Genomic DNA, 121,813 nt, shown 5'->3' on the forward strand with positions numbered 1-121,813 from the left:
GTTTGCAATTATCATTACAGGTCTTCCAAAGATTTTCACCGCGTAATTGCTGTCTTAATTCTTAGTAAAAATCAAAGCTGTACTGAAGTTAGACTTTTACTGATAAATGTGTTGTTATATAGTGAGAGATGGCACTGTACATTCTACTTGTTAACAATAAATCATAAAAAAAACTTTTACTGATGAAAAATGAGCTGAAAAAATAAATATAAATCAGAAAAAAAAAATATAAATCATAAAAAAATGTTATATGAAAACATTTATATTGCCGCGTTTATACCGCAAAGACGCATAAAACCGTTCTTTTCAACACTATCAGAAAAAAGGTAGGCCTACACATTGGTGAGTTACCCTTTTAAAAAGTACACATTTGTAATTTATTTAGAATTGTGAATTTTTATATTTTAAAGCCTACATAGCACCTACAAATTATATCCTGATTAAGTTGTAACCTCAAAACACGCAAAAATTTATACCGCCTTTTTTCAGCTGATTTTGTAAGAAATTCAACTGTATCACACATGCGCAAACCTCGCAATAATGTAGCGTGTGTATGGATATGTGTCAGGGGAAGGGAGTGTGAATCAGCTGGGCGGTGTGTTTCTGAACGGCCGTCCTCTGCCCGTCTATAAACGGAGACTGATGATTGAGCTCGCGAACGAAGGGGTGAGACCATGTGAGATTTCCAGAATATTGAAGGTATTGATCCCACTTTACCGTGTGTTTATGCGAATGTCAACAAGTTGGATTACCAGTGTGCTCTGTGCAGGTCTCCAACGGCTGCGTCAGTAAGATTTTGGGCAGATTTCAGCGCACAGGGTTCATTGGTCCTAAAGCGACGGGAGGCAGCAGACCCAGACTCCTGACTCCTGATGTCATCTCCATCATAGCGCAGCACAAGCGGCAGAACCCCGCACTGTTCGCCTGGGAGATCCGACAAAAACTGGCGACAGATCGAGTCTGCATTGGAGATAAAGTCCCCAGTGTGGGTTAAAACTTGATTGATTTTGGTTGATTTTTCTTTACTAGGTCAATATCAAATATTAAAAAGTTTAACATCAAAGGCTGCTGTTGATTAAAATTTTCTGTAAAAGACACATACCATCAAATTAAAGGGATAGTCCATCCCAAAATTAAAATTGTTATCACTTATTTACCCTTATATCAGCCCAAACCTGTATGACTTTCTTTCTTCAACATGAAGGTGAGTAAATGATTACAGAGCTTCAATTTTGGGTCAAACTATTTCTTAAAAACGATGGAAAATGAAAAATTGTGAAAAAAGTACTAACTTTTAAGGCATTTAAGATGTAGATGAGTTTGTTTGCTTCATTGGAGCAGATTTGGAGAAACTGAGCATTACATCACTTGCTCACAATTGGATCCTCTGCAGTGAATGGGTGTCATCAGAATGAGAGTCCAAAAAAAAAAACAATGGTTAGAAATATCGTAATTATGAATTTGGTTTTCACAAACATGCAGCTTTTCACTTTAATTGATGGACTGAGGATTATTGTGATGATTTTATCAGCTGTTTTGACTTTTATTCTCACGGCACCCATTCACTGCAGAGGATCTGCTGGTGAGCAAGTGATGTAATGCTAAAATTTTCTGATGAAGAAACAAACTCATTTACATGTAGTACGTTTTCTGCAAATTAGTCCAGCCTACAAAAAAAAAAAAGTATTGAACATTTCCAGTCTTATTGATCAGGAAAAATTTGTGTATGACTCATGAATCAATGATGTCATCAGGTGTCTTCCATAAACCGGATTCTTAAGAAGATTCATCTTGATGTGGACACGATGAGCAGTGCATATCCAAATGTAAAAGACAGTTACACAGGTAATCTGTTTCAGTGCTATAGGGTGAATGCAGGTCAAGTGTAAATGTCCTACATGTATTACTTGAAGGCCTTGAAACCAATTTGTCTACTAACCTTCCCACTTTGACTTCCTGTCACCCTAGAGGAGCAAGTGGATAAGCAGAGGGGTTTACACACAACAGCTCAGACAAATCAGCAACAAATGAACACAAACCAACGAGGCACCTCTCATCGCAAAAGAACAGCTTTCACTGCACATCAGAGTGAGAGGTTAGAGAAAGGTGATGATTTCAATCTCTCACTGTCTGCTCAGAGTCATCTGTGTGCTGTTATACTGAGACACATAATAACATCTCCTCTTCTGATTTCTGGCCATTCAGAGTTCATCCGTGGACTTTATCCAGACCTTCTGACCAGAGAAAAACTGTCTGAGGAGACAAACCTTCCACAGAACATTATAAAGGCAATTCAGATTTAAAACTTGAGCTAACAAATCCTCAAAATTTGTCATATGAAAAAGAGGCTTCCAGAGTTGGCAGACATATATTTAAAGGGGCTTGTGTTAGAAGTTTGACTTGATCTTGATCTTCCATCTGAAGTTTGGTTCTCCAATCGCAGAGCGAAGATGAGGAGGGAACAAAAGGAAGAACCAAGTGACTTTGGATCACTGGGTAGGTGCCGATGCCTCATATTCATTGTAGAATTACATAGTCTGCATTGTAAACTGTGTATCTTTCTCAGGTGTAACTAGGCCAGGGTTTCTGGGAAGTAGGAGTGCTTTGATTTCTTTGTCGACAACATCTGGCAGCTCATTGGATCGTTACTTGGCTCATCACACACAATCCACTTATCCATTGGCCCATCACAGAGACAGAAACACTTTCCCATTGGCTCATTTGAACTCAAATGCTGATTCAACATGTCCATTGGATCGCACAGAGAGTTTGATGCTGCCGTGCCACCATGACAATGAGGAATCATCTTACCAACTGGTTCCCTTTGCCACAGATGAAAGGATCTTAATGGCTAATCATTCACGGTGGACTTCTCATCAATCTCGGATTGGACAGAATTTTTCAACGTTTTGAATTCCAAAATAGAACATTCATGAACATTGATGTTGTGGACAGTAGAGGGCAGTAAAGGAAAGAAATAACGGCACTTGTTGTGGAATGTATTTTTTTTTTATTATTTTATTTTTTTTTTTGGGGGGGGGGGGGGGGGGTGTATTGCTTATGTCTATTAAAAACAAATCATGTATTTTATAGTTTGGTTGTATGATATAAGTGAAGGAAATGAGGAAATGGTTTAAAATTAAATGGACCAGAAACTTAAAGACTGTCTGACTCCATTCAAATAAAAAATGATTTGTCAAATCAATGAAAATAGATAATAATCAGCAAAAAAAAAAAAAAAAAATAATATAATAAAAAAAATCTACACTGAAAAAAAACATTTTTAATTAGTCTTTTTTTTTTTTTTGTCTAATAAAATAATTTTATATTCTTAAAAAAGGATATATTTTTATATATTTTTTCTTTAAAAAGACTATTTCTAAAGGGTTTCCACAGGTCTTATGAATATTATTTTAAGACTTTTTAAGACCTCTTTTATAACCAAATATTTAAGGATGTTTAGATATTTGAACTGGAAAACAAGACACATTTTGAGGAAGATATTTAATTTTCTTTGCAGTGTATGCAACATTTAATGCAATGACTTTATGAACTAAAGTCTTTATTTTATTTTATTTTTTTAGGAATTTTTAATGCCATAATTTGCTGGAGGGCAATTTATGACTTTTGAAGACATTTTTAAGACCTGAATTTTTATAATTTATGTAGCATAATGTTTCATCCAAGATTTTGCATAATTAAAAAAAATATATATATTATTGTAATTTTTTTATATAAATGTTATGCTTCTTTAACACAAATTTTTAAATTTAAGTAAATATTATTTGACGGTATAATATTATTCTGCTTCTAAAGCGAATCTACTGTATCTTGTTTCAATGTTTTATAGATATCTTCACTCTCAGAAAAAAAGGTACAAAAGCTGTCACTGGGGCGGTACCTTTTCAAAAAGTACACCTCCGTTCCTTAAGCATCCATATTGGTACCTTAAAGGTACACAGTATCTAAGTGTACATATTATTACCTAAAAGGTACAAAAGAGTACCTTTTGGAAAGGTACCACTACCACCCCAGTAACAGATTTTGTACCTTTTTTGTGTAGCTGAAAAATGCTCATTAAGACTTTTTCAGTGTAGAAATATGTCAGGGCCCCTTTATTCTACATTTAGCAGCAAAATCAATTCAGCTTACAAAATTAAGAAATAGGTGTTTTTTAGAAAAGTACAAAACAAAAATAAAAATCCTATTGGACTGTTTGCAGTACATGCGCCAAACCCCGACTATTCAGTTTTCGTTGGCAGTCTCGGCCTTTGGCACTAGTAGCCACACTGACTTACATAATGTCTTATATACTAAATACTTCAGCGCACACTCTTTCTCTCTCTCTTTCTCAGACCACCTCTGTCAGTTCATCTGGTAAGAAATCTCTCCTGTGAGCATTGGCCTAAACTCACATACTTCTACACGGCGAATGAACAAGATCAACACTTGGACACAAACCAGAATGCTTCAAGCTCTAGCAGGGAGTCTGGACAACGCTGACAAACATGCCTTGGTCAAACTCATGGGCTTATTTCTAATATAAATGCAATTAATCTAAAGACTGTAGTGTTTATTTTCAACATTAGAAAGCTCAAACACATAAACCCTTAGGGAAATATAAGATTCCCTATGCACAAGCAGTAGAAAACTCTATAAAGAAAATATGCACCACTCATGAACAAGATGTTAAGAAATAAATAAAAGATTGAGGAGAGTCATTATACGGGCAGTTAACAAACCACTGAAGCAGAGAAATGACTTCAAATGATTACTCTCAGAGAGAGTTTGGAGTGGAAATGTGGTTTTCGCTTGATTTAAACACAAAACCTCTGTGTGTTACTGTACATCAGAATCCTATAGAAGATCAGACGTCTTGTGTCTGTTCCAGTGGTTTTCAACTCTTGTCCTCTGGGATTCTGCAACAGCATAATTTGTTCCAGCCTTGAACTAACACATCTAATTCAACAATAATCAGCCGCTGCTGGATTAATTGAATCGGGTGTATTAGTTTAACCTCGCATGGCGGCAAAAATCCATCATGGAGCTGGAGCTGAAATAGCTTATTCATGAAAGCTCTCCTGACTTTCATCCATGATTGCTTCAACATACTGTCTGTCTGCTCCCGTTTGACTCAAATAACTGCTTTATAAATTCACTTCGCTTTTCAACAGGTCGAACTTTGACCTTTGACCCCTGTTGATTTCAGCTCCCTGAAGGAAACAGGAAACTATTGGTTTGGGTCTGCGTGACCTTTTTTCCTCACACGTCCTTTTGTATTGGTCATAGAGAAGGTTGCATTCATCAGCTATGGTTCGCCTGAACACAACCTGCTGAAAGACTTCATGGGTTGAACATCAGATCTGAGCAAATGGAAACCATTAGGCCATGGAAAGTAACATTAGAATATCAAATTATCAGCCATTTTTCATTTAATAGCAGTGTTATTTAAGTATTATTTATATAGTATTGCTTTTGTTCATCTTTTGTAAGTCACCTGCATAAATGCATTCTTTAATAACACCTGCTAAATGCATAAATGTAAATGTATTCATATTTTGAATAATTGTTTTTAGTATTTGTATAATAAAAAAATTCTGTTACGCTTTTGTCATTTTCTTTAGTTTCTATTTAGCTTTATTTTTCTATGTAATATTAAGCTTATATAATATTTATATTAGCTTTTATAAATTTTAATGGCTTTAGTTTTAGACTGGTGAGTAGGAATTACAATACTACAAATTACAGAAAAAAAAAAAACTTTTTAAAAAAGGTTTAATTATTTACAAATAAAACATAAAATGCCATAAGTATATTTACTTACATTTTAAAAGTTGAAAGTACAAAACAGACTATAAAAATAATGTTCAAAATAACAGCAGCCTTGATATTCAATATTAAGACCATTGATGGCAGCAGCGCACAAAATCACAAAACCGGTGTTAACAATACAAAACAAGTGTGAAAACTGATCAAATGTCAGAAAACAGGCACCTTATATACACAGCGAACATAATATTTACAATAAAATACATTTTAGTATTAAAAACGCAATAAACATATTAGTTAAAACAGTTACCCTGCCTGTTCTCAACTGCATTACTCTATTAAATACTGCAGTTTGATTAAGTATCTTTGCACTCTTGGCTAAACTTGGACTTAAATGACCCTCCACATGGGCGACGCACACATGTGCGGCTTATAAACCTTCGGGGAGCTGTCTCTGAGTCGAAACACACTGTTACGACCCAATATTTTCCTTTAAAGACATATCGTCCTTTTGTTTTGTTTACAAATGTTATGTTTCAAATCTACACGCCAGATTAAACACAATAAACACTTCTGGAGGATGAAATGCCATGACTTCAGTCGATCTATAAAAGACATAAATAAATACTTTGCAAACTGCGTATAAAATTTCGACAGATATATTACACCATGTGAAAGCAAAGACCTTCAGATGTTTGTAATTTCAGATCTATAAGACCTACGGATGTACAGAGTGACATTAACACACTCTTTGGAGTGCAGTACATGAAACAGCCCCAAAGGGGCCACAGAACGCTCCAAACTGGAGTAAGGCAAGGTGCGAAACATTAGAATGTCACTGAACCCTTCTGGAAGTGTGTAATAACATCCCATTCAGGAATGAACACCGGCCGATTCGTGAAGTGGTTGATGTTGAAAATGGTGTTTTGGAAACAGTGATTTAGAACATCGTCCTCATAAGCTAAAATGCCTTCGAAATGACATACAATGAAGAAAATCTGTGAACAACTGATAATGTCTGAAAAATGCACCCCAGTGAAAACAAAAGCTCCGTCCTGTCTGAAAACGTTGGGTTATTGCCATCTTCAAGTATCTCCAGGGAATGACATTCAGAACATCTGCTCTGGTCTGAGACAAATATGTTTATGTGGATTGACACCACAGTTTCTTCTAATTGCTTTTCTTTCGTCATTTATCCATCTGTCCTTAATTTATAACGGCTAAATCACCAGCCACAACAAACTCCTAGAGAGTTCAGAAGTTGTCATTTCCTCCATTTGTTGGTTTAAAAATAATGTCTGAAGTCTGATTTTCACAGATTGTTTGTCTTGCAACCTTTCCATTCCAGTGGTTTTCATTTAAGCTAAACTCTGGCCTCCAAGCTGTTTGAATACGAATCATACAGCAACCATGGTCTTCATGTTGTAGATGCTAAAAAACGCAATGCACCATTAGTTCTAGTCACCAAATCTGTGGAAAATATAATAATCTAGTAACTTATTTCCAAGTCTGAATAGTATTTGAAGACTTTGCGGATCCATTCAGAGTAGAAGGCCACGTTGACGAAGACGGCAGGACGCCTGGTGACAGCACACCCGCGGCCGTTGATGCTCACACCCACTATGACCTTGCTCTCTCCTTCCTGGCACACCAATGGGCCACCGTAGTCTTTCTGTAAGAGGTGAATCGATAAGAATAAAGGTTGCACTCATGAAACAAACACCGTTGTCTGAAACGATACTCCTCAAAAACCAGGATCTGATTCGTACCTCACAAACACCTTGGTCTCTCTTGCCTCCAGCGCAGATTTTGGTCTCTGTGATGGGCAGAATACCCTTGTGGCTTTGGGAGCACCTCTTGTTGCTGACAATTGGAAGTCCCACCATCTTCAGACTGCCCTCATGACCTGTGCCTAACAGAGAGGTGGAGGGGTCAGTTTTAATAGAAAGGTAAAGGTCTGGAAAGGTATGAATGCAAAAGCAGTTATCTTTATTTATTTGGCCCTGTATCTAAATAACTCAACATGGGTTTGGGAAAATGATTTAAATATGAGCTAAGAATGTGTAGTGTGTATTTTAATGATGATTAAAATAGAGTCAGATTAAATATTTATTTGTTCCAAAAGATGCCATAAATCATTGAGATTATTATCAAGACCATCTGAACACATTCTAGAGCTGTGTTTTGAAGACCCGGGTTTTCTGATTTGATATTTTTATATTTTGTACTGCCATTTTAATAAAGTAAATTCCCATGTGGAAAATAAGTAAATAATTAAGTTGATAATGTAGTGTAGATTAACCATAATATATATTTTATTTTTATCATTTATATAAAATACATTAATTCTATATTAAATAATTTATAATATAGAATTACAAAATATTAGTATTATTTATATCAGCACTAGTTCGAAGGAAAAAAAAAACATAACTGCATGTATACACACACACACACACACATATATATCCAACCAAAAAAAAAAAAAAAAACTGAAATTAACAATTTGAAAATTATTACATTTGTATGGAAAATCATAATGAGATTGTGATCGAATTGATGCGATTAAGAATTAAGCAATAAGTAAAATATTTGATTTTACTCACAACAAATAGGCATGTAAACATTTTACTACAATTAAGTTCTTTTTTCTGATTATTGGAAATATTCACATTAATGGTGCACATGTAAATTTAGCCAATGTTGCATGAAAGAATAGAATAGAATAGAATAGAATAGAATAGTACCTTTAGTGTCTCCCCAGCCATACATGAGGCAGTAGGTGCCTTCTGCAACAGCACATCCTGCGACAGGAAGCAGCACAGTTCGCACATGCTCAGAGAGAGGGGCAGGCCTGGGCATAAGACTATGAGTTACCATAAAGATGGTTGGATGGATGAGAAGATGAATGGGCAGATGGATAAATGCACTTACGTTGTGAGTTTGAGCAGGGCCAAGTTGGATCCCTCAGGTCCACAGACCACATGTGCAATCCGGAGACCCTGTGTGCCAGTGGACGCATTGAGATGAAGAAGCCCAACCTGGACGGTGTACTCCGAGAGGTCAGGAACGCTGAGGAACATGCAAGAAACACTATATATAAGCATATATGTCAAGTACAGAAGTTATATGACAACTAAAGTATGCAACTTAAGTATCTCAGTAGAACGGTGATAAGTCATTTGAGCCTTCTGAAAACATATAATCTGATGTGGATTGCAGACAGAGCGAAGACTTTCTACAAGTGTGAGCATCCCTGGTAAAGTCATCTCCAGTTCCGATCAAGGCAGAGAGGTCAATTCTAGCGTCCAGCCCAGCCTGTGTCTTCATGCGAAGCATAAGATAGCTGAACCCACCAGGGAGCGGATCTGGGGAATGTAGAGATGATCTAAAAGCCAGACACACTCGTTCTCGTTCTCCTTCTGTCCCCCTTTTCCCCCTCAAAACTAAACAGAGCCAGCAGGTTTTCACTCAAGTGCCACTGAAGCAGATCTACAGGCGTATATCATGCAGCCGAACACAGAGTCTAAACAGATGCACCACTGACAGAGCAGAGAGCCATCAGTCACAACTCGAGCGGATCTGTCACTAATCTCTCTTAAACCGGAAACTCTCCCCACGTCTCATAGAAAACATCAACTGACAGATGGGAACACAAAGACGGGACGGGCCAGAATCATGCACGCCAAAGAATGAGGAAAACTCAAATGTGGTTGTATTGATAAGAGAGAGTGGCTAGTGGATGTAAGATGGGTTGGACGGAAGGATTACCAGGTAGAGAAGCACTGTTGATCAGTCAGAACCCATTCTTCTCTGATGAGAGAGCCACCGCACCAATGTTTGTTCCTGCAGGAGGAGAACCAATCAGAATGTGTCGTTATGTGTCGTTACTGTCCCCAATGCTATAAATATTACATATTTTTAGCCAAATATCCTAAATCATAATGCCAAAATATATATATCTATTTTTGTGTTGCAAGTTGCAAATGTGTTTAACCTTTTTTTCAAAAAGACATTCAGCATGTACAAACCAAATAAGTAAATTTGACATTTTGTAAATTAGATGTTAAAGATGTTTTTTTTTTCCAATAGAGAATACACTTTCCTTAAAATATATCACTATTCTGTAATCTGCAGTTGTACCTAAACGAGCTTTTTACCCGAACTCAGTTTTGTAGGTATAAATATCTAGTTTAGTCTTGAAACTCCATATGGTTTACATGCAGTATGCTAGCAATCACTTCTAGTCAAATGGCCCCTGCTGATTTTGAAGTCTATGATATTGCTTGCTCAACATTTAAATAGCCTGGTTCAGTTAGTTCTAAGCCGGTCCTGCATCATGCTATTAAGATTTTCTCTAAAACCCTCCACCTCCCCTAGCTCCCCCTGTCTAGACCTGCCTAGATCAGATCCATACTTGCTCTGCGGCAGCATGCATAGCAGAATTCTTTAACACTGCCATGTCCATTAACATGCTACAAAACTATTCAGAGAGTTGTCATGAATTAAATAATGTATTTACATTATGAATAAAACTGGTTAATTTAGATGTTAGTGTTTTTTGTGTATATTTAATATTTGTTTAAAACACAGTATTCTTTTTATCTTCATATTTGCTTTAAATTATTTAGGATAGCTTAGATTATACACAATACTTCACACTGATGAAACAGGAAGTGTGTACCCTTTTTGAATGCTGACCACCCAGCTTCCATCCTCTGCCCGCTGCACCTGCATCCCCCCAACAATCCGCGTGGTTTTGTGTATAAAACAAGATGGTTTTGGTCCTCCGCCTGCTGAGAGCAAAAGAGGTAACTGTTAGAGAAGACTTCATGAAAAAGATAATGCAGTAAAAATATGCATATTTTTGAAGACATTGTATATGCACTATAGAATATCATAGTCAAGTGGTTTCATGACCCAGAACGCTGAACATAAAAACACAAAACTGCGCAGGCCCAATAATACACAAAATTAATAACAGGCTGAAAAAATGTAAATGTGATTTTGTACATTTTGTGAAAGCAAAGCAAATGAATCAATCAATCTATACAAATCAATAGGACACTTGTGCTATAGTTGTTGCATAGTGCTTAAATGTTTTATTTCATTTTTTTTATATATATTATTTATTCTATTTATTTTAATTTCATCATTTGCATTTAGCACATTTATTTATTTATTTATTTTGGTTCCTGTGACCTCAAGAGGCCAGCGACCCACCAATTAAAAACCACTGTATGGTTATTATCTGCTAAAAAACTATATTTTTTATTTTTACTTACTCTTTTGATGGTCATCCAATGACACTGATTTACCTGAATAATAAAGACATTAAATGTTAGTTTGCAAAATATTATAATGAAACATTTCACAAGCATATTACCCACTGCTAAAAAAAAAAAAAAAAAAAAAAAAAAAAACTTTCAGACAATTTTTCATTAATTAAAATGGCGATATTGTTGAAACTTAAAAAAATTCTAATATAATTTGGATAAACCTAAATATAATCATGGAACTATACCCAGAACATGTTTCCTATTATGATGATGAATGCCAAGCCTGCACAAACAGCAACTCATTCATCATCAACATGCACGAGCAGACCATCTCAAACATGCCTGAATGAAACACAATTATAAAAACCCAGCTGCACTGACACAGCTGCATGGGCACAAAGATGAAGAGGATTGCATCTGTCTGGCATTGTTCTGTGACGCCTCGTTTGAGGAGACAATATCCACAGACACAAACTCAATACATAACATCCAACAGGCTTTGAAAGCTACAAATGATGACAAAATACCCCTGGCATGGAGGTCAAGACCCTGTCTGTCATTATAACCCAAGTTGTGTGCCATTCTGAATTAAACTGAGAACGTGTATTACATTCCAGCTGGATTCCTGAATTTGACATTTGGTTGTAGAATATAGGATTTCAAGGAAAGGAATTTAGGGAAGTGGAAAATGTACTGCATATTGAATGAATTAGTATAACTAACTATACATGTAGTGCTATAAACTATATAGCCAAAAGTATTGGTACACCCCCTTCTAATGTTTTGTTATTAAGTTTGACTACCTTAATAATTTCCATGAGTACAAATCTTAATGTTAAAGCATATAATGATATTCTAGGGAATTGTGTGCTTCTAATTTTATAGCGACAGTTTGGACAAGACCCTTTTATATTCTAAAATGACAATGCCCCTGTGTATAAGGCAACATTCAAAAATAAATGACTGATTGATTCAGTCACCTTTGGAGTGACTTTAAATGCAGACCTTGAGCCAAAAACACTCATCAACAATCACCAATGACTTGTGCATACAGTATATGGACAAAAATATTGGGACACCAGCCACCCTACTTTAGAACAGAAAAAAGGCACTTCCAAAACTGTGGAAACAAAGATGGAAACAGAATTCACGTACAGCATTGAAAATTTGTATTTCCATCTCTGTTGCAACAGTTTTAGAAGTGTCTAAAATTACTGTACCCATACGTACAAGTCATTGGTGGTTGGCAATTATTCATCTGCTAAAAATACTCATCTAAAGTCAGGACTTGGCTTTCTGCAGACCAGTCCAGTTCTTCCACACTGACTGAATCAATCATTTCTTTTTAACCTTGTCTTATACAAGTTATACAGGGCATTGTCATGTCAGAATAGAAAAGAGTGCTGTCCAAACTGTTCCTACAAAATAAGAAGCACACAATTCAATAGAATATCATTACATGCTTAAACATCTGTACTCATGTAAATTACTAAAGTAGTCAAACCTGTTCATTAGAAGGGGATGTCCCAATACTATTGGCAACATAGTGTATGTAGTTTTTAAGATAAGACAAACAGATCAACCAGCTTCACCAAGTAAAATGCTGGCAAACACCAAACCAGAAGCCAACCTGAATCAGTTTGAAAATTCATGCTAGTTTACACTGGTCTTTTAACCAGGAAAAAGATGAGAGAAACAGGAAGTAGGAACTCACATCGCTCTAGTCCGCAGTAGTCCCAAGGAATGGAGGAGTTGGACGTGTAGCACCATGGCCCGTGCTTATCTCGGTCTGGATTCCTGCACAAGTTCAACTCTAAGCCCGCGCTGGCCTTCGCTGACTGCAAGCCTCTCCTACACACACAAAAACAAAGAACAGGAAATCAGCTTCTCAGTTCAGAGAAACAGGCCAGCACAAGAGGAATGGAAATGTTGACTCATATGTCGTTGTGCGACAAGATGTTCAAAGAAGGAATCATATTAATATCATCCCACCAGCACCCATAAAAGTTTAAAAGTATGAACTCAGAACAGTCGCTGCGGCTCTGCGTATTCCACCACCTGTCCTCAAGGCTGCACACAAGCCAGGCCGAAACTGCACACCAAGCGACTTCTACAGAGTGGACTTACAAAGAAAATAAATCCTAGAGCGAGACAGACAGCCCTCGGATCGCAGGGGCTGAAAACCCAGAGTGAAAAATGTATAGGAAGCAATGAGTGATAGAGTGGAGAGGTAATTTCTCATCCCTGGTGACCGCTGAACAAGCCAACGTTGAGTTTTCTCAGAGACAACCTTTCGACCCCATGTGAGGCAGACTCACTGGCTGGACGCCATTTGAAGAAGGTGATTGGCTTTGATCTGCCCATATTTTTAAAGCGGGGGACTGAACTTCCTGGGGTCAGAGGTCACTCCTGCAACATGTCCATCTGTCTGTACCATTTTGGCTTTTACAGTTCCTGTAAATTAAGTGATGTTAACAGCTTAGCCCGAACTGAGGGACTACAGGATGCTGAGCGAGCTGCTTTATGGGGCATTTGTCTCCCGTGGAACAGTGTGTGGTATTTTCTGTCCTCAGTGTATCAGTGATGAATATGAGCAGCCTGGCTCTCCCTTCTCTGTTTGTTATCACTGCCTCAGTTTTTCAATGTTGTAATACTACCTGATAACAGCCTTTCAAAACAAACTCAACATCACTGCTAATAAATGACTTCTTATCTATATTTCAAAACCTATTGAACTGCCTTCCTGCCTACATAGAGAGCTACCTTCTAAGACAGCATCCTAACAGGAATGGAACATCGTGAGTGACCAAAGCCCAAAGTATACATTATTGTCATTACCGGCAGGGTCTGTGGAAGTCCACGGAAAATGAAGTACAACCGGGCCTTGATTTGAAGTGCTCTACATAGTCAGGTGCCATTAAATAGTGTTCCATATGTAACAGCAAAAAAACACTCACAAACTGATTTCAGTACAGGCAATGCAAGATGAATGACACAATACTCAATACACAATATCTGGTAATATTATGGATAGAAAAGAAAATTGCAGTCTTTAGGGGAAGTCGTGGCCTAGTGGTTAGAGAGTTTGACTCCTAACCCTAAGGTTGTGGGTTTGAGTCTCGGGCCAGCAATACCACGACCCCCAACTGCTCCCTGGGCACTGCAGCATAAATGGCTGCACACTGCTCCGGGTGTGTGTTCACGGTGTCTGTGTGTTCACTGCTGTGTGTGTGCACTTTGGATGGGTTAAATGCAGAGCATGAATTCTGAGTATGGGTCACCATACTTAGCTGTATGTCACGTTTCTTTCTTTCATAAAATACAAAGATTTCAGGTAAAACAGTCTTTTTTTGCTATTTTTAATTGATTACTTAATATTGAGCATCGGATTACTGATTTTTTGTAGTATATTATATCAACATTTTACTCATTTGCCAGCCATCTTGGATCTTTTCACTAAACACATTGCATAATTAACTACATTTTGGAGCATTGAAAGTGTTTACAGCTTCTTAAAATTTTAGAAATCTGTCATTAAGAAACAATAATGTTAAAAAATAATGTTTTAATAAATTATTATTATATTATTATTATTACAAGGAGTACATTCTATTGTACAAATATAATATATGTCTGTCATAATTTCTTCAAGATAAAACAAACTTTTATTTTGTCAAGTTGTAGTGTAAACTTGCACAACTCACTCACAAAGATACACACAGACCATGCAGGCTTCATATTTAAATTGCAGTCTTTTGCAGTTCAAAATTCACAATAGACACTAGTCCGAATCACAATTGATTATGTGTTTCCAACAAAAAAAATCACACAACAAAAGCCAAAATTTCTCTAAATACACTCAAAGAATTCATACAAGGCAACATTCAACTACAAAATGGTTTCAGTGATTTCATGGAAACATGTACCTGAATGTGTGGTCGGACCACAGCCCACAAGGAATACCAGATCTTGTTTTCGATAAATTACCACGGTAACTCTCCCCGTTGTCTTCATAACATTCTAGGACACAGATAAAACAGACATAAAGATAACATAAACAATGCTAACATGTATATACACATGCATGAACCTTCAGTAAAATCCATGCTTATTCAAAGCCCCATGTTTAGATTCCTTATGGATTTGCTGATTGTATCCATGCTGTCATGAAGTAAGCATGTTTGAAATAGCATTTTATTTGGGCCAATTTCACGTCAGGGGCCACTTTACTATTGGTGGTTGGCAAAACATGTAAGGGAAAAAAACAAGCTTTTGGTCTGTGCCAACATCTGACTGAAGTTTGAGTGAATCCAGAGAGGCACTGCCCTGTCTCTCTGACCTGAAACCTCAAAGGGACTCTTCTGGTGAGAAATGTCTTTTGAAACATTCATGAAAAAAGAGATTATTCTAACAGGACGGATTACACATTTTGTACAGAAGAATCTTTTTCTTTTAGGACTGCTTGTGTGACACAGACGAAGGGGAATGTGAGGGTGCCCAGAACAAAACCACACTCGAGCAGGGTGCCAGATCTTTACAGGCAGTCTCTATATGTGCACGATGGCGCCTGTGCGCAAAACATCTTTGTCTTTCATCATTAAAATTCTTGTAAATTATGACGAGCTAAGCGTTTTGGAACAACACAATTTAATTGTGTGGTTAAATATGGTTCATGATTCCTAGCTGTGCGGTGTGTGTAAGTGTGTTAAAAGTGTGTGTGGGCTCACCTGTGCTGTCAGAGCTCTCTGAATCACATCTGGGGATGTTGGTACAGAAAGCTTTGCGTACTTTTGGGTCTGTGGTGAAACACCAGGGAATTTCAGAGCCATCGGGGTTTCTGCAAAAGTTCTCCCTGAGATCCCTGAGTGGGACACAAACACAAACAATTAAGTAAAATCATTTTTGCATGTATATTTTTATTGCTTATTCTTTTACAGAGTGTTAGGACTGATTTAGGATCAGTCAGATGTGAGCAAACCCAAATCCTAGGATCAGCCCCTAACTAAGGGCTAGAATATTTTTTAAAAAAAACTTCGATCCCGCCTACAGTAGCAACTAGAGCATTTTTTCAAACGTTTACAGTACTGTATATTTGCAGTGTTTATCCTGGAAACATAAAATTAAGCATCATTGTGAAATTTTAATGTACTTTTTTATTTGATCATTAAGTTTCCTCAAGAGTGCATAATAACCTGCTTGTATGATGGAGTTAAAACAGAAATAAAACTGTCACACCGATTCGAAACTCTGACTAAATTATACAAATGTTTTTTTTTTTTCATGTGATGTTTTATATATTGAAAAGGTTTATTTAAAATGAATGCAGTTAAATATTGCTTTACTGTATATTGTTAAAAATCATCATTTACAAGAAGTATTGTAGAAAGCATGCCTTCTACAATTTTTGTTGTATTTTACTTTATTTCGTCAAATTATCTGAATCTAATTGGTTTCAGTAGCTGTTTGGTGGTAAATAATATTCACCATAAGGCTGTAAAAAATATAAGTAACGCTTTAGTATAGGGACTAATTCTCACTATTAACTAGTTGCCTATTAATAAAATATGGGCTGTTACTTATTCCTCCCCGTTACTTATTTCGGGGAGGAAGCGGGGTGAGTGCACGTACGTACAAACTTCCCCTGACTGGGATTTATAAAGGTTTTTTTGAGCAGCTTTTATGCCTACGTACACTTTTAGGATTCAATCTACGGAGATTTTTATAAATGAGACATCAGAGAACCTTATCAACCACACAGAAACATGCTGAGGCGTCCTGAAAAACATAAGTGTACCATAACTCACTTGCATTTATAGTTGTGAGGTGTGTATGAATGGTTGTGAGGAAAAAGGGCGTCCCAGCGTTGACAGGTCACACCTGCAGGGGTCACATTGACTGTACCCCTGTAACCCTCTCCCTGACCCCGAAAACAAGAGGTGGTCACCTCCACTTCCACATCATTATCTGAGTCTGAACGAGGGAGAGAGAATGTCAGGAATTCCAAGCATCAGCATTTGAAAAATGTTTCCATTGGAAACATGCCATGGATAAAATACAGGAGTAACACTTGAACCACGAGATTTATGACGAGTCAGTGCACCTGTACACAATCTCTAGGCTAAACTAAATATCACACACATGCAAGTATCTGTGATAGGAGAGTGGTTTCCTCCACATGCGTTAGAAACATTTAGTTTGAATTAAACTCCAAAAAATAAAATAAAATAAAATAAAATAAAATAAAATAAAATAAAATTAAATAAAATTAAATTAAATTAAATTAAATTAAAAATCATTAAATTAAATTCAAAATCATAATCAGGCATAAAATTGACAGATTTTTGGATCACAGCATAACACAATATCACAATATCACAACAAACACAACCAGAAATACAGCTAAAACCCAAATGCAAATGTTTCATAGAATGAAAGGTGGAAAAGTGAACATACCACACACACTTATATTACAGTACTCCCATGGTGTGTTTTTGTCCATTGTGTAACACCATGGACGCACGTCGTTATTGGGATTGCGGCAGTAGTTGTCATCCAGGCCTTTACCTACATGCCTATAAATACAGATACAGAGGAGCATGTTGAAAATCACGCAATTGGTGTGTGTGTGTGTGTGTGTGTGTGTGTGTGTGTGTGTGTGTGTGTGTGTGTGTGTGTGTGTGTGTGTACATGTGAATGTGTACCTGTGAGGCTGGTAGGTGTGTTTATGAGGTTTCTGTGAGTCCCATCTCTGGCACTCTTTCCCACTCTCTGTGTGATCCATGGGCCCTCTGTATGTTTCCCCATTACACTTCATACACTCCACTACAAACATACATGCACACAGGTATTACAAACACCAAATGCACACACTGTCATGCAGACAGTACAACAAACACAAATATATGGACATAAGGTATTCTCAAATACAGATATGCACAGACACAAAAGCAGACACATATTATATACATTATTGATGAAATCATCTCTAACCTTCTGAACACTGGGGCAGCCCACATTCCTGGTGCCGAGTCTCAGTGAGTTCAGTGAAGCACCAGGGTCCACTTGGATCATTGTCCGGGTTTCTGCAAAAGTTCTGACGCAGGTCAAACTTTTTGTGTCTGGCAGGCTTGAAACTGAAAAATCAATATATAGAGATAATAAGAGAGGGAAAAAAGAGCAAAAATTAAGGCAGGTGTGTTGGAACAGGTTGGAAAAGAATGTTGCAGAGTTTCAGGAGCAGGATTGGACACAACTGGTCTTTTGGAACACTGATTGAATAAATCAGCTCAGTTAGCCTAAAAGATCAGATTAGACAAGTAGGAATTTTGAATAAGCTAGTGCTGGTTCAGCTTGAGAACTGGCATAGCCATGCTGTTCAACAGCAAAACTCAGCAGATGAAGCTGGTTGACCAGCATGGTCATTCCTTTAAAGCTGGTTGGCTCCCTGATGGAGATAGTTAAGAAACCTTGTTGTCTTTCAGCAGCGGTCCACACCAGGATAGTCTACATTCTACAGGTTGACCAAAATAGTCTACTACAAGGGTGTCCAATACTGTCCTAGAGGGCCACCTTATACACCTGAACTTGTTTATCAAGGTCTTCTGGATTACAAATAATTCTGAACAGGTATGTTGGAGAAGGTTGGAGCTAAACCCTGCAGGAAAGTGGCCTCCAGGAGCAGGACTGGTAAATCAGGTCCTGCAATCCTATATACAATAAGCAGTATGGATGGTCATCCACATGTACCTTCAAATCTGCCCTGCCCTGAGTTTAGCTCAGGGGTCCTCAACTCTGGGCTTTGAGATCCACTTTCCTGCAGAGTTTACCTCCAGCTTGCCTCAACACACCTGCCTCGAAGTTTCTAATATGCCTAGTAAGACCTTGAATAGCTGATTCAGGTGTGTTTAATTGGGATTGGAGCTATACTTTGCAGGACAATGATGTTACTGAACTGAGTAAGGACACCCCTGCTCTACCTGGTTGATTTGAATCAATCATCTACATCAGCCTGGACCAGCTAACAACCATGTAAACCAAGCACACTGTGCCTCAACAGATGCTGATGATCTAAATCTGAGTCAACCTAAACCTTCGAATTGATCTGGAAAACTCCTGTTGCTTCTAAAACATCAAAATAAGTTAGAATGGCACCAAATCATGATACGATCTAAACAAAATCCATGCAGAGCAGATGAATTGCTTAAACAACTGGGTTACGAAAGGCGTGCTGTGCTGGAATGGACTGTGTTCCTGCATCTGGAACTTGTGGATGGTTCCACATGAGGCCTGAGATTTCTACAGCTAATGATGTTGTGCTAACAGATGTTAGCCAGCCATTTCTCTCTGGCTGCCAACAGACACTCTCGCACTCTGAATGCAATCTGAACAGAACATTTTAAACTTTCCTTAATCTTATTTACAACACCAAGAGGTCATATGGGTTGAAAACTGGTCATTTATTGGAAACCTTTCGTTTGTGTTTGCACAAAAGGTTTACATCTCATAAAGAGACATTTCTGGGAAGCAGGTTGCTGTTGGCTGGCCACCGGTTCTGGAACCAGCACCAACAAGTCGTAGCCTAATGGTTTCGAGAGTTTGATTCCTAACCCTAAGGGTGTGGGTTCGAGTCTCGGGCCGTCAATACCACGACTGAGGTGCCCTTGAGCAAGGCACCGAACCCCCAACTGCTCCCCGGGCGCCGAAGCATAAATGGCTGCCCACTGCTCCGGGTGTGTGTGCACTTTGGATTGGTTAAATGCAGAGCACAAATTCTGAGTATGGGTCACCATACTTGGCTGTATGCCACTTTCACCTTATTGGCATTTTTTGTCTTCTCAGAGAAGATTTACTTGGTTCTCATCACCTTCTCTCTGATCATTTTCTGCTGTCCCCCCATTTGACTTGGCCGAATGGATAGGGCAGGTGGACACACCATGCTGGTGGATAGATTGAGAAGCTGAGAGGAAAAAGATCTTATCACATGGAAAAAGGTTCGAAGGGAATTGAAGTTGGAAAGTACTTTTATCCATAGGGAGGAGAAGGTCTGGATTAGCATCTGTGCGCTAGTCTCGAATGCTGCTCGTATTTTAATGTGTCTGCGGCTTTGTGAGCTCAGCTGGAGGGCAGACAGAACATGACTTCAGTCCATAAATCCTCCTCCTCTCGTTCTTTCTCTATCTTTCTTTCATTCTCTCACCTCTAAAATCTTTATACAGCTTGTAAGCGGTATAACTCATAGAGCTAATAACATCTTGGCTAACAAGGACCTGGCAACAATTGACCACATTAACCAAGTTGGCTCGTGTTCACGCAGTCAAGGCATCACTCCGTACAGTCCCACTTAACTTCTGTTGTCAGAAAGATGACTCTCAAACGACTAGGCCTGAAAGCAATCTCTTCTGCAGTCTAGACTAATCAGCGGTTGTTGGCAGACAGCATGTTAGCGGCGATTAACAGCTAATGGCTAAGTCTGCACTAGGAACAGCAAAGACTATTGCGAAAATTGCTAGCTGTCAGAGACCATATCAAAGTTGCAGATGAGAAGTTTACTGTGAGAATGAGTTATATAGGAGTGAACGGTTTAAGAGAGTGAGGCGAGAATTCACTATGAATTGCGTTATTTATTACCTGCAGATATTTACACAGAGTGTAAAAAAAGGTTAATGCTATTTACACAAAGTGTTAACGGAACTTAAATGCTATTTACTCTGAGTATAAATATTGTTAGATAATGTTTGCACACAGTGTAAATGGCAACAATTAGCATCTTGTTTACAAGTGCAAACAGTGATAGATGCTATTCACACAAAGTGTAAATAAAAGTGATATGCTATTTATATTAATTTAAATTGTTTGTGCTTTATCTGAATGCGCCGGCTGCATTGTTGTAGAACCCAGTTCACTAAGGAATCAAGACGCATCACAATGCAGCATGTCGGCGCCTTGCAATACACTGTTCCTCCCCAAAAAAAATTTCTATTGAGCAAGACAAATTTTTAGGGGTACTTTATTCGGTGCCTGTCTATAAATGAAAAAAAAATTATTAAAGTAAATTTTTACTTGTGTTCATGTGGGATGGACATATTCCAGGCTTGACACGTAATTCCAGTCTTTGTGAACGATCTTCTCGCCTTGTAGTTGACACCTGACCCAATGATGCACTCTTTCACATAGTCTGTGGAAAACATAAGCCACAAAGATATTCATATAATGTGAAACTATAAATGTTGTTTACAGATTACGCATTTCGCTGACATCCTGACGTGATTTAAGTCTCCAAACAAGAGTTTTACTGTCGATTACGGCATAAATCTAACTGTTCAACTCCAGTACTTGCTGGAAACATAAACATACGGCATCTTGTTAACGTCAACACTTATCGTCATGCTTTCTTATACTTTGTTGGCTGTTTGCTGCCAAATGTCTCAAGCTTGTGTTGTTTACAAGGAGAGAGGTGATTTTATACATAGGAAGCAGCAATTTCACACTTTAAAACCAGTGATCTAAACAATCATGACTGGCATTTGCTCAGTATTGCAACAAAACATTTCCAGGAAACTTTAGAAGAAATAAAAGTAAAAAGTCAAGTGTGAGTGAACTTTCTTCGAAAATGTATTGCAAATATTTACCTTTCTTCTCATAAAGGTCGTAATTGGGTTTTCGCTCTCTTTTTGCACCGTCAGAGAAACGGTCGAAGGGAAGCAAGTGACATTTCCTGTTTATGTGGTCAACGTAGAATGCCCTGTAAGGAGGCAAATAGAGAAAACCAAGATAACTAAAGACAACTGTTGGGTCAGAGATCCACCTGGATCAGATGAGGGTCTCGAAAATTAAAATTACTTTCATGTCATTCAAAAACCTAGATGACTTAAATTCAAAACAACACTGGTCCCCATTGACTTCAACTGTATGGACAAAAAACACTTAATTTTTTTTTTGTTCCAAAGAAAAACAAAACATCAGAGTGTGTAAATGATAACAAAACTGTCATTTTAGGTGAACTATCCCTTGTGTGATTACATGTGCGTGTGTCACCTGCAGGACTTCTTGCTCTTGCTGCATTTGCATGCGCAGTCATCCAGCGAGAGATTTCTAATTCGAGGTGATTCCGGACAGTCTTTACAAAGAAGCCGGCTGTTTTCACTTTTCTGATACCTTTGCAATGTCTGTTTCCTGCACTCTGAACAAAAGAGACAAGGAGATTAAACACAAACACATATGCAGATACTTAAAACACACAGGTACATGTACATTCGTAATCTCGGACATGTGGAAGCTGTCACACACATTATAAGAAAGGTCGCTCTCAGGAAATGGTGCCATTTGTGCCCAATTTGTGTCTCTGTGACTTAAAACTAATATATTATGACAAATTGTACCCTCTTTAGCATTTGATATGAAAGCACTTTTTTAAATAGTATTATTTTTAAATGTTTGTTTTGTTTTACATCACTGTAATAGCCTGCATATAAAGAAACAAACTTGCCTGAATTATAGTTTTATTGAAATTTCAATAATCATCCTATTTTTAACCTGTCTTTAAAATCATGCTTTTGATTATTTTTACAATATTCACAATGGCATTTAAAATTATGGTGTCTGTACATTTTTTTATTACTGTAAAAAGTCTCTTGTGCTTACCAAAGCTACATTCATTACATAAAATAGTAATATTGTGAAATATTATTACCATTTAAAACAACAGTTTATTCTGTTGATACATTTAAAAATTTTATTCCAAAGCTGAATTTACAGTCACATGATCCTTTAGAAATCTTTCTAATATGCTGATTTGCTGTTCAAGAAATATCTCTTATTATTATCAATATGGTAAACAGTTATGCTGCTTAACATTTTTAAGCATAAAATGTGATACATTATTTTTCAAGATTCTTCCCAGCAGGCACATAACATCATAAGACGTCGATATTTGGTTAAAGTTTGGTTGTGACATCTGGTGACCAAAATTCAATTCAGCATCTAATGTCAATGTTAATTTGATGTCCAATACTGACGTGAGCTGACATTGATATTTGTTTTTTGTTTTTGTTTTTGGTTACGCAACCAAAATACAATGTTAAGTCAATGTTGCATCAACCAACATGCAATATCTGTCCGACATCATGTTCAGTGTCAACATGACGTTATATTTAGTCCTGTGCCTGCTGGGTTAGATGTCAACAAAAGCAAAAGCAAAAGCAAACGGAGTAAACATAACTAGACTCATCAGCATTTATATCATTTCACATGAGCAAAATCAGGTTTCCATTTCTATTTTATGACTGTCTCTTCAGCAGAAATTAATGAGAGGCCAGTGAGTGGGGCCCTGACTCATGATTCACTGCACTCTGGTGGTCCGAGGACATTCCTAAAGTCAGCTTACATACATGTGCAAAGCTCACATTGTTTCTTCCACACTAAAACAACTTCTTTATTATACTTTTTTTCTGAGATGTCCTATTAAATGTTGACCATACAGTTCACCCAAAACATAAAATGATGTCATTATCGTCTCCTATTGTCTTGTCAATGTAGTCTATACAACTCATGAACAGCATTTCAAGTCTTCTGAATCATATGAAACCCTTGTGTGAGGAACACACTGAAATGTAAGACATTATTCACTGATAATCTTCCCAACAGTGAGCTTTTAACTGGAGAACAGCAAGAACTGAACCACTGAGTCAGTTCATGCACTTCATGTGTATGTAAGGCTTCTGGATGCCCGTCTGAAGTCTACAGGGTGTTGCATTTGTAGGTTTCACAAGGTTGCTCACAAGTACCCATCTACAGACCTTGAAAGCATACTTCTGCCTAATTAGTAGTGATATGGACTCCCCAGCAAACTACTATTGTAAAGGCTTAAAGGAATAATTACTCACCCTCATGTCGTTCCAAACCTGTAAGTCCTTCGCTCATCTTCAGAACACAAATTAATATATTTCTGATGAAATCCTAGAGCTTTCTGACCCTGCATAGACAGCAACGGAACTGACACGTTTAAGGACCAGAAAGGTAGCAAGGACATTGTTAAAATAGTCATCCAGAATACTTTTTGAATTATTGAAAAATAAGGTAATTATTTATTTATTTATTTTTTGCACACAAAAAGTATTCTTGGGTCAAAAAGCTCTCAGAGTTCATCAAAAATATCTTAATTTGTGTTACGAAGATGAACAAAGGTCTTACAGGTTTGGAACGACGTGAGGGTGAGTAATTAATAACAGAATTTTAATTTTTGGGTGAACTACCCCTTTAAAACTCCATATATTTCAAGCAAAAGCTAAGAACAATCTGGTTTAACTAAACAAAGTTTCCTTGGAGTTCGTTTTAGGAGTTTGAAACATCTTGTCATATCTAACTTTCCAGAAGAATAAGGTCCGCTGGTAAACACCTTCAAACTATGATTGGTTCATGGCTCCGCCTACTTTGAAGTGAAAATCTTTTTTGTTCATTTCTTCTGTTCAGTCCAACAAGGTCAGATGTCCGAAAGTAAAATCACAAACACACTGAAGAGCTGCTTTATAGCAAAAATCGAAAAATTGAAAGTGACACTGTGTTGCCAAATTGCAGAGCTGGAAAAGTGTACATATTCATCCAAATGCTTCTCTCAACACTATGGGCATGTTCGCTTACTATATACTATTGCAAAGGTTTTTCAAACTTCTTTTCGCCCTAAGCAAATAACGAAAAAGAACTTTGCCATGAATATATTGAGGTCTTTAAGGTCACATCAGCAAAATTTAAGCGAATTCCAGGCTGGACACAAAAACAGGTCATGTGTCCATGTGACCATCTTGGAACACAATTGAAATCAGTATGGGGAACTAATTCGCCCTTAGAAGAAACTCCATATCACATGGATTCATACTGGAATGTCACCAATTAAGCAACAGTAAATGTGACTGCACATTTAGGGTTCAAAAATTTCAGTTGCTCAGAAATTGGATTAAACAATTTGTTGTAGGACTCAATGTTCAGGAATCACTGAATCACAAATCTTACCAATGAATAATAACTTAAATTTCAGTCTGTTCCTTACACAAATCTGTTGACTTACTGTATGATACTTTTAAGTTGGGCCAGCTCACTTCATTTTGGGTGAACTATTCCTCTTAAAATCTGATAATAGAAGTATTCATATCTCTCCCATATGCCGTTATCTCACTCAGCGTGGGCATGAACTTGGATCTGCTCTGCACAGTAGTCCTGGGCCCGGTGCCCTGATTATCAAGTGATTTGGTAAACTGTTGAAAATCAGCGGTGTAAAGTAACACTCAGTTTGCTTCAGACACGCGCAGTGCTGCGGAACTCCTGTGGCTGAAGCGGTTTTGGTGAGAACACATTATTAATGTTTGGACCGCATCTGAACACATCTGGATTTCATCGAGCTGCTCCTCAAACATTGATCTTTTCCTTCAGTGCCCCAATTAGACTCCTTTAAATTCCTCTTTCTGGCCTGTCGGGGGCATCTTTATCTCCCAGCCTGCTTATTAGATTTGGCTAAATCTCTTCCTTAAATAACAACGGGATGATGTTTATGGTAGCAATGAGGACGGGTATCAGAGAAACATCAGCATTAATGGTTTCAGTCTGACTCACTAATGTCCTTTCCTTTCCTAAAGCTTCAGTGAAAGTTTTGAAGAACTTCTCATTCTGTTTACGCAGCACATCTGGTCCGGTGAATATTTGCAATGGTGAAATATGGGAGAAACGGCTCTGTCCAGATGTTGCACTGCACATCGATAACGCCTGCTTTAGAGAGTCCATTCACCCCATATGTGCTTTTGCCCATTGCAGCAAATGTGCACTCTGGGAAGGGTCTGTTGCATTACTGTAGCGCATCTAACGATGCATGTCACTGTTATTCAACATCAATTTCTTCAGTGGAACAGGACTGAAAGCAGTGTATATGTTGCCACTTTTATAAACCATTTACAGTCTCAGGCCCCCTTTCAAGATGATACTGCAGAAAAGTGTCTTGCTAAAAGACACAACAGATTAACACTTGTGGGATTTGAACCTACAACCTACCAGCCCAGATCTCTGACCACTAGGCCACACAAGCCCATACCCTCTGCACTACATGATGCATGTAACATCTTCAGGCTTCAGTTTATGAGACTGAAACATGAGAAAAGGTCAGTGGATTTGTGTAAAATCCAAACCAAATATACATTAGTGTGAATGGGGACCATTTGAAAACTATGGCCTGCTTAACATATATTAAAAACCCCTTGGATTGTTTATTTGTATTTTTAGTTTTCCACCCAAAAGTTGGGAGGATTTTCTTTTGTTGAATTGATTTAAACTCAGACGAACCCCTCAGTCACTCTGTGTGGAGAAAAAGACGAGCTCCTTTTCAGCAATCCATAGTTTCAACTATTCACTGTTAAAATGTCATCGTTATAATAAGTGTTCCTGTGGCTCAGTGGTAGAGCATTGCATTAGCAGCGCAAAGAAAGGTTGTGGGTTTGATTCCCAGGGGAACACATGTTAGGTAATAAAAAAAAATAAAAAAAAATGTTAGCCTGAATGCACTGTAAGTCGCTTTGGATAAAAGTGTCTTCTAAATGCATAATGATTGTAAAATATAATATCTTGCATTTCTAAGAGTTTACAGTTTCAACTTAAGTTTCCTCATCAGTAAACTCATTCAAAGCGGCTGAAAGTGCAATGAACTTACAGCTGGTTGTAACCCACTGGTCGTAACCACTTTGCAACAATTAAACTTCAATCAAAAGTAATACAGTTTAATTAAACCCAATTTTAGAGCATTAGGAGTCAGAGTTTACAGTGTACTTTGCCATTAATATGAGATCTCCTTCAGACAGAGGAAGAATCCTCTTGAATATTTTTGTCATTTTGTTTCATTTCTTGTGAGGTCACTGATGGCTTGTAGTTCCACTATAACTGTAGTAAATAAGTTAGATCACCATGTTAAGCTTTTGGACGGGAAAGAGAGATAGTACAAAAAAAACAAAACACATAACACACACAAAAAAAAAACCCAGAATCACATTTACCCTCAAAATGCATTATAAACAAGCACATCACTTAACTTATTTTTCAAAAACAGCATCAAGTAGTTTTGAATACATAACCTGATGAACTTCTGTTTAATCAATGTAATATTTTTCAAAGCAATCTAACAGTGACATTTGCATTGTATTTAAAACACGATTTAAAACACGATCAGTTACTAATCAATAATGCACTTTGGTTTCACGTGTGCGTTACGCGCTGGTCACTCACCCACATCCACAGACAGTAAGACGCACAGAAGAGCTTGATAAATCCACATTGTGCCCGACTTCATGATTCTCGGTTTGATATTCCAGGATTTGGGATGGAGAGTTTTATAAGGTCCGAGCTGGTGCTGCTGCTGGTGTGAGTGATGAACAGAAACGGATCACAGCAGCGATCTCTCTCTCTTCTTTCTCACTCACGCTCTCGCTCTCTCTCTCTCTCTACAGTACACACACGCACGCGCAACATTAGCGTTTATTGGCGAGTTTGATCCTAAATTTGGATGTGGATGTGAGATTTAGCAAAACATAGACTGATGAACGCGTCATTTCCTAGAGCTTTGACTGATAACCACATTAGAGACATGCAGTCTGGCCATGAACTGTGTGTATTAAGTGAATGATTACTAATAATAATAACAATTAATGAATGAGCTTTTAAGGTGTGAATGTTTGTTCTTCATTTGTGTGAGATTATAGACACAATTGGAAAAATATGTAATATTAAATTAATACTGAACACAGTTAGGCTATAAATAATAAGGAGGGACATTAATACACTACAATGTAGGCTACAACGTAAATAAAACTTGTGCCTGATGAGCAAAACTAGGTATAGAGTCTTTAGGTTTTGGTTATGGTTATGAACAACACAACACACACATCAGAGCTCATTTAGTAAATTTTAGAGTCAAGTCTTTATATTACATAAAATGGGAGGTTCTGAAATGCACATACTGAAATCTGAATCTTCTAGTTTTCTGGGAAGGCTTTTATAAGTAACTGACCTTTCTATGATAAGCATTTTTACATAATTTATGGGAAATTAAGGAATATTTACTTGTAAGAGAGTTTGTTTATAGTCACATTACTACTTTTGATGTCTGCTCTGCATTACAAGACCTAGATACTGTATAAATAAATCGTCAGGTCCTGGTTTTATTGAACCATTGTTTCTAATATTATTTCACCACCATTGACATATCTGTTCAATCTTTCCTTAACAACCAAGGAAATTCCACAGATCTGGAAGTCTCCTTTTGTTGTTCCTCTGTTGAAAGGGGGTGACCCTACTTTATTAGATAACTACAGACCTATTTTGAAGCTATCTATCTTGTCAAAACTTTTGAAAAGTTTTATCAGTGAACAATTGACACAGTATTTGTCTATCAACCAATCAGGATTTTGTAAAAAACACAGCACCATTATGGCTGTTTTAAAAGTCTTAAATGACCTTTGTGGAGTCCCTAGATAAAAAACACCACTGTGCATGTCTTTTTATTGATTTAACTAAAGCATTTGATACAGTGGACCATGAGATTTTGTTAGATAGGCTTAGAAGTGTTGGTCTATCAGAGAATGTAGTCTCGTGGTATAATGCTTGTTTAAAGGAAAGAATTCAATGTGTGCAAGTGGAAGGTATCAAATCAGCCTTAATGGAAGTTGGTCCGGGAGTCCCCCAAGGATCTGTATTGGGGCCATTATTATTTACTATATATATATATATATATATATATATATATAAATTGTCCAGAAGTTAATATTGAAAATGCAAGGTTCCAGTTTTATGCAGACAACACTGTCATCTATTGTTCTGCTCTTACACAACAACAAGCTCTGGATGATTTACAATCAGCATTTGATATTATTCAAGCAAGGTTTTTTTTTTACTTTAAAGTTGGTCTTAAATGTTGAGAAAACAAAATTTATGTGGTTATCAAATTCTAGAAATTCTTTAGATAGTTCTGTTGTTCTCCGAACTCTTCAATGGAAACTGATCACATTAGTGTCAGAGTACAAGTACCTGGGCATCATAATTGATGACAAACTACGTTTTAATTAACATATTATTTGTGTCAAAAGTTAGAGAAGCAGCTAGGATTTTATTTTAGAAATAATTCTTGCTTTTAATTTAACGCAAGGAAGAAGCTTGTGTCTGGAACTTTTTACCGATTCTTGACTACGGGGATGTAGTATATCAACATGCCTCTTCTTATCTTCTTGCCTCCCTGGAAGCTGTGTATCACGGTGCCTTAAAATTTATTACGGATTGTAAATTTTTTACATATCACTGTACATTATATAAAAGAGTTGCCTGGTCTTCACTTACTGTTCGAAGGAAAATGCATTGGTACTTATTGATTTACAAAGCAATTATGGGTTTTTTGCCATCCTATCTCTGTTGTTTGATTCAACAAAAAGTAGTTGGTAACTATTCATTGTGTTCCCAGTCTTATTATAATCTGTATGTACCTTCAGCTCAAGCTAATCTAGGTAAAACTGTTTTTGAATATGCTGCACCGTCAGACTGGAATTCTCTTCAAATGAAACTGCGTCTAAATCAGTTGGTGTCTTTTAGTAATTTTAAAACACTTTTGCATTCAGTGGAAAATGATTTAATGATTTGCAAATGCTTCTAGTGCTGTATTTTATTGATATCTTATTGTTGTGATGTATTGTTGTTTGTCATATATGTATTTATATAACTGGGCCGCCTATCTTGGCCAGGTCACTCCTGTAAAAGAGATTTTTAATCTCAGTGAGGTTCTCTTCTGGTTAAATAAAGGCAAATAAAATAAATAATTAATGCAGACTTGAAACTCAGCACTGCTATTTTGCAACACTTTTAAGGGGGAAAAGTAATTCATCACCACTATCAATGCTTGCACCAATGGTTAAATGAAACAGTCCCTAAAAGATGCATCTGAGACAGCTACCCTTTTGGTTTTAACATTACTACTGTCTGTTCTTGTTCACTATTCATCAACCAGAAAATTCCAGGAACAAAGTAGATTTCTGAGGAGTTACAGCACAGTCCTTCCCCATGAAGCTAAGTGATCCAAGAGACTAAAGTAGTCGTCTGTCAGGTCACCTCCAGGCACAGAGTAGTTTGATTGCAGTCTGAAAGTGAAATCATGGTGAGGGGATTGGGAGTAAGCGAATGGCTGACCGCTTCACACCCACCCTGTTATTCCACAGCAAAGCCAACATATGCAATATAAGCTACAGCATCAATAAAGAAAGAATCTCCCTCTCTGGATACTGGTCGGAGTGGCACAGCTGGAAGCAATCCCATTCCGATTGCCGATCACCGGGCTTCATGTTTAACTAAGTGTTCTTGAGTATTTAGACGCGAACCATGTGGAGGGCACAGTCGTTATTTCACAGGAAATCCACACTTTGGCCGTTAATGGGCAGTTCTAAATGCCCTCTAGAGAGCGAGAGAGAGACATAGAAAGAAGTGAAACGCAGACCTCGGATTCTTTCTCATTAAGTCGCGTGGAGCTTTTAAAGTCGGCCTAACTGTTGAAATGTTTGCTTTGTGGTATGTGTGGCGAGCAGGTGGGCCCAAGCGGCATGCTGGCCAGCCGGCAGCGGTGGAGCCCAGGTGTCAGCATGTCAGTCAGAGGGAGAGAGCTTTGCCTTGCGGGGCTGTTGGAGAGAATGTGGCCAGATTAAATGCCTTGACTTAAATACATCAGGCTGGGCTTCGACCACCACCCAATCCCCATGGGCAGCTCGGCCTGATGAAGCCCATTACAAAGCTGCACTATTGGAATTAATTCTGCCCTTTTCCACTTCAGGATTTGTTGTGAAAAGTACTAGTATTACAATGAGATGAAAGGGTCTTTATTGAGCAACTGATAATGATACAGTCCCATTTGTCAGAAAATCTGTCCATGTCATGAATCACCCTCTCCTGCTTCACATGACAATTCTGCTCAGGATGATACTGTGACAAGCATCGGGACATTATGTCTATTTATGCAGCTTTGTGTTGAGAAGCCCCACCCGCAGAGAAATCTCATTGGTTCAAAATCCTGCTTCACATAACATATGTACAATAAGTTGCAATGTAACGAAAGTAGCGACAGATAATTTCTTCCATATTGTGGCATATAAGAAGAATTACCAAAAAAGTAGTGTGGGACTCGGTACTATGCACTGGCTGTTGATTGGATGGAGGCAGATCTGAATGCATATGTAGTCGATTGTAAGAAATTGGAAGGGTTTAATATGGAAGCCTGTTTCTGCCACTGAATAAAAAATAAATAAAAAAGGTAATTGCGACTTTTTATTTCACAATTGTTACTTTTTTCTCATAATAGCATGATATGAACTCGCAATTATGAGAAAAAAATCTGTCATGATACTCGTTGTGCTCACCCTCACGTAATGCAAAAACCTGTATGCATTTCTTTCTTCCGTGGAACACACAAAAATATATATTTTGTTGTTAACTGTCTCAGATCCCACTGACTTCCAAAAAATATGTTTTGTCCATACCGACAAAATATAGGGACAAAAACTGGTTGTGTTTTGTTTTGACATTTGTTTTTAGTGAAGACATACAAATTGCTTGTCACTAGGATATTACTTGTCACTGAATATTTGCTACAATTTTTCACTTATATTATTCAAAATGTTATGCAAATCTGCAATAATGGAATACAGTAATATTACATCGAGTTGGTTTAATGTGTTTTAAGGAGCAGGTACTGCAAAATATGCAGGTCCAAGGTCTATTATTAATCGAGTAATGAAGCACTGTTCACACAGAAGTCACTTTAACACCAAGAAGTTTTCTGTTGGTCAATGCACCAAATTAGCATGACCAACAACTTGAACCCAATTCGAAATTTGCATGGGGAAATCTTTCGCCGTTATACAAAATTTCCAATCTTGTCGATTCCTATTGAAATGAGTGTGACTTAAATGTGACTGCATCCTAATTTAGGGGTAGGGATTGCCACTTAGCAAAATCCTGGGCAGGTACCACTAACATATTCCTCATAAAATGACCCTTCTAGTTTCCCACTCTTTCTTCTGCTCCTTTATCTTGCTGACTGTGGCTATAACCTTCTGGCTCTGTCCCAGCACAGCCATTGAGTCAATGAGTTTATGTGTGTGATCTTGCTCCAAAAACGCTTGTTCCTTTTAGAGGACACTTCATTAAAGTACCATCAGAACCTCAGCCACTCCTCCAATCTCTGTTTCTTGCTGTCTCATTCATTAATTGCCATTCTTATTCTTTCTGATTGTATCTGTTTGTCACACTCCCAAACAGTCTCTATCTCCATCACTGCCTTTGCTCAAATGCTCCTCATCAGTGTGAGTGCTGTCGCCTCAGAGGAGAGCGTGTGCTTCGGCTTCAGGCGTTTTATTGCAGCTGGACAAAGAAAAAGCTCAGATATCAAGGGAGGAAAAGCAAACTATGAGCACAAAGGTCTCAGAGTCACATTAGGACAACACAGGCCTCTTAAAACACTGGAGACAGATTAGAACAAGACTGGGGTAAAATATGGATTAGAGCTTTGTGTCTGGTACCAGTGAATTACCACCAAGGGGTCAAGGTTTGGCTGGCTAGAATGGGCCAGTTTGCCCCTACTGGTAGAAGTCTGCAAAAAGCATCTTTTTCTGTTAATAGCCATTAAGTAGCCATTTGTTCTGACGAAATAATTTTTTTACAAGCATCATATCTCAAGCATTTCACTGTGCTATAGTATGTTTTGTTGGTGTTTTTAATGTAACGCTGTGCTGTCACTTTTATTTTTTGTAAAACAATTTTAAAAAAGCTCACTCACATATCTCTCACCCATTTTTCCCATTAGGCCTTGTGAAACATTGCCCTGAAACACTGACAACTTATATAAGCTGTTCCAACTCATGCATATAAATAACATGATACATGCATAATACCAAGCTAACAAAAACATAAACAGTCACCAAAAGTGAGTCATCCAAAACTTCATAAGTGTACATAAGACTATTCCCACAATTTTCTAAAATTCCCAAAATGTCCTAAATATTACAGAATATTACAAAAATGTTCCCATCCAAGCAAAATACATATATATTAAAAAAAAAACATACAATAACCTTTATGTAATAAACCAATGTTTTATAATTAATGATAGAAGTTCTAAAATTTACCTGACCTATATATTTACCAAAATATTGATGCTACATGAAAATAAATAGTACAATAATAATTAGCACTACAAAATTACAGAAGAATCATAAAAAATTAAATGAAACAAATATTTGTTACATTGTGCAAATGCTTGTCAGCACATCACTTTTACCATTTTCAAAGACAGTGGAAGTAATTATGAAATTACATATAAAGATGCACATAAGGCGACTAAATACTTAAGTCAGTCAAAAATAAATAAACAAATAAACAAAGCACTCTTAAGGTCAACTATTTGCATTTAATAGAGATTTCTAAATTATATTACATTTTAATTTAACTGCAATAAACATGCAATTAAGTGTCTGAAAAACATCACGTAGTTAGTACTTCAATATATATTTTAAACCATATTATTTCTGTTATAAGTACTCTTTTTAAAATTATGCTCAAATATACTTGTTTTTCTCAAGTGTATTGTTCTGTCAACATGACAAAAAACATGTTTTTCAAAATTGGTAAATGATAACCTATGTGTACATATCCTCAAGCATTAAGTTTCATAGTCAAACACTTGCTTACTTATATTTGGTGTTGTGGGCTTTGTCTCTCACAACCTCTTATTTTACATACGCACAAACACGCACCATTACGACATAAGTCTTGCAATACGGACTCACTCTGAAACTAGCGAGAAGAAAGGGTGGGTCCTCACACTAGTGGCTTGAGGGGAACACTTATTCTCCAAAGCTGGGGTCTGTCATCCTGCTGTATGCACTTTCACACATGAACAAGTACCACTGCCTAGTGGGACTAAAGTTGTAACCCTCATTGAGGGGCCTAATCGCTAGTATGATCTCCTTTCTGAGACCTTAGCTTGTCAAAGTAATGGCCTCCTTGCCCCAACTCTCTCTTGCCCTCTTATGGTCATTCTCACTGTTTCTCATTGCTCCTCATGTTAAAGTCAGAATTTAAATTAGGCCACGACTGCCCCTTTAGAAGGAATTTGATAATGGAAAGGTAAGAGTTTCTCACCAAGAGTTTAAGAACAAATGCATTCTGAGAGAACAGACCTAGCAGAGAAAACGCAGTGATTGAACAACGAGTCATGGCATCCGTGTGCTGGAACCACAGTTTTCCCTTGTGCAGTAATAAAGTGGCCCTCCAGCACTATGAATCTACACGTCTGGGGCTTTCCTTGCTTGTTGTGTATAGCGAGCATTGGTCCCACACTCTAATAGGGAGCAGATGGCGTGTTATTTCACAAGTCGCGCCTTGGAAAAACATTCCAGCACATAAATCCAATTACAAACGAGCAGGTTTCTTAACCCTGGCGCGCGTGCGACCGGCCACAGATCACATCGGTGCGGCTCGCGCTTTCCCCAGATAACAATGTTACGGATGAAAACATATGAAAGTGGACTGACCGCACTTTTGTAACTTGACGTCAGCGAGGACACAAATGAACGAGTTTCACTGAAGCAAAAATAAACTAAACAATGGACTAAACAATGTTAAGAGGATAATTTGTTTCGTCGTCATGGCTCAATGAAGAATTTCCAGGATAAACTTATGAGGCATCTTCTCTTTCTTACATAAGTTTGTCTTCTGGTCTCAAATGAATCAAAACAAGTCTTTACAAATGATTATCACATCATATCTCTTGGGGTGGGACATACTGAAGGCTAGTATTTCTTTTCCAAATAGCCAGTAAAGTTTAGTTACATCACACTTGATTCATTATAATTTGTTACTTGCTGTAAGTTGGAGGCAAGTGATATTAGGGAAGGTACGTTCTCAGTTTAAGAAACATTTAATTGGACTACTTTTAAATTCTAAAACTACACTTAAACAAAAAAACAGAAAATGTTCCGAGAAGGTAATGAAATAATGAAACTAAATCAGTTTAGGGTGTCCTAAAAACTATTTAAAATCTCACTAGGGTGGACTGATTCAAGCCCTTTTGCTTATTGGTTGTCTTCCAGTTCCTGGTTTACAGTTTTGAAAACAAGCCCAAAGAAAAGACCCTGCCCTGGCCTGGAAAAGGTGGAGAGCTGGAGCCCTGGTGCTGTGGCAGCTGTAAGGTTGTCTGGCACCTCATTGCTTACTAAGTGGCTCCACGTGTGAGGGAACAAGCCCAAATTAATTGCTTTACCCTTCCAGACACATGGCCACCCCAACACCCTGCTGAGACTGCCCAAGAATGGACTCTGAGTGACTGTGGTGTCTTAACTGGAGTTATTAGCAAGGAAGAGAGAACACTGAGGGAGAGGGCGAGCGACAGAAGAAAGCAGGAGACAGGTGTTAATAGATGTCCCACAGCTTTCAAAAGCCCCTCATGCAGGTCTGGGTGCTGGACTTCAGTTTCACAGGCAGCAAATTACCTGGACCGCAGTTTGACCCCCTCGCCTTTCAAATACACACACACCTCCACCAGAAAAGATGTTTGGCATGTGTGCTTGGACACTAAGGGAAACAGATTTTCATTGTTAGTTTCACTGAATAAAAATCTAAAATACTTGGCCAAAAATATAAACAGAAACCACAGATGTAACAGGTCTGATAACAAAAAAAGATTACCTGAAAGATATTGGAAGAAGAGATTGCAAATTCAGTTTACTCTTGCTTTTCCTAATTGTGCACACACAAACACTTCATATATATCATATTTTATTTTTCAATATTTTCAAGTCAAACCGACTAAAGGCAGCATGAATTAAAATAGATATAATCATTTAATGCATATATTCTTTATATATCGTTACATGTTCTTCGTTTGTGTGGACTTTTATGTTGTACGAGCGGCGTTGAAGGCAAGTCTGGTTGTCCCAAATCTGGTGGTCTCTGTGTCTGTTTTTTTTGGTAAATTGGCACACATATTTAGTAGTATGTTTACTGAGAACCAAACTTATGGCCTTGTGTTGCAAGCACCACCCCGGTAGAAATTTTACATTCCCAGAATGTCTTCAGAATGTCCACGCTGGTGACAATGACGTTGCCTAGTAACGTCCCCAGAACGTTCTGAAATGGTCATGATGTGGAGTTATTTAAAGGGTTTGGGGACATTATTTGGCAGACTTTCACAGAACATTCAGGGCGTTCTGTGAATGTTTAGGGAATCATTACAATAGGATATTCCCTATTGGTCTCACATTCCCATAACATTTGCAGGACCAACCTAGAATGTAGTTTGACAGTTAAACTTAAGGAAGTCATGGGGAAGTTGTGGCCTAATAGTTAGAGAGTTTGACTCCTAACCCTAAGGTTGTGGGTTTGAGTCTCGGGCCAGCAATACCATGACTGAGGTGCCTTTGAGCAAGGCACCGAACCCCCAACTGCTCCCCGGGTGCCGCAGCATAAATGGCTGCCCACTGCTCCAGGTGTGTGTTCACGGTGTGTGTGTGTTCACTGCTGTGTTTGCGCACTTTGGATGGGTTAAATGCAAAGCACAAATTCTGAGTACGGGTCACCATACTTGGCTGTATGTCACGTCACTTTCACTTATTTAGGTCCTTCCATCACATTTACTGAATTCATACTGTAGTTGAACTAGACAAATGGCAACAAACACCAACAATCAAGTTGGCCGCTGGATTTAGAATACAAACGCTGACTGACCATTTTCAGTCGGGTGAAAACAAACTCCGACCAACTACATTAACAGAGGCTGACAGGGGTAACACACTAATCCAACAAAACCAAACAAACGTTGTGTTGGGTAAAGGGGTCAAGGTAAACAAGCAACCCCAGCAAGTAAAATCTGAGCTCCAAAGAACCTCTTTTTCTACTCTGCATACCTGCACTTTTGTTGGGATGGGAACTTGGATGGAAATGAAGACCAACAGATGTTCCTCTCTCTTTGGGAAATAAACCATAGCAAATGGAAAATCGCTATTTAAAGTCTGGAGGAGAAGTCTTGCAGGACTAGGTCAGTGTTAGAGAACCTTTCTACAGTGATAAACCATGTTTTCGGGCTGCTCTTTCGACAAGAGAAGTTGGCATCAAATGAGGAAACTGATTCCAGACATCTTCTTCCTTCTGTCATGACTTTATCAGTCCAGGTCTGTCTGGAATCCTTAGTGCACAAAAGGCCCAAGTGACTTTTTTGGGGGTAGCATTGGGTCAGCTAAATCCAGTGTGGGCAAAGTCCAGAATGATGCCAACAAGGACACACAGAAAACACACCGGCGCTCCATCTGCCACACATACTGAATCCAGTCGCTGGAACAGCAGGAGAAGATGCCACTGAGATGCAGAACTTGAAAGAGGATAAAAGAGCATCTGTGTGCATAAATAAACCATCCCCGGGGTAGAGTGACTCCTCAGCTGAAACATAAAGCATGGAGAGATTAAACACTCAAGCAGCTGCCTGGCATCTCACATCGTGCAGACACTTTTAATAACCCTATCATGTCACACGATCATTATCACAATCACTGCTTCCTGCTACAAAACACATTGTGTAACTGTGAGTCAAGAGTTTGTGTTCAGAAATGCTGATTCTGCACAGACTCCATCCCACACCTGCAGGTCCCAACAGAAGAGATGCATACACACACATACTACCTTCTGAGAGACCACACTTCTCACACAAATTTGAGCAATACCTATATAGCCAATACCTACACTTAATAACTACCTTACTAACTATTAATAAGCAGCAAATTAGGAGTTTATCGACGCAAAAGTTGTGGTTAATAGTTTGTTAATAGTGAGAATTGGACCTTAAAATAAAGTGTGAATGAGTTCAGCTAGTCATGAAATTTTGTCACAATGACCAGTAGAAAACTGTTAGACATGTAGGCTATCATTGAAGTTCCATATGTAAGTACAATGACTTAATACCATAAAGCAGGGGTCGGCAACCTATGGCACACTGCCAACAGTGGCACGCAGAGGGATAATCGCTGGCACGTGAGCAATAGGGAAAACTGCATACTGACATACATTTTGAGGTAATAAATTCTCATAGTCACACAGCCTGTTGGGCACTATAAATACTATTAAAGTGTGAAAATTAACTTGCGCTATTCTACGGACGCGCGCAACCGCTGCACATACTAGGCACTTCAGATCAAAGCCTCAGCGGACTAACAACGCTCGTCAATGTCAAAATGACAGATGGCCAATCAAATCAAAGTAGGCAGGGTTTACTGTTCACAGATGCAGAGCGCGAAGCCTCAGTTCAACGTTAAAGAGAGCAAAGTAAGATGAAGCTGCAAATCATTTAATATTATTCGGACGGTAATTGTTTCTCAGGGGGACTTTAGTGATTCTCACCATTTACAGGGGGTAGTGATTTAATTGCCGCCCGAATCTAGGATACCGGTGTTTTTCTCTCACCACCCCAGTAAAAATCCCCAGCCGAATTACCTACTGTTTTTTGACAAACACCGAAGTCATGTGGTAATTTAATTGCCGTCTGAATCCACATCTCTAAAGTTTACAAGAAGAAATCGATTCAAAATGCAGTGCTTAAACCCTTTTTGAGCACTCCCGAACACAGTAAGGTACGTTAACTGTTGTATTTCGGTGTAATTTGCATACTTATTTATGAAATGCTGAAAAGTATTTAAAAGAACAATACTTCATATCTGCTCACAGTGACTGGAGAAAAGAAAGAGAAGAAAAGCACGCAAACATTCGAAATGGGTCTTAATTATGGCAGCAGCAGGTATGCAATACAGTTTAAAAATGTGTATTATAAACAGATATATAGGCCTAGGCCTAAGTTGCTGACCCCTGCCATAAAGCATATGAATATAAAAATCTAGCATATATTAGCACTGGCAGTGTGGTGGTGGACAGAGTTTAGGAAATTCTAAGTATGAATAGATTTGAATAAGTTCTTAAAATTAATATGAATTTCTCAAACTAACTGTTTAAACCGATACATTAAAGGTGCACTAAGTGATTTTTGCCAAACAATGTTGATATTTCAAAGCACCAAAACAAACACATCCAAACCTCAACAACTTCGCCCTTATTTTGAAATCTTCACCCCACATGTACGTACACAACCATGGCAACAACAATCACGGAAACAAGTAAAGATGACACACAAGCATATTGAAACAAAAGCCAACACGGATATGTGTGCTGAATCAATGCAAAATCAATGTTACTCACCTATCAAGAAGAAACAACGCAACCTCTGCGTCCAATTCAAGACCTTCCCACTCCTTGAGTTCTCTCCACCGCTGGAAAGACGCTCCGATATTTACGTGGGTCCTACGGGGCAGCTGTGGCCTAATGGTTAGAGACTTGGACTTGTAACCCGAAGGTCGCAGGTTCGAGTCTCGGTGCTGGCAGGAGTTTGTAGGTGGGAGGGAGTGAATGAACAGCGCTCTCTTCCACCATCAATACCCACGGCTGAAGTGCCCTTGAGCAAGGCACTGAACCCCCAGTTGCTCCCCGGGCGCTGGATATATAGTTGCCCACTGCTCCGGGTGTGTGTTCACGGTGTTGTTCACGGTGTGTGCACTTGGATGGGTTAAATGCAGAGCACTTTCGAGTCACTACTGCAAATGTGTTTCACTCTTGTGTAACCCTTCTTTTTTACTTTTAGTTTCTCTGATATTTTCTCTTTTTTATCTGGTTCTCTCTATCTATGCAGCTAATATCCGTCCTGTGCACTCAAATTGAGCGCTCTCTTCTCTTTATCATTAGAAGACACACCCCCTTGCTGATCATTGGCTGCAAGTGTGTTTTTGGACTCGGCCCGACGCTGTGGTCAAAAATCATTTAGTGCACCGCACTATTTTCTGAGAAAAATTTAAGCAGTGTACTTATGAAATTGTTAGCTTAGCTGCATGCTTGTGTCAGAAGCTGTGAGGACTGCACTACTTTCTGAGAAAAATTGTAGTCAAAATTTGATGATCGTTTAGACATGTATCACTGATGTATATCAGAATTCAAAATATACCCTTATGGTAATTAACCATAGTTTTATTACAAACTATGCCAAAAACCATAGTTACTTACTATAGTTAAACCGTGGTAACCACAAATTAACCATTGTTATGAGAGGAGAGGAGCTTACAAAGCCCTCCCCCTCCCCCACCTTGGTGTCTCAGACCACATCACTGTCATGCTAATGCCTGCATACAGACCGCTCATTAAAGTCGCCAAACCAGTTCAAAAACCGATTCAAGTGTGGCCGGAAGGATCGTCAGAGGCTCTTCAAGACTGCTTTGATACAACTGACTGGAATATGTTTAAGCAGGCTGCCACTTACAATAACACCACTTACCTCCAGGAGTACTCAGAGACTGTCACTGCCTACATCAACAAGTGTATTGATGATGTAACAGTCACAAAAACTATCACTGTCCGGGCCAACCAGAAGCCGTGGATGACAGGGGAGGTCTACAGACTCCTGGAGACGCGGAACGCTGCCTTCAGAGCTGGATATGAGGTGGGCCTGAGAACAGCCAGGGCCAACCTATCCCGCGGCATCAGAGAGGCTAAGAGACAGTACTCCAGGAGGATAGCCCATCAATTCAGCGACAGCAGAGACACTCGGAGCCACCACGGACCTGTGACAGCAACATCTCTCTGCTGAACAAGCTGAACAGCTTCTTCGCTTGCTTAGAGAAACTGCACAGAAGACTCCACCTCCTCCCAGTGACCAGGTGATGACACTGACCCCGGACAGCATGAGGAGATCCTTCAGCAGGATCAATGCACGCAAAGCTCCGGGACCTGACAACATTCCTGGACGTGTACTGAGAGACTGTGCAGCAGAACTTACTGATGTCTTCACAGACATTTTCAACATCTCACTTAGTCAGGCTGTTGTTCCCACATGTTTCAAAACTACCACCATCATTCCAGTCCCGAATAAGCCATCTCCATCCTGCTTCAATGACTACCGTCCTGTTGCACTTACTCTTATCCTCATGAAGTGCTTTGAACGGCTAGTCATGCACCATATCAAGTCTGCCCCCCCCCTCCCTGGACCCACTCTAGTTTGCATATCGGTACAACCGCTCGACCAATGATGCCATCACTACCGCCATCCACTCAGCACTCACACATCTAGACAAAAAGGACTCATACGTCAGAATGCTGTTCATAGACTTCAGTTCAGCATTCAACACAATCATCCCTCAAAAGCTCATTCACAAACTGGTCGAACTGGGGCTCAACACTTCGCTGTCCAACTGGCTGTTGGACTTTCTGACTGGAAGACCTCAGGCAGTACGGGTCGGCAGCAACACATCCAGCACCATCACACTGAACACTGGGGCCCCCCAAGGATGTGTGTTGAGCCCCCTCCTCTTCACTCTGCTGACACACGACTGCACACCGTCAGACAACTCCAACCTCTTCATTAAGTTTGCGGATGACACGACTGTGGTGGGTCTCATTAGCAACAGAGATGAAACAAACTACAGGAGCGAGGTGAGCCACCTGGCCCGGTGGTGCAGTGACAACAATCTCTCTCTGAACGTGGAGAAGACGAAGGAGATTGTTGTTGACTTCAGGAGAGCTCACACTAAGCATGTTCCTCTGACCATCAACGGTCCGTCTGTGGAGAGAGTGAGTAGCACCAAGTTCCTGGGTGGGCACATCACAGAGGACCTCTCCTGGACCGGAAACACAGCAGCACTGGCCAAGAAATCACAACAGCGTCTCTACTTCCTCTGCAAACTGAGGAGAGCCAGAGCCCCACCCCCCATCATGTACACCTTCTACAGAGGCACCATCGAGAGCATTCTGACTAGCTGCATCACTGTGTGTTATGGCACCTGCAACGCGTCCTGCCGGAAGACTCTGCAACGCATAGTGAGAGCAGCTGAGAAGATCATTGGTGTCTCTCTCCCCTCCCTCCAGGAAATTTACGGAATCCATCTCACTCGCAAAGCCCTCTGCATCATAGGTGACCCAGCCCACCCGTCACACAGCTTCTTCAGTCTGCTGCCATCAGGGTGGAGACTGCGGAGTCTCCTGGCCAGGACCAGCAGACTGAAGGACAGCTTCATACATCAGGCTGTCAGGAAGCTGAACTCGCTCCCGATCTTGCCCCCCCCCCGTCCCTCTTCTGCCCCAGACACCACTGAACTATGAACCCCCCCCCCAGATCCCACATCCCCAGGTCCTTCCACCCCCTCTTCCACTAACATACGATGACATGCACCAGTCACTTTGTGCAGCATTGGTCTGCTCACTAACTCATTCACCATGGAACTGACTTCATTCTACCACCTCATCAGTCAGTTTAATAAAATAAATGCTCTTGAGCCCTTTTGTCACTTTAATCAAGCTGAATAAGCTTTTTTTTGCACTAAAAATCTTTTTATCTGCACTGTATTTTCCAACCTGTCCTCCAACTAATACGCTCGTATAGGTCGTTTGTCCAAATCCCTGAAATACGACCCATCAGAGCGTATACTACAATTGCGCCCCTATCGGCAAAAGGTCGTGTTCATATTAATGTTTTGTACTCTTTTATTTGCACCGTGATTTGCGTTTCGTGTAGCTCAGTTGGTAGATTATTGCGTTATACCTTGATATGCAATCATGCTATCATGGGTTCGATCCCCGAGAATGGACGTGCACGTAAAATGTATATGATCAAAAAATCATAATTTAGCATGATTTTCTGTGAGGGCTAGGTTTAGGGGGTGGGGTTAGGTGTGGTCATTCGAACGAATAAGCCTCCTAGTAAAATATGTACGAATTACTGTGAGATCGGTGTAAAAAGTCCACACATTGCATTTAAATAAACGTGCGTTTTTATTGGTAATGACGTTATACGTCATTCATGACGACAGACGCAACGCGATACTGTCATTATTTTTACGCCCGCTAGAGGCCGCTTAACGTTAAAACGTAAAAAATAGTCGTAATAAGGTGCTTGCACAAACACGACCTATATGGTCGTTTTTTGTGGAGGACAGGCTCGTTTGTTCACTGGTTTGCACTCTATCTGCCATGTGCCTTGCGCTGCTTTTTCATCTTTATTTTTATTTTTTATTATATGTCTTTTTTACATTCCCTTATTGTATAGTTGTATCGTATATTTTATATTTGATCTAGATTTTAAGGGGTCTGAGAGTAACGCAATTTCGATTCTCTGTGTGCATGTACTGTACATGTGGAAGAATTGACTATAAAGCAGACTTGACTTGACTTGACTTGTTATGGTACACCAACCATAGTTTAACCATGGTATTTGTAGTAAAACTGTGGTTATACAAATGGTAATCAGTATGGCAAAAAAACATACAGTAGTTACTACTCTTTTATTACAATAAAAGCATGGTTAATTTTCGTAAATGTAATGCAGAGTAAAGTATAATACATTATAATTCTTAGCATATATTAGCAAGGTGACAGACAGAGCACAAGTAAATGATTATGAACTGAAAATTAATACAAAATTTTGAAACAATTTTTTTTTCCACCAATAATGTGCTTAACAAATTGTTAGCTTAGCGACATGCCAATGTCAACTGGGGAGGACCAATCTTATGGTAACAATTTTATGTTTTGCTCAGTTCGTGGCCAATTCATTGGTGAGGTTAAGTTTAAGGTGATGTTTATTGAGATTGCTTCCTAATTAGCCATTAGCAATTATCGAGCCAATGCACTAAGTTCTGAGACAGCCTTTATGTAACATTAGCCTACAGCATCTGTAGTTTCAGTGACTGTTTGAAAACTTAGCTTCCCCTCTCTTTCCCTCCCTTTGGCTTTGTGGTGGGGTTCAGCCGGACATTACACACATCTGTGAGAAGTTATTGTGTTTGGCTGTGCTGCGTGCGGCGGCCAAATCACTTTCACAACAGACAGCTGGACATGAAAGGACATGAAAAGTAAGAGCGCTACCAGACTCCCGCTTTCAGAACGCGTGTCTCGAATGAGTCGCAGGTGAGTCACAGTCACACAGTTCAGGGGGTCTGTGGAGTTTACAGCTGCTGGTATGGACCACGCATGTGTGTAGGGGGAGTGGGCATGAATAAGAAGAATATCTAAAAAGCAATCCTTTTATTTCCAGTGACCCACCCAGAAGAAAGACTTGGCATCTAAACATTCCTGATTGTAGTGGTTTCTCTCCAGAAATGACTACAGAACAGAATAATTGTTTACAACACCTGGAAGTTGCTCTACATCCTCTGCTGTGCGTATGTACTAGCCAACTCATGGGTGATTCTCACGAAAGCTTGGTTTCAAACATTAAATGTTTACAAAGACTTCCGTGAACAAATGAACAACACAGTTAGTGTTTAAGAGCATTAATTTAAAAACATCCACTGACAATTTAACATCTATATTTAACATCTAACAAATATTTTCCAAAGTCCTTCAAAATTTCCTTTCTTCAACAGTCTGAAAATGTCCATACCACAAGCAGAGCTAATACAATTTTACATTTTTAAAAATTATTTTAACTATTATCAGTCATGCACAGTTACTCAAAAAATCTAAAATAATAGACATTCTTAAAGGGATAGTCCACCTAAAAATGAAAATTCTGTCATTAATCACTCACCCTCATGTCGTTCCAAACCCATAAGTGAATCTTCGGAACACAAATTAAGATTTTTTTTGATGAAATCCAAGAGCTTTCTGACCTTATAGACAACAAAGCAGCTACCACGACCAAGGCCCAGGAAAGTAGTAAGGATATTGATAAAATAGTCCATGGTGGTTCTAATGCAATATTATGAAGCTACGAAAACTGTTTTTGTGCCCAAAGAAAACGTTTTTTTTTTTTTTTTTTTTCAAGAATTTCTTCTCTTCTCTGTTAGTCTTTATTGCTCATCCTCTTGTGAACAAAAATCACAAAAATACAAAACAAACGAAAACTAAAAGAACAAATTAATTCAACAATTTATTCTCTTTTGTGTCATGACAGTACCATGACCCACTCATGAACACACGTCAAAGCCTGACATAGAAGAGTTGAAATTGTTGAATCAAGTCGTTATTTTTGTTTTCTTTGTGCACATTTTTATTTGTTTATATTTCTTTGATTCTTGACATGTTTTCAAAATGATGTGGAAAACCTGAAAGAAATATGCATTGATTATGCAAATGAATTTACAAGCAAACTACTACTTTTGCATTTAAAAAATTACCATTACATAAATTACATAATACTGGTTTAATAATGGATTTAAGCTCAGACAATTTTATTTTAGAATGATTTAGGGTTAGAGTTTCTATTAGGACAGGAGTAAACTTTACCTCGCAGGTTCAATTCAATTAAACTAGATTACATTTTGCAGAGTAAAAATAATGATAGATACTATTAACACAAAGTTGTAACTAACTTGTGCGATAAGCTGTGCTGAAACTTCTTTAAACATGCTGTGAAACAGACAGCTGTTTTCTTGGATATCCGGAATCTGCGTTCTGGAAAAATAGCAACCACTGTCATTCCATAAAGCATCAGTGAGCCTTTATAATGGAAATAAAGTGGCCTCCCATCTAATAACCAGAAGTGATCAACATACAAACAGAAGAGTTTCTTCAAACATAATTGTTTAGTAATCAAGATTTAACCCCACCGAAATTCAACCGCAAACCTAGAAATACTACTTGTAAGAATGAGACACCCTCATCAGAATCTTGAGGTTTGGTCCTTTGCTAGTTTTTAGTCCCCACAAATACCAACAGTCCAACATCAACCTTGAGAAAAGACACTTTAGGCTAATATCTCTGCTGGAGCATAGCACCACAATCAGACATGGTGTTCTTGCATGCTAGTCAGTCTGATTTGGCTGTAACCACTAAGATGTTTTGGACTGCGTAATGCAGGCTTATTTAAAAAAAAAAAATGCACATCAAATGTGCAACATCTAGAATGTTTAAAGAGGAAACAAGCTGTTTTAATGCAAACAGCTAAACCACGCTGTTGTCAAAATCCCTGGAAGGAGATAGAACATGGCTGTGGATGGCACTTGTGAATTATGACTAGTTGAAATATGTGCACAGTGAGCATGTTTAGTTTTTACTGTGCACTATCCACTTTTGTTTATGGGTTCAGGGTCGAAGTGGTGACAAGGGAGGAAAAACATAAGGACAAGATCCATTCGAGAGCCACCACGTCTAGAGCTCATTGTGAAATAAGACCTTGTAGAGTCTAAGAATGTTTAAGAATTTTGGAGAAAAAAAAAAGTGAATGAATAACTCAATTATTCAAAGCAGCTTTTAAAAACAACAGATCCACACAGGCCCAGTCATGAAAAACTAAATAAAAAATGTAGGAACGATACAATGACGTTTACTCTGCGATCGCATTTACTCTTCTTGCTCATGACCAAACAGACTGTTATATGATTGAATAAGCACATTACATTTACAACTGGCCACATAAATTTGACTCTGCAAATCACATATTTCCATCCACGATTTAACGGTTTAACAATTAAACATGGAATAAAACGTGCTTTGCTCACTCTTGGTAAACTTTTAAAAAGGCAGCAGTAGCCTAAAACAATTATTGCCAATTAGCTAGTGATTAACAAAAACAAACAATTGTTAAAAAATCATACACTGGTGAATCATTCACAATGACGCACAAATGAGTATCAAGCAAGTAAATAAGGCCAATAGTGATTTCATATTGACTTTGAAATCAATCTTGTATCGACCCATTCTATGGCATCTCGTGAGACAAATATATATTACCAATATGAATCACATGAGTTGATTGTGTCGCAAGTATATTTAATATATCAACATAACATTTTTCTTAAATGCTCGCAGACACCAAGTACCCACTGCACTTTTCACACCAATTCCAATGCACAATCAAATATTTATGATGCTGCTTTACAGTCCACAAAATATTTAACATTTCTCCCTTTAACCAGGCAGCATTAGGAGACTGACAGCTTTAATAATGCCTCAGCCGTTAATATTACACCATATTTCCTTCCTCCAGTCTGTAAAATATGTAATTTTATATCGTACGTGTCCTTTTAAGGCTTCACCCAGCTGTTTCGCAAATATAAACGGGCCGTTCATTAAACAAAAACACTGTGGGGATTGTAATTGAACTTATTTGAAATGTCCCGAAGCACTGAAGTACCATACGTGAGCTTTAACGGTCTCGTAGTATATCACACGTCGCAGAAGGAGAACATTTAATATCGCCAATAAATGTAGGAACAGCCCTGTATATATGCATGCTGCTGGTTTCGCATTCAAACTCAAGGTGAAACGCTACTGAGGCCTTCAATGTCAAATCAGAGGCGAGCGAGCGCATATGGCGATGGAGCAATAGAAAAGCGATGGCAGTCAGATAACATTGTGTTAAAATATCGATGGCTTTCAGCGATTCGTGGGCCGTGTTGTGGTTGGCTCGGTATGAGTCCTCGCTGATGACAGAAGAATGTCACATGAGAGCAGAGAAACTGCAGACTTCAACTTCGCTCTGACATACATGGGGGGAAAATGTTTTGGCACCAGGACAAATACAAGTAGAAGTGATTTTGAAAAAGAAGAAAAGCAGAGATCTGTCACGGTCAAAACAGTCAAGGCAAAGGACACAGCAACACTCACACTGATGATAAAGTTTTTATTCTGAATATACTTGAACATGAATTTTAGACAGGATAATAAACAGTGGGCTTTTTATCATTTCTGCCTTAGATAATTACTTTTACTTTTAATTTTTTTTATTTTTTAAACAAATATACAGACTGTCTGAATCAGGCAAATCAAGATTCACAAGAGTTTTATGCAAAAATCAGTGGTTCTCAACTGGTGGGCCACAGGTCTGCTCTGAGGGTTACGGACTGCAGAAAAAAACTGCTTAGTGCAAATAATGAAATGCTAATAAGCATATTATCTTGCATGGACCTTAAGGTCAATGCCATATTTAATTTTATGAGAAGGAAAACAATGCTGTGAGGGATGAACATACAGTTTGTTGTACTGTTGTATACCTGTTGTGTTAATAATTCATCCCAAAAAACATTTTAAAAATTTCCAAAAATGTCTAGTTTAAAAAGAAATAACTGTCTTTTTTTTATTATTAAAAAAAATATATAGTATGACACCTCAAGAGACTGCACATCTAAATATCATCTTTTTAAAGGAAGGAGTAAATGCTTCCTATATCTTTTTTTTTTCAGTTGATGTCAAATACCTTTGCGTAATTTAATTTTTCATTTTACTAGAAGCTGTTTAACCAAATTAGGCTGATGACAACACGACTGTTTGAAATTGTTCAAAAACCATGAACAAAACTATGCATGGTTTAAAAAATAAAATAAAAAATACAACCCAGACTACATTAAATGCAGGTTACTTTTGATATTGTTTGGGTCACCACTTAAAATGGGGATTCTGAAGCAAAACCAGATGCGAACCACTGGATGACAGTACAATTAAGGGGGCTGAAAATAAGCCTAGGGATAAGCCCTCCTAAACCCTGACTGAGGCAGACTAACGGTCAGCCAGGAGACAAGTGGAGGCAGCAGGATCTGACTGACCACTTAAAACACACTTCACACTATCAGACAATTCCAGAGATCTAAACCCACACAGACCAGAGAGACAGAGAAAAGAAACGGCAGCTTTTTAAATCACACTTTGCTGAGGTGACAGCATCTGAGCTCAGTCTACAGGAAGTTAAACAAAAGCCTTTCTTCACTCCAGTTTGTCTGAAGGACTAAAATGCTAAATCTAATTCAGTATTTTCTAAGGAATAATATGAATTGATCTCATATTTCCCCTAAACATCTGTCTTTTTGATATTCTAGAAAACACTTTCACCTCTATTAAGGTATCCTGTAAACAATTTCTGTCAGAAGCTGGAGACCCTTAATGCTTTCAAATACAGGTCCCAAATCAGTTTTGACATTTAAGGTTAAGGTTAGCTTAGACCGTAAGGATCGGGACACGTCTTGGTTCAGCAGCTGTCGCCCCAAGAAAAAGGCAGTGAATTTTAAGATGAGGTCACATTAATGAAATTTCAGCGAGATTTCTCAAAAACGTTCTTTGTTGGTAGTGTAACGACGTATTAAGCACAGCTCACTTTCAAAGCCAGCAAAGATTCGCAAAATCTGCATCCGTCCTCATGCGAGGCTCAAGATCGCACAGATTCCTACTGAAATAACTGGATTTTTCCCATGAAATTTTGCTAAATGTGATTGCAGCTTTATGGTCTTTGCACCTTTCGCACCTTTAAGGTCTGAGTCCTAAATTTCCATATGCGTTTTTTCGTATTCATCGTCGTCATGAACCTAAACCTTGCACACTGAGTCAAAAAGCTTGCTACAAATGCGAAAAACACAGATAATCGAACCTGATCCAAATTTTTTCTATGACGGACAAAAGTTTCGGAGGCAGTATGTAGATGTGATTGACACAACGTGTGGTCGTATTTACTTTTTAACATGCAAAAATTTCAGACTCAGTGTGCAAAGACCTTTAAGGCGGACACACACCGGACGAGAAGCGAAAAACACATTATTTTCAATGAGTGTACACACACCGGCGACAACATTCGGCTTCTGTCCACAGCGCCCAGCTACGTCGTGTTTTGAACTTGTTGTATGAATTGTTCTAGACGGGGCGTGATGTGGTGCCGTGCTTTTCGTCCGGTGTGTGACCGCCTTTAGGCTGCATCCAGAATGGAATATTAGCATACTACAGTATATACTGAATACTGCGCAGTATGTTCCGTCTCATAAAAAAAAAAAAAATAGTAGACATTTCACACTAAACATTCCAAACAGTAGAATGCTACATTGTGACATCATCAGATGGGAAACAACGTGTACTAATTTGTATAAATATGTAAATTTTTGCAGTCAGTTTACTAAAAAACGAAGGTCAAGTTGGGTGCATTGCATTATGGGATACAGTATTCCATGCAGGTTGCTGTTGAATACTACATATTTTAGCAAAAAAAAATTGGCCATCTGGGAATTTTGTATTTGCATATTGAAAATTTGCATACTGTCCATAGTATACATACTACATACTGCAAATGTAGACGTAATACGCTAGTATGCTATTCTGGAAAGAGCCGTAATCTGTTACTATACACACAGCATCTACAGAGGCAAATATTGTAGCATCGCACACACAGAAGCATACATGCACATACAAACACATTCAAACTAAACATTCAATAACAAAGAAAAACAACCAAAATAGATAGAAAAAACTAAAATACCTATATTTTGTGTGTTAGGTTGGAAAAACATTTTGAGATAGCACTTTAAAGTACAGGTAGAGGAAGTGAAAAACATGTACTTTATACTTAGTATAGATAAACAAGATGACATTAGTTTTGCTGGGAATTAACGTGGGTAATTCATCCAGTTAACGGTCTGGAACTGGAGATGTTTCCAATAATTTCTCATTTTGACAGCCAATTAACTATAATGTTTATGGCATTTCTTTATCATACACTGATTTAATGCACGTCACATCTAGAATGCTTGTCTGATAACGGTGATGAATCATGGAAAGAGTTTGAGAAGAATGGCTTTTCAACGCAAGCCAAATCCACAAAGTTCAATCATGTTGTTTTCAGGTGCATTACCAAAACCGTTTCCTGTGTACAGAGGAAATGATGCATAAAGTAGCAGTGATGTTGCTCACTAAAATTCTCTTTCCATTCCAGATTTGATTTTGTGCGTCTTCATGTCTTTTAATTTCCTGTTTGTCTACGCTTCTAAATTTAGAAAGAACACGATGGTAATCAGTGCTGACAGAGACCCAAATGTCTTTGTACATAAGCCAAAAGCCATGCAAATAAGGTTCAGCGGCCATCAATAATTTGCAGAAATCATCTGTTTGCTATTAATTAATCACTATAATTCATAATCAATACAATATTGAATATATTGGGTACAGGCTAAGCATTAGGCATCCCTCCTTCTCTTCAAAACAAAAATAACTTGGAACTGAATATTTAAATAGAAAAAAAAAACTTTGCTTTTTTACAGACATAATATTCATGTAACAAGTAATCATTTGTAATTGAAGTCACCCCCCCCACCCCACCCCACCATTTTTAATAACTATGTTTATTATTTAGAAAAGCTCTGAACCACAAGATTAGGCTGTTTGTAACAAACTGGGCAAAATATGTAGATATACAGAATGCAGGATTTCCCCCCTGCTTTTTTCTTCTCCTTTTTCTTAATTTTTTTTTCTCCATAATTTTCTACCTACTTTAAAAAAAAAAAAAAAAAAAAAATTATTTAGTTTAAAACAAATAATAATAATAATAATAATACAACTAATAAATAAAGTATACATAAATTATTAAAATATATTATTATTATTATTATTATTAATAAACAAATAAAACGCTAAAAAATATTTTCATAACATTCAATTTGTGAGCAATCCAGGGCTTCCGTAATTATTCTTGTCTCTTTTCAAAATCTTAATTATTCCATAAATTTTGAATTTTGGCCAAGATTTCAATGAGGCACAAAGATCCAGTCAGAACCTCTTAAAGGGACGGCAGTTTAATTTGTCATCAGATCAGTATGCTGATATTTTGCATTTCTCTGGGTCAGATTGCACACTGTGATATTCCTTCGCTTATTTTTATATGAATCCATTCACATCAAGGCACGTTGACAGAAAAAAAAAAAAAAAGGCTGACAGAGCACTGCCTCTGACATTAAAGTGAAAAACGACACATCAGAGACTCAGACAGCACATCCAGGGGCTACATTTCTTATAAAAACTCCCAAGTGTCTCTAAATATCTGTAAACATTAGATCATTTTCTTTCAACCTTTTTGAGTTCTCCAGATGAAATTAAAGTGTGGGAAAGAGCAACTATGTCATAAACGCCTTTCACCCTTTAGCATCTCCATATCCACACACATACATTAAACATGGCACATAAAACTCAACATTAAACATACAGCAGAAAACTCTTTGCTCATTTTCAATAAATTAAACAATCTCAAATAAACAGCTAATGCACCAAAAAAGAAAAAAAGAAAAAACCACACACACACACACTCATACCACAGCGGGGTTTTCTCGTCATATTCACAGCCAGGACGCATAACTTTGCAAGCTTTTAGGTCAGTACGAATCGGCTGTCATTTAAAACGACCTGCTTGGCATCAAGGGCAAAGTACAGCAAGACCACACACAGGGTAACGTTTGGCAGCAGTGCGTATTTGAAATGCACTATGGGCCGATAAAAAATAGTGAATACAGGTACCCACGGACAAATAGAGGGAGGGATTGTTCACTCGAAACAGCGGTCAGAAATGAAACCGATATTCCCGAGGCACAGAGGTGGAGACCACTGGGAAAAACAAGAGACTTTTGAATCGGGTCACAAGCTCATTTGTTCTTTTTTTCAGTAATGGGCTGCAGACCACAAACAAGGCTGGATTTTAACCCAACCTGGAGGGGTCCATTAAAGATCTCAGCAGGGCAAACCATAAAAGTCACATATGAACAGTTCGTAATACTGAGGAATTAGCCGTGTAAATACGGTGAAGGACAAATAGGTTAAAAAAGGCATCACACCAGTAAAGGGCGAAACTTTGGTTGGCAGTGTTGTGATTGGATTATTTTTTCGTTTTAAAGACAGGACAATTCTTCATAGCGAAGTGACGATGAAGTGTCAAGGTCTGCCCACCCTGTCGCTCATGTGGAGAGAGTCTGACCTCACGGGTCAAATGTCAAAGGTCTTTGCTCATTTATCATCTTCGACCTACTTTGACCTCAAAGGCTGTGAGTGATTGGGTTGGGTTTTGTACTTCCTGGGTCAGAGCCTCTCCCTCCATGTGCTGGGCTGTAGCGTGGGAGGCCAGATGAACGGTTAAATGTAAGTTTTGGCATCGTAGAGGGGTGTGGCGTCTCAATGCTGAGGTCACGAGAGGCAGTGCCCTCGTCCAATCAGAAGCCAGAGCAGCGGCAGCTGGAGGATGACCATGGACACGATAGATGGACTCAGACTTGATGCCCCACCGCAATCCTCATTCTGCTCCTATTACAATGCCAACAAGAGAAAGCCAATAAGTCAACTGGGGATTAATGGTGAGAAGAAAACTTTGTGATAAAGGACAGAATTGGGGATCCAGAAGTCAAAATTCCATTGATTTTCTCCATTGACAATAGATAATATCGTTTATTGCAAAATCTTAAAATATATACAAATATGTATTGGTTATTACTATTATCATTTTTAGTTTACTTTTTCATATATACCTTATGCATATTTTTACATAATATTTTAAATATAGATATATAGAGATTAGATATATATATATGTACAGGTCCTTCTCAAAAAATTAGCATATTGTGATAAAAGTTCATTATTTTCCATAATGTAATGATAAAATTAAACTTTCATATATTTTAGATTTATTGCACACCAACTGAAATATTTCAGGTCTTTTATTGTTTTAATACTGATGATTTTGGCATACAGCTCATGAAAACCCAAAATTCCTATCTCAAAAAATTAGCATATTTCATCCGACCAATAAAAGAAAAGTGTTTTTAACACAAAAAAAGTAAACCTTCAAATAATTATGTTCAGTTATGCACTCAATACTTGGTCGGGAATCCTTTTGCAGAAATGACTGCTTCAATGCGGCGTGGCATGGAGGCAATCAGCCTGTGGCACTGCTGAGGTGTTATGGAGGCCCAGGATGCTTCGATAGCGGCCTTAAGCTCATCCAGAGTGTTGGGTCTTGCGTCTCTCAACTTTCTCTTCACAATATCCCACAGATTCTCTATGGGGTTCAGGTCAGGAGAGTTGGCAGGCCAATTGAGCACAGTAATACCATGGTCAGTAAACCATTTACCAGTGGTTTTGGCACTGTGAGCAGGTGCCAGGTCATGCTGAAAAACGAAATCTTCATCTCCATAAAGCTTTTCAGCAGATGGAAGCATGAAGTGCTCCAAAATCTCCTGATAGCTTGCTGCATTGACCCTGCCCTTGATAAAACACAGTGGACCAACACCAGCAGCTGACATGGCACCCCAGACCATCACTGACTGTGGGTACATGACACTGGACTTCAGGCATTTTGGCATTTCCTTCTCCCCAGTCTTCCTCCAGACTCTGGCACCTTGATTTCCGAATGACATGCAAAATTTGCTTTCATCCGAAAAAAGTACTTTGAACCACTGAGCAACAGTCCAGTGCTGCTTCTCTGTAGCCCAGGTCAGGCGCTTCTGCCGCTGTTTCTGGTTCAAAAGCACACGCCTGTGCACGGTGGCTCTGGATGTTTCTACTCCAGACTCAGTCCACTGCTTCCGCAGGTCCCCCAAGGTCTGGAATCGGTCCCTTCTCCACAATCTTCCTCAGGGTCCGGTCACCTCTTCTCGTTGTGCAGCGTTTTTTTGCCACACTTTTTTTCCTTCCCACAGACTTCCCACTGAGGTGCCTTGATACAGCACTCTGGGAACAGCCTATTCGTTCAGAAATTTCTTTCTGTGTCTTACCCTCTCGCTTGAGGGTGTCAAGTCGGCAGTCTTACCCATGATAGCGGTTTTGAGTAATGAACCAGGCTGGGAGTTTTTAAAAGCCTCAGGAATCTTTTGCAGGTGTTTAGAGTTAATTAGTTGATTCAGATGATTAGGTTAATAGCTCGTTTAGAGAACCTTTTCATGATATGCTAATTTTTTGAGATTTTTGGGTTTTCATGAGCTGTATGCCAAAATCATCAGTATTAAAACAATAAAAGACCTGAAATATTTCAGTTGGTGTGCAATGAATCTAAAATATATGAAAGTTTAATTTTATCATTACATTATGGAAAAATAATGAACTTTTATCACAATATGCTAATTTTTTGAGAAGGACCTGTGCATATATATATATATATATATATATATATATATATATATATATATATCTATATATATATATATATATATATATATATATGTACTATATTTGATTGTGATATTGATCGATGGACTAAAATATTTTGATATATATTAAAACACACAAATACAATATTATAAATTATTGTAAATATTGTATAATAAATGTAAATACAATATTATAATTTCAATATTATAATCATTGACTACAAATTTTTATTTTTATTTTTTATTTTATTTTTATTTTTCATTTTTTTCCATAATTTCCTTTTGCATAATTTAATCAAAACAATATACTCTACTGTTCAAAAGTTTGGGGTCAGTACATTTTTCTTTCTTTCTTTTTTGTTCTTTTATTCAGCAAGGATGTGTTAAATTGATAAAAAGGGATTGTAAAGACTTACATTGTTAGAAAATAAATGATTTTGAATGAATTCTGCTCTTTTAAACTTTTTATTTATCAAAGAATCCTGAAAAAAAGTATCACAGGTTCCAAAATATATATATATAATATAAAAATAATATTTTACAATATTGCAGTTTTTTTCTGTATTTTTGATCAAATAAATGCAGCCTTGATGAGTATAAGAAAGTCCTTCAAAGATTTAAAAAATAATACTGATCCCTGAACTTTACTAATACTGAACTTTTGAATAGCAGTATATATATTTAGCATATTATATATGATTAATTACAGTAATTGTGACATTAGGTGAACACACCAAAAAAACTACAATATCCCACTACAATCAGTCGAAAAGATTTTTTCTTTTTTTTTTTTAATAATATGTTAAATATGCTTATGGTGTTAATAATTTATTCATTAAAGCTGGTGAATTAGTCAAGCGTGAGAGTTACATCAGCAGTTTAACAAGCTGTAAGAAGTTAATTAGTTTGACTTAATCAAAATTAAATGCATGAGAGAAAGAGATGTTAATTTAAATCAGACAGAAAAAAAAATTCAAAATAAAAAAATCAGAGTGGAAGATGTAGATAAAAAGAACAGAAGTGTGCCTGCTGATAGCCTTGCACAAACAAAAGAAATTTCCAAGTAAACTCGAATAAGATGACATATAAAACACAAAAGTGACACAAGTGTTTAGTGAATTTACTTCTTATTTGGCAGACAAGATAGATCAATATGAATATGAATGAATAAATAAATAAAAAGAGAGAGAGATAGAGAGAGATAGAGAGATGGACTGACCCGAGACAGCACATGAACACTGGCAGCAGTAACATGAGCAGAGAGGAAAGCAGTGGAGAGCCTGCATTTCTCCTACACATGGCCTCATCCTAACATACATTATACAGCCAAATACACAGCACCAGAGAGAGACAGAAAGAGAGAGAGAGGAAGAGTCATGCAGGAAAATGTTTGACAGTCAGAAGTTTAAGCAACACGCAAACAAGTGCTTGAGCCAAAAAGCGTTAATACTGTAAGTAAAAAGAGAGAATCCAGAGCAGGAAGTAGGTAGTGTTTAGATAAAGATACACTACTTGGTCAAAAGTATGTGGACACCCCACTCATTTATATTCGGTGAACATTTAAATTCAAAATCATGAATAGGAAGTTCAGCTTGTTCAGTGAGTTTCATGTCTTGGTTTTGTGCAGGCCAGTCAAATTCTTTCATACTAGACTCTTCACGACTTCAAAAACGCGATTGGGAAAATGGCGCACGTTCTAACTGAAACACCCAACCCAGTTCATTTCAAAAAAGGTGTCCACATTCTTTAGGCCATGAGATTAGAACATGTCAAACAAAGCCAAGCTCTCCAAAACCAAGATCTATCACACAGAGCCAAACACAAGAGCGTTTCGTTACATCGATCACGAGTCTCAGTGTGGTAGAGCTCAGGTAATGACTGCAATGAGAGCAGCAAAGACCAGCCATTTGAGAAGAATTGGACATGATGCACATTAAGTCATGCTGATTACTAGTTTGGTCTCAATCTGTTGTAGGCTTTTGCAAGGAAGGAGGTGTTTAAGTGACTTACACTTGCGTTGTTGTCAAAGCACTGTGTCGGACCTTTCCGATAGCGTGGGTTCTGGGCTATCTCACAGGGATCTGGACCTGGAGCTGTGAGACCAAGTTCAGGATTCAAATCAGCACATTAAAGCAAAAAGTAAGTATTTTCCAAGGTGGCAATTTTCTTATAAATTTGTGAATGGGATTTGTATGGGAACATATGAATTTTAGAAGAAAATGAAAGAGTCAGTGGGCTGTACGCAGATTGTACAAAAATTCACAAATGCGACTGTACTAAATAATTTGTATGAATTAATAAGCCACCAATTCACTAAAACTTAAGTTACATTTATAACTGACATTAGAGTGTGTTGGACTTAATACACTCTTGCTGAAAAAAAAAACTGCTAGTCCATCCTGGTTTATGCAGGTCTAGTGCTGGTTGTCTAGCTGTTCAGCAGCAAAACCTGTTTTTTTCTGGAGCTCCAAAGAAGTTTTGCTGGTTTATTTACCAAAGTACCAAAATTATTTCTGAACTTCCTTCTCAAAGCTGACGCTGACCTGATGAGTAATTATTATTGTGTGTCTCAATAAAAAACAGCAGGTTTGTTTGTACATGAATGAAGGATACAAGGCTTTTCTTCTTGGGAGAAAAATTTTTCATCAGCCTGGCAACACGGTTCTTTTGTGTCGGCAACAATAAGCACCAGATTTGTCTTTGGAAGCTTTTAACCTATCAACTGTAAAAAGAATGAAAACAAAAAAACAAAAAAATATGTATTTACAATTCAAAAAATAAAAATTTTTCCCAAATAAAGATAACTGGAAAACGTATGTAAAGCTCAGGAGCAATTAATATATTTTTTTGCTGCATCACATTAAATTGATAACCAACAAAAAAATAAAAATCATTTTCATTCCACGATTAAGCTCCATAAAATCTCACCTGGAACAGTTCTGACAATCAATAGTACCCTTAAAAGTTGTCTCATTGTTCTCAAAGAAATACTGTTTCTGCTCTTTAATGCAACTCTCTTTAGACGGCATTTCAGACAGGTCATCGTCTAGGTCCGCTGTGAACAAAACACAATTGATATTCAGTTGCCATGAGCTGCCATACTTTAAATGATTATTTCAATTACTGTTGATTTAGTGCCTAAATAACCCCCTCTGAACTGTCAATTACAAAAAGAAATCAAATTCAATTTCACAGAATACAGTCCAAATTTACACTGCACCCCCATCACATTAATTGTCTTTGACATTCTGAAATAGAATACATGGTCACACTCTGTACGTACAGGAATTCAACATTAGCAGTCATTAGCACTGTAGTTTTAATTTAATTGAATTAGCTTAATCATTGTTTGATAGCAATGAATTACTAATGTCTAGATCTTACCTGCCTCAAGGAAGTTAGGAAATGTAATTCTGACAAACAACTGCTGCAATATTGACCTGGAGAAATCAAAAGTAATACTGATTTAGCTAAGAACAATGTTTTTGTCCATATGCTGTAATATTGGGTTCCATTGGGTTTTCTTGTAAAATATACAATGAGGCCCTTTTTATAAATATCTCTTGTTTTCCACGGAAGAAAGGTTTGGAAAATGAGGGTTAGTTGATAATCAGTGGATTTTCATTTTTTGTGTGAACTGAGAAAGTTAAATCGCTCACCAGGCTGCTGCAGAAGCCCACCAACCAATGTTCAGGATGTCAGCTATGGTGGGCTAAAAGGGACAAACAACATGTTTTAAATCTACACATCATTTCTGTAAGCACGAAGGGCATCTAAAAGGTCTTTGTGATGTATCATCCCCATTAAAATCCGCATAAACGTTAAGATGTTGGCATCTTAAACTCTTATTCTCTCAGACATTCTTCTCTCACTTTGCAAGTTGCATATCCGGAGCTGAGAAGCACCAAAACATCCTGCTTTTTATTGGCAGGGGGCCCTATTATGACCCTGCCAGACAGAAAGGACCCGGTGCCAAACAATACGGGAGATATTAGACGAAAGCTCAGCAGATGCAAGCATAAATCCACAAACAAGGCTAAACGAATGAGCTCTGGGGACCATTAGCTGCCGCACACGCTGCTCTGATTAGCATGAGAGACGAAGTGTCTCTTTGTGATGATTCACGCTTGACTCTGTGTGTTGTGAGAGATTTAGTCAGCATGTAACACAAGGCCATAATCGTTCAAGTCACAGATCAGAGAGAGTATCGTGAGGCTAACTTATCAGTGTGATATGGAACAATAATATGAAGTTCATTAATTGCATGACTAAGCGTTATAGTCCGGGGAAAATGTGCTATGTAAGCAAATCTTTATTTACAGGTGCCAAAACACACAAACCACTACTGGATAGGATTTTATTGTAAGTGAACATATTATAAACTGACTTTATTTTTGTCTTAAGAAACTGAAATGAATTCAAAGAATATGAAACTCACCACATAGACTGATCTGAGACCAGCAGCGGCTTTCGTTTCTTTGGTGGGGTCACAGAGGGCCTGGTAGTCGTAGGTTATGTTGACGGAGAACAGGGATTCGTTTATCAGATTCCTCATTAGGCTGGGGTCAATCATACCGAAAAACTGTCCGATCTGAACACACAGACATTCACAAACACACACAATTACTTAGAGACTTCTGTTGTTATTATATAGGGGTAATTATAATTACTACAGACTAAGAAAAAAATCACAAATTTCAGCAACATTTTTCAGACACAAAAAAAAAATCGCACACATCAAATCAAGAAGCCTTCTATCGGTCAATATGATGAACTTGTTAAATCCTGTTGCAAAATCTGTGGGGAATTTTTTTTTTTCCTACTGAAATCACTGGATTTCACCCACAAAACTTTGCTGGCCTCTCCAAAGGAACATCCAAAGGATTTGATCAGATTTAGCTTACTTCTGGGGATAATTTAATGCCTCAAAAGAATAGCCTTCATGAACCTGCATTTTAAAAAGCAACAGGCACAGACTGTAAAGATTCACCACTTAAAAATAAAGTATACAAAAGCTATTTTTGTTTTCAATTAACATCATTTAAACCCGCAATGAAATGTTTGTTTATTTGCCATTTGGTCTGCAGATGTCCTGAGATGAGCTACAAACAGTATAAAGCCTCACGCTCTGAATACACACATCTGCTCCCGATGAATGAGTCGTCCACTATTAACAGTTTGCAGGAAGACAGTGCGGCTTCGTTTTTGGTTAAACAAAGGTAAAATAAAATAAAATAAAATAGATTGTTCATATTTGGCACACTGATTCTTGGGGAAAATATGCATAATTCTGTGGAATCGTTAAAAATGCAGTCACATTTTAGTTTAAGGTCCAACTCCGGCTATTAACAAACCATTAACCTTGACTTTTGCCTCAATAAACTCCTAATTTACTGCTTATTAATAGTTAGTAATCTAGTTGTTAATTTAAGGTATTGGGTAGGATTAGGGATGTAGAATATGGCCATCCAGAATATGTAAGTACTAATAAACAGCCAATATGTTAATAATAGGCATGATAATACTAGTAAGAATTGGTCCTTATACTAAAGTGTTACCAAAAATGCTTAAATGTGTTAAAACAGAAATGTACAGAATTAAATAGTGAATAATTATGCACAGCTTTCTGCTGAATTCTGTCAGATTCCATGTGGCTATTCTTATTCCAAATTTCACAACATTGGCTGAGTTTCACAGCAGGCGTGTGTCACTCAGGGTATGAGGATGTCTGTCCGTACTAATCTGTAGAATAAGTTCATGCTGTGAACTACATGCTGTGTTTAAAGAGTGTGGAGCCCACCGTGCTCAGGGGAGCCAATAGGATCTGTTGTAATCTTATTAGGACAGCCTACTGCATTACCATAATTTAAAGCAAAGAAAGAGCTGTCTGTGAGCCCAGAAAATCTCTGAGGTGTGATACCGACCACAAGTGTGTGCGGAATTTTCAAAAACGCCCCTGTTCTGGTTACTGTTACGAACACACACAGCTTAACTTCCAGCTTTGTATTGCATGGAAGAATGTAAAAGTGTGTGCATCCGAGACTGTAAGTCAGTCCAAAGGCGATATAAATCCTAGAGCGTACAGAACAGCCGCCGCTCCCTGTGCAATAACAGCCGTAATGAATGTGAGGTCTGCCCAGCGGTCCTAGCCGACCCCTGGAGAGTCTGCCCACACAGAGGGGAGGAGACGGGATTTAGGGCACAGTTGGTCCCCTCGGCGTTTCATTCATGCTGCCAAACACTCCGGCCATGATTTATCCTGCACACACTCTGCTCTGATTGGTTTCCCTCGCTGAGCCTTACTTTAAACATTTACTCTACTGCTGTTCCCGGCGGGGTGCAGGTGGGGTTGGGTGGGCGCTCTCTGGGGATCAAAGAAGGGGAATGTGGAATGGAAGCAAAATAGTGATTGGGTATGAAGAGAGGCACACCTTATTATTATAGTCGTCCTTATTGGTCATGACAAGGAAGCCTCCATCATCCAGAAGAAAGCAGTCCAGATTCTTTGAGAGAAAAAGATAAATACAGTCTTAGTGTAATTTGAGGTAAGCATGTGCTCAGTAAGTGTGTGCTCAGTTACTTTTATTCAACAGGGACGCATTAAACTACTCGAAAGTGACAGTAAAGACATTTATATTGTTACAAAGGATTTCTATTTTTAAATAAATGCTGTTTTCCATTCATCAAAGAATCCTGAAAAAGATTTAATGGTTTCCACAAAAATAAAAAGCAGCGAAGCAATTTTTAAATGTGAAAATAATAAGAAATGTTTCTTGGGAAAATATACTAAAATAGAAAACTGTTATTTTGAATCGTATTTTTCTCCTTTTTACTGTATTTTTGCTAAAATAAATAGCTCCTTGATGGGCAAAAAATCTTACTGACTCCAAACTTTTAAACAGTAGTTTATATAATATAGATAATAACATCTCTTTAGATCTAACACAAGTAGTCGCATAAATATAATCTTACGCTATCGTCCCTCCTGCACCCACATATTTCACCAACACACTGTGCAGGAAGAGTAAACATATAGACAGATTCATATTAGAGTTTCACAAAAATATCAAAACTGTGTTATCAGGCAATATTAAGGATTTTTTTATTTATTGGTATCAGTAGACACTGGACATACTAACTCATATTGGATATGTAGTTGTGCATGCTCCTTTTTTACATTTAGATAATTTTAGACAACATCTAATGTAGCATTTATATTTAAAATTAACTTTTTGGAATTTGAATACTGACCATTTAAGCATAACATTCATCACTGCACACCTAATTCATACAAATGGCAAACTGATATTATTAAGATGCATCAAACTGACAATATTCTCAACCATCCTTCTAACCTGCACTACAGTTCAAATGAATACAGGTAGTTAGTTTCTTGCACTCACTTTGGGCGTAATCGTAGCATTGATGAAGCTTTCCATCCAAGTCTGTTTATCCAGTTTTACACCAACCACTGAAACCAAAATGAGTTTAGTTTGAAATTTTCCATCAGATCACACAATAAAAAAAAATTAACTGGCAAAACAAAAAAAATCTACTTTAATTACTCTATTGGTATCTTTCTGAACTCGCCACTTCTGGTAAGTGTCAATAATCTGAAAATACTGTTTGATTAAAGTGACGTGACATTCAGCCAAGTATGGTGACCCAAACTCAGAATTTGTGCTCTGCATTTAACCCATCCAAAGTGCACACACACAGAGCAGTGAACACACACACACACTGTGAACACACACCCGGAGCAGTGGGCAGCCATTTTTATGCTGCGGTGCCCGGGGAGCAGTTGGGGGTTCGATGCCTTGCTCAAGGGCACCTAAGTCATGGTATTGAAGGAGGAGAGAGAACTGTACATGCACTCCCCCCAGCCAAAATTCCTGCCGGCCCGAGACTCGAACTCACAACCCTTCGATTGGGAGTCCGACTCTCTAACCATTAGGCCACGACTTCCCCCATTTAATTGACAGGCTGATATATTGGTTTATCACCACATGCTTTCTTCTATCTTTCTAGCTACAGTATATATTTCCATATCAAAACTATAACGGCTGACTCTTACCTGCTGGCTTCAGCATGAATTCATCAACTCTCAGGTCCATCGCTCTGCTCACTAAAATAGAATCTGAGTTTCTGATAAATAGGGGACAGAAAAAATCCATTAATCCAATAGGAAAAATGGGATTTTGCTGTATAATAATCACCAACACATACTTACCATTGACTGCATATGGCGATGATGTAAATACATAAATGTCGTTGTCCAGACTTCTCTTGTAGAAACTAGACTTGTATGTTTCTGCCTGTTCAGTCCATTCTGAACCAGCACTGCAGAACACACACAGAGTGATGATTTTAGTCTAAATCCCATAGGCCTGCCTTTCTAAAGCTTTAAAATATAATAGTACCTTGCAGGATAGACTCTAGTGACTCCGCCGTCTGTCACCACAAACTTAGCCCTGATTCTCTCATTCCTGAAAACCACAAACTAGACTGAAAAAAGGGCTGTATGAAATAGATGAAGTTCACTGAAAAATTATATCAAACTTTTTCTTTTATGCTGCTTATGTGATTTTCTTTTTTTCTGTGGAACACAAAAGGAGATGCTTAGCAGAATGTTCATGCTGCTCTTTTCCATACAACAAACGCATACAGTGGCCAAACTCCTAAAAGGACAATATAGCACCGTAAAAGACTATTTTTATGATGCTCTTTTTGGAATTTGACAGCATATGCTTTCATTGTATGAAAAAGCAGCATGAAAATAGTTCAAAACATCTCCTTTTGCGTTCCACCAAAGAAAGATAATCATACAGATTTGGATCAACATGAGGAGAGTAAAGTTGAAGTTAAATCACTTGGCCTTGTGCATTTTGCATTTACAATTCAGTGCAACTCACTGCCTCTGTTTGTTCCAGTGTTTGGCCAGTTCAGCGGTGATGCCAGCATCCAGCAGCAGTCTGTTTATTAGCTCCATATCACCTGAGGAACCATACATAAAAAAAATGGCTTCTATCAACATCTCGCCATCTTTTTACCATAGTTTTAACATGAGAAATATCAAAATGACTCTCGCACTACAGGAGCAAAATCTAATGGAAGATCAATAGGCACAGAACAAAGCTTTACGTCATTATAAGCTTCACCTTTGACTTGATAAATGCATAAACACCTGTTGGTCATGAGTTAGATCAGGCTCCACATTCTGACCTCTGAGGCAACCGATGCCAAAGTCATAAAGAAGTAGAACTTCATAAAAACGAGAGCGAGACAGCGACGCAAAAATCGATGTGGTGAGACACGTCGGGAAAGTAACACGCAGATTAATTTTCCGAGACGTGAAACACGATTGTATTCTTGGGCTGTATGCAACAGCAGTAAGTGTTCAAAGGTTTTTCATTTTTTTTGGTGCGGGCACGTTCAAAACGTTAGAGTGTTTTATAACATCGCACTGCAGTTCATTACCACAAAGCCTTTACGACAAAACACACACACTTCAGAAAGAGCAGCTGGTGTACAACTTTATTCTGCCTCCCTCTGCACGCTGCATGCTTTTCATTAGGACCTGATTGAGAGCAGCGCAAGAACACAATTCAACTGATCTGCCTGTGTTTGACAGCAAGGAAATCGTGGACTTAAAATACCAGGCCTCTGTGACAAATAGCCACAGAAATGAGTGTTTACAGTGCTATGGTTTGCTGGTTACACAATTTTATTTTCTATGCTCACAAGGAAGTTTTATTCTTGAGTGAAAAAACAGAATGAGTCGAAATTATTGTCTGTTGGTTAATGTGAGAGAATTTTTGTTGTTGGATTTCTGTAGGATATCGAAATGGAGATCAACTTTTGGAAAATTAAATTAAATTAAATTAAATTAAATTAAATTAAATTAAATTAAATTAAATTAAATTAAATTATCTATTTTATTTAATTAAAAATAAATGTGTTAATTTAATTTAATTTAATTTAATTTAATTTAATTTAATTTAATTTAATTTAATTTAATTTAAGTTAAGTTAAGTTAAGTTAAGTTAAGTTAAGTTAATTTAATTTCCTGGACCCTACCAATGTATTGCCACACATGGTCCCTCTCTCTCTTTCTCCCTGTGACATGTCCTGCTTTTCCTCTTTCACACCGGGTAATTGGTGCAGAATTCAGGGGGTGGGCTCATAGGTATAAAGTATTACAGCCAAACCTACACATTCAACACATGTGCACCAAACCAAGTGATTACCGCAGCACCAACTGATCCTGATGAGATCAAAGCGGCCTGCAGAGAGGAAGGTGAGGGGAAGGGGGGTGTCTGTGTGTGTGGGCAAAGGGAGGAGGTTTACTTAGTATTAACACGGTCAACAAGAAAACAATAAATATAATTCGATTCAAACTGATATACACAAACCCTAATTTAATCAAGTAAAGGTGTAAGAGAACTGCTTTTGATGTGGACGAGGTGTTTTTTTTTTAACACAGCAGAAGTAGTGTGATTGTAAATAGAACTGATTTTTTTATTTTTTTTATCCAACATTTAACATTTAATCACTTACCAGAATGATATTCTCGGCTATGAATTTTTTGAACTTATGAACTTGGCTATGAACTTTATTTAATTCAATATTATTACTGAATTAAAATATTGATATTTCTTTCTTTTTTTTTTGCCTGTGAAAAATATTAAAATATGTAATGGCATTGTTTAGTAATATAATACAGCACTATTTATTTTAAAAACTGTTTAAAAATAATAAAAATATATTCCAATGTGAAATAGCAATATTTAGCATCTATAATATTGCATGAAGCTGTTTAAAAACAATGTAGTTAAATGTGGAATGATATTATTTAGTAATATGATTTAGTAATATTTAAAATACTGTATTTAAAATTATAAAAATGTCCTAAAATGTGTGATTGCAATATTTAGCCAAGTCTATGATAAAAACGTTTTATTTAAACATTATTTAGTGGCAGTAATATTTATAATATATAAATAAAAAATGTAGTGAAATGTGTAATGATATCATGTAGTAATATAATGTATCAGTGTTAATAATACTGTAATAAAAACCATTTAAAAAATGTAGAAAATAGTGAATTGTGTAATGACATCATTTAGTAATATAATTTAGAAATGTTTATAATACTGTATTAAAAATGATAAAAATGTATTAAAATGTGTAATTGCAATATTTAGTAATAATATTCATAATACTACGTTAAAAAAACTTAAAATTCTTCAACTTTTTTTTAAAAATCTGTAATTGTATCATTTAACAATATATTAAATACATTTTTATAATACTGTTTTAAAGTACAGCAACTGTGAATCTTTGAATGTACTTTTTTTGCTAAAAATAGCGTCTACTTTTAAGTAACATTTTGATCAAGATTATGTCCTCATAAACTGCTTGCTACCCCCGGAGCAGCCCTGGAAATGAACTCTGAACCTTTAAACTAGCAGTATGAATCCCTGACATCACTGGATTTGAAACAGGCAGCCCAGAAAGCTCCAGAAGATACTCACACGGCGGGTGGTTGGGGGTATTTATGTCAATGTACTCAATGAAGTCTGTGAGGAATTGTGTGTTGTTGTCACTCTGAGCTTTCAGGTCCGTGCAGTAATCTCTAAAACATAGAAAAGGAACATTTCTCAGAATCATTTAGCAGAAAAAAGTAATAAGTAAAATCGGAACAACATGAAGGTGAGTAAATGATCACATATTTTTGGGTGAACTATCCCTTTAAGAAACTGACCTGGGTGCTATTAAAGTATATCCATACTCGTCAAATCTGTTCACATGCAGGCTTTCAAAAACTGAAAGAAAATATGAAAATATCAGAAATCAGCAAGATCAAAGAACATTTCAAATAAGTTCTGTCATTACAAAGCGGAAAATAATACAATACAGATATATACGAGATAAAAACAGACCCCAAAACTTAGAGGTACATTCAAAATGACCTGACAGTGAAACACAACTCTACAGACAGCAGGCTGCTGCACAACAGCTTGTAAAAATGTGTCTCTGAGCTTCTGTCTAGTAATGCGGTTATCTGCTGTGACACCCTGCTGTTTAGGCACACGACCTCACATACGGGTGGCCCAGACAGAGACAGTTCAAAATGAGAAATTTGATCTATTATCTCAAAATATAATATAAATAATAATTACATTAAATAAGAAAAATTCAGAGCCAAGTTGAGATCAAGAAATATTAAAGATTCTGCACTGTAACAATGTGTTCTTAAATAAATAAACGTCTCTTTCAAATTCATCACATTCTCCCACATACATTCTGCTACATATTTATGCATGTGGGTTTGTTTGTGAGTATGTTTGTTCTTTCTGAAACCAGATGACGGACTCAAACATGTGAGAGGTCAGACGTTACATCCAGGTTCAAACATGAAGGAGAAGACAAAAGGAGAGAAAAACAGTACTTGCCAGTTTCTTCTGAAGGGTCAAATGCCGCAAAGAGGGAAAGGAGGGAGCAATTTACCGAGGAAAGGAGGCAAAGAGAGGCAGAGAAACAGGGTAAAACCACAGGGGTCAAAGGTCACCAATATTTTATTCACAGAAACAAGCCTTGAATAAAAATATTGCATTCTCATCTAAGGTTGTAAATTGAAAGACAAGCAACATTAATGAATTATGCATTCACATGAGCCAAAAAGATGACAGAAGAAGGAGGGAGAACTTTCATGCAGAAAACAACTATAATAGACTTTCCTCAAAAATAAATTCAACTTCATTGATATTTAAATAATGCAAAAACATCCAGGCATTTTTAAATGTGGCCTAACTGTCCAAATGCATTTTGAAGCGGCCATGTTTTCACTTGATTTACATTAAACTCAATCTCTGTGATGGTGTCAGGTTGAAAACAGACGAAAAAGTGGTAAAATATGGATTTAAAGGATGTAAAATATAGTTTAGCAGAAACACAGGCCAAGATCTGGTGGCAGATGAGCAATTAGTACAGATTGTTATTGCGGAACAATTACATTAGATGCCTTGAAGTTACACCGTCCCTTTAAAGTTAAAAAGGGGCACACACATACCACATCTGCACCTGGACATGAACACGTGGACCCAACACACACATACAAAGGCTTCTAAAGAGCGAGGCCTGTATTTTGTTAAACCACCCCTTTATGAGGCTTTGAAAACATCCAGATGATTCAGAGAGCGAAGGGGCGGAGATAAAAGCACAAAGAGTCACACTCATGTCCTCTGCGGTTTCACCTTCCAAACCTCCAGGAAAACATCTACTAAACATGACTCGGTCCCGGTCAGTAAATGTGATAGTCACACTTCATGACACTCATACCGTTGACAAACACAAAGAGTTGCAAAGAGAGAACACATCTAAACTGATTTACTCAGCTGGGAAACATTTACACATGTAAAGCACACAATAGAAGAGTGAACAAATGTGGTTTTGTGCATTATTTTTTTTCATGGTGGCTGCGATTTAGATACTGTAAGTGCAGAGCAGGTGCTAGTATTAGAGATAGGCCGATAAGGAAAAATCTAGATAAAAACACATGGGCTAAGTTCTTAGAAATGTCTCTTTGTAGAAATGTTGGTTTTGAAAAACTAGAGTATACCATACAGTTTAAATTTAATAACTTCAAAAATGTCAAGTGGTGTAACCATCAAGTAAAAAGTAAAAACATATTATTCTTACACCCCGAATCTGTGTACACTTTATATTAGTATTTTAAATAAACATTTATAGATTTAAACAAATATCAAGAATTGTTATTCAGCAATATCAAGTTTTTTGTTTTATAAGTTGCATCACGACATTTTACTTGAACTCACATAAATAATTTTATTATAAGTTTCAACAAATAACATTATGAATCTTCACATGAAAAAATATTTTATAATAACAACAAAAAATACAACTTAAACTAACACAAATAAAAATAAATATATATATTTATAAATAACACCAAACAAAATACATACTAAAACAAACTCACATAAATATAATTTTTTTAATAAGTAGCACCACATGACATTTTACTTGGTCTCACCCTGCCATTAAAAAAAAAAAAAAAAAAAAAAACACTGTCATGAGGGTCTTCATAGGTCATTATATCATTTCCGATTTATGATTTCCGATTATGAATCTTCACATGAATCATTACATGACTTTGATTTAGACAAACATTTTTCAGATATTTATAATATTTAAGGAAAATTGCTCCAATGGTTTATTTGTAAGAAATAACAGTAACAGTAAAAAAAAACTAAACTTCAAATGGTTTTCTTTTTAAGAATGTCTTTCTATAAATTATAGTATCAGAGAAATTTTATTACTTTGACATTCTTGATTTAATACCCCTATCAACATAAAATGTATTTTAATTTTGAATTTTATTTTTTAATAGTTTGTCACATTTTTGTTGCAGTTTGTTGCATTTTTTTTTTTTTGCATTTTTGAATACATTAATAGATCCTAAAATTAAAGATCCTAAAATGCATATTATTGTAACATTAAAAAAAAAAAAAAAAAAACATTAATTGAAGTTCATACTGCCAATAAAATGGTTTAAATGAAGTCTTTACTGACAATAAGCAGCTCAGTAAATCTAATGGTAATTCCATCTGAGGCAGGATATCAAAAAAAAAAAAAAGAATATCGGCCGATCTCTAGTGAGTATCACTGAACACTATGAAGGAAATACAGAAGGAAAATACTTGCCGGAATTTTCTGAGACATTCCAAGCTATAGACAGACAGGGAAAAGAGGAAAGGGAGAGAGATGGAGAGAAAAACAGAGAGAGAATGAAAAGGTTTTGGGGAAAGCAAGATATAGGAAAGAACATGAGGGATTTCACAATATTTTATTCAACTCCAGAAGCTTTGAATAAGAATATTGTACAGGAACTGTGAGGGCTCTCCTGAAGGGAGGGGCATTTGAGATTCCCTTTCCTCTCCCAAAAGCCACATGAGAGAGGAAGAGAGGGTAAACATGGGCACAGAGGTGCATCTGGAAGAAAAACCTGGGCTAATATGCACAAGGTGAAACCCTTTTGCTGTTAAAGGAGTCGTCGCCCCGTCTGGCGCACGCTCAAGGAGACAAACCACAACTGAGGAACCACGCTGTTACATCTCCAGAGGAGGTGAGGGTGTCAAAAAGAGATGTGAAATGGACAGAGCCTGTAGGGGACTCTCTGGATAAAAAAACAGGAGCTCATGCTACAGCTTCTGGCCTCTGAGGCCAAGAGACTGTAATTCCAATCTCTTTGATAAAGGTGCGAGAATCTGAGTTGTGGTACTTACATTTGGCCTGAGTGATGGTGTCTGCTATAGTGGCCTTGATGTAGCTGACACTGTAATCAGGTAGAACTAAAGCGAGACTACAGAGAGAAGACACAAGAAATAAATGAGAATGAAAAGCAGAAGACTTCCTGACATTATTATAATTGAGAAATGAACGTCCTGTGTTTTGTAGCTTTTTGTCCATGTAGGCTGCAATTTATAGATTCCAACTCAAACTGGTAAGAGATTTTAAACTCAAACATAAATTACTCTATTTCGCTTCACTGTGTCCTTTACTAAAGAAGTGTAATGTCAAATTTCTGTTCAACATGACTTTGTACAGTGCCCCCTAGAGGCAATATATATATACATATATATATATCTATATATATATATATATATATATATATATATATATATATATATATATATATATATATATATATATACTAATAATATATATATAATATATAATAATAATATATATAAATAATAATTTACCCCACAGAACCAAACACACCTTCACAACATAAAAACATGTAACAAAAACAAAACAAGATGAAAACAAAGCAAATCAAATCAAAGCAAAAAACAAAACAAAACAAAAACAAAAACAAACAGACAAATAAAAACAAGACAAAAGCAAATCAAAATAAAATAAAAATAGTAAGAAGACAATAAAACAAGACATAAGACAAAAAACAAAACAACATTTCTCAGACCTGTAGTCTGTTTTATTGACTGGACCCCAAGTGTAGGTTCTGAAGCCTCTGTCTATGTAACGCTGCAATAAGAATAAAATGACACTTAGTGGTTTAATGAACTATTGATCTGTATTTTACTTCTGAATAACTAGTATTGTATAGCCCAGTGGTTCTCAGCTGGTGGGTTGCGACCCAAACACATTTAAAAGAGAGGAGAAAATGTTTTTGTGTATGTGTGTGTGTGTGTGTGTGGCTAATACAACTCTGTACAATTTTAGTGCAATTTCATCTGTGATTTGTTCTCTTCCTGTTTTCCAATCTTTGCTTAAATTGTGATGTCTTAAAAATTATTTATTTATTCATTTATTTAAGAGTGAGCCAAACAGATGGTCCGCCTTTATTTATTTATTTTTTTTATGTCAAAGGATGTGTGGCTAATCCAACTCTGCACCATTTTAGTGCAGTCATTTGTAATAAGAAACATATGATATATTAATATGGCTTAATAAGATAAACATGGTTTCTACCAACCAGAATGTGTTTTGTGCAATAAAATCTTACCAGAGATATTTAGGATCTAATAATAAAATTCAATGAACAGATTTTAACATTTAAAGGCCATTTTTGTTTGCTTTTGTACAATGTTTTAAAAATGTTAAACAATTTTTATGTTGTTTCCATCTGAACTCCAATAATAATAATAAAAAAAGGTTTTTGAACAAAACCAGCTAAGAAGCACTTCCTGTTTAAATCATGCATGATTACCTCATCTTGTGACTTCATAAGTGTTTGGAATCTCTTTTGATCCATCTGACCATCTATCATACTTCTTCTGATCTACAGACAGACAGAAGTCAGACAGACAGGTGTGTCACTGATGTATCATTGCTGTAAATACAGTACGTTACTGGATCTTCAAAAGCAGACACAGATTGTTGTTTTCACCTAAAAGAAGAGATTTACAATTGTAATCTAATATCCCTTTTAGTCACTCTCAAGTGAGAAAATTAGTAATTTGGGTTGTGAAGTGACAAAATGATATTTTTATAGCCAACATATTGTTATGAAATCGCACAGGACTGAGAATCAACTTTGCTGTTTGTTGATGCTTCGATAATCACTTTGATATGACTTGAACATCTGTACAACAGAGCACAAGTAACGTTACAAAATCAAATCACACCAGCCTGTATTCATTTTAACACAAGAAAGCTTGACTGAAAGCTCATTTCACTTAATGGGATATAAGATTATTTTGAAATGGGGTTTTTGTCCACTTAATGAAAGTCTGTTGGGTACAGCGTTGTTTTGGACCCCATTTACTTTCACTGTATTGAAAAATTAGTTTTCGGTATAAGAAAGATAATTAACCTTTGCATAAAGGTTTGCTCTCACCTTCACCTTCTCTTCATCCTCTAGTTCTGCATCTAAGAAGTCCAATGTCACGGGTTCTTGAGACTTGAGATCCTGCAGGCAAACAACAACAACTTTCAAAGTAATACCATAAATCAATACTGGACCGCATATTTGTGTACAGAAATATTTACCAATGAGTCACTTTTTCCTTGAAGAAGTGCCCAATGAGGAACTGTTTCTCAGCATATCTACTTTGTTCCACACAAAGTGTTCACTAATCCCATGGATCACTGACTAAACATTTACTAATTGTCATGCATGTGTTTTGAATAAATGCTCTCTTTGCCGTTTCATCTGGGAACTAAACAGAACGATTGTGTTTGGATTGCACAAATGATATTTATTACAAAGGACAGATGACCTCTGCACATGTGGGTGGCCAGAGTTATTTCATCATAACCTGTAGTGAAGGTTCTTCAGCCGTGCATAACTAATCATACACATGGTTATGGGCAGCTACTTTTAACAACAGAGAGAAAGAAACATACAGCGATGGCATAATTGAGAGTCGTACCTTTGGCTGAAGGTTGGGATGAAGCAGCACGTAGCCGTTGGGGTCGATGGCGAAGTAATATCCATTTGGTCCGAGCTTTATGGAACAAAAGACAAGGGTTTTGATTATTATTCTGTAAAATTTGATAGGGTGTTTTTGCCACTGTACCTTTAAGACTGCTACATGCAAATTACGTTTGCTATTATTGGCTAACCTTTTTGCATGTGAAATGTTTATAAATTGTTTATAAACACTCCCACCAGGCTGGCACAAGCAGTTCATCATAAGTTTAAGCTCGGATGATTCAGTTTTGCTGCTTAGTATGCACAGACAGAAGACAAAACAAACAAAAAAAAACAAAGAAACACTATTCTTGAAAAATATCGTTGCCTAGTTAAAGTAAAACTATTAAAAAATAAAATATAGTTCTTTCTCTCCCTGTTTTCTAATCTATATTTAAATCTTGATGACTTAAAATTTATTTAACTATGCATTTATTTAAAAGCGAGTCAAATGCATTATTTGCAAATTCGTATACCATTTTATTTGCCTTTTAGGTCATTTTTATGTACAGCACTGGTCAACCCAAAGTACTCCTATATTTAATATTAAACTTACGGTTTAACATAAAATTACCCCTTGCAATTTATTTGGCACTGAAAACAAAAAGACAAAAATAACAAGATTTACTAAACACCAGGAATGCAGCAGCACTGGTAACATGACCCAGCTGTTACAGGTCAATGCAACGCTTGTGCAAGCTCTTCAATGTTGCAAACTATCAGTCGTAAATTAAGAAGTGCAGATCGCACCCACACGCTCTCACGCCTTACTGTGTAATGTGGAGTCAGTCTCTTGATGTCATCCAGAGACACGTCTATGGCCATCACCCCCAAAATCAACTGGCTCTGGGCCTGCAATTGATAACAAGGACATTAAAACAGATGGCGTTCCACTTCAGTTCATCTGATTCACTGACTTCACCTTATTCTTGTCTTGACTGTTCCTGGTGCTGGTCTTATTGAACACTGGCAGAGTGCCTGTAATCACAAGGCCCAATTCCTGCAACACAAATACAAACACAACAGCTCTTCAATACTTCAGAATCAGTCTAATATCAGCCAAATATATATAGAACATTAGACGTACTAGAGCGTCCACATAAACGTTGGTCCACTGGACATTTTTTGCTTTCTTGGATTCTTTCACCATGGGTCTACCCAAAACATCCAGGTACTCCTGCAGGTAAAGGATGTTGGTTACTATCATACACAGTATGATGCTGGACAGCAGTCACATTTATATCATTTACCTGGGTGTTGATCCTGATGGCTCCAATCGAGGGGATCTCATAATAATAACCTGCAGGAAACATCAAAATCTTAATACATGATAATATATTATAAGTCTTCCAAAATCCTCAGCATTAGATTTCAGCGTTTAACCTTTGTTATTGCAAGCCATCCATTGAATTGGTGTCTTATCATAGTTATGCTGGCCTACAGAAAAGGTGAAGATTCGAACCTGACAGAAGAGAGAAACAAAAGATACTGACATGATTGTGTTGTAAAACCAGGTGTTTGTATGTACAGTGCTGTTCAAAAGCTTGGGATCAGTAATATTTTTAATGTTGTTTTAATTGAGTCTCTTATGCTCAAATTTCTCACTGCTCACCAATGCTGCAAGGCTTTTTTTATTTAAAGTCAAAACACAGTACAAACACTAACACTGTGAAATAGTATTACAATTTAATATGTAATTTATTAGATGATCTTTTGGAAATCATTCTCATTTGCTCATTTGGTGCTCAGGAAAATTTCTTATCATTATCTATGTTGAAAACATGCGTATATAATAATGCTTGTTATAAGGCATAATATTTTTTGGTTAGCGTGATACATTGTTTTCCAGGATTCGGAAGGAATTTAAATTCAAAAGAACAGCATTTATTTGTAACATCATAAATGTTTTTAGTCACTTTTGATCTCTTAATAAATTTATTCTGAATTAAAAGTATTATTTTCTTCTAAAAAATGACTTCTAAAGGTAGTTTATATTTCAATTAAAAATGCAACAAAAGTTTTCTATTAATGTCAGTGCATAGCATTTATTATTAGCTGAGCATAAAAACAGTAGGAGTCTATGGCACATCTGATTTATGTGTGTGTGTATGTGTGTGAGTGAGTGTGTGTCCTCACCCTCTTTTCACTGTTGTACTCTTCAAAGATCTCTGAAGCTCTGTCCTCCCCTCCATCAGTGAATAGCATGATGATCTTATTACATTTTGCTCTTGAAACATTCATCTATAAAAGGAACAACTATATATAACTTGTCTTGAAGATGTACAATAAACCAGTGATGCCACTAGCTATAATATTCACTGCTGCCACAAGATGGCGCAATAAACTTAAAACTTACCTTTAAACAGATTTGATCTCAATATATACAACACAATATTATATAACTTGGCTTTTTATTTAAGCTACATGAGATATTCTTACCGAGGAGAGCTGGGCAAAAGCCTCCTTGAAGCCGATTTTATAGTCAGTGGTGCCATTCGCTGTGATCTTCTGGACTGCCTCCTTCAGAATCTTCTTATTACGAACATTTGCTTGGACCAGGTTTTCAAAGCAGGCCACTGACTTGGCAGAATTGTTGAACTGAAACAATATAAAAGCATTGTAGTTAGTTATCTGTAAAAATCTGTTGAAGACTGTGAGGTGCAGCTTGCATACATGCAAATATTGTTATGAAATCATTTAGATTCAAGGCTTTGTTCGGGTCCTCTATATAAGTCCCATGGCTCAGTGCCAGCAATACACTTAGAGCACTACTGGCTAATTTCATTAACGCCAAGCTAACGTCATACAGCTGGAGTCAGGCCATAAAATACAAGCGTGAAGTTATTAAAGAAATGGAGGAAGAAAGTTCATAGAAAATATACTAAACAACTCACTCACTTAAAAGCACAATACAGAGTTTGTGATTTTTATTCCTGTCAGAAGTCTCACGATGAAAATGAAATAAACTATGCATTTCATAAATGAATTGCACAGCATCTAGAGCAGAGCATGATGGGAGACATCAATAATTCTTTGGCCTGCCGCCTCAGTGGTGCCTAACTGAAACCGCAAAAAAATAATAAATAACTATGACGTTATGGATGCTTGGAGGCTCCATGCCTCTGTTTCCCTCCAATTTTCTATTCCTACTCAGCAGGAATCCAGATTTTTTTTTGAGCGTCGGAGGAGTTCATCATTTAAACAACCCTCTCATCAACACACATATCTCCTGTAGACTCACAGAGACGATGTTGACGTAATCATCATCAGAGAGAGTCTCCAGCATCTCGCTGACGGAAGTGCGAATGAGCTTCAGTGTCAGACCCGACACACTTCCACTCCTACAGAGAATAACATAGTTAAAACACAGTTTTTACATGTACTATATAATCACTACAATTTGCTACAAAAGATTAGCTTTATTTATTATTTTAAATCATTTTATTTGATTTTGCAGGAAAAATCTAAATAAAAAAAATTTAAAATCCAAAAGATAGACATCCAAATGAAAACAACTTAATTTGAAATAAAAACAATTTTTAAAAAATAAAACAAAAATAAAATAAAATAAAATAAAATAAAATAAAATAAAATAAATAAAATAAAATAAAATAAAATAAAATAAAATAAAATAAAATAAAATAAAATAAAATAAAATAAATTAATTAAATTAAATTAAAAAAATTAAAATAACAAAATAAAATAAAGAGAGAGACACCTTACAGTTATGGACAGCCCAAAGAGCTGAAGGGAATCCAAAAATGAATGAATGAATGAATCAATGAATCAATGAATGAATCAATCAATCAATCCAAAAGAGAGACACCTTATAGCTATAGCCCAAAGAGCTGATAACACACAAAAATAAAAAGCTGAGGGGAAAAAGAAATAAAAACACTCACTAAGTTTGAACAACGGCAGATAAGAAAAAGTCAAAACAACACATCCAGAGAAGACTAAACCCCATTTAGGCTTTTAATGTCTCCAGAACTGACATGCTGCATCAGGTTTTTACGGGTTAATAATCACTCTGTGATTCCAGCAGGAGGTGTTTGGGCTTTAGTGTTTAGTCATAAAGCTAAACTACATTGATTGGCTGAAGCTGATCTACACTAATGGGCTCAACGCCCAGACAGCACAACACCATCATCGTTACGGCTGAGCAATAACAGAAACAACTCCTCAAGGCCATATTTTCTAATACAACGAGGCTAATTTCACTTGTAACCAAAAGATGACCCTTAATCATAATAAAATATACCACATAATGACACATTAATGTGTTTTTTTTTATGGATGTTGTATATTTCTGGGTCATATCTGTAACTGACTTTTTAGTCAGGTCTACATTATAAATGTACTGACATGCAATCATTACTGTGAGTTTTTTTTTTTTTTTTTTTTTTTTGAATGCAAGGCACATTGTTGGACTTTATTATTTTTATTTATTTTTTTGGCTTACACTGTTTAATATTCGTAAACTGCTTCATTTAACACAACACTGTTATTTAAATGCCTGCCAAAGATTTCCAATCTAAAAAAGCAGAAATTGATTTTTCATGTTTATTACTCTCACCTCTCATTGGCGCATCTTTAATCAAGATCACTCTCTCTAACGTTGATAAATGACTCTAACGCAGAACTAACATGAGCTCTTTAAGTAGAGAGTGTGGGATGTGTCACACGCAATGAAAAATTACATTCTGCTGATCAACCAGTTGCTCAAAGTGCAAAATCGAAACGGGATCAGTTGTGAGAAAGACTGCTTAAGCAGCTTGGTGGGTTTGTGTCAGTGACTGTATGAACTGTAACAGTAAATCAAAGAGACTTCACTCACGCGTCCACCAGGATCAACATGTCTTTAGGTGAAGCTGCACCTTGAATATACCTGGAAACACACAGGAGAAAAACCATCAGGCTTAACAAGCAAGAGAGAAAATAAAGCACTTGGTATCTCTCTCATTAGCCGACAAATGTAAACTCAAACAGCACAGGTCTGCTCACCAGGGCCTTCGGCGTACATCATACAGGTCAATCTTGTTCGGTGTGTTCCTCGTGTCAACCCAAGGGGAAGCTAAAGCAGATGGGATATTGGGTTTATTATGATTATCTTCCTAACTTTCTACAATCATTTCTTAAGTAGAAATAGGTTTAAACAAAAAAAGAATGAATTAATGAATGGTCACAGTTTGAAAGCAGTAGGACAAACTGGCTGCACAGTGTCTGTGTGCTCTCTGTAGTCTATGAGTTATGGTAAATATCTGTAAATATCGAAACTTCTTGATAATTTGGAGTTCCTATTCATTACAGTGCTTTACCTGGGAAGTATCGAGCCAGGCCAGAGGCACTGCCAAACACCTGCCAGAGGAGGGACGGGTCATCTGCCTTATTCTTCTTAAAGACGTCATCCAGAGCCGCAGTCCAGTTTAGCTCATTCAGGATTATAGTGGCTGTTACAAACACAAATATACAGGATAAATCCCAGCATCCCCACAGGTCTTATGGGATTGAACTCAAGCTGACATGTTTTCTGAGAGCTCTGTCCTAACAAACACTAAAATGAACCCCAAATTAGGGATAAATCAATAAACTGGCTCTCCAAACTTCAGATCCCATCATGTTATGCTAAACCGAAGTGATAAACCACTGCGGAAGAGGAAACAACAAAGTGAACTATTAGCTAATGCAGTTCTAATGGAATTACAGGAAAATCAGGCCTTTTTTTCCAGAGAATGTCATAAATGGACACAATGCCTTCTTTAAGTGAGAGTGAGGCTAACATTTTAAAAAGAGCACTGGCAAAGATATGAGATCATTGCCCATGATGCCACATGACTCATTCCCCAAAAAAGTTGCTGATATCTCTTTCTTCTGTTGGTTTAGTTTAAGTATTTTGATACTAAATTATAATTACAATCATTACTGCCTTGGCAGCCTTTGTTTGATCCCATGGGACATCTTTTACTACCCCTCCAATGCCAACCACTTCCTCTTTCTATCAAGACTCCTCCCACTCTAGATGTGTAATCAATGCATGCCTTCTCCATCACTCAAAAGCAGGGTCCACGAGCAGCCCAAAGCTACATCTCATCTTACTATATTTCAACCACTTCCTTCCAGTCCTTCCTGATATACTCATTCATGGCCTATAGTAAAGAATATATATGGAAAAAGGATTAAAAAAGTGGGAAAAAAATATGCGCAAGTGAGTTAATCATAAACAGTTAATCAAAAGTTTGTAGCCAGCATGTTTTAACTACTGTATACACAAGCTATCTGCCATTTAAATCAGAGTTTTTGCCCTAACCAGTCATTTTAGAAAGTCCCGCCCATGGTGAAATATCACTGGTCTAAAATCCAGTCCCTCAAATTGCACATAAGTTTAACATCTTCTGATTGAAATGGTCTAGTATTGCAAATGAAATGAAAGAAATTGCTAGTAAATGGCATTTCATGCACTTTTAGGACACTTACAGTCAGTAGAGGAACAGCACCTTTTACACACACACACGCTCAAGAGCAAGGCTTTTTTCTTAAATTTCAGTGGCACATTTATATTTTTACATGTTATCATTACTTCTATTTAGAATTTTACTTTTCTAATTTTAATTTAACTGTGCATGCATTATTATTTAATATTATTAATTGTATTGCCAGCATAATTATTATTTAAATATATTTTTAATTACTTGTTTTACAATATTGCACAATTTACCATTTTTCCTTTATATAGAAAACATGCAATCATACCTAGAAATTACATGTATTATAATTATACAGACAACTCCAAACTAGCCATGAATTCATAAAAAAATGTGTTGGTAATTTCTGGAATTGTTATTTTTTACAAATTAAATTAATCAGTCATATCAATCAATCATCAATCAATCAATCAATCAATCAATCAATCACTCAATCACTCAATCACTCACTCAAACATTCACTCACTCAATCACTCACTCACTCACTCACTCATTTAATTACTCAAACATCAATCACTCCTCACTCATCACTCCACTCACAATCATCACTCACTCACTCACTCACTCATTTCACTCATTACTCAAACTCACTCACTCACTCACTCACTCAATCCCAGTCAATCAATCACACTCAATCAATCACTCACTCACTCAATCACTCACTCACTCAATCATTCAATTAATCACTCACTCACTCACTCACTCACTCATTTAATCACTCACTCAATCACTCACTCACTCATTCACTCACTCACTCAATCACTCACACAATCACTCACTCACTCACTCACTCATTCACTCACTCACTCACTCAATCACTCACTCAATCATCATCACTCACTCACTCATCACTCACTCACTCACTCACTCACATCAATCATTCTCAATCACTCACTCAAACATTCCAATTTACATTCAATCACTCACTCAATCACTCACTCAATCACTCACTCACTCAATCACTCACTCAATCACTCACTCACCCACTCACTCACTCACTCACTCAATCACTCACTCACACTCAATCCACTCAATCACTGACTCAATCAACCACTCTCAATCACTCAATCATCACTCACTCACTCACTCACTCACTCAATTGATCAATCACCATCGCTCAATCAATCACTCACTCACTCACAATCAATCACACACTCACTCACTCAACCAACCATGCACTCACTCACATTCAATCAATCAATCACTCACTCACTCACTCACTCACTCAATCACTCAATCAATCACTCACTTACTTAATCACTCACTCACTCCACACTCAATCACTCAATCTATCACTCAATCCATCCCTAGTCACTCACTCACATCAATCACTCACTCACTCACTCACTCACTCCATCAATCACTCACTCAACTCACTCAATCAATGCACACTCACTCACACACTCATCAATCACTCACTCATCACTCACTCACACACACACACACCAATCAATCAATCACTGTCACGCTCACTCACTCATGATCATTAAAGGTAATGATCGCAGAAATACCGTGACAAAACCTATAAACACCTAATACAATAATTTTGCTAGGACCAAACTCTCACACTGAAGCAAGAAACAGCTCTGCAAACACAATAATCGTATAGTGGTGCCGTAGCAGAGTGAGTGCTAAATTGCAGGATCAGTGCAGAATCACGAAAGCTTGTAATCTCTGAGACATTGCACACACACACACAAACACACACACACACTTACTATACACGTCATCTCTTTACATATATGCAGACTCTATAGGTCAGAAGTCAATACTGCAAGTAAAGGCTGTCACATATATCTATATAAGACTAGTCCATGAAGGCATAATTTACTGATCCTAAAGGAAGTGCATTAATGAATGAGAGCTGTTAACATTCATCTATGATCATCTATGTGTGTGTGTGTGTGTGTGTGAGTGTCTGTGTGTGTTTTCAGTCAGATTAGATGTGGTTTCACACCCCTTCCTGTTGTTCATTCATCAGGCTGTCAGTCTGCAGGGTTAAACACCACACACATCCTTATTAGCTAACACCCATACAACCAGATCTCTCTCTCTCTATGTCAGTCATATCTCTATTTCCTTCTGTCTGGAAAATTAGTGCAAATAACAAGATCAAAGTCCAATTACAAAATAGAAACTGGAAGTATATGACTATACAACGGCACTTGGGTTCCAAAATGAACACTCGCCAAGTACCAAATGTGTGGTAAAAAAAAAAAAAAAAAAAAAAAAACTGGTTTAAATGATTTAGGGCAAACAGTCAACAGAAAAACCAATCTGAGCACTACGAGCACAGCCAGAGGGATCCATGTGACAGACACGTCATCACGCTCACACACACTCTGAACATGTCTGTGTCCATCTTAAGATTTTGATGACAGATGACACACTGCATTGAGGCAAAAAGCACAGATTCATATCTTAATAAAACTCAAACATACTGACAGCCTGGAGCCCCCAATAACACACACACACACACACACACTCACACTAATACACAAACACTTGAATAATCAGCCACATTATTACATAATAAACTATTATTAAATATAGAGTTAAAAAACACAGTTTGAATGGAAAACAGAATATTGCTCGAAAGCTTCACCCAATGGCTGTTGTTAAGTTGCACTAAGCAATGCTGCAGGACCAAAAAAATCAGGCGGAAAGCAAAAGGTACTTAGAGTAATTTGAAGTGAGTAAAAGTAGATAAAGAGAGACAGCGGGACAGAGAGAGATGAGTCATATGATGAATGCGGCTGCTTCAGTACTCATCTAGAACACAAATATCACATCAGACTCATTTGCCTGTGAAACACTCACACAAACGCAAGGCCACTGTGAGCCCATCGCTGAGGAGATCAGATTTCTGCCAACACAGAGTATGATACACTGTGTCTTAAGAAAGTGCTAGCCGATTTGACCATCTTGTTATTAAATCACAGGCAACATATGCATGTGATGTTTAACATAAACCTATGAGGGAACAATGAGATTTTGGAGGGCAATATGTAACCCAAAAATGAAAAATTTCTAAAAAAAAAAAAAAAAAAAAATTATAGTAAAAAAAGAGTTAGTTTCTTTATCAGAAAAACAGATTTGGATAAATTAAGCATTGCACCACTTGCTCAAAATTGGATCCTCTGCAGTGAATGGGTGCCGTCAGAATGAGAGTCCAAACAGTTGATAAAAACATCACAATAATACACACTAAATGTTTTGTGAAGCAAAAAGCTGTGTTTATAATAAAAATAATCCACCATTATGACATTTTTAACTTCAAACCGAGTCCTCTAATCAAAATTTTTTCTCCAATGAAAAGTCATCTTGTCTGAATCAGTAGAAAAATATGGACAGATCAGGCTCTGAATACAAGCAAAAACAGTCCAAAACAAATATGTTGGTGGATTTTGATGTGAGAAGACAACAGGGAATGGACTTTTTCACTGGAGGGAACGTTATTTTGGATTATGGACCCGTATTTTGACAAGAAGCCATGGTTTAAAGTCTTGTTGGATTTTTTCTTACAAACACGCAACTTTTCATTTCACAAGATGTCATTTAATCGACTGGATATGGATTATTATGATGATTTTATAAGCTGTTTGAACTCTCATTCTGACAGCACCCATCCACTGCAGAAGATCTACTGGTGAACAAGTGATGTAATGCAAAATTTCTCCAAATCTGATGAAGAAACAAACATCTACAGTAGCTTTCTCACCTCAAAGCATTCATAACCCATAACCTTTTAAAGCAAGAGACAGAAAGTGAGCGCTATTCTCTTGCTGTAGGATATTGGGGGTTGTGGGGTCACTCAGGGGCCAGGCGTGTAGCGTTTGAGCTGGGCTGCTCTCTATATTTAGTCTGCAGTTTTTCCACAAGCCTCTGGCTGTCCACACCTGACACCCAGCAATAAAGCCGAGCTGTCACTGAAAGATTGATTTTATAAACTGGTATTTTAGCTACCATGTAAAGTCGTAAAAAAAGAACACATGCAAAGATGTGTGTGTGTACTCACAGCCCTCGTAGATATCAGTGGGAATGTGCACTGCTGTTGTGTTGTATGAAACAGGGCGTCTGAAAGCAGGATCCTCTTTGAATTCTGGCTTGATGCGGTTCTGGTGTGTTTCAGTGTCATTGATGTCCAACTAGGAACATAAAAATAAGCATAAACCTCTCAAACAACAAAAACCACCTGGTTAATTTTCATTTCTTTGTTGTTTAGTTCATATCCAAGCATGCATTTTTAAAAAGAAAACTTACCTTGGCATTATAGTAGATGGTATCATTAACCTGTTTGACAAAGAGTGAAAAAGACTTTAGTGTTTTATTATCAAAGGTTTAAATATTCATTGGGATTGTTTGGTTTCAATATGTTTTTTCTTTATTTATTTGTTTGTTTAGTGCAGCAGTCTATTGATGCTATCTTTTTTTTTTTTAATAATCATAAACATTTCAGAAATGTTACAGGGTAGGTTTGTGCAACAACCTAATAAAAACATACACAGAAAAAAAAAAGTTTTATAATGGCTATTTTTAGGTTTTATGTTTCATAATCACCAATTTCTAGCATTCTGTTAATGTTCTTCTTAGGTTTTTGTCACAATATTGATTTATATTTCATGTTCACAAATTAACATTCCCATAATGTTGCAGAAATATAGGCATTTTTATAGGTACTTGCATAAAGTTTTAAGTGTTTCTATATTAATTTGTGATTCTCTGAGGTCAAATCTATTTTTTGCAATAGTTTACAATAAGCTGGTTTTATATATTTAAAAATTATTATTTTTATTATTAGTACAGTGATAGTAGTAGTATTTAGGAAATTCATTCAATCATGCTTATTTATAAAAAAGCATATGAGCCTTTACTTTTAAACTTAAAATTTCACTCATCTTATATTATATCAATTATCAATTTATTGCATTTTTTTTAAGTGTCCATCTCTAACAGTATATTGAATCTGAATGTGATTATATATTTCCAAGTGTTTTTATTTAGCTCTCTATGTGTGGTTTGTACCTAATCTTTGTGCATTCACAAAAGGAAGTTGTTTAATTTTGTACTCTCTCTTTCCCATAAGTGATGCATGCTTTAGGTGTATGTGTGTGTGTGTGTGTGTGTGTGTATGTGTGTGTTTCCTCCCAGGGTTGTTCTCCTCACAGTGTGAGGGCGCTGTCAGGACTAGCATTAGTGGGGCGTTAACAAGCAAGCTCACTATCTGACATACAGTTGCCTTGGAGACATAGGAGTGGATCATCACCGGCTGCCGCCACGTGTCCTACTTGCTTGCTAATCATGTGGCAGACACTCTTTTTAGGTTATAGACCACTAATCGCTGAGACATGCACATATAGGTCAGCCCTGCATGGGATCGAACTCTTGACCTTGCAGATTGTGTCTTTAACACGATTCTACCTGCATCCCATCAATGTGTCTGTCACAACAATTGTGTCCATAACAAAGGCTTGAAGAGGAGCACCTGCTGTGACAGCTCCAGGCAGGACAGACTTTTGAACACAAAGGTGCCCACGCATTTGTTTGATATACAGTACACACTATGAGTGTAACATCTTTACTATGAAAAATACTATAATACATTTTTTAACAGGTATCATGGAAGTACCATGTAAATTAGAACCGTCCAATAACAATTTTCATATTATGGCCTATATAAATATTCAATGCTATTTTGTGTAAATAAATAAAATGACAACATAATTTGTTTTAAATGCTAGTTAGTATTATCTATATACTACTATAATATTTAATAATATTTCAAATTAGCTTTTTATATTTTCAGTTTTCATTTCAGATTTTGTTTGATTTAGCAATTTCTGTTATGTACTTTTGTCATTTTCATTAATATTACTTTTAAATATTTCTATTTAGCTTTATTTTTATTATGGTTTTACTTTTTGCAATTTTTTATTCAACATTTTTTTTTCCATTTTTTCAAATTATATTTTAACTTATTTCATCTTAATTTAAATGACTATAAATTAATTTAATAACAATGATCAAAACATTATAATGTACAGAATAAAAAACAAATATTCAGTTTGAAATTTGCTAAAAATAATGCATTATATATATTTATATATATATATATATATATATATATATATATATATATATATATATATATATATATATATAAAATTTAATTTAAGTGAACATTAAATATGAAGTATATCTATGCTCACTATCACATATATTACTGTGGCAAATCACCACCGGTTGTGATAATCTCAATCTCTATATACTTCTCTAATATTCAGATTAAAACCACTGATTAAACATGTTTTGAAACTTTTTGAGTCAAAGTTTTTTAAAAGCATTTTAAATAGCGAATCTCCCCCTAGTCTGATTCAGAAATGAAATATTGCTGTGCTACAAATTTTGATGACTCATTCAGACAATACTTGACTGACAAATCTATAACCAGACAACCAGACATCACATCCATTTCTCTGCAGATTAGAATTGATATTTCAGTCTGTGGGAACCTGAAATGCATCAATACCAGATACCACAGACGCAAGGTCTCAGACCAGGATGCCAACATTTTCTAACCCAACTGATTATCTCACCATCTAAATAAGGGGATGACGTGTGTAAATGTGTCCAGTATCTGTTCTTATCCAATAAACCACTGACTGAAAAAATGCCCTGGCAAAAGTGTCACAGCCTTATTTCTTCCACCTGTGTGTGTGTGTGTACATGTTTTTCTAAATTGAGGTTCCCATGGGTACAAAAGCTTATAAATCATAGAATAATTATATATTATAAGAATATAACTGAGATTCTAAAAATGCAGAAAGTTTCCTGTGAGGGGTAGGTTTATGTATAGTACAAATACAGTTTGTACAATATAAAAACCATTACACTCATGGAGAGTCCCTACAAGATAGTTAACCAGATGTGTGTGTGTGTGTGTGTGTGTGTGTGTGTGTGTGTGTGTGTGTGTGTGTGTGTGTGTGTGTGTGTGTGTGTGTGTGTGTGTGTGTGTGAAGCATTACGTCAAGATCATCCTTCCACTGGTGCTCCTTCTGCAGGTTCTCTGCAGCCATCACCAGCGCCTACAAACACAAGAAACGAGACCAAAGTGTTAAAGAATGAACTTTATATTTATCAAGAAATTCGTTTTAGAAAAAAAATTAATAAAAATTAAAATTAATCAAAAGTAAAAACAAATACAATAATAAAAAAAAAAAAAAAGAAACTTTATTTTTTATCTTTCAACTTACCATCAAAAAACAATGTTAAAAACATTTAAAAAAATAAAAAAAATAATAAAAAAAAAAAAAAAAAAATAAAAATAATAATAAATGCTTTCTGAGGAGCAAATCAGCATATTACGATTTCTGAAGGATCATGTGTGCTTTGCACCACATTAATAAATTACATTTGATAATATATTCAAACAGAAAAAAGTTATTTAAAATTGTACAAATATTACACAGCAGTACTGTTTTTACTGTACTATCTTTATATGCCTTATTGAGCACATAAAAACAATGAACAATCTTGCTGACCCCAAACTTTTGGTATAGAGTATACTGTAATGTATATAAATCACCATCTTAAACCAGAAAAGCACACAAAAACATTAGTTATAATAATATGTGATCCTCTATGTAAGAAAGTTGAGCTTCATTGATTTTCTAAAATTTAATAAAAGAGCCTCAGAACCAAACGTTAACATCCAGACACTTTATAACACCAAACAAATGCATTAACATGACAGAGTTCCAATACAGTTGGCTAATTTATTTATCATTCAGTCAACAGTTGGTTTTAATGAAGGAAAATTAGGCTCAGCTTTAAACTTATCAAATGGTTGAGGAGACACATTTCTCTCAGACTGACCTGCATTCAGCCTTTACTCCAGATTCTCTGCCTATGAGAAAACCCCTCAGTGACAGCAGACTAAATTTAGACAGCAGATCAGGTCCGGTCCAGGTCTCCTCAACTGATTAGGTTAATAACAGTATAATGGCATCATTTTTTAATCTGGTCTGTACTAGAAACTCACTGTACGCCTAATTTCCCTTGGGAACTTTCACATCCCATTCCTGTAACTTGTCCCGGAGCCTTTTTCTTTATGTATCTTTTTTTCTTTCTTTTTTTTCTTTCAGTTTTTATTGGTTTTGAAATGAGATTGAAGATTAGGAGTTCATGAAGTCAAATTAATCTTGATAACCAGGGCACTGAAAGCAAATTAAGAATTTCTCATTTGATGCTCAGATATATGAGGTGGAGAAACATTGATCAAAAAACAGTTGGTTTCTCATTTTGTTGAAGTTTTGAATAAAGGCTGAAACTTAATGGTGTTTCAGGGTTTAGTGCAGAAATCGTGGTGCAACTAACAAACATAAATGTAAAACAGGAAAAAATGGTCACACTTTATTTTAAGCTCCAATTCTCACTATTAACAAACCATTAACTATGACTTTTGCCTCAATAAACTCTTAATTTGCTGCTTATTAACAGTAAGTAAGATAGCTGTTACTAATACTAATACTAATAAACAGCCAATATGTTAATAATAGTCATGCTAATAAGCAACTTAATAGTGAGAAAGTTTACCTTTACTAAAATGTTACTGAAGAAAAAAAAAACATATAACAGGAAATTATAAAATCGAGAGAAGCCCAACTTGATCAGAATGATCAGAAAATATGACTTTTTTTATAAGTCAAGGTTACTTCAGGTGGCAAAAATGTCATGTGGTGCACTTATATTATATTTATTGCATCAAGCATACTTATATTTATTCAGTATTTTGTGGAAACTATGATACGTTTTATTTTCAGGATTCTTTGATGAACAGAATGTAAAAAACCCATGTTTCTCTTTGCTAATTACAATTTGCCATTGTTGTGCCATTCATGTGACCTTCGTAAGATCTTTCTGACATGACTTGAAGGCAGCAATAAAACATTTAAAACATCAGCTTGATATCACCGCTGCCAGAATAAATGACATCAGAAGAGCATAAATGCCACTAAAGCTAATTAAAACCAACATTAGCACATCTTGCATAATGGTGAAACGGCTTTGAAGGCTTTCTATGCTGTAGGGACATAGTGGAATTTCAGAGTTTTGTGATCTTAATCCACACAAACGGTTCACCAGAGTCTCCCCATTATAATAAGACTAAAAATACAGTTTTTTAATCACTCAGTCCTCCAGGGGAAATGAACAAATAATTGTAACGCATGGCTAGATGATGAAACCTCTCCACCCACTCCAGACATCCCATAATAACACTGACCCCAGGGTCTACGCACTCTGATGAGCTGTTGCTATAACAACCCCAGTGGCGTGGTCTCAGTCGCATTAGGACTTGGGTGTGTGTTTGTCTTAGTGCTGACCCCTACTGTCACACAATCCAGGAAGCACATCACAATCTGCATGGCAAGAGCCTTGATTTTCAGAGAAACATGTCTCATCTCAGACTGATCAGGATCATCGCTAAAATTCACAGGGTCTGGAACAATTTTTGAATGAATTTTTATTTTTTAAATAACTAAACCTAACTAAACCTAAACTTCATTCATTCATTCATTCACTCACTCACTTCCATTCATTCATTTCCTTCCTGGGTTATCCATAAGAATAAGGTGTCTCTCTTTTGGATTATTTGAAGTATTCTATATTTTAATAAAACAATGTTTTTTGGATTGTTTTGTAATGAACTAAACATTTATGTACAGTATGTATGCATGCATTTATTTAAATCTAACCTCAATTTCAAAGTAAAACATGTAAACTGACATCCTATTTCTTATGTAGACCCTTTACAGTTTCAAATGATATTACTCTTATCTGTGCAACCCAAAATCAAGTTGTTTTTTTCACTTAAATTTCTCCCATCAACAATTATTTTTATTGAAGAACATACAGTTATTAAAACTATGCTATTATGTTTCTATCAATTAAAAAGCTGAAACATGCAACTTTTTCACCAGTACTGCACACCGAAAACAGTAAGACAACCCTCTGACATACAGTATGTGCATATAATCCATCTCCCAAATCAATCAATTTATCAATCCAGTACATAATTAGACTCTCTTCTCAATGTTTTTTATTTATTAATATTTACAGTAATTCACCTAAGCCCAGTGTAAGGTTAAAGGTCAGCCCTGTATCAGCCATAATGAGGCTAATAACACAATAATCAGGGAAATCCCAGGTGACTGTCCTACTAATGTACGCAGAGAAGCATGAGAGATAAAATCTTTAACAGCATTTTTTGAGCACCTCACACACTCGCATTATGCATTAGCTAATTAGTCAGTCTTGTACAGCAGCTCTCAGGTACAAACACCTGTTTTGCACAGCATCACTGTACATGCTGAGAACACAAACATCTGCTGCTCCTGTCTATCTAGCCTTTAATTCCCAGAATACTTAGCAAAAAAACAAGAAGACAAAAAAAAAAAACTACAGGGAAGCAACAAAGGACTAATGCACACACACATGTTCACACATGAACAAAACTGGGGTTATACATGCCCTCTGGCTAGCATAATTACATGACTAATTACAGCGATAATTAAATAACATATATGTAGATTCTGCTTTGATGAGGGCATTTTAACATTCAAGAAAAGTACAACTCTATTCAGAACATCCAGTTCATTCATTAATAGAAAACTACCAGGCTGATGTGTCTCTGTAACAGCTCGACATTCACCATTAAATAAGCCACATTTTGTTGGGCCTTGACAAACTCTTCAAAAGTCAGCCAATTACCCTTTGAATCCTGCCACAGTGTTGAGGGATGATGGAAGAAATGGCGTGAAATGCTGCAGGGTGGATTCGTCACGTCTCCCTGCTGTTGTGTATGTGTGTCATTTAGCTCAGTTAGTTTAACAGGATCTGACTTCTCTTCTCTTGTTTTCTTATTTCAACAGCTGCTAAATACAGTGTTCACTGTATTAATTGCATTATTAAATAAGTAGTAAAAAGAACACAAAAATATTAAACAGCTATTCTATTATCTACTTTCATCATTTATAATAAGAAATGTTTCTTAATCACTAAATCAGAAGATTGATTTGTGAAAAACCATGTGTCACAGGAATAATTTACATTTTAAAATATAATCGAATAGAAACGTTATTTTAAATTGCACGATTGTCACGATTTATTAATGTACTTTGTATTTTTTAAAAGCATTTTAAAAATCTTACTGACCTTAAACTAGAGTATATTGTAAAAGAAACACCATCTTAAACAAGAAAAAAAAAAACCTTTCTTGGTGTGGTACAGTAAGTAGTTGTTACACTAGTTTTTTTTATCTTTTCTGTTTTAAGATGGATGCATAAAAACATACATGTAAAACATACATAAAACATAAAACAATTCATGAAATAGCAAAAATTGTAAAAGGTAACACAAATGCTGGTCAGCAAATATTGTAATCAATACAATGTATACAATAATAACACATGACAACTTGCCCAAACCTGAAAAATACCCTTGTCCTGAATAAGTACTATATTCACATATTATGCTATTTTTACCAGAATCCGAGGCTTTTCCAAAATACCATGGTAGTACCATAGTAAGTGCTCAAAAGTTTGTGTCCTACAGTACATTTATAAACATCTGTCACAACTCAGTGCCACAATGAACAAGTGAAGGTAAAATTTGATTCTAAATGGTCAAGGAATTAAAATAAACAGTCACAGCATTGAAACTACAAATATCTGCTTCTCCTTAAATAAATATGTCAATTTTACCCTGAAATCTTAATGCCTTCCCTGCTTGGACCGTAACAAGTAACATGACTGCCAGATAAATCGAAATGAGATGAATAGGATCGATTTATTCACTTAGTAAATGAAAATGTGAAGCTGACGTCTTTATACAGTTGCTGGAAAGCGTCCATATGTTAACCCTTCGAATGTGACTCAACAACGTGGAGAGAATGAACCTCTGAAGTTCTCCGGCTACAAACACAAGCATGTGGAAATATGTTTGTAGTAAACGAGGAGTTTTCACACCTCTGAGCACAGAGTAAACACAGATTATGAATAAGAAACTATGGTCCCTATAACGCTCATCGTGTTCAGCCTGGCAAAGACTGACGGGAGCTGGAGACATGTTGGCTTGTGGCAGAGTAAACTGTACTGGCTTGCCAGAGTGCAACAGGAGCCATTTTGGCTCAAGGTGGGTAGAGTGTGATGCTAATTGGGGATCCACCACCTGTCACAGTTCCAAGCACAATGTGACGAAACTGGTGTCCAGCACTACACTTCAACATACTGAAGACCAGCCTGAGGCTGAGGAAGCTGATCCACACCACCACAACGTGCTTTAATACAGATGGCTCTGTGTATAGGCCAGGCAAGGCAAGTTTCTTTATATAGCACATTTCATACACAATGGTAATTCAAAGTGCTTATCATAAAAGAAAATAAAAGAATAACAATAATAAAATAATCACAACAATTAAACAAGGAATTTAAAAACTTTGAAAATGATTTAAAAATTGATTTAAAAGACTTTAAATGAATTTAAAACAGTTAATAATAGAAAATGATTATACATAAAATATAGTGCAATCAGTTCGGACATTGCACAGTGCTCATTTAGTAAATGCACAGCTAAACAGATATCTGAGTTTTATGTTTTATATGTGTGTGGATCAAGTTTTTTGTTTTACCAAACATCACCACTCGAATAATAATACCTGTAAATACCTACACTGACAAAACAAAACAAAAAAACACAAAACAAAACAAAACAAAAACACAAAACCAAAGCACAAAGCAAAGCAAAAAAATAAAAATAAAATAAAATAAAAATAATGTCCCCACTAGGGTAGTAAAACCTGAAAATATATACATTGTTAGAACATTTTAAAACTAAAACAAAAACAAAAAACAAAAAAACAAAAAAAATACAAACAATTTAAATCAAATCATAACAAAAAATACTACAATTAAAATAATAAAATAAAATGTATTTAATAACTAAATATTTTTTTTTAAATGCTAACAAGTTTGTGAGGGTACTATAAAAATCTTTTATACACATTGGTTTTGAAACAGTTCAACCAAGATGAATATTGATGGCGTTTCGTCTATCACTCCATCCGTCTTTTAAAAGAGCATTTCTACCATTGGCTCATTAACTGAAATGGATTGCACTAATGTTGCTGAGTAGCAATAAGATTAAATGAGGATCAAATTTTTCTGTGAAAAAGATCCCAGTGATCTCACCTGTATGTACAAATTCAGAACATATCTCAACAATAATGCAAACTTGAACTCAAACAATAATGTCAAATCTGAAATGAAAAGTCAGAGATTTCAACAAGAATTCTAGCGTTTCTTCCAACACCAAACTATTTAGGCTAAAATCTCCATTATTCACTGCATAACTCTATACGCTTAATCTCATTTGTGCGCAGTATATCTATTTGAGCCTCAACAACTGGACATCCATCAGCCTCTCTCCTCTCGATCTCACTAAAAACATCAGTGAATCAACTGCAAGCTCGTAACATCCCATTAAATTTCCCAGTACAGGGTGTTTAAACAGAAGTGAAAATATCTTCCGGTACAGTCCCACTGTGGGTGGAAAGCACTGTAATTATGCAGCTCGGCATTGCTTGAGATGAGACTTTAACTACTGGCAGCTCTCACACTAGTGCTTCATTACGTCTTATTAGGTTGGTGGAGTTTGCAGGAAGTTAGTGTGAGCCTTCTATCATTTGTTTCTTATAACATTTGTTGTTTGGAGACAGGTGGTATGGCTAAATTTAGCAGTGCCTGTATGGAGCCAAAGTACTGTAGCAACCAAGTATAATGTACAGTATGATTGCAATTTGTGATGTTTTTCCAGTGACCACTATGCTTTATAGCTCAGGATATTTCCAATACAAAGCGTGCTAAGAACATCAAGACAAACAAGGTCTCTTTCCTATTTTCTGAGTTGTTATGAAAGTCACAGTCATTTACATGTCATTTATTTGACACGAGGTACCTGTGACAGCCGTTTGTCCTCTGAGAAGCACTGGACTCTTATGGGTATTGTAATCTGACGTCATACCCTTCCTCCGTCCTTGAAGTCCTCACTCTTTCTCATTACAATGAGTGACTAATTCAGTACATTTCCCAAGGTGCAGTTCTCCTTCCTACAATCCAATCAGTCAGTCTAGACATTCATAGAAATTGAGTAAGAGTACAAGCAGTGGTGAAATGGAAAAATAGAGATTAGATGCATTAGATGCTTCATGATTTGCAAAAAAAAAAAAAATGTAAGGCTATACATTATATTTTTATACATTTAATGAGTATTATTGAATTATTATGAATTTGTTTATTTTTATATAATTTATAACTACTGGTATATATACTGTAAAGCTATACAAGATAAAGAAAAAACAAACAAATAAATAAATAAATCATTTCAATTATATCTTAATTTTTTTATTATCATTATTTTTTTCATCTCATATTATTTTACATAATGCATAATAGATGAAGAAAAATAATAAATTAACTAATAATAAAAATAATTTTGTAACATTTTAACATTTTGAAATGTATATATAAAAATATATGCAAATAATAAAAAATGTCATTAGTACTATTAATATTTTTATAACGTTGATTATTTTACTGTTATTTATTTTTGTTATCTTGTATAGTTTTACAAGTAATTTACACACACAAACACATTATATATATATATATACATATATATTATTTATACATATATATATATATATATATTTACACACACACAACACCCACACACCATAATACACTGTGTATATATATATATATATATATATATATATATATATATATATATACACACATACAATTTTTTTCACTATTACTATTATTATAACATTAATTATTTTAGTATTATTTATTTTTGTATTTGTATAGTTTTACAACTACAGTTATACAAATACATAACTTTTTAAAATTATATAAATATTTTAAAAACACATAATCATATAAAATTTTTAAAAAAGTATTATAAATAAACATAAATATTACATATACTGTATACTCAAAAGTGATGTACTCTGTATGTACTGTATAGTCTTTGTATTCTTGTGGGACCAGTTAAATATAGCAGCCCTTTCCCCTTAATCAAGAGAAATAGAAAGTAAAAAAAAAAAAAAAAATTCTATTACTTAAACAACAAGAAAGAGTAGGAAGTATAGATTAACAAGCTAACTGTACTGTAGTGAAACCCTACAATACAAGCCAGTGCTGTTTACTGATGTTATCCTGATGCTCCTTGGCCCTTCACTGCACATCATCGGAAGAAAGACTTAGGATAGGATCAGAAACAAGTGTGGAGATGAGAGGGAATGGGCTCCTGCAGATAAATTTGGTGAATACAGTACTGGCCCATGAGAGTCTGCAATCTAGTTTCCAGAAGCTCTAATGATATTTAGCTGTCTAAGAATCAGCACACAGAGCGGAGGCACTGGCTGCTGCTGTTTTATCTGCCATATCAAAGAGAGAGCAAACAAACACCCTTCCTTTCCATCTGTTCTTTCCCTTTTGATGGATGCAAGTGGCTCTCTCTCCCCTCTCTCTCTCTTTCTGTACCGCTTTTCATTTTTCTACCTTTTGATGCAGCATTTAGCAGTTGGGCTCTCAGATCACTGTGTAAGCACCTCTTTCTTTCTATAAAGAGAAGCAGATACTTTGAATTACTATACATAAACACACTGGATCTGTTCCGTAACCTTAAGCTGCCCACAGAACTTTAAGACATCATATACACTTTCCTGACATAAAGGAGGTGTTGAGTAAAATACACAATTTTTATGTAATAAAGTATATAGTATCAAGAAAAAAAAAAGATCAACCTAAAAATTATTATTCTCAAATCTTGTGCTTTTTTTATGCTTGTTAAAGTTTTGTGGGTTTATCTTAGCAATAACATCAAACTCCACTGAAAAGCAGTGTAAATTGATTCTTCTGTGCATTATCTGTGTGTAGCTCCTGCCTATGAGTCACTAGCAGCTTCCATTTCAGTTTGGTTATGTAAGTACGAGGTAAACTAACTAGGTTTTATGCATATGACACTTTTCATGAATTGGGTACAAAATTGGCTAGGCAGCTCTTAAAATTGTATTTATTTAATTTTTAAACCATTTCATACACTGTAAAAAATGACTAAGGTGTAAATAAAACAAAGATTACTGAAGGATGTTTTGTGTTACTTGCAGTTTCTTTGTAATAATTTATGAAATTTACTAGCGATTTCAAAGAAGACACTACGCCATTGTTATTTTTATTGATTTTTTTTTTTTTCATTGTAATGGGCATCGAAAGATGATGTGTCATCTCTAGAACAAATATAATAATGTGTGGTGTCTTTCTTAATAAAAGTAATAACTTTCTTAATAAATCAGTTTTTTTTTGTTTTTGTTTTTTTGGAAATTCTATTTCAAGAAGGAATGCTTAAAAACCTTTTCCTGTTTCCACAAAAAAGGACAATATGTCACAACATGGCAACACAACACATGGCAGGTGTTTTCAACAATTAAATGAATTAGTATTCTTAGTATTACATATTTCAGCTTTTCCATCACATAAATAAATTATATTCTAAAACAGTTATTTTAACTATAACTATAACTATATAATCAATATACTCTAAAAAAATAACAAATCTTTTTTTTCTTATAATATCTTGGGAGACAAGATTGAATGCTTGAGGTTAACAAATCCAGTCCAAAACAGGTCAGTAGGATAAAAAAAAGCGATATCCAGAAAACAGCTGGAGAGAGAGAGCTTGAACAGAGATTGACAAGGAAAGATTCAGTTTATAAGCTGAATTGCTGTAATTGGAATAAAGTCGAGAGAGAGAGAGAGAGAGAGAGAGAGAGAGAGAGAGAGAGAGAGAGAGAGAGAGAGAGGGGCATGAGTGAGACATATTTGCTGTTTGCATGATTTGATTGACGTTAAGGATAACACAGTCTCCATCAGCAGGCAGCACCTTCAGTTTCCTGTTAGACAACACAGCATCCCGAACGCATGTCAAGCAACCTCCGTTAACTCCCATTGACCGCGCAGACAGCTGCTGATGGATGGCTCCAAATTAAAGACTCCCACTGATCAACTTAACTGAGCTGCCAATCAATCAATCAGTCTAATCCAACCACAGCAGTCCACAGTCACGTTTGGCCTCCAGATCAGTCAGGCCCCATCCAGCAGATATTGATTAGAACAAGACATGATCTGTGGCCATCCTACACCCGAGGGGTCACTCAGGAAAGAACAACAGGAACGTGAACATCACTGCATGATTGGCAAGATATGCTTATCATCATAGTGACAGCTGGCTTCCTGGAATAAGAGTTCTTGACAAAAAGCAGTTTCTTTTGATGTTTCTTGGTAGACGAGTATAAAGATAATGTGATTCAACCAAGCACCGGCCACTTTAGATGCAGCTTAATCTGATAGCTGGCGCCACAATAGCTTACTGACTATTTACTTTACATAAAGCAAAACGGATTCTGCAAACAGATGTCAGAAATAAGTCAAGACTGTACAAAGCCATGTGTGCTGACTGTCAAGAGAAGGTTGAGATTATCTGATAAACATGTCTAGATCTGCTCTTACAACTGTCCTTGGCCAAAGCTTTACACTCTGTTATGCTATTAACTGGAATAAGAGTGACTCCATAAATAAGGACCTAAAGGATAAATGCCTGCTAAAAGTGTGCAAATTAATTGATTGCATGTCCCATCTGAAAAAAATAAAGCTAATTGGTTGTACATTTTCATACTCTTTAGCTTTCAGCTGTGCTAAAGAGACAGAAAAATAAACTAATATTCATACAATGTCTGATTTATTTTAGCATGCAAGGCCACTAATCAGCAAGCAACGGTTCAGCAAACTGCTTCATCAAACAATCCTGAAAAAATGTATAACTGTTTCCACAAACTATAAACAAAAATAAATAAATAAATCACAATATTTCACAAAAAGGTAGCACAAGTGTTTGACAATGAAAATAATTAGTATTAATTATGAACAATTAGTACAGTAATTAGCATTCTTAGTATTAAATGTTTTTTGTGCTGAAAAACCATAGGGATGAATTGCATTTTTAAAACAGTTATTTAATAAAACTATAAAAATCAATATACTTTACGAAAATACTAATTAAAAAAATACATATTTTATAAGAAGAGCCTGTGTGCTCAAAATGTTATTTCTGTGAGTCTGCCAATATATATAGATAGGCCTACAGACTCACAGAAATAAACATTTTTGTAATGCCAATATATAGGTAGGCCTATATATATATATAATTGGCAGACTCACAGAAAATAACATTTTGTATATTCATATATATATTATATTTATATATATTATATATATATATATAATATATATATATGATATTTTTTTATTTTTTTTTTTTTTTTTTTTTTTTTTTTTTTTTTTTTTTTTTTTTTTTTTGAGCCATGGTGTGCCTACATTTTTTCTTCTTCCACGTCCCTCCTTATTTATTATATATTATTATATTATACATTTTTTTCAGGATTATTTGATGAATAGGATGAATTTTCACAAAAAGGCAGCAAAAGTGTTTTCAACAATCAAAATAATTAATATTCTTAGTACTAAGTGTTCCTTGTGTTGAAAATTCAGCTTTGTAGTTCTTGTAATAAAACTATAAAATCAATACACTCTAACATAAAAGTAAACATTGTAAACAAGTACGCTTCAGTGCTTAACAACAAAACTGAATTAGCTATATTTAATTGCATTTTCTTCTTGATTCACTACATATGCCAAACCTGATGTACTTGTGAATCTTCTAATTATAGGCAGGATGCGCAAGAAACTCCAATGAGTCACTGAAATCTTTTTTGTTCTGAATGTGATAAAGAGAGCAAAGAAGACAAGCAAGCCTGTGTTTGTGTTGGTGGACAGCAGAGGGAAAACACTGGATAAAGACTACTTTAAATGGGGTGACATGAGGACAGCAACCAGTTTGGACATTGTGACTAGGTAGAGACAATCTGCCAAAAATACACGCACACAAATGGACAGAGAAGCAAAGAGCCAAGCTGTCCTAACACCACAGCCAGCTATTACAGATCCAATGACCTAAGAGCAGTTATTTCCATCATATGAGGCACACCAGTGCTTATCCATTAAAACAAGAGCACTTGATTCAGACCAATTAAACATGACAGACGAGAGCCAGCAGAGGAAAACAAGGAAAGAGACAGTAAGGGGGAGAGAGAGAGAGAGAGAGAGAGAGAGAGAGAGTGAAAGGTCAATACTTTCATTTAGTCATCAGGGTGAGCTGTCAGTGATGTGTTTAATGCTGACCAATAAAAGCAGCTCCACAAAGTCTGCCATATACATCACCTGCACTTCAGGAGCAAGAGTTAAACATTTATAACACTGACTGACCCTGCTTAAGCACACACAACATGCAATATTTCTCTACTATCTTGGAAAATGAGCCTGCATAATGATATATAATGATTTCTATTCATACATTAAGGGAAAATGCTCTTAAAATGTAGCTTTTAGGGCACACAGCATACAGTTTATCAAGAAAGAAAATCAAAAGGACAGAGTGTATCGACAAACTAATTAACTTTCAGCTTCAAGCAGCCCTGCCAACATTCTGGACCCGGTTTTATCAGAGCTAGATCAATGCAGGTCGAACCAAGCTGGATCTTTCCGCAAGAGCTAATAATTTACTAAAAATATAAAATATTGGAAGGGTTTGAACGAAGCGGAGAAAAACAATGAGTATGTTTGGAATACTAGCTTAGTACATACTACATTGTATACTATTTTTTGATAATAGATATAGTATTTATTACATGTCACTGCGCACATGTTTCGTTGTAGCACGTTTTGGTTGTACACTGCTCATTTTTGCAAATGTAGTAGATCATCTGGGTATTTTATGCATACAGATAAAATAGGACAAGTAGTAATTAAGTATGCTATTCTAAGACACATGGAATACACCTCAACAGGAAATATGCATGATTATAAATCAAATTTCATTCTTTTGCATGGTTATAACCCAAACTGCATCAAATCACACATGTATATTCAGTTGCACTGTGTAAATATCTCAAAACCCCTTAAAAGTGCTATATGTTTTGGATTATGAGATGATAATGTGGAATAATGCTCATTAATTACCTCTAGAGCTTTGGAACGATTGGCAAGAAGTTTCTCGATTTCACGTGCAGCTTTTGCCACCAGCTGTGTAGCGTTGTTTTGTTTCACATTATAGTGGTTCCGAAACTGCTGGAAAATCTGAGAGAAAAAGATAAAGAGAGGGGTTTAAGGTTTCAGGTTTGCTTGCTAGAAATTGTCTCAAAAGACATTACCTATGAGCGGGGGTTGGGGGGGGGGCACTCTTATAGCCATGAAAGACAGCATAGCATTTATTAAAAATGTACCTGCAAAATTAGTCTAATGTAAAAACGGCTGTGGCAGATAAGCAATGCATAAATAAATAAATATCCAAATGATTATTTAGCCTATCTAAACTTTTACTAGCTACTGTAATTTATCCAAAACACGGCTATGTAAAAACAGTAAAGCTAGTAAGAATGTATAGGTTTAAGACATTGCTAAAAACAAACAGGAAATTATTTAGTGGTTAAAACATTAATAATGAGGATGTGCTGAGAAGACATAATATAAAAACAATAATAAATATAATGAGGATGTTCACCCAATAGTGAGATTAGACCATACCTCATGTCGTTCCATAAGACCTATTCCAAAACACAGTAAGATATTTTAGATTTAGTAGAGCTTTCATAAAAATAATGTTAACACGCTCAAGGCCAAAACAAAGATAACACGTCATTCGACTCAACTTTCTGGTCTTTTTTGTTATTTTTGTGGACTGTTTCCATCAATATGGACTACTTTGTGATGTTTTTATTAACAAGGAGGGACCAAAATATAAATTAAAAAGGTGTCTTACGGTTGGAGGGGGTGATATACTTTGTGCTGAACTAATTTAAAAAAATATTTTTATATCTTTTTTGATTTTCACATGTTAATTTATTTAGTAGTGTGAATGAGGCATTAAAATATACCATAAAATATCTTTTTTGATTTTCACATGTTAATTTATTTAGTAGTGTGAATGAGGCATTAAAATATACCATAAAAGATTGTGATTGTATCACTCTGTGTACCTACCTAGTCCTGTATAAAAATTAATAACAGAACAATCTTTGGTTCAGAGAAAACACTGGACCTCATGACCCCCATAAGATGACCACATGTACCATTAAAGATCGCCACCAAGCTTAAAGAGATACTCCGCCCCAAAGTGAAAATTGTGTCATTAATCAATTTCCCCCATGTCTTTCCAAACCCATAAAAGCTCCGTTCATCTCTTGGAACACAATTTAAGATATTTTGGATAAAAAACCTAGAGGCTTGAGACTGTCCCATAGACTGCCAAGTAAATTACACTGTCAAGTTACATAAAAGGTATGAAAGTCATCGTCAGAATACTCCATCTGCCATCAGACGAGCAATCTGGGTTATATGAAGTGACGGGAACACTTTTTGTAAGCAAAGAAAACAAAAGTAATGACTTTATTCAACAATTCCTTTGTCAATAGTCTCCTCTGTGTCTCTCCATATCACCGAATGCTGCGAATGTTTTTCTGTGTCATCCGTGCCACAAAGATATGCTGTTTTATTTCAAATCAAAGCTAAATACACGTAGAAACAGTGCATCCTTGTGGCAAACGTCTGATGGCAGATGGACTATACTGACGATGACTTTCATACCTTTTATGGACCTTGACACTGTTATTTACTTGGCAGTCTATGGGACAGTCACAGGCCTCCAGGTTTTCATCCAAAATATCTTAAATTGTGTTCCGAAGACAAACGTAGCTTTTACGGGTTTGGAACAACATGGGGGAAAGTAATTAATGACAAAATTTTCATTTTGGGGTGAAGTAACCCTTTAACAGCTGGCAGCAGGCATTGTGGGTTGATGGAATTCTTTGACTCACACAGTAAATAGTCTTTGCCATTGGACACAAATGCTTTCAGAATGGTAAACTGCATGACGTACAGCACAAGGTTTTGTTGAAACTGGGTGACAGAGATGCTGATGCAGTTTTGCTCCTTTTGAAGTTATACCAGTTCACCCAAAATTAAAATTCTGTCATCATTTATTCACCTTCATGTCACAACTTTCCTTCATCCATGAAAGGAGAACTCTACAACTACTGCACTAGCAAGTCCCATTCATTTTCTGCACAAGGAAATAGATAGAAAACTGAGACAGTATCTACTATAGGCTTGGATTTTGTTAATCAATGGTATATGCTTTTGTTGAAGCCATCAGCCTGCATTATTTCAACTTGTGTCCAGATTTCAACATACTTCTGGTACTAAAGCCGCCGTAGCACTCTATAGCTGGGATAAATACTAATTATCAAGCTAATGTGACTCACATTTGTATTTTATTTTGTGGAAGTATATAAAATATTCATAGCTGCATAAAATTTGTTTAGCGTGTTGAAAAACAAATGTGTGGTCTTACGTTTTGGAGCTCTTGTATGCCGGTCTCAGTATCGATCAACTGCACTAGCTCCTCCTGCATCTGCATTGCCCATTTCCGGGTCCTGTAAACACAAAGAAGCAATCAGATTTAGTTATAAATTACTGATCTCACTCATCTTAAAGAACACTTGAAGTACTTATTCGATACCAGAGCAAAAACTTCTAACCTAACTAGTAAAGTTCAAACAAGGGAACAGTCAGTAATCAAATAAAGAACAAATGCACAAATTACAAACATAGATACATACAATAGAACAAAGTTACAAATAAAATAGTAGCATTCAGGTATAGAAATGTAACAATTAACTGTATAATAACATTGTATAATTAATTTTTTAACAGTTTTTTTTTTCTTTTGTTAACATAAATGACATAGACAGCAACAGGTATGTATAGGCTGCTGTCACTTTAAGACTGAATGCATGGATCCAGTACAATAATTCACATCCAATTTCTTTCTGTTTACATTTATTTCACCTAAGACATACACGCATAATTTTGTGTGTATTTATTTGTTCAAGCGCGGAGCCACTGTATCAACGATTGACTCCTTACATGTAAATCATTGCAATTTTGAGAGTGAATCGCAAATTTATATGTTAGGCTTTGCACCATGTGGCTGCTGGTCCTCCTAGCATCATGAAAAACAAAACTTTTATTCAAATTCTGAATGGATTATATATAGCCTAGAAAGCACGCAAAGAGTGCTCCTTTTATAATCACCAAAAATCTGTCATCTTAATTCATAGCTTTTACCATACCTTCTTATCAAAGTGCAAAAATTGATGTTCTTCATTAGTATTTTTGTCTTGTTTTATTAAATGAAGATACATTTACTTGAGAAGCAAAATTAGTTTAGTAGTAGTAGAAGTCTTGTTTTCTGTGAAACTGGTCCAAATGAAGGAGTTAAATGAAGGTTTATGATTCAAAAAAGAGCATATATTTGCAAATGGGCTCAGAAAAATCTACTGAATTCAAAGAGAAAACAAGCTTTCATTCCCTACATAAATTCACTTAAATTTTGTTACATGACTCAGAAAGCAAGACTTTATATCTCCATTTTTCATCTCAAAAAAACATATCTTGATTCAATGTTATTTGTTTTGGAAAACAAGACAAAAATACTTAGGAAAACATTCATTTTTTGCAGTGCATGCAACATTTAATGCCACGAATTTATGAATTTAATACCTTCTTTTCTGAAATCCTGTTATTGAAGTCATATTAAAAGTGCTTTTTGTCAGTTTTGTAGCATTTTATTTAGATTACATGGCTTATGTGGCATGCTATATGGATTTGGAACATCATGATGGTGAGTAAATTACTTTAATTTTAGGCTGACCAACAATATCATTAAAGGATGTCTTTCTTAATTTGTTATGGCATGAAGGGGGATGCATATAAAATCAATGATTACACATTTTTTAAACCCGCCCACAGTCTCAGATTAGCCCAGCACTGCTGACCAGCCACCTGCTGTTTTAAATACTCAACATACTGTAAATCTAAAACTGTTGAGCAGACAACATGCATTGCGCCTCCATCTAAGGGCACTATATAGCACTATAGAAGCCCGTTAAAGCAAAGCAGAACGAGTGTGGGGCAGAGGGAGAGAAAGAGGTGTAAAGGGTGGGATATGGGTGTCATGTTAGTGAATCCGTACTGAGGTCCTTATCCTGTCACCACCACTATGAATCTTATCAGTGTGACTCAAAGCCATGGCTGCAGAGCGCATTGAATGTATGCAAGATGTCCCGTAGCATAAAACACAAACCACCGCACACACAAAACAAGGACTGCTGAAAATTTCCTCTTGCTGGAGGATGATGAATTTGGCCCGTTTTAGTGGGAACATTTTCTTTTAAAAAAACAACGTAATCTGAGAAGAAGAACCATGTAAGGAAAGGCAGTATATTTAGCCATGAGGGCCAACCACCAGAGGCCCCAGCTTAAGGCAAGACTGGTATGAGCATACAGATGCCATATGAATGTATCATACAATAGCACTGCATGGAAATGTGTCACTCACACACTCTTAAATTTACACGCAAGTAAACTTTACATAGACCACCACTCACATGTTACTGAATATGTGCTTCTTGTTATCTCCAAAAAAAGTACCATCTATAGGCTTATGATTAAATGCTTGATGTATGTTTTACATGAATAATAAATATTAACATAAATATTATCTAAAGCAGATTGAATGACAGAAAGACCTTATGCAGTGGTGGAGCATTTGACATCTGATTGGCCACGCCGAGTGCCACCCCAACATTTCATTTGGGCAGCATTACGCAAATATTTCCACATAGTGATTTAGAGATGTGGGGGTGTGTTTGAATGAGCCGTTTTGGTGGGTGGGGGGGGTGGGGATGGCAGAGTCTTAACTTCGATAAAGAATATCTTTTTGGATTTGAGACTTTAAGGCAGGGACATACCAAGCTGACTTCAAAGAACTAGCGGCGACGAATGCCAGAAAGCTGCGCTGGAACACAGCACACAGACTACAGCCGACGGCAAACTAACACGTGCGTTCTGCGCATGCGTGAGAGGAACGAGCTGCTCATATCAGCAGCTATTAAAAGCATATAAACATCATTCAAAAGGAGAAACTGAAACAAAGATATACAAGATAAATGCAGATATACAAAAATGTAAACAAAGCAGCGCTTGCTAATCATTTTGAATATCAGTAACGTTGATAACTTTAATCATTTTAAGCGGCTCATGTTGTTATGAAAACATTCGCTTATTAGAGTGATGGGCAAAGATCACGTAACATTTAAACAGCCTTCTGTCTGTACCGCCTTCATTCACATGCTTGTTTTCATCACTTTTGCTTTAATTCTTGGCACTTACTCGTTCGCTAAACTGAATATCCAATAGGAGCTCCCACTCTCGCCGATGGCCCCGACGCCCGACGAGAGCCAACGAGTGGAACACACCAAACAAACTAGCCTGACCGTCGCTTTGCCATCGGCCCGATTGTCGGATTGGTGTGTCCCGGGCTTAAGTCTTTGCAACTTTACAGATCTTCTTTATGACATCAGAACCCAGAAGAGTAATTCACCGTGGGTTCCTTCAAGATTTTCCTATGGGGTTTTATAATGGGGTTTTTCAATTTTTGAGTAAAATAAAGCCTGTGGTAAACATAACTTGATGATACGTTTACGTTTTGTTCTACAGTGTAAACTGCACACACTCACAGCCCCAAACGTTCTTATCTAGCTGCTGCACATATAACATAGCAGATCGATAGAGGTGGAGCTGGGGAAGGTGGAGGGTTTCTTAAAGCATGCAGCAAACTGCTACAGCGAACACTATTCAAATATTTGAATGTTAAGCACCAAGCTCATTGGCTGTTCATGTAATGAACCAATCAGCTGTTCTGTGTAGATAACAGTGTGATTACTAACAGACCTATCAGCCTGTGTCATTTAAAGTTTCTCACATAGTTCCATTCTAATCAAGCACTCTACACTACACAATGAATCTCTTATATCATGTCAACACTTTATTAAAATGAAAAATAAGCTTTGATTAAAAGCTTTGGTGTTTTGAATGGTTAGTGGATTCTGACTAACTTAAACACCTCTGACTGGCCATTGCGTTCAAGAAATCAACATGTCTGTGATTGGCTACATTGCTCAATGCTTCAAAAACACATTGTATAAAGAAACCTCAGACTTTCTCCAGAATGCAAATATATAGCTCTTATTACAGGTTCAGCTGAGGGTGAAATAAATATATCAATTAAATGACTAGCCTAATTTTATATGGATTTTAAAGTTTGAATAACAAATAATAAATGATAAATAAAAACAGAAATATAATAATTTTCAGCTATATAATTACCCATATCTTCAGAAAAAAAAACAGTAGTAGTATTTTGATAGTATGTGCTATCTGATTGAAAAGTGACGCCATATTGCTCATAGCTATCAACTTGACAATGAAATCTGCTTCTGTAACAGCAGCTAAATTTTCTTCTGTCTAGAGGAAAAAATAATAATAATTTATGCACAAAAAAAAAAACCTCAAACCCTACCAAGCCTTAAGCCAAATCAATTCCTCTCTCTGATTCCTTCTGGAGAGATGAATCATCGAAACTAATCATTGTTATGGATCACAAATGCCAGAATGTAGCTCATTCAACAGCATATGAAGATGGGAAAAGGCTGCCAGCCCCTTTTGGTTTAACTGATGAAATTCAATTGAAACTCTCTGCATGAGAGTACAACAGCAGTATGATCACAACCACCACTGTATCCATATACATGCTAAGTATAGCGCTACGGCTTGGGGGAAAATGGATGTGGTGAAAAAAAAGAAGGATGGAAACTTGGAGCAGTGAATGGAAAATTAAGATAAGATCCCGTTCTGTCCCTCCCCCCTCCAAGTCCTCTGGAAAGGGAAGCTGGGGGCAGGGCTACACTACGTACTGTAAATAGTTTATGATACGCTTTGACTCATTTAAGACTTCAGACTTAATTTCCTTGTAAAATTGCACACTCACAATCAGCACAATATATAGTCATAAATTACATTAGGAACCAAGTTGAAACATTCTGCTCAGCGGAAACTCTGTTTACTTTAGTAGAGGAAAGAGAAAGTGAAATTAACTGTGCAAACCTTTCTCAACTGGCCCAATATTTTTGTATGAACACTGATACTTTTTTTCTTTGATGAATAGAAAATTCTAAAGAATTCAAATTTCAAACTTTTGAATGGTATACGAATATAAAATCATTTTATATATGATGGATGAGAGAAATAAAGTGGCTGGGATTGCTAACATATAAGATTTAGACTGTATCATACAAAACACAAGCTCTCTCTCTCTTGCCCTCTTTCTCTATTTTAACTATACTCCCTGAGGACGTGAGTGCTGTTTCTATGTTCAGAGCCACATTAGACCTACATATCTCCAATACCTTGGAAATTTATGACTTTATATCACTATAACTTTAATATTTAGAGCACTAAATGGTAATAACTTATTGTAAAAAAAAATGTTTTTACAGTTCTGACCTTTACAGAATGTTGCAACTATAAACTATGAACCAATTTAGAGTCTGTAAAAATAGTTTAGCGAAGACAGGAAAGAATGAACATGCTCCATCTTATGCCACAATGTCATTGCATGACCACACTGCATCCATCTAATGAGGATGAGTAAAATAGAGACACACACCTGTCCATTACACCAAAAGGGACTAGAAATGCATTCTAAATACATAAACACTTAATACAGAGTTGGTCATGCTGGAATTTCCACAAATTAGAAGCATAGCATTGTCCAAAATGTCTTGGTAGGTTGATGCATTAGGATTTCCCTTCATTTTCCCTTCGTCCAACCTTGAGAAACAACCCCATATTATTATTCTTCCCTCAATAAACTTTACAGCTGGCACAATGCAGTCAGATGGGTAACATTCTCCTGGCATCTGCCAAACCCAGACTCGCCCGTCAAACTGCCAAACAGAGAACCATAACAGAACACTTTTCCACTACTCCAGAGTCTTAAAAATATCTTCTTTTGTGTTCAGCAAAAAAAAAAAAAAAAGAAATTCTTATTAACTGGAGTGAGTCAGTGCCCTAAATGATGACAGAATTTTTGGGGGAAGATAAATTCAGATTTTTATACAGATCTCTTCTTCAGAGTTATCATTCATTTGTTATGAATATTTATATACATATAATTGGTTTCCTTATTGTTTACCATGTATTATTTTACAAAAAGGTAAACAAATCTTCAAATCATAGATGTAGTTAAATGTGCCATTTAATAATAAACTAATAAATCACTTAATTCATGAACTATACAATGACACTTATTAACTAGATTAGTGACTGAAAAAGTATCATAAAATCAAAAGTATTTCTTAAAGGAATAGTTCACCCAAAAATACATTGCTGCGGGGATCTACAAGTGCCAAAATGTGGTCCATACCAAACAAACACGTTTTTTATACAGTCTTCACACCAACAAACAGATGCTCCTGAGATTCTATTGAAAACTCCAGAAACACAGCTGACAACAAGCAACAGGTGTGTACAGAATGTCAGTGACTAAAACTGAGCTCAATTCACACAACTGCTGCTCAGCTTTAAGCCTTTAGTGCTGAGACTGTGCTTTTCCATCACTCAGACAGCCAGTGGTGCAAAAATGGAGCATGAAATATATGCACTGCATAGTTTTCCAAAAAAAGTCCATAGTTTTCATCAGGCCATAAGTATAAACAACCTTTATTTGACCTGCTTCAACCTCCACTTCTTTGTCAAACCTCTTCAATCAGATGTCATTCAAACGTCTAATAAATTCCAGCAGAATATAAGTACAGCACAGAAGAATAGGGTGGGATTTAATTATGTCTCTGGGGAAAATCTAGTAGCAATTCTGACACAATAAAGCAGAAATAAACAAGCCACCTCCCTCTGCTGTTTCTCTCTCACTACATCTGTTTAGCGCTTTCTCAGCTCCATCTCTTGTTTGTTGAGGGTGAAATTTGTAAATGAAAAAAACAAGGTGGATGACTACATAGTACTCTGTTGTTTGGCGAGATCGTGTAGAGGACAATTATCAATTGACACGGTATGCTTTTTCTTTTTAGATATATATTACCATGTATTAAAAAAACATTATTAGGATCGTTACTGTGAAGAATAAAAAAAAAATTACATGTAAAATATTATCCTGAAAACATTAAGCAAACCTGAAGAGAAAAATAAAACTAGGGCTGTCAATAAATATAAATAAAATATTAAATAATTGTGAATAATCTAATGATTTCTGAATTTATTGATTAAAACAGTAATATCAAATTCAATACATTTTAACATATGTAGTTTAATTTATCTATTCATTAATTAGCTATCTATTTAACAAAATGACTGTCAATATAAATTAATTCTAAAATAATTGTGATTAATATCATGATTTCGGAATTTATTGAAACCGTAATATCAATTTTAGTTAATTATAACTGAGCAAACTATGGTTGTTAATAGATAAAATATTAAATAACTGATTAATCTAATGATTTCTGAATTTAGTGAAACAGTAATATTAAATGTCATATTTTTATATAGATTTATGTATTTATTTATGAAGCTATGGCTGTTGACAAATTAGATATAAAACAATTATGATTAATCTAATATATAAAAATGAATCTGTAAAAAAACAAATTCTGTACATTTTAACTAATTTTGTTTATTTATCTTTATTTACATATTTATTTATTAAACTATGGCATTTAATAGACAAATTAAATATAAAATAACTGTGATAAATCTCATGATTTCTGAATTTAATGAAACCGAAATATCGAATAACCGAATATCAAATTCAAAATAAAATTTTTGTTGTTGTTGTTTTTTGCACTTTTCCACAGATCCCATAGGCTTTCCTGGACATTGCAAAACTCCAGATTGGAAACACCTGGTCTGCTGCACCCTAGCACTCATAATTCTGAATATTTGGATTTATTTTTTTATGAATCAAGTACTAAAATAACGCAGACAGCATGTGCAACTAAACAATGATAAAAGCAGTTGCAGTTCATTCTTCGAATATCCTTTTTGTCCCCGTCAGTGGCAAAGATTCTTGAACAGAAGAGGTTTGTTTCAATCACACTAAGATACAAGAGCTATAAATCGTGTTCCATCTCTGTCTATATGAGAAATGTGTGAAAGAGAGAGAGAAAGTGAGTCAGGTAAACCCTCTGAAAAATTGCAATGACAAAGGGAGTCATTTTGCATTTTCACAATTTTCTAAAATTTCATTAACACTGCATATGAATATTTCATATTAACTCATTCATTACCAGCGACTGATATAAGCAGGACTATTAAAAGACCATGTTCTTAGGAACTCACATTAATCTGAGGTAACCCAGTGTGCTGCATTTGCTTGCTCTGTTAACCAGCAATGACACCCAAGGTAAAAGAACACTGGAGAATGTTCAATGGGGCTGTCGCTGTGACCCACCTGCAACCCAAATTCTGTGTGGCCGCTATATTCGGCACAGTACCGTCAACACGACTTGCGCAGCTCTCGTTCCCGCTGTGCCAAGGTAGGAGGGGCTGGAGCCAGACAAAGTCACAGTGACATTGTGAACGACCAGGGATGTTCTCCTAATGCAGACTGTTGTATTATTAGAAACTTTTGAAACGGAGCCAGCCCGCATAGCCGTGCTTTCAGGCACTCATTTCATGCACACAAAGAGATACAGTGCCAAGAAAAAGATTGTGAAGCCATTGGAATCTGTTGGTTTTCTACATTAATTGGTCATAAAATGTCTCCTGATTTTCAAAGTCACAAGTATTGGCAAATGTAATTTAACAACACAAAAACAATTATAATCTTTCACGTCTTTATTGAACACATCCCTATTGATTCCCATCCAGTTACATTGTACAACTGACAGACTGCAACGGTTTGAATTAAAAATCTTGGTTTGTGTTCTAATGAAGAAACAAAGTCACCTACATCTTGGATGCCCTGGGGGTAAGCAGATAAACATCAATTTTTTATTTCTGGGTGAACTATCCCTTTAACAATATGTGACTAAAAGCCTAACAAAAGCCTAAAATAAATTTGTTAATCATGTCTCTTCAGAAAACTTGGATAAACTTGCTTAATTCATATGGATTACGTTTATAATGTCTTCATGAACTTTCTGAAGCTTAAAAATTTTGGTGGAATTGATTTTCATGGGAAGACAGAAACCTCTCTAGCTTTATTAAAAAATTAATTTGTGTTTCAAAGATGAACATAAGTCTTCTGTGGCTGAAACGACACTGAGGGGTGAGTAATTAATGACAAAATATACATAATATAAATATTTTTGAATAAACTATCTCTTAAAGGTCAGATTTTGTGGGAAGGGGAAGGAATGAATTAAACTACGATAAAAATATACTGTGTATATATATTTTTTGGATGTAATATTTTTGTCTATGACTGTCTTGTTGAGCATGTAAAATATGCATCTTTCTCCCCTGGGACTGAGCTTCCCTTACGTGCTGATATTGAAATTTCTGATTAAAACTGATTTATGTCAGAATGAATTGCAAAATGTGAGGCCGAAATCTAAATATGCTCTTTGTGCATCCTGCGATAGCTGGCAGAGAGTGTGTGTGTGCGTGAGTGAGTCCATCAAGGAGAGTGTAGGGTTTCGTTACACATTAGTAATCTCCTCTGGCAAGCGTGGCTGTCTCCACAAATACATCTCTCCTCCTTTCTATCCCTCTTTTTCTCCTTCCTTCACTCATGATCAGGACATCTGTCTGTCTCACTATAGCACACGTCAAGATGCACATGTATGTTAAGCCCAGAGTATCTCAAGTTCACCAATGCAAGTTAATATATCGCTTAATCTCAACCCTATACAGCAACCATGGCAACACACGCTGACATGTACTTTTAGTCCTCATTCAATAACAACCTGACAGGACGAAAATGCTTTTGGGAATTCCTTATTATCATTTCGCATCATCTTTTTCATTTGCTACCCTTTTAACTTTCATTCCTTGAGCTATTATCATCATAAAAATACTTGTTTTCTCTTCAACCACTGTTTCCCTCCAATTGCTAAATTCACACACACATCTCTCCTTCACTGTTCGTTCTGGACTTTGTACAGCTTCTCCTGCGTCAGTGTCATAAACAGTGATATTGGCCTTGTGGGGGGAAATGTCAATCTGTCCACCTCACTTACAAAAATTAGTTATTTAGAGTATCTTTAACACACATGAAGAAGGATTCTGAGATATGAGCCCGCAGACATGTTTCCATGCTCTCAGAAACAGCAGCACACTCTCTGTATATGTGCTGTCACCTGTGGATTTCTGCACTGTACATTGATTCATAGTAATATTAGGGGTGGAGAGCAGTGCTTCTTCTACAGAACTTGGTTGGCATTTAAACAGCTGTAAGCAATTCACAAAGTTTCCAGTTACCTTGTTGGGGAATTCTGTAGGGGAAGATTGGGGGGAAAGTCCTACAGTAAACATGGCTTAATGTCTGAACAAAGAATTTTCATCCATTAGTATTAAGTTTTTCTATTTGTTTTATGTTTGCAGTTCTTTCTTTAAAACATCAAGCATTATTTAATAGATTCAGCATTTTGTGGTACTAATAAAGTCGTCTGAAACCATACAATTATGACACTCATGACCATGAAAACAAAATTAGACTCATAGAACATATTATATGTGGGCATGGGAACGGGAGGACTTCTGCTGTGTGGGTTTACTTTAGCTGTACTCTGGGGACAACTTTGTCTAAACCTGTCTAAAACTCCATTTAGTCATCCGAGGGATTTCTAATTTTCAATTAGAAAAATAAAATTAAATAAAACATAATACAATAAAATATAAATTTAAATTAAATTAAAATGTAAATAAATAAATTAATACATTTAACAGTATTTAGTTTACTCACAATTACAGTTTCGTTAAATTAAAAATTCATGATTGATTTACTGATTGAGTGATAAATAAATAAAAATAAATAAATAAATGTGATTTTAGAGCTTCATTAAATTCATAAATCATGTAATTTTTTACACATTTACACATTTCATTCATATTTATTGACAGAAATAAATTAATAAATACATTTATATTTAATATACATTAAATAATATTTAAAAAAAATAATTAAATAAATAGAAATATAATTTTCTCCCAAAAACAGTTTGACATTCATAATTAGCTTTACACAAATCAACTGAATGGAACGGAACAATTGAAGGTTTTCACTGACATATCTAGGTACAGTAAATGTATTTGTGTGGAAAGAAAGTAAAAACTCCTATGCAGTTTGCACAAGAATATTAATTGGAAAGACACGGGGGGCAGGGGCATTCTGGTCCTCCGCCATTCACCCTGAATCTGACTGAGCTTTAACTTTGCCCGAGTGTCTGAGTGACAAAAATAGGTCCCAGCTGTTTTCAAAGGGCTCAGCAAATACCTACAAAAGGCTTCCTGCTGAACTAAGGTGTTAAAAAACTGCCCCTAAACCCATAAGCACAGCACAAACACATAATGTACTAGCAAAACCTTTCTTTCTGGAAAGATCTAAAACTCTGGAGCCGTAGTTCAAAGTTAAACCCACGCCACAAAGACTGTGAGCTGGCTGATTTCCAAAGGGCAAATAATGCTCATTTTGCACTCTGAGACGGGAGGAATAAGGCTAGAAACAGGAAAGGCCCTTGTATCGAACTGCTTAGGCATGAAATTTGATTATGCTTGTAGTCAAAGTGCAACATGGCGAGGACTCTGACAGAAATGTTGTAGAAGTGTGATTCGAAGATGAAGAGAGGCTAACCGATCCAGTACTGTCATCCCAGGGGCCCAGAAACCTGAAACATGAGGCTCCAGATCCAGAAAAAAACATTATATGGAACCATCAATCAAGTTTAATGGACAAACAATCCATCACATGTGCTGAGAAACAACCTCAATGTCCTGATCCAAAGTCAAGGCAGTAAAAATAAATTATTCTTGGTTTTAATACATACAGTGGCATGCGAAAATTTGGGATGCATTAAGAACTGGGGGGTGAAAACTTTCTGAATTTGAATATCAAGGTAAATTGTACTTAATTTGTCTTCTGGGAAACATGCAAGTATGTTCTGTTGCTTCCGAAGGGCAGTACTAAATGGAGGGGGAAAAAAGATATTTCAACAAAATAAGAAAAATTTGGACATCTTCATCCTGTTCAAAACTTTTGAAGGGGGTTATTTTAATCATGTCATGTTTTTTTTTTTGTTTTTTTTTTGTCTTGTGGACTAAATGTAAACATCTTCTATGTAAAATATCTTACTCAGGACTGTTAAAATTATTCACATTTTCATAGATTCTGCAAGGGGTTCCCAAACTTTCGCATGCCACTGTAATACTAAAGCAAAATAAATAAATAAATAAAGATGTTTATGAACATTTAGAAGTAATGCATCTCATTAAAAATATTCTACTATAATATCTTTAATTTTTTTTTTTAAGTCAAACTAAATTTTTTCAAAGGCTTGCACAAGGAAAATGGTTTTGTACAGTCCAAAACACCCTCTTTCCCAGCATGCACTGAGGCATTAATAAGTTTGGTTGCATTTTGACCATTTGACAGTTTGAATTACCCAGTGATTGTTCATTCGTGTCACTTTTAGTAAAAATTATCAGTTTTAATAAGTACTTTGCTCTCCAGTGTTTAAAAGTTTGGTGGCAGTAAGAATGTATTATTTTTTATTTTTTTACAGAAATCATTTTTTATTATGCATTATCTTGATCAAAAACTACAGTAAATACATCTGTTTTTTGTTATTTTGAACTTTCAACTCATTAAAGAATCCTGAAAAAACATCATGATTTCCACAAAAATGTTAAGCAGCACAGTCATTTTTCTTGAGCATCAAATCGGCATATTAGAATAATTTCTAAAGAATCACGTGACACTGATGACAAGAGTAATGATGTTGAAAATTCAGCTTTGCCATCATGCAAATATATTAAAATAGAAAACAAGTCTTTTTCAATTGTAATGGAGCAAATAATGCAGCTTTGGTGAGCATAAAAGACTTCTTTTAGAAATATAAAAACATACTACTAATTCCAAACTTTTGAAGGGTAGTGTAAATGACGGCACTTTTTTTGGCATAAAAATATAATAATCAGATGAATTCAGTTCAAAATAAGCCATGCAAACTGTTTACTTCATTTTTAAGTTCACAGCTAAAAGTCTGTTTACTATCATAAAAGCCATGAAAGTTCAATAAAAGGAGGACGACAGGTCCCAAATCATTACAGAAGCAAAGATGATGACAATTCATAACATCTAAATAATGGCAAAAGTGCACAGAGGCGCTACCTGCTTTGTGCTTCTCTCGAGAAGCTTTCCGGGTGGAACGGGTGACATCAGCCTCAGATCTGAGGACATTAATCATTTGCCTCACAGCACAGCAAAAGCCACAAGACACTAAGAAGGGACGAGAGAGACTGGGGAGGAGAGTGCAGTCAGAGAGCATCTGAAGCAGACAGGCTCTGGCATTAGGAGGTTAGAGTTTGGGCACAAAGATGTAGTCACACAGATCAGGAGGAAAAGGGGCTCAGACTGACAAGAAAGAAGGGAAGGGGAGCCACAATAAAGAAAAAAAAAAGACTTATGTAATGTGACATTTCTCAGAGAAATATGATATAAGCAGGAAGGAATAAAGGTTGGAACATCCATTTATCTGTTGGGTTTTGATTGTTGCATGAAAGAAAATGGGTGTTAAATACCAGAATGCCAGGTTGTCAGCTAAAAAGGAAAGTCATTTTAGAAACAAAAGAAGTTATTAAATTTTGACTTAAGACTATTAATATGACTATTTTGTCTATTTAGAACAACTTAAACCAACAAATCATTCAACAAGACCAAGTAAATAGACTAGATTTTGATTTCAAGTCAACTCTACAAGCTCACAACACAGATCAGACACAGGCCCAAGGACATCAGACTGTGATTTACATATTACCAAATTCTGTCTCAACCCCAAACAATCTCAAGCAAAGAGTGGAATCTGATTGCTTGCGTTTGACAGACGATTGCTTCTACGCCTTGAGCTGTTCTTGTGTCCAATCTGTCATAGAGAGGGACTATATCAGTTTGAAGATGTTGTGAAACACACTCAAACCCAACAACTGTACAGAAGTTTAATGCCAGCAAATGAGGCGACAGGAAGGAGAGCACGGTCGAGCAACTCTGATATACTCGCAAGAGAGCAGACAGGCATGGCATATGAAGGTAAGGTTTATTACATAATCTTATAATGATTGGTAAAAAAAGGTAAGGTTTCACATGCTTGAGTTTGAATTAATATGGACAGGTGATAGGCTCTGCTCAACTAAAAATAACTCACAGGACACGGATGGCGCGTTAGGTTTTGATGACCACTTTTCTGGCACTAGCAGCCTTGCTGGTGTTATAAAACCACAAAACATGTTGTGAATTCATTTGTTAAAAGATTACACAGTTTACAGTTTGTAATGAAAATAATATGAAAGATTTAAAGGGACAGCTCACAAATTCTGGCATCACTTTATTACACTCAAGTCTTTTTAAACGTGTATGACTTTCTTCTGCACTACTTTAAAAAACAAAATTGTTGGTAACAGTTTTGGACATATATTTACCAAAATATCACCTTTATATATATATATAATATATATATATATATATTATATATAATATATATATATATATATATATATATATATATTCCACAGCAAAAAATAAAAATATATATATAGACTATTCAATTTTTCCTTGAATTTAATTTGAGAACTGGATCAGTCATACACTTTATTTATTTATTTTTTATTTATTTATTGGGGGGGTTGGATAAAGGTTTTCAATTTATTTAAAAGATCTGACTCAAATGAATTATTCATTCACGAATAGGATGTCACAGACGAAACATGCCAAAAATAAATAGGTCAAGATCTTTATCTGTTCATCACATCTGTTCTTAGTCCTCCTGGGACAACTTCTGTTACTTACTGTAAATGTCCAAATATTTTTCAGAATTTAGGTTTGAGATCATTCAGGTGGACACTCAAGATTATTTTAAATGGAATAGCAGCATTGTTGACATAGTGGTCCAGAATAACATCACCAGCCTCAAAGGAAGAAAGGAAGAGGCCTGTGGAGATGTTGAGACAGGAGCTTTTCAAACATGGATTCAAACTTCTCCTAAGATGCAAGTGCAGCAAATATGTAGTCTAGATAAAATGCAATGAAATTCATTTCAAGATGTAAATGAAAGGCAAGATCAATAATTCAGGATAATTCATGTAGCAAACACACACGTGTATATACAGTGGTGGCCAAAATTATTAGAACACTAGTATTTTCACCAGCTAAAAAAAAAGTCTGGATGGCTGTGCTAATTGTTTTGAGAAGTACTACATTGCATTGGAGAAAAGTGTCAAATCGATTGAGAAAAACTGTAACTTAACACACCGCCACTAAAACGCGACGCAACGGCCAAAGACGTCCGTCTGACGCATGTGTAGCTACAAACAACTGTCTCCAAAATAGCGAATACGGAACGTGCATAAGGAACGTTCCTGTGTAAACGCGTCCAGTATAGACGCAACTTCTGGCTTGAAGAGTACCGTATATCTTCCGCTCTTGGAATACAAAACTTAATAATCTTTCGCAATTATAGCCAACAAAAATGTTGATAGTAAGAAGTGAAACAACTCAGAAATCATAACAATAATAGCAAGTTTTGTGCTGCCTACTTACAGATGGGAGTCGGGAAACTGTATAGCGCTTCCACAGCTGAATAAAGACAGAAGTAGAAGAATAGCAGCGGACAATCTGAGTGCATCCATTATTCTTCTGACTGACATCCAACAGACGAGTTTGTCCCACTAAAATCCACTGAAGTAACCCTCCTAAAGCAGCCGAGCTGCCGCCATGAGCGCCGCTATACTTCCACAAACAAATCTCAGATGCGTTTGGTCCCTCCAGCTACTTCAGCCTTTGCCCTGTTGAGTTAGTTCAGATGTTTCTCCAGAGATGTGGAGACTGGCAAGAGGAGTCCGGTGCGGGGCGTTTCCGTGTCTCTCCGGATTGGCAGTATGTTAACAGAGTCTGTTTTAGACCGTGCGCGCTGTGGCGGATCAGTTTCCACACGCCCCCCACCCATCTGCGCGCGATCTTCATCACGCGTGTCGCTCCATACAAGGAGCTCGCGCCGCACAGTAGATACGCGCTGCGAGGCATCACGAGCTCATAGCTTTGAATGACAAGAAAGCTAGAGTTTCATCAGATAGATAGATAGATAGATAGATAGATAGATAGATAGATAGATAGATAGATAGATAGATAGATAGATAGATAGATAGATAGATAGATAGGTAGATAGATAGATTTTTGAACTTTTAAAGATTGACACTATAAAGCAAATATCTCAGTTCTTAAAAAGGTGTCTATTATCAAATGACAAAGAGGAAAGAAATCTTCCATGACAATATAAATAGATTTTTAATAACTTTTTTTGCAGGTTAGATTGCTCCCTAAGGTTATGATTTCTATGTTCTGAAAAGATATGCAGTGTTCGCTGTCTGGATGCAGCTGAGGGGAGGTGAGCTGCATTTACTGAGCAAATAAGCAGCTAACTCTGATCTCAGCAAATATGAGGATTTACACTGGGGCGTATTTGAAGAACTGTGTGATTGTGTGTGTGCATGTGTTAGCACTTTGAATATGTGAGGTGGTGTATTTACTGTAAACCAAAGGAGGAGATATAGAGCGACCACATAATGCATCTGTAGGACGTGTTACAAATGACACATTATACTTTAAGGACATCTAACAGATAGATAATATTTACAAGAAGACCCTACAGCAGATATGACTTTCAATTAAATGAATGTATCTATCAAATGCACCATTTATTTATTTATTTATTTATTGTGAAGTGTTTTGCAGTCACCTTCTGATGTGTTTTTGTTTCCTCAATGTTAGACACATGCGTCGCAGTAGTACATGAAGACAGAAACTCATTCTCATAAAAGCATCCTCACGGAAACAACTGCACCCTCATAACCTCATTTTAAGTGGATTACAGGGCTTTAGTTAGATTAGATGGTATTAGTAAGAAACAGCAATATCCAACACAAATGCAACCAATACAGAAGAGTGACACTTTTTTTTTTTTTTTTTTGCCCAAAATCTGGATTCTGGATAAGTCAGACATTATTATGTTTTGGCTGATAATCTCTAAATAGCTGTTATTATTGATCAGTAACACTTAATAACAAGGTCTCATTTTTTAACATTGCTATAACCTTTGTTGATGTCAATTAACAAAAATGTTTATGTTAGTTCATAGAGCATTAACAAATGTTAACGGATACAAGTCTGATCTTACAAATGTATTAATAAATGTTAGATTAGATTAATTAGATTAATAAATGCTGTAAAGTATTGTTTAAGGTAACTAATGTATTTAACGTTAACAAATGAAACCTAATTGAAATGTTTTAGCTTAAATTCTATGCAATTTTGTATAAATAAATAAATAAATAAAAACTACAATCATAAATAAGTTATTAAAAAAAGTGAATTTAGGCATCACAACATAACATCATAATGTATAGTATGAAATACAGATATTCGTTTAATGTCTTAAACTATGATTGTATGTGACACAGTATGAGAAGAATAAACACTGAAAATATTAAAAGTAATCAAAATGTAAAAAGGGGGGGGGCATGCACAATTAAATATTAAAAATCACTCAATATAGCCTGTCAATGACAAAAAGGTCTCTAATAACTTTAATAAAAAAAACTCTAATAATTAGCTACACTGCAATCAATCAATCAATCATACAAATCTTACTTAGTATTTTTGTCTTTTGTTTTCCAGTAAAAGTGTCTGTTGTTTTCTGTAAAAAATTACCAACATGTTGTGAGTTTAACTTAAAACAAGGTCATATATCTGCGAATGGCAATTCCTTAGAAATTAAGTTCATTTTCCTAACCCATTTTTTACCTGTTTAAACTTAAACTAACTTCATTTTGATACATTTTCCAGAAACAAACCTTTTTTTTCCTCAAGTGAATGTGTCTTAAGAATGTTAAGATATTTGTACTGGAAAACAACATAAAAATACTTGTTTGCAGTGCATTAGCCAATAAGGTACAGTTATATGATGCATCTGCAATTGTCAGGGTGTCTATCACTGTACATGGAGAAGACAGCATGGTTTTTTTTTTTTTTTTCTGATATGCATATATGGGGTCACCAGGAGTTCATGGTTCATCCCCCAGGATGTGAGCTACAGAGCAGGCAGGTATGGCAAACACTGTACACACTATCCACAGATTAACTGATCTCAGTTGTCTCCTAGCAACACAACACTATCTATTCACAGCCACGGGAGTCACCCGAGTTAGTCCAACTCTGAAGCTGAAGAGGACACACTCTTCAAAAGGCAGAAGATGAATGAGAGTAAATCAGCCAAAGAGAAAAAGAACAAGGGAAGCACAGAGAGACAAAAGAAAGAAGAGGAATGCATTTTAAAAAACTAACTTGTCCTGTCAGTGAGGTACATCTACTCAACTTGCACTAAATGTCCAGGCAGGCGATGCCAAAGAGAGAACTGTTGTACATTTACTGACATAAGGGTGCGTGGGGCTGTTATGGATCCCTCTGTTGGGATTACACTGAGTGATGCTGGTGGGTTTTATTGCCACTTGGAAATGGTACAACTGTTGGGGGAGGTAGAGATTATGGGGTAAAATATGAGCGAGTGCTTTGTTTTTTTCTCTCTGGTTACTCTTAATGCTCCATCCCTTTCGTGCAAGATGTTTTTAGATGGATGATTATGATATAAAAGTGAAAGTAATTCATACGCTTCATATTACTCTATATTAGACCCCTAACCTCACACTATCCTGCAGGGTTGGGCAAAATTCAAAGTCGATAATTTGGCTGTATTAAGAATAAAACAATTAAATAAATCTTTCATTAAAAGCATAAATAAATACACATGTAAAAATAAATGCATCAATGTCAAATTAAAGATTTATTAATTAATAAGAATCTTGCGGCCTTCTATATTCTTCCACCCTGGTCCATGAAAGTTAATTTATTAATTGGTGAAAATATGCTAGAGTTCAAGGTTTATGGTTATTTATTTATTTATTTATTTATTTATTTATTTAAGATTCTTTTAAAAGAACAGCATTTAATTGAAATAGAAATCTTTTGTAACACTATAAATGTACTTACTGTCACTTTTAATCGATTTAATCCATGCTTGCTGAATAAAAGTATTAATTTCTTTAATCATAATAATAATCTTGCTGATACTAAACCATTCATTGATAGTGTATAATATATATAAAGAAACTATTTTTTTTTAATAGTTTCTTTAATTCTATAATTATGCCTGTCTGTAAGGCAGATAAACCTATACATTTCAGGGCTTTTTTAAACCTGTCAAGCTACAACTGAAAGTTATACTTGACAAAGTTTTGTTTTTAGTGAAAAATTTGAGTTGAACATGAATTTTAAAATTCAGAAACTGAACTGTAATATAAAAGTCATTCTCACTTTAAATCTGAATTTTAGAAGTGCACAAGCTTGCCGTCCTACAGCATCCATCTGATACAAGTCAGTTTTGCAAATATCTCCTCAAGGCAAAGTACTGTAGCTGCAGTATATTTCAGTTCATTGTTTAGATTGTTGAAAGTCATAAATTATAAATGCAGACCTAGAAAAAATAAACAGGACTTGCATGACAGACTGTACCGGATTATGAAAGTGAAAGTGAAAGTCGTGACATTTGTCAAGTATGGTAACCCATACTCGAAATTGGTGCTCTGCATTTAACCCATCCAAGTGCACACACACACAGCAGTGAGAAGTGAACACACTGTGAACACACACCTGGAGCAGTGGGCAGCTATATACAACGCCCGTTGAGCAACTGGGGTTTCAGTGTCTGGCTCAAGGGCACTTCAGCCATGGGTATTGAGGGTGGAAGAGAGCGCTGTTCATTCACTCCCTCCCACCTACAACTCCTGCCAGCACCGAGACTCGAACCTGCGACCTTCTGGTTAGCCTAGATCATGCCTAGAGCTAATTCGTAACACAAAACAACATTATGATGATAATAATAAGTGCCGTATATATTTAGACCTGGTATCTTGCTTTAATTTTTAACATAGTCATTTGGCAGGCCAAATCAGCCTTATGCTCTGT

The 121,813-nt window shown here is 36.3% G+C and overlaps 2 protein-coding genes and 1 pseudogene across 4 annotated transcripts; 1 reads left to right on the plus strand and 2 right to left on the minus strand.

Annotated features, from left to right (window-relative positions):
* The first annotated feature begins 521 nt into the window (after window positions 1–521).
* LOC109074544 (paired box protein Pax-4-like) lies at window positions 522–2,980 on the plus strand. Its single transcript, XM_042723032.1, is given in 8 exon segments — window positions 522–554; window positions 556–699; window positions 770–985; window positions 1,755–1,845; window positions 1,969–2,106; window positions 2,206–2,288; window positions 2,424–2,496; window positions 2,567–2,980. Coding segments are annotated over 8 exon segments (1,125 nt in total). The 3' UTR covers window positions 2,914–2,980.
* Window positions 2,981–5,893: 2,913 nt separating this feature from the next.
* LOC109071169 (hepatocyte growth factor-like) lies at window positions 5,894–27,949 on the minus strand. Of its 3 annotated transcripts, none has more exons than XM_042722139.1 (18): window positions 27,303–27,949; window positions 22,083–22,227; window positions 21,677–21,789; window positions 21,108–21,222; window positions 18,039–18,181; window positions 17,750–17,870; window positions 17,502–17,620; window positions 16,853–17,018; window positions 15,776–15,909; window positions 14,975–15,068; window positions 12,763–12,899; window positions 11,055–11,087; window positions 10,454–10,562; window positions 9,541–9,615; window positions 8,704–8,841; window positions 8,517–8,623; window positions 7,539–7,681; window positions 5,894–7,441 (listed from the first exon to the last, which is right to left on the minus strand). In XM_042722139.1, the coding sequence occupies exons 1-18, from the start codon at window positions 27,364–27,366 to the stop codon at window positions 7,259–7,261; spliced, it is 2,139 nt and encodes a 712-aa protein (XP_042578073.1). In that variant the 5' UTR covers window positions 27,367–27,949; the 3' UTR covers window positions 5,894–7,258. The 3 variants fall into 3 exon arrangements, with proteins under 3 accessions (XP_042578073.1, XP_042578072.1, XP_042578074.1); XM_042722138.1 differs by having other exon boundaries at window positions 10,454–10,565; window positions 27,303–27,944; XM_042722140.1 differs by lacking the exon at window positions 5,894–7,441 and having other exon boundaries at window positions 7,545–7,681; window positions 8,517–8,573; window positions 10,454–10,565; window positions 27,303–27,948.
* A 23,696-nt stretch (window positions 27,950–51,645) lies between these two features.
* On the minus strand, window positions 51,646–117,763 carry LOC109080570 (annotated as a pseudogene).
* Between the last annotated feature and the right edge of the window lie 4,050 nt (window positions 117,764–121,813).

Source organism: Cyprinus carpio, chromosome B4, assembly GCF_018340385.1.
Source record: "Cyprinus carpio isolate SPL01 chromosome B4, ASM1834038v1, whole genome shotgun sequence".
Taxonomy (NCBI): domain Eukaryota; kingdom Metazoa; phylum Chordata; class Actinopteri; order Cypriniformes; family Cyprinidae; genus Cyprinus; species Cyprinus carpio.

Coding starts and splice junctions, on each gene's coding strand:
- LOC109071169 (XM_042722138.1), bottom strand. CDS start 27,366: ATGAAGTCGGGCACAATGTGGATTTATCAAGCTCTTCTGTGCGTCTTA. Junction 21,790..22,082: donor AAGAGCAAGAAGTCCTGCAG/GTGACACACGCA, acceptor GCCTCCTTACAG/GGCATTCTACGTTGACCACA. Junction 17,621..17,749: donor CACACCTACCAGCCTCACAG/GTACACATTCAC, acceptor CTGTATTTATAG/GCATGTAGGTAAAGGCCTGG.